The sequence below is a fragment of the Myotis yumanensis genome, unplaced genomic scaffold, assembly GCF_028538775.1.
Source record: "Myotis yumanensis isolate MYYU_CA2020_CCGP unplaced genomic scaffold, mMyoYum1.0.hap1 SCAF_17, whole genome shotgun sequence".
In the NCBI taxonomy this organism is placed as follows: domain Eukaryota; kingdom Metazoa; phylum Chordata; class Mammalia; order Chiroptera; family Vespertilionidae; genus Myotis; species Myotis yumanensis.
Genome location: NW_027223768.1, coordinates 5,887,821 through 6,027,631, shown reverse-complemented (window position 1 = coordinate 6,027,631; position 139,811 = coordinate 5,887,821). Strand labels below are relative to the sequence as shown.

General features: G+C 56.9%; 3 protein-coding genes and 1 long non-coding RNA gene across 8 annotated transcripts in view; 1 reads left to right on the top strand and 3 right to left on the bottom strand.

Annotated features, from left to right (window-relative positions):
• Positions 1–1,365, bottom strand: part of RBM15 (RNA binding motif protein 15) — a 7,776-nt gene extending 6,411 nt beyond the window's left edge. Inside the window, exon 1 of one of the 2 annotated variants that reach the window (XM_070396003.1) lies at positions 1–1,365. This exon is cut by the window's left edge and continues 1,761 nt beyond it. In XM_070396003.1, the coding sequence (XP_070252104.1) occupies positions 1–1,093 (1,093 nt within the window). In that variant the 5' untranslated portion in view covers positions 1,094–1,365. The other variant, XM_070396002.1, reaches the window with a different exon arrangement.
• Positions 1,366–65,380: 64,015 nt separating this feature from the next.
• Positions 65,381–86,245, bottom strand: KCNC4 (potassium voltage-gated channel subfamily C member 4). 3 transcript variants are annotated; one of them, XM_070396332.1, is made up of 4 exons: positions 84,237–86,245; positions 74,143–75,079; positions 71,716–71,925; positions 65,381–66,569 (listed from the first exon to the last, which is right to left on the bottom strand). In XM_070396332.1, exons 1-4 carry the CDS (start codon positions 84,930–84,932, stop codon positions 66,517–66,519), a joined length of 1,896 nt encoding a protein of 631 aa, XP_070252433.1. In that variant the 5' UTR covers positions 84,933–86,245; the 3' UTR covers positions 65,381–66,516. The 3 variants fall into 3 exon arrangements, with proteins under 3 accessions (XP_070252433.1, XP_070252432.1, XP_070252431.1); XM_070396331.1 differs by having other exon boundaries at positions 65,381–66,511; XM_070396330.1 differs by lacking the exon at positions 65,381–66,569 and adding an exon at positions 66,954–69,524.
• Positions 86,246–87,001: 756 nt separating this feature from the next.
• Positions 87,002–91,529, top strand: LOC138995699 (uncharacterized). Its single transcript, XR_011468663.1, has 3 exons — positions 87,002–87,165; positions 90,417–90,905; positions 91,009–91,529. It is a non-coding gene; the product is annotated as an uncharacterized lncRNA (long non-coding RNA).
• A 1,369-nt stretch (positions 91,530–92,898) lies between these two features.
• On the bottom strand, positions 92,899–131,658 carry SLC6A17 (solute carrier family 6 member 17). 2 transcript variants are annotated; one of them, XM_070396170.1, is made up of 12 exons: positions 131,311–131,658; positions 116,905–117,275; positions 113,729–113,886; positions 112,003–112,129; positions 111,110–111,291; positions 109,659–109,769; positions 100,901–101,142; positions 100,451–100,643; positions 99,523–99,715; positions 99,145–99,304; positions 97,235–97,397; positions 92,899–96,779 (listed from the first exon to the last, which is right to left on the bottom strand). In XM_070396170.1, the coding sequence occupies exons 2-12, from the start codon at positions 117,188–117,190 to the stop codon at positions 96,411–96,413; spliced, it is 2,184 nt and encodes a 727-aa protein (XP_070252271.1). In that variant the 5' UTR covers positions 117,191–117,275; positions 131,311–131,658; the 3' UTR covers positions 92,899–96,410. The 2 variants fall into 2 exon arrangements, with proteins under 2 accessions (XP_070252271.1, XP_070252272.1); XM_070396171.1 differs by lacking the exon at positions 131,311–131,658 and adding an exon at positions 130,741–131,040.
• Positions 131,659–139,811: the final 8,153 nt, after the last annotated feature.

The window sequence follows — 139,811 nt, the reverse complement described above, 5'->3', positions numbered from 1 at the left end:
CCTCCGGTGAGATCTCATCCACTTCTCTGAAAGGAGCAGCACCTGCTCCAGCTCCCACCCGGGGCTCGAGGTTGTATGCCGGGCGCACTCTCTCATAGAACGGGTAGTCCCGCTCCCTCTCCAGGTCCCGGGGCAGGGGTGGCGGCGGCGGAGGGGGCAGGCGGCCAAGGGCCAGCTGCTGCAATCGGTAGTCTCTGTATCCCAAGGCCGCCCCGCCGGGGGACAGGGATCTCTGGCCTCCACCCCCTCCGCCCGGGGCGTGCCGGTGACCGCCGACCGAGGCCCCGACCACGCTGGACGACGGCGGGTAAGAATCCTTGTCCAGGGGGGAGCGGCTGCGGCGCCGGCTCACGTACACGGCTTCTATCTTCAGGGGCCGGTCATAGAGCACCAGGCGGCCTCTGGCATGCTTGGCCGCCCGCGCGTCCTCTGACCGCCGGAAGTTCACAAAGGCGACGCGCTCGTCCCCGCCGCCAGAACCCGAGAGATGGCTGATTTTGACACTCACATCACCGAAGCGTTTGAACTCGTGGAACAGCCCGTCCTCCACCGCTTCGTCACTCAGCTGGGACCCCAGCTCGCTGATCTTCAGGGTCTTGTACTCCCCGCCGTCAGCAGCGGAGGAGGCGGCCCCCGAGGAACGTGACTCCCCGCCTCCACCTCGGGAGCTGCTGCGCGACTCGCCCCCGCCGGAGGAATTTTTAGCGCTCGGGGAGCTGTAACTGTGCAAGCGGCTACTGGAGCTGCCCCCTCCGGTGTCATACTCGCGGCTGCCGCCTCGGCTGCTGGACTTGTCGAGATGGAGGCTGCGCCGCGACCCGCCGCCGTCGGTCTTACCGCTGCTGCTCCCATTGCTGCCGCCAGAGCCCCCTAACTTCTTGCTCCGCTCCCCACGAGAAGTCGAATCCTCACCACCACGGGAGCGCTTGGATTTGACTGGAGAGCGCTCTTTCCCCTTCATTGCTGCGGGTCGTCGGAGGTCGTCTCCGCGGAGCTGATAAACCCGCCGCCCCGCGCTGGTTTCACACAGCGGAACCGCATGCCGCCATCTTGGGCTCCGCCGCTGCAAAGGATCCCGCCCCGCCGCCTCCATTGGCCAAGTAGCTCCCCTCTTCTACAGCCTCATTGGGAAAACTACTTGTCTGTCTTTACATCTCCCCGCGCTCCGGGAAGGCGCCCGCCCGGCCACTGTTATTGGGTTCCCAACGCCTTAGTCGGAGTACCTCATTGGCTACATGCATTGTCCATCTTAACGGTTCCTCGCGCCAGGCTGTAGCTCCGCCCCTCGCACTCTGTGGTCACCTGAGCCAAAGTCTGGAGGCGTTGATTGGACAAGAAGTGTGCCCTGTAACGGTACTTCTGGCTCCGGAAAGCAATGATCCCACCTCCTCATCCCTTTTATTGGTTTTCGACCCCGTCCTTTAATCCACTACTTGGAAGGTCGGGCCATCTTTTCTGGCGTTTTTTTCCCCTCAGAGGCCGCCTCACAGCGATCTCGCGCGAGAGAGCTCTCCCTCTTTCGACCCCTTTTGCCAACTCCTTTGGCGGCTGAGAGAAGTTTAAATCTGATTGGATGGTTCTGGGGACGTTGAATGGCTGAAATAACTGTCAATCACTCGCTTAAAGGGGTAGGCCCACGTACTGAGGGAGGGGACTGAAGGTGAAAGAGTGGAACACGCGAGTGCTGTGCGACGTCACTGAGACGTCGCGAGATGGTGATCAGAATCCCGCCCCGCCTCTCCGGGCTTCGGGCGTTCTGCCGGCAAACACCGGTTCCGTCGGGCAGCGTACTCGGTTGTGCTTCGGCCGTGGGGGCGGGGGACTTCTGGGCTCCCCACTTCCTACCTCTGGCTGCCCGGCCCGCAAATCCTTCTGGAGGCCGCCCAGCGGACACCATCTTAGTCCCTCTGGCCTCTGTGAGCAGCCAGGGAAAGCCCCACTCGCCATGCGCGCGAGAGCGCAGCCCCTGGAGCCCGCGGGGCAGGCCGCCGGGCGTTCACCGGGCACCGGCCCCGGGTCACGCTAACGCCCGGGCGGGGCCGAGGTCGGCGCGGCTCCGGGTCCCGCAGCCGAGAAGCTGCGCGGCAGGGACGGGTCCTCGCCCGGAGCCCGGCGCGCCCAGTTCCCGCCCCGGTGCCCCGGTAACCGCGGGGAGTGGCGGACGCTCTCGGCGGGCGTGGCTCTGGGCTTCCTGTTTTACGTTCCGAGTTCACCGGGACCTGGGGTTTTGTAGCCCCGTAACAGAGCTTATTATTATTATTATTATTGTCCCTCTCCCGCTAAATAATCGAGTGAAACCGACGCGCCATGTGGCTGTGCACCTGCTTTTCCCCGGGGGCTTTTTTTTTTTCTTTTCTGCGCGCCCGCGCGCACACACAGTACACACACCTCCCCGGGGCTTCTTGCACATCCCGCCCACCCCGCTGCTGTGGTTTAGAATCCGGTGGCATCATCACCTTGCCGTCTGTAAATCCACCTCTTTGGGCGCCCTGGGTCAGTTCAAACCCCAACTTTCGTTCTTTCCAGGGACCTTGATTGTGTCAGACAGCAGAGCACCTGTGCGAGGTGCTGGAGACGCGGAGATCAGGCGCAGCCTCGGTCCTGCCGCCCACCCTCCCGGCGGCGAAGGGTGGTGGCCCTGAGGTCATCACAGCCTCGGGCTTTCTGCAGTCCCGCCAGGTGTCCTGCGGGCAAGCTCTGAGGATTCTTGTCCTGATCTCTCCGGCCACACCTCAGGGTCCAGTGTGGAGTGAAGAATGTCAGATGTTTTTAAACACGACCTTCCTCAAGGTAGCAGTAATGTCCCCCAGACTGAAACCTAAACTTGAAAAATCCTAGGATTAGGGACTGCAAGGCCTCCTTAGCCATGCTTCTCTTTCTAAATAATCTTGAGGAAGGTGAAGATGTGGGCCTTCTGTCTTCATTAGCGCAAAGAAGCTTGAAAGAAGCCCAATATATAAAAGCATGAAAATTCAGGGTATTGTATATAGTACATACACATACTCGTTGTAGGAAAAGTAGCTATTAAAACTGTATAAGGCATAGAACAAAGTATAGTATGCTACCATTAGCAAGTATGTGCATATATTTTTATATATTCATAGAAATTTCATTGAGAATCTCGGGAAATTGTTGCAAGAACATGCTAAAGAGGGGGCACCTCCTGTCTGGGTGGGAGAGAGACTCAACTTTTCATTGCATACCTCTATGTATTATTAAGATGAAACTGGTTTTACCATGTGCATGCTGTTACTCTTTCATCTTTTTAATAGAAATTAACTTTAGCTTTCCTTAAAAAAGTTTTTATGGTCTAGCCAGTTTGGCTCAATGGATGGAGCGCTGGCCTGCGGACTGAGGGGTCCTGGGTTCGATTCCGGTCAAAGGGCACATGCCCAGGTTGTGGGCTCGATCCCCAGTGTGGGGCGTTCGGGAGGCAGCTGAACGATGACTCTCTCTCATCATTGATGTTTCTATCTCTCTCCATCTCCCTTTCTCTCTCTGAAATTAATAAAAAAATATATTTTAAAAATGTTTTTATGGAAAAACTAAAAAATATACAAATGTAGAATACTCTAAAGAACTCCTATGTGCCACCCAATTTCAACATTACCTCATCAATCTTAATTCATCTATACTCTCTTCCCAGTCTTGCCCCTCTTGATTATTTTGGTGCAGGTTTATCTGATATATTTTCTGCCCCAGATATGGAATCAGGCATTTCTCCAAGGAGTTCTGGTTTCTTTTCGTGGGAAATGATATTTAAAGATAAAAATCTGGATGCTAGAGGATAAAAAACCAACAACGACCGATATATTATTTCTAAAAGCACAAAACATTCAGGAAAAATACATAGGAGGTTTTCATCTATTTCAACATTATATTAATACAACATGAAACTGAACTGAAGCCATTATCTGATTAGTGAAGGTAATAGCCAATGCAAATAAACCAGGCTCCAGAGTGACTACTTTTGGCCTAAATGACCTGCTTAGATGACTCACTGATGGAAGAAAAAGATAATGACCAGATCAGTACACATTCCCAAATCTCGTGATAGGAGTGAGGGAGCCAAGGAGGGAGTTCAGGGAGCTGCTACCAGTACGTGTGGCAGAGCCTTAGTGTCTGCTAGCTTAGTGGCTTGCCATTTGAAACTCCATTGAGCTTGACGGGCTACTGCCCATGCCTGGCTGCAGCAGGAAGGCTTGCCTAAGGAGACTGATAACTGGTGTCAAGAGGACTGGTAAGTTCAATGGGTAAATAGGAAAGGCCTGGATGCCATTCTCAGTAACAGCCGAAATGCAGCCTGTGCCATGCGTGTGTCCATGACAGAACTGAATAATGGCATATGTTGATGCATACTGTAGTCAGAATAGTAAAAAAATTTTTCAGTTCCTTTGTGTTCTTTAAAGTACAACGCTCCCTAGTAAGGTTGGATCAGCCTGTTTTCACACATGTGCATTAGAGCTGAGGAGGAAAGTGACCCGTGGTTTAGGGGGCCAGGACTTTGAACCCCTTTACTGGTGTTGGTGATGGAGTTGTTGAGATCCAGTCCAAATTTTCATCTGATCTCCTTGTGATCTCTGCCAGATTTGTGAGGGCAGCTGACCCGGGCAAGGAAGATCTTTTAGCCGCCATAAAACCAGAGTTGGGCTACCAACAGATTCCCTGAGCATCACAGCAGCATGTTGATCGCCTCCTAGTGCCTTGTCAAAAACCAAGTGTGTTGAGGAAAAGCTGCCATCACTCATTTTTGGGTCAGTGCTGGCCCCTTGGAGCTGTACAACTCAAAGGCCCTAGACTCTAGGGCAGGGGTCCTCAAATGCCGGGAGCCAGTCCATCCTTGCTGCTTGACACAGTCGCTGCAGGGAAGAAACATCTGCATAGCATGTGTTTCAAGCGACGTGGCATATATAGCATACTGTTCTTAATGTGTTTGCTCCCCTTAGCGCTGTGTGTTTTAACCAAGGTCACCTCTCCGAGAAAGGTTGTTTCCCCAGGTAGGGATTTTCCCCTGAAGTTAGGGAGGGAGTGAAACCCCTTAACTAAGTGCCAGGTGGGTAGTTAATCACTTTAACTACGAACAATCACGCTTAAGCTACATAATCTTTACTCCCTGGATTGGAGATAAGAAACACCCTAACCTTTGGAATAGAAATTGATAGGATTAAAATCAACTGGTATAAATACAGATGTAACAAGACAACAGAAAACAGAACCTAGAGACAGAACCTAGGGAGAGAACATGGCAAAAGATCCTGGACAGAACCTGGCTACAGAACTTCGCTGGAGAACCTAACCAGAACTTCGCTGGAGATCCTGACCAGAACTTGGCTGGAGTTCCTGGCTAGAGATCCTGGCTAGGCTGCTGATCAACTGAATGCTGTCTCTGTGTCATTCCTTCATCGCCTACTCCGTCCACACCTTTGGGGACCCCTGGACCCGTTGGGGTTGGACCCCAGCACTCAAACTTTTTAAACAGGGGGCCAGTTCACTGTCCCTCAGACCGTTGGAGGGCCGGACTATAGTTTAAAAAAAACTATGAACAAATTCCTATGCACACAGCAGCGGCAAAAACACCCGGTGGGCCGGATAAATGTTTCCGGCGGGCCGCATGTGGCCCGCAGGCCGTAGTTTGAGGACCCCTGCTCTAGGGCCTAGAGGACTCAGCCCAGCAGGAGAGTGGCCACAACTAGCTTTCTATATAAAGTGTTTTCTCACCTGCCCAGTGTGGCTCAGTGGTTGAGTTTCGATCTATGAACCAGAAGGTAAGGGTTTGATTTCCTGGTCAGGGTGCATGCCCAGGGTTATGGGCTCCATTCCCAGTTGGGGATGTGCAGGAGGCAGCCGATCAATGATTCTCTCTCATCATTGATGTTTCTTCTATCCCTCTCCCTTCCTCTCTGAAGTCAATAAAAATATTTAAAATAAATAAAGTGCTTTCTCTATCTTCTTTAAATGTTTTGAATTGAAAAGGAAAAAGTGCCAAAACCGGTTTGGCTCAATGGATAGAGCGTCGGCCTGTGGACTGAAGGGTCACAGGTTCGATTCCGGTCAAGGGCATGTACCTGGGTTGCAGGCACCCCAGTGGGAGATGTGCAGGGGGCAGCTGATCGATGTTTGTTTCTCATCGATGTTTCTAACTCTCTGTCTCTCTTCCTTCCTCTCTGTAAAAAATCAATAAAAAATATTTAAAAAAAAAAAAAAGAAAAGGAAAAAGCAAAAATAAAAGTTAGGCACATGGAAGAAAACTGTACAATTAAAGGATGTATCAGTATGCTTTCAATGAAATGTCTTCTTTCCACTCTCTTCCTTCCTAGGTTTTATTGTTTGTGTATCCTCGATGCACATATAGACATTTAATTGCAACAGCAAATGTATCTTGGGAGCTGAGAGCTATTCAATTTCCTGGCAGATACAAAATGGCCTGAAGCTGGGAATAGAAAAAAAAAGTCCCACCAATAGGATTAACATGTCCCATTCCGTCATAAAATGAATGGTCTCCTGACACTCAGGTTTGTTTGTTTGATCTGCAAAAAAAGTGTGTATTTTACTCACAGGCATATAATAAATCCCTAAAATAGCCAACAATCATTTAGGACCCAGTTTGCATTATAAAGACACTTATTTGTGGTTTGTGGAGTTTTTTAACAGCCTTATTAAGCTATAATTTACATACCATAAAGTTCACCTAGTTAAAGTGTACAATTCAGTGGTTTTTAGTATGTACGTCAGAGCTATGCATGTGGTTCATCCTTTAATATTATTACAGAAAGCACTGTGCTATAACTTCTCCTAGGTGACTAAGATCTAACATAATTATCTCTCTCATTTATCCAGACATCTTAAAGGGCAGTGGTTAAGAGCAGCCTAGATTTAAATCCAGCTCTGCTGGGGGCCTCTACTGTTAATCTCTCTGGGCCTTGATTTGCTTGTTTGTAAAATGGGGAAAATCCGCCTGGCCAGATGGCTCAGTTGGCTGATTGTTATCCTGTGCACCAAAAGGTTGCCATTTTGATTTCTGATCAGGTCACATACCTGGGTTGCAGGTTCGATCCTGGCCAGGACATGTGCTCAGGACACATTCCAAAGGCAACTGATGGATGTTTCTTTCTCTTTGTCTCTCTCCCTTCCTCTTAGCATGTCCTACAGTGAGGATTAAAACAACAACAGTAAAAATCACAGAATCTCTTCATGGGGCGTGGGGAATTAAATGGGATAAAACCTACATGGAGCTTAGAACAGTGCCTGGTACACGGTAAGCACAGAATGGGCCTCCCACCCGGGCCTGTAATTCTATGTTGGTGACTCTCAATGAGGCACTTAAGTCTGCAAGGTGGGGACAGAACGCAGGTCCACTGGCTGCCGCCGCGGGGCTTTCCACAGTATCTCCTATGAACCCGGGAGCTGGAAATAACATGGTAGCAGCAGCAGCCCCTCCTTCCCACAAGTAGAAATCCGAACAACACATCGTGTTAAATAATCCATTTATCAATAGATAATAAAAATAAAAGCCAGTCTTTACTAAACACATACTATAAACCAGGCACTCTGCTAAAACTTTCCTCATTAGCTTATTTTACCCTCACAACAACCCCAGGGGGTATATAGGCTTATAGTCTCTCTCTCTCTCTCTCTCTCTCTCTTTCTTAGATAAGAATATGTGTACACTGCCGAAACCGGTTTGGCTCGGTGGATAGAGCGTCGGCCTGCGGACTGAAAGGTCCCAGGTTCGATTCGGGTCAAGGGCATGTACCTGGGTTTCGGACACATCCCCAGTGGGAGATGTGCAGGAGGCAGCTGATCGATGTTTCTCTCCCATCGATGTTTCTGACTATCTATCTCTCTCCCTTCCTCTCTGTGAAAAATCAATAAAATATATTTTTTAAAAAAAAGAATATGTGTACACTAAAATACTGTTTTGTTTTGCTTTTAAAAAAATATTTTTATTGATTTCAGAGAGGAAGGGAGAAGGAGAGAGAGAGAGAGAGAGAGAGAGAGAGAGAGAGAGAGAAACATCAATGATGAGAATCATTGATCACCCCCTGCACACCCCTACTGGGGATCGAGCCTGGGCATGTGCCCTGACCATGACCTCCTGGTTCACAGGTCGACGCTCAACCATTAAGTCACTGCGACCCGGCTTGTTTTGCCTTTTCCAGTCTGTGAAAAGCATTTGATTTGAAGTCATCCTTACATATTATGGGTGACACTGCCTGTTGCCTAATCAATATCCATTCCCCCCTCCTTTGTTGTGATCGGGTACAGTACTGTGATGGGAGAATTTTAGAATACGTGGTCTAGACAATTTCTTAGGTCAGGAATAGAAGCTGCCCCATTAACTGAAGAATGGACTCTACTCAACACAGTTTGTAGCAGGATAAATGCTGGCTCCAAGAACGAATGGAGAAAGTATCTGAGGTGATGATACCTCCGCTAGTGGCCCCGTCTTTTCATCGAAAGGGTAACTGTATGGTCAAACTTCAAATTCAAGTGTGAGGAGAAGGCGTTAAGCTTGCCAGTGAATGCGTGGGCATTTTAATTTGCTAATTAGTGCATTAGTGGCATAATAAACCACAGGGTTCAAAGGATCTCTCTCAGTAACTAGATTTAAAGAGGCACCCCCAACATTCCGTGGGTCAGTAAATACCCATCTTCACTTATTGGTTTTGTGATAAATATTTTGTCAATGGCTAGGGTTTCACATGAACTTTCTTTTTGTCAACTCCAATGTTTTCTCCCGCCCACCCCCAGGGCTCACCCTCCTCGATCTTTCGGTGTCTTTTCCACAGGGTTCAGCAACCGCTCCTTCTCGAAATTCTCTCTGCCCTTGTCTCTGTGCTCTGCACCTTCAATTCAATTGCATTTCAACCAATATTTATTGATCATCTGTGATGTGCCAGACCCTGGGCTATCATCATTCGTTTATGAACTCATTCATCAACACTCATTGAGTTCCCACTGATGGGCACGGTGCCAGTGACGGATACAAAGATGAACAAGATAGAATCCCTGACCTAAGACGCTGCGCGGTCTAAGAAGGAGACAACTAACATCTCACGGAATGACGAGGTTCCCGTGGAAGCACAAACTCAGGGGCTGGGGCCCTTAGACAAGGAACCAATCGCTTCTCTCTGGAAGGGGCATGCATTGCATACCCCAGTGCCTGGAACGTGCTAAATTTCAATCAATATTTGTCAAAAGAACAAAAAGCCCTCCAGGCAGACAGACTAGCATGACTAGGGAAAGTTCAGGAAGCCCTGCTGGCCGGAGTCATGGTGTTCAGTTCAGCAGGGCGGAGACCAGAGTCTCTGGGGCGTGGAAGGGGCAGTGATGGGGATAATGTTTATCTGAAAGAGTAATTTTTTCCCCTCCTGTTACTATTTAATTTATAAATGTTATGCACATGCATATTTAAAAAGCACATTACATTAATTATTCATTTGCAACTTTAGTTTTATACATTTATTTATCAAGAATGAGAATAACATGAATGTTTTTATAATATAAATTACAGGAATTCAAGCTCAAACTAGGAAAGCTGGTAGATAAATAGAGAGGGTGCGTGGATTCTGCAGCAAAGCCACCGTCCTCTTGAGGGGAGTGGTGAGATTTTTACGTTTAACAAGAGGGGAGGGAGTGTTGGGTTGTGAAGAACTGCATCCAGGAGGTTACAGCATCAAAATAAAATGACCCCACCCGGCCAGCGTGGCTCAGTGGTTGAACATGGACCTATGAACCAGGAGGTCACGGTTCGATTCCCCGTCAGGGCACATTCCTGGGTTGCAGGCTCAATCCCCAGTAGGGGGCACGTAAGAGGCAGCCGATCAATGATTCTCTCATCATTGATATTTCTCTCTCTCCCTCCCTCTCCCTTCCTTTCTGAAATCAATAAAAATGTAGTTTAAAAATAAGTAAAAATTAAAAAATAAAATGACCCAAGGATTGCATTTTCAAAAGCAAATTCCTGAGCTCTGCTTGTATTAGCAGGGTTCTCCAGAGAAACAGAACTAATAGGAAACAGATAGAGATAGATAGAGACAGCTGCAGCCTTCTACATGGTATCGGGCTCCATCCACAGGGTCCCCAGCCTTCTACTTGGCATCTGGCTCCATCCACAGGGTCCCCAGCCTTCTACTTGGCATCTGGCTCCATCCACAGGGTCCCCAGCCTTCTACTTGGCATCTGGCTCCATCCACAGGGTCCCCAGCCTTCTACTTGGCATCTGGCTCCATCCACAGGGTCCCCAGCCTTCTACTTGGCATCTGGCTCCATCCACAGGGTCCCCAGCCTTCTACTTGGCATCTGGCTCCATCCACAGGGTCCCCAGCCTTCTACTTGGCATCTGGCTCCATCCACAGAGAAGCCCCATGCCGTTCTGACCTGGCCTCAGTAGTTGCACAGCCTAACTTGCACACACCTTGGTCAAAGCGGTCAGAAGTCTTCTCAGATTCAGGGGGTGGGACACAGAATTAGACTCCACTTAGTTTGTTGTGGTTGTTTTTTTAAATATATTTTTATTGATTTCAGAGAGGGAGAGAGAGACATATCAATGATGAGAGAGAGTCACTGATCGGCTGCCTCCTGCACACCCCACACTGGGGATCGAGCCCACAATCTGGGCATGTGCCCTGACTGGGAATTGAACCATGACCTCCTAGTTCATAGGTCGATGGCTCAACCACTGAGCCACACTGGCCGGGTTAGACCCCACCTCTTGATGGGGCAGTGGCACGGTCACAGTGCAGAAGAGCCTGTGGGATGGGAGATCTCGCTGTGGCCATCTTTGGAAGATACAGTCTGACATCGCTCCCAGATCGACCTTTTCCGTCCTGACCTCTTATCTACTCTCCTGTTTTACATACACAACTGCCCAGACGATAGCTCCACTTGGGAGTCTTGTTGTCAACCCAAACTCACATCTAAAACAGAATTTTCCCCGTGGGAAGGAGCGCGACCTCGGGCGGAGCAGCTCTCTGCAGGGGAGGAATCCCCTGAAGTGGCCGGTGTCCACTGGCTGTGGAGCAATTCCTTCCCTGAGTGACAGTGGGCAGCCTGGCCCCGTCCCCTGTGTCCACCAGTTCCCTCGCCTCTTCAATCACACCGCCATGGCACGCCTCCTCTTTGGTGCTTCCAAGCCCAACGTCACGCTCTTCTTTCATTTGACCTTCAGCAAACCCCATTCCACGTGGCTCTTCACTTGACTCACCCTCTGACTATCTCATCTGCTTAATTCTGCCTCATTCCACCCCAACCGGTTACACATTCTTGGAGGTAAGAAATGGAGGCATGCCTTCCCCCCAGGGTGTTCAGCACAGGGGTGGGGACACATGTACTTCTAGTCAGAGCTCAAGAGACGCTTGGGGATCCACTGACCAGGGTCTCCGGTTATTGTAGACACTGAACTGCTTTCGATTTCCATCACCATAGCAGAATGAACGGTGTCGGAAAGAAACCACGGCCGCCTCACTGTCCGTCCGAGGGAGAAGGAAGAGGAAACTCTTGCCAATGACCAGCGCTTGCTCTGCTGGGTCTGGGAATGACTTGAGAGATACTCCCCATCCCTTTGTTCCCAACCCCCAAAGCAGCCAAGACCCCTTCTGGCCTCACGGGGAGCTGTGTACATTGAACGAATGAATGGCCACGCGTGAGATCACAGTGAGCGATCGCTTTGCCTGGAGAGGCAGCTTTCCAGGGTTGACCGAGGAGGGAGATGAGCTGTTTTCCTGCCCTCGGAGGGTCTGGGTGGCGCTTGCTGACCCCAAGCACGCCCAGGCGGGGAGCTCCATGGGCCAGCTTGCTCTTTGGGGTGCCTTACTGCCTTGCGGGGAGGAAAGGCATTCCGGAAGCGCACTGCCAGGAGCCACCACTGAGGCTGCTCTGCTGTGACCTACCTGTGCAAGGAGCCAACAGGCTGTCACTAGGCCCACAGGTCAAACTCCCGGGTGACACCCAGGAGGCCAGGACTGGGGCTCTGAGTGAAAGTGATAAGGTACAGATTTAATATCAAAAGGAAGACCGTTCTTTTGATCTTAGCTCTCAGAAGGTGGAAAAGGCTACTCGGAGAGCTAGTGAGTTCCCTGTCACCAGAGGCATGCAAGCAGCCGACTTGAGAGCACGCAATGGGGATGCGGTGGAGGAGACTATAATGAGGTAGGAGGGAGGAACTAGTTGGCCTGGGCCTGGGAAGTTCTAGAGCAGCGGTTCTCAACCTGTGGGTCGCGAACAATGAAAATGCTTCCTGCATGTCAGATATTTACATTACGATTCGTAACAGTAGCAAAATTACAGTTATGAAGTAGCAACGAAAATAATTTTATGGTTGGGGGTCACCACAACATGAGGAACTGTATTAAAGGGTCGCGGCATTAGGAAGGTTGAGAACCACTGAAGCTTTGTAGGAAGGCTGCAGGCCTCGGGGGAGGGAGCACCCAGGGAGGGAGAAGGGACTGCCCAGGGGGTGGCTGGAGGGAGGCCAGGCTCAGTCGGTTGCGCGAGGGCAGCCCCTGTTTCTTCGGAAGCTTTAGGCCCCAGAGCCTGTAACTGTACACAATCCACTCACCCGTTCAGTTAATTGAGCAAACATTTACAAGCCTGAGAGGCGGCTCCCTACGGAAACCCTGGTGGGGTTGCCTGCGCTCTCCAGCCTGCTGCTCAGTGGCCGGCAGGGGACAGCAGAGACACGCCGATGCCAAGCTGCGCAGCCTGCTGCTCAGCGTCCCTGCTGGGGAAACTGGGTCACTCGGTCCTGCCAAGCGGCAAACATGCCCAGGCAGGTGGGCACACCAGGCTTCCCGGCAAGGGCTTTGCGGGCCAGATGCCATTTGACGGGGCCACTGGCGCCCTCGGGCCTCTGGTCTGGCAGAAGTGGCTCCTGGCTCCTGCTGGCAGGAGGAAGGGGGAGGCTGATGACATGGGATAGCAGAAGGTCTGGTCTGCCAAGGCTGGGGCCATGGGTGCTTTGCTTCAGGGAGAACCGGGGACCTCCTGCGGGTGTGAGGCCCTCTTTAGGGCTGGGTTGACCCTCCATGCCAGTCAGTAAACGATAGGCCTGCCAGCTCCGTGGGTAGCAGGCAGGTGTGGGGTGAGACCTGGCCACCTATTCGTTATAGCACTTGGATGAGTCATTTTCAGACCCCAGTTTCCTTTTCCATAAAACAGGTGGCTCTATTATAAAGAGGAAGTGGGAGACGGATGTGAAAGTGCCCAGGTATTGTCCTTTCTCCTCCCCACCCAGGCCGACACCCTCTGCAGGGAGGCCCAGGCAAGCCGAGGTCTGCTGAGCACAGCAGTGGGGGGAGCGGGGGGGAGGAGGGGGGACGGGCGGGCACGGTGCTGTTAGTCCGGGCAGGGCGAACTCATCCTGTAGGGATGCTGTCTGGGTCCATGGGGCCGCCTCTCCCACAGCCCTCTCCACCCGCTAGCACTCGCTGCAGAGAGATGGGAGGGTCTGGGGGAAGCAGATCTCCACTCTCAAGCTTGGTCTAAAGTCAGGGAGATGCAACAGACCATGAACGAGGGGGGACCTGGAGGATGGGAGCAGGAAAGAGCCGCCCCTGATACTCCAGCTCTTCCCCTGGATTCTGTGATGGTTAGAAGGGCCATTGAGCCCGAAGTCAAGGACCCGGTTATGTGTTCTTTCAGACTGTGCGCCCCTCCACTCATCTAACACCCCACAGCGCTGGCCCCTCCTCCCCGGCACTGCTGGGGGCGGGTGCTTCCATCAGAGGGCTTGGCTCAGCGCTGGATCGAGCGGGCTGTTTGTTAATGGAGGAGAAATTTTGGAGAACTGACTTGAGCCTCCAGTTTTACTGATTTGAAAAAAATCACAAACAACCATTAAAAACACACACACTGGGGCTCAAAGCACAGTGGGAGCGCCGAAAAGGAAAGTTCCTACCCTTTTTAATTGCTTCTAGAATCTTCCTCCCACCTGCAACTGTTGGGAGGAAGTGACTGGATCCCTGCAGGGAGCTGCCCAAACCTGAGAGTATCCCCATCTCCTTGGGGATTTCCCTTTGCTCATATGCTCCCTGCTTCACCTCTGGCCACTGCCCAACCTCGGGCATGAGACAGACTGAGTCTCCCAGCACAGCCTGGCCTGTGGCATGTGATGAGACCAGTTGCTTCCATTGGAACCCCACCACTGCCGTGTGCCAGCTGTGAGAGCTTGGGCAAGCTACTTCATAACTCTGAGCCTCAGTTTTCTCATCTGTGAAATGGGGACAATGATAGTATTTTTTTTTTTCATCAGCGCAACTATTCTTTCCAGTCCCTCTTCATTTGAAATGAAAAGCAATAATAAACTAAAGAGCCAGCTTCTTCCCTGGGAAGGCCGAACAGCAGGGCCCTGAAAGAAAAGGGGTGGAAGTCAGACTTCGGAATCTTCCAGTCCAGGCGCAGGGAGCTCACTGGGTGGCAGAAAGCGCTCAGGGGCCCGCACATCTCTGCCCCCAGAGCGCGTTGTGACAGTATCCGGGTCGCTGGGCCTCTTCAGCCCTTAATATCCTCCACTGCACAAGGGGGATGTGGAGCTTGGTCTCCAAGGCCCCTGCAGCCTCTGAGATTCTCAGCCACGGAGCGAGGCCCTCATTCTCTGGGATGCAGCCCAGGCCTCCCGCAGCCACAGCCGCGGACGCAGCACTCGCCTGGGCCCTGGCCCACGGCCCAGAGGAGGTCACTCGGCCCCAGGGAAGCCCCTGGTTTGCAACAGGAACTCTGGCCTGTTGGCATCTGGCTCCAGCCAAGGCTTTCCAGGGAAGGATGAGAGGAACGGCGGGGCTGGCAGAGGCCCGGCCAAAACAGCCTGCAGCTCAGGCTTCGCAGTCCACAGTCTCCGCCACCTGGGAAAGAAAGGGGTGGGCGGCACCGTGGCTGGGGGCAGGGCAGCTTCCTGTTTGAAAGGCCTGGGTCAGGGGTGGATTCCATGTGAGGGGAAGTGTTGGAAGGAGGAGCTCTGCAAAGGGGCCCCAGCAGGTGCCCCATCACCGGCTTGGTCAGTCAGTAAGCAGTGATTCAGCACGTCCTCTGTGTGTGCGCGACACTGGGGGCAGCTGCGGGGGTGTCAGAGGGTTAGGCAGGGCTGGTCTTGGAGGACTTTACAATCCACGGTGTGGACCGTTCGGTGGGGCCGGGCCGGGCGAGGAGAACTGAATCCCAGGGGGCTCCCAGGAGGCGGCAGGAGCTGGCTGCCTTCCTGTGACAGGAGGTCGGTGCGTTTTCCTCCCCTGGGCAGGGAGCCATCCAGACCACCCACCGCATCATTCAACAACTACCGCATGCCTGCTGCTGGGCAGCGGGCCCCACGTGGTGACTCGTTGGCTCTGGGGACCACTCTCCGAGTCACTGGAGGCCAGCGTGATGAGGACCATCCCTGTCTGCAGACAAGCAAGCAGGAGATCAGTCACAAGTGCCTCACCCGGGTCGCTCAGCTTCTGAGGCTGGGAGATGGGGTTGGAATCCAGGTCCAACTATCTTCCAGTCCTGGGCCCATTCCATTGAGATGCTGACTCCCACTGCTGCCTGTAGCAAGGATGGACCCACCCCACCCCGTCCCCCGACACCCATCCCATGCAGACGGGGCCGATTTTGCCAGAAATTCGGACATTTCCAGGGGAAATTGGCTGCTCTTGTTGTCTGTCTGCACTGTAAGCAGGAAAACAGCACAGCGTTTTCAGGGTCACCAGGAGATACTTCAGTTGGGGACCCGGTGTCCTCCGAGGCCCCCTGAATGCTGACGCCTTCACTTCCCCTTGGTGACTCCACTCCAGGACTTCTTGGTGGCTCATGCAGAAGAAAAGGCACGGCCTGGAAGAGCCAGGCAGAACCCACTGGAGAAGGCCCTTCAGTGGCCAGATGACCTTGAGCAAATTTCAGAGCCCTCGGAGCCTGGCTCCCTCGTCTGTTAGGACAACGACAGCCATGCCAAACAAAACTGACAGCCGGAGCCCGAGACTGGCTGAGTTAATCCGTGTGAAGCCACCGAACGCTAAGAAGATATTTAGTAAATGCTGTTCTTCAGGGGATCCCTGAGCCTTAAAAACATAGTCCAGATACCATGCTCAGCCCTTTGCTTATATACTTTCCCATCTCAAGTGAGCCTCCCAGCACTCCTATGAGGCAGGGAGTATCTCCCCATTTTGCAGGTAAAGAAACTGAGGCTCCAAGATGTTTGATTACTTGACTAAGGTTCATCCAAGTGATCAAGAATCTGACCCAGCCCTGGCCCGTGTGCTAAGTGGTTAGAGCGTTGGCCTGCATACCAAAGGGTGGCAGGTTCGATTCCCAGTCAAGGGCACGTACCTGGGTTGCAGGTTCAATCCCTGGCCCTGGTGTGTGTGTGAGGCAGCCAGTCGATGTGTCTCTCTCACATCGATATTTCTTTCTCTCCTCTCCTCTCCTCTCCTCTCCTCTCTCTCTCTCTCTCTCGCTCTCGCTCTCGCTCTCGCTCTCGCTCTCGCTCTCTCCCCCCTCCTTCCTCCTCCCTTCCACTCTCTAAAAAATCAGTGGGGAAATATCCTCAGGTGAGGATTAACAAAAAATAAAAATAATAAAAATAAAAAAAGGACTCTGACCCAGAGCCCAACAGCTAAACATCTAAGCCGCTTTGCGACAATTCCCACGCTCCTGCAGTGTCTGGAGGCTCTTTCCCCGACATTTGCTCTCAGCCCATCTGTGGATTTTTGTTTAAACAAGACCCCCTGAAGGGACCTTCACATCCCTCGCGCTAACATGACTTCTCCTGAGCATTCAGAGCACTGTGGCTATTGGTCCCTCACACTGCCATGTATTACACGTCTTCTTGACACTCTGTTTAGGGGCACGGACAAAATCTTATTTTATTTCTATTTCCTCTCCAAGTAACTATTTCCCATAGTGCTTTGCATGCCGTAGACTTCTGATAAATGCTTGGTGACTTGAGGGACGGTGTGTTAGGCAGAGTGAGTAGAGAGTATGACAGACCTGGGTCGGAATCCCTACTCCCACTGACGGTGCCACCCTGGGCAGGTTGCTCAACCTCTCTGGGCCTCCCTCAGTTTTCTCACCTCTAAAATGGGACAACAGTCTCTCCCACCACGGGGCGCTGTGAGGATGAAATGGGAAAATGCAGGCAAAGCATGTACACAGTGCCTGTCACATGTGACACACTCAGGGACACCCAGGGGGGAGGCTGGGCAAGGTAGATGGTGGTGACTAGGCTAGTAGGAGGCGGCCCCAGGAGAGAGGCAGAAGAACAAGAAAGCTGCTAAAGACCAAACTTGCTTACTTCTTAGGGCATGGTGGAATAGATAGACAAAAAGCAGAGAGATATTTTAAGGAAAACTCAATAAAATGGAGAGGAGCCAACAAAATGAGTGCAAGGCTGCTGGGACAAGGGGGGAGATTGGTTAGAAGCCAGAGGAGTCTGGAGCGGCCTCAGAGACTCTGTTAAGGAGGAGAGAAGGGGCCTGGATGAGACAGAGACGCGCCCACCCAAGCAAAGTACGAAGAAGGCTGGGCGTTGGGGTGGGGGTGGCTGGGTCCGACGTTACCCACTAAGGTGGCTGTGGAAGGAGCAGTTTCTGGATCCCAACGGAGGATCCGAAAGCCAGAAAGGATGAATAATGCAGGCGCTGGCTCAAGGCGGGAGGCAGCTGCTCACTTATAGTGCGATGAACACTCCACTGAGCTCCTCCGCTGGTTAAGTGACGCCCTCCCACGCAGTTTGGACTGAGGTCTTTAGCTGGAGCACTCGCCTCCAGGAAGACCCAGCAGGGAGAGAGCGAGGTCAGTGGGACAGAAGGAGCCCAGGCCTAAGGACACACAGTCCATGGACACCGTCCCCCTGCTCTCAGCCCCGGATGGGCCTCTTTGTACCCAAAAGTGGGGTTTTTCTGAGCTTCAAATCTCACCTCGGCAATGATCGAAACTGGCTGACATGGGGGCTTCTGCCTACACCAGGCGGAGGGAGGGAGGAGGTTAGGGGCCTCTTCCGTCATCTAGAAACAGGGGCTGCTCTCAACCAGCACCTGGCTCTCTCCACTGACCGCCATGTAGCTCCGCTCTCCACAGCGAGGGGGGCGTCGAGTCATTCGCCAGCCTGCAGGGGCAGAGGTACCTTTCTGGCCTCAAGACCCGAGTGAGATCGCCCACAGCAACTTGCAGAGCAGCCTGCCTGGTGACGTGGACAGGGACATGTGTGGGGAAGGAAGTTCCTTCATGCACGGAGCTGTAGACAGATATGCCCTGCCTGTCAGCCAGAAATAGGACCAAACGCCTGAAGCCTGGATGTCGGGACGCCCGGTGGACAGACGCGTGCGTGCGTATCCCTCTCACTCCAGTGCAGGTGGGGCTCTGCTTTACTGAGCTATTCCTGGACGCTGGTGGCCCTGGTTTTGCCGCCTTCAACACAAGGCCGCCCTGCAGCGGATGCGGAGAGAACAGGAGACTGTGCTTGGCCCACCTCCTCGGCCAGGCCCGGTGCACACGCCCGCCCGCCATGCCGTTGGCTGGAACTCATTCCCAAGGACACAGCTCAGCTGCGAGGGAGGCTGGGACATGGAGCCTCGTCGTATGCCCAGGAAATAGGTGGGATGGATTTGCTGATCTGTCAGCAATCTCTGCCACGCGCCCTCAATCACATGGGGCGTTTGGGGACCAAAGCTTGGGAAGAGGAACCGGAGAGACTCAGAGGATTTGCAACAACATGGCACCTCGAGGTGGCCTTAATGGGTGGCCCCTCCTTAGCCTTGAGGGAAAGACACGTAGCTTGACTTGGAAAGTGAGAAGAAGTGGGGAGCTGTTGGCCTGGGGAAAGGGGTGCTCTAGAGGCTTGGAGAATGTTCTGGAGCGAGGACCAGGGACCAGTCACTCAGGGCGAGATCTGGAGTGAGATGAGGCAGGTCCTGCAGATCCAGCCCAGGCCACCAGGGTAGGAAAGAAAGCAGGGGCCCGGGACACACGCTTCACACTGCAACACCCACGCGCAAGTCCTCTGCGCCCCATCTCTGTGCGAGGGGCGTGGGGAGCCAGTGCCCAGCAGGAGGAGGCAGCCTGGAGGCCAGCAGACAAGGGGAGCATGGCTCCTCAGGAGGGTCAGCCAGGAGAGCAGGGAGCCCCGGGCGCCTGAGCCAGAGGGCACAGAGTGGGGGACAGCAGCCTGAAGAGGAGGGGGATGGTGCTTCGGTATCCGGTGTGGGGTGTGCATGGCAGAGCTATGCAACGTGAAAATGCTCTCCCTCGGCGCTGTCCAGCACGGCAACCAGGCGCCGCGTGTGGTATTGGGCACTTGGAGTGTGGCTGGTGTGATTGAGGAGCTGAATTTTAAATGTCTTCCATTTTAATTAAGTTCCATTGAAATAGCCACATGTGCCTCGTGGCTGCAATATTGGACGGCGCAGGTCCAGCTCAGCGCAGCGGAAGTAGGGGTGGGTCTTCAGGACCCACGGAATCTCCATTCTCTGCCTCCCACTCCTGGCCGCCCCGCCTTGCCCCACGGTGAGCCCCGGGTGCACGGCTTCGGGTCTCTGAGACTCATTTGCTTTCATTCCTGTGGGTCCCTGAGACTGGCCAGCGCGGTGCGGGGAAGGCAGATTAGTTAGCAGCCGGGAGCATTCTAGAATCTTCGTGGTCCTAGTTCTGAGCTTCAGAAGGGACTGGGACCCTGTGTTCTCGGCCTTTGATTTCAGGGCGTTGGGCTTCAGTCGGAGGGTCTGAGCCCCTGAGGCCTGGCCATGCCTCCCCAGATGCTCCAGGCAGTGTCTCCCCTGCTCGAGCCTGGCTGTCTAACCTATAAATGCTCGATGTCCGCTCTTCCCGCCCCTCACCCCCAACCACGCCCCGCCCCCAGCTTCATCTGAATCATCGGCACTGGGTTCCTCTCTGGCACATCCCTCTCCTGGTTCCAGACCAGCGGAAACAGCTCTGCTTCCCAGGCTGCTGTCGCTGTCTGTCAACCTCTCTCATCACATCAAAATACAGACGGGGAACATTATTAATAGACGGGACTGTCTGTCTCTGTCCCTGAGGGGTCCCCAGACCCAGGGCTGCCCTGACCAGCTCAGAGCAACTCCCGAGGGCCTGGAGGCTGCTCTCCCCTCAGCACTGCCCCCTGCCCACCTCCGGGCCCAGGAACAGAGCTGGAGGCGAATTCCCACAGCATTTCCTTCCCCTCCTCGCCCAACACACTTCTTTCTCTACTCCTCCCCTCCCCTCCTCTCCCCTCCCTTCCCCTCTCCTCTGCTCCCCTCCGGAAGGACTGGTCTCTAGGATCCCAGGTTGGCTGGGCCCCAGGGTAGTCTCTGAAGGTGGTGAGAGGGAGTCTACAGGACAGAGTGGGCGCAGTGTGGCTGCACGGCTGTGGGCCGGAGTGCAGGGGCTGGGCTGCTTCCTCCCCCCCCCCCCCGCCCCACCCCCACCCCCTGCCCCCCCCTCCCCCCGCCCTGTACCGGGTTGACTTTTCCTCAAGCCCAGGCTTTTCTTCCAGCCTCGAGGCTGCCCCCTCTGCATAGACCTGAACCGAGGCCGCCCTCACACCCGCCTCTGTTCTCACCAGGCCTCCCAGGCTTCTCAGACGGGCCAGAAAGCTTTTTTAAAAAAACCCTCACCCAAGGATATAGTTTCATTGATTTTTAGAGAGAGGAGAGATAGAGACAGGGTTAGAGATAGAGATAGAGAGATAGATAGGGAGGAAACATGGATCAGTTGCCTTCTAAATGTGCTAACCGGGGATTGAACCTGCAACCTGGCCTGTGCCTGACTGGGAATTGAACCTGCAACCTTTCTGGTATACGGATGACACTCCAACCAACTGAGCCACCAGCCAGGGCCAGGAAAGCTCTTTCTCTAGGACAAAGCCAAGGTGTCCTGCCCTGTGTAAGGCCCTTGACAGCTCCTCCGTGAAGATAGGGCTTCTCAGCATGACGCAGGGGCGTGTGGGAGCCCACCCTCTCCTGTAGCACCGTGCTCTGATCAGGCCAGATGGCTCAGCTCTCCTCTCCCCCCGCCCCCCGCCCAGATCACCCACGAGGTATGATGGCCCCACGGCAGGTCTAGTCCCCTGGGCATAGCCAGGATTACTCAGCCCCTGCGAGCTGCCCCTAAGTCCACTCATTTCTCTTCTGCACAAGAAATGGCCTCACCTTTCAGACCTGCCGGGCACACACCCCTGGGAGACAGTCCTCGTCCCCCTAACACCTTCCCGGTTCTGCCACAGCACGTGTGAGGTCACACAGGTGACGTTCTCACTTCATCACCTACCCTGCACCTACCCCTGGCACCCAGCACCCAGGGGGCTCATTCCCATCAGCTGGTTGGATGGGACGAAGCCCGCCCTGACCGCCAGCCCAGGAGGCTTCCTCCCGACCTGTAGCCATTGCAGGTCCTGCCTCAGAACTGACCGGTGAGAGGAGAACGCAGGACCTACAGGTGATGTCATTTATCAAGGGCTCTTCACGCCATGGCTGGTCCCGGAAGCTGTCGATTCCCCTGCGCGGCCTTCCCTCCCCTTCCCGCCTCTAAAGAGTGGAGACCCGGTTAGGGCTGGTACGGTCCCTTTCGGGGAGCAGATGCTCCATAAATATTTATTGATGATTAACTCCCAGTGCTCAGTTCTCAGGATGGCGCTGGGCTCAGATTCAGGTTTGTCACTGCGGTTCATTCTTTGCTGTTTTCTCGTCTGCGGGGAGGTCTGGGGACAGTGGATGTAAGCCACCGCTCTCCGCCCACTGCCCTCCTAGGGACCCAGAGCCGGAGATTTCAAAGGGGGGACCAGCAAGCTCTCCCGCCTCTGGACTGCTCTCTTGGGACCAGCTTCCCACAGCCTCCCCCGTCCCCGGGAGCAGCCAAGGCGCCTTATTCACGGATGCTCCTTCTGTGCGGGCTGCTCCTCCGCCAGGGCCACTCCACCACTCGCTCCAGCGGGGCCTGCCAAGCGCCCTCCTCCACACCTGATGGTGCACCTGGCCGGTCTCAGCCTCACTCCGGAGTGCTCTCTTCAGCACCCAGTCAGGCTGTCTTTCCCCTTCTTCTTGGAAGGAACGCCCGTGGTGCTGGGCCATCACCACCCGACCCCTTTTCTGTCCGTGGGCCTCCTCCCCGGGCGCCTCTATCTCCCTGGGCACTGCTGGGCTCCCCTCAAGCTGGTTTTGGCACCAAACCACACTTGGCCTCTTGAATGTCAGCAGGAAGCTCTCTCTCCCTCCGTCTTGCTGTGCGTTCCTTGAGGGCAGGTCTGGGATGAAGTACTGCTTTGTAGACTCCGCATTCCCTGTCTTAATCCCACAGGACCTTGCACACGGCGAGCGCTAATGCCTCTTTATTGATTACTCTGTGGTGGAGGCTCCTCAAGGGGCTTGTGGAACCTGGGGTCACTTCCATTAAGACAATGGAACCTGGGATCGCTCCCATTAAGACAATGGAACCTGGGATCGCTCCCATTAAGACAATGGAACTTGGGGTTGCTTCCATTAAGACAATGTTTCCCAAGGTGACTTCTGCAGGTTGCAGGATATTAATAAGTTGTATAGGATTAGGAGATCCATGATCAACTAAAAGGCATTTCTTTGAGCCTTAATTATGTTAGTGTACATGGTGATTTTTCCAAGGAAAAAGCTGTGGGAGCCTAAAGGCCCAGGGGATTAGGGTCTGCAGACACAGGAGCCTGGGACAGGTGGGGAGGCTGCTACAGAACATCAGCTCATCTCAGGTAGAGGGGAGAAGGCAACCGGTTAGGGCAGCGACCAGAGTGAGGTCCGCATGGAAAGCCAAGCTCACAGAGATGCTCTCTGGACCCCGCTCACACAGCTAATGCCAGAGGGGGACCCGGCAGGTGCGGGGAGCTCATGTCTCCTCACTCTCAGGGGCTTAGCTCCCCAACCCCGGGGGCGCTGGGCTGTCGCCAACAGCTTAACCACTAGACCTCTGTTCCAACCATCACACTCTGGACCCCACAGCCAGATTGCAGAGACAGAACTTCTAACTGAGCTTCAGATGAAGACATTTCTAAGCCAGGACTTAGAGCCAAGCAGGGGCCTCCCCGGAAGCCGCAGCCAGCCACATTTGGCTGCGAAACCCGCATCTCGGGCCTGATGTGCCGAAGAGCACGCCTTGGCAATGGCCTCAGAGGCCTCCGTGATGTTGATAGTGTCACAGAAGAGCACTCTGTGGCCCTTGTGTTCATAAAGCACCTCTGGGCATCCATCCCGGCAGGTGGGCATGCACCCTTCCGCTGGACAGCGAGGCTCACCTGGCCCCTGGCCCCAGCGCGCAGGTGACAGAAGGCAGAGAGGGCGCTGGGAGGGAGGGGACATGCACTTGACCTCCTGCTCTGCCCGTCACTGTCGGTGGCCAGCTTCCTCTGAAATGGGAAGCTCTCTCTCCCACGGTGACCGCCAGGACGAGATGAACATGTGTGTAACACCAGGCCTTCGACAGGCATTAGCGGGCCCGTGCTGTGTGGCTGGGCTGGTCACCAGGAGCCTGTGGGTGCCAGGCCATTCCCAGCACGTTCCACATGCTACTTCACGTTACCCTCACAATGGCCTGGTGGGGTTGGCGGTCATAGTCCCCATTGTACAGATGAGGGAACCGAGGGTTGGAGGTTGGAGGAGGTATGCCCAAGCTCACAGACCTAACGTGACAGCCAGAAAACTGAGCTCAGAGCCAAGTCCAAAGCCCACCTTCTATGGGCTTGAATGTTAGGAGCTAAGACGCCAGTTTAAAAAAAAAAAAAAAAGGCCTCCCTTACATGCAAAAACAAGCGTAAAAATACTAGTTCTAGCCTGGCCAGCGTGGCTCAGTGGTTGAGCACTGACCTAAGAACGAGGAGGTCACGGTTCCATTCCTGGTCAGGGCACATGCCCAGGTTGTGGGCTCGATCCCCAGTGCAGGGTGTGCAGGAGGCAGCCAATCAATGATTCTCTCTCACCATTGATGTTTCTAGCTCTCTCTTCATCTCCCTTCCTCTCTGAAATCAATAAAAATATGTATTTTAAAAAACAAAACAATAAAACTAGTTCTAAGCTAGGCTGTATATTGTTCTACAGAATGAAGATGAACAATATTCATGTGAATCTTTAAAATTAAAAACTAAGTTCCTGTTAAAAGAAGTGTGTCCCAAAGCTGAGTGCCAGGAGGCCCTGGCATGGCAAGTCCCCTTCCTCTCCGCCTCCCATTCTCCCGTCTGGAAAAGGGGGAGAGATGGCCGCTGTTTCCCAAGGCTGTTGCAAATTGAACTAGAATATGCGAAAAGCAGCTCCAACAGTGCCTGGCTCTTGGCAGACACTCAATAAGTTTTAGCTGAATGAGATTCTTTGTAGCTTATAATCTAACAGTGACACATGGACACACTGTAGATGCGCTGATTGTTAACGCCGCACCTGATCCCGGCTGTAATACCGGCGAGCCCCTCGGTGCTCATTTTTATAATTGTGTGTGAACCGTCAAGTGGAAAGAGATGGGAGCAGGCGGAGAGCCTAGGGGTTAAGGATCCCCCATCCACTTACCAGCTTCTGGCCCTTGGGAAGGTGATTCGGCCTCTCCACGCCTGTTTCCTGGTCTGCAAAGGGACAGGGGGCGGTGAAGATGAGAAGAGTGAGCCACGCAAAGCGCTCTGAGCCTCTCCCACAGCCTCCACAGTCCTTGCTGACGCCTCTGTGTGGTTCTCTCACCCACTTCCCTTCCTAATCCCAGCTGAGGGTCTTTGTTTCCGGCTGGGGCCTGACCCAGCCTCCCAACACCCATCGGAGGCTGCTTAGAAGGAAGGCCAATGGCTTCTTTGCGGGTCAGGCAGGGCCAGGGCTTTCCCGGCTCATCGGTGATGGACAGTGCAGGGCCAGGGACTGGAGGCTGGCTCCGCTGGTGGAACTTCAGCCTGGGGCCACTCGGCCTCTCCGCTTCCTCTTTAGTCCGTGGGGTTTAGGCAGAGGTTCTCTCTGCTCCCTCCCAGGCCTGACGCCCAGAGAGGGTAAAGGCCTTGCCGACGCTGCACAGCAAGGCAGTGCTGTGAGGCCTGAACTCCTGCCTCTGAAACCGGGCTGGTTCTCTGCTTGACGCTGCAGTGTTTCCTTCATGGCTCAATAGATACTCACTCCATCAGTGGTGACTCAAAATGCTCGCCCCGCTTCGTGCCATCCCAGAGAGCTTATAACCTAGAGACTGTCACGGAGCGCTGACATATCCCGCCCCTGTGCCTGCCGAGTCCCCATCCTCTCACCTCTGGCTTTTCTCACAGGAGAGAGCGGATTGAAAACCACATCCCCAGGTAGTATTTCCGGGGAGGAGCTCAGACGAAAGGAGGGAGACTGATCTTCAGGTGGAGACGGGCAGGCGAGCTGCCCTCCCCACCTGTGGAGGTACCTAGAGGAGGTGAGTGTGGCATTCTGGGAGCTCAGCTGTCTTCTGGGACAGAAACACCTCCACTGCCTGAATACATAATCCATTCTGGAAAACATGGTCCTTCGCTGACCCTGCCGCTGGGCTAGGAGAGCTAAACTGCCTTTGTTCCCAGCCCAGCCCCTGGCCTGGTGGGTTTGGAGAAAGAGCTGGGGGAGGGCGACGGGGAAGGGGAAGGGCAGGGGAGGGGGAAGCAGGGCCCAGCGTGTCTGGGGAGGGAGCATGGCTGGAGGTAGAGAGGGTCAGGAGGACATCCCCCTGACTCTGTTGGGGGTGGGGGCATATAGAAAGGCTTGTGGGGGGTGCGCAGGGGCTGAAGAGGTGGGCACAGGTCAGAGCCCTCTCAGCCAGGCACCGTGTATGGGAAAACGTAGCTTCAATGTTGCCTCCACTCCTCCCTTCAAATCAATGCTCTTCCCTGTGTGCACACTAGGAGGCCGTGCCCTGAGGGGATGGAGGTGGCGAGGACCCCAGCAGCTCGGTGGCGGGGAAGCTCCTGGGAGGGGCGAGGAGGAGCCGGAGCCGCAGGGAGGAGACCAGTCAGTGTCTGTCCTCACTCTAGGGAGGAGTGTGTGCGGACAGCTGGGATGTGCAACAGACAGCCCGGCTAAGGGGAGGGCCTGGGGCCGGCAGCTGCTGGCGGAGGGCAAATGGGGTGAGCCGATGGGGGAGCCGAGCTTCAGGTATAAGAGGGGGAGGTGCTGTCCCCCCACTTCCCTTTGGGCCTTTGCTGTTTAATTGAGTAATTTCTGGCCCCAGGGCAACTCAGAGAGGCTCTCTGCCTTGCACTAGAGACGCCGTTTAATTGCCTTAAGATTCTGCTTAGGGTTTTTCCTCCTGAATTTCCTCCAATGGCCCGGCTGTACCCTGACTGCCACGTGAGTGTGTGTTGTTTTCTCCGCCACCTAAGCCCCTGAGGTTCCCAGCAGAACACAGCCCTCTGAAAGCCGGGGCCAGGCCTGGGGAGACCGGCTCAGGGGCTGCAATCTGGGCACTGTGCCCCCTCCCCCATCCAGTGCCCTCCTTCCCAGAACACAGACTCTTGGGCAGTGTCTGAAACGCCACTCAGTTCCTCCTAATCGCAACTCCTTGTGAGAACGGAGAGGCTCCCCTTTAGACCTGGGGGTTAAAGTGCAGGCTCGAGGCGGGTCAGCGATCTTGCTCCTTGAGGATGAACTTGTTCGTCCTCCAGGAGGCACTGATCTGGGAGAGACCAGGACTGCTTTGTCTCTGAAACTTTCATTTCCAACTTGCCACTCTGGCTTCAGATCTGTCTGTCCCCCCTTTCCCTGAACCTGTCATTCTTCCTCAAGACCTTCCGCCCCAAAGCCCCTGTGAGTCTATTGTTCTCTCCTCACCTCGCTGCTTCCCTGACGAGGTCTCCACTCCTTGGTTGACCATTTAACCCAACCTCCACCAGCCTCTGTGGTCTGGCTGCCATAACAAAGTACCACAAGGTGGGGTGGGGGGTGGGGGGACCCTTAAGACAATGAGAAATGTATTATCTCGCAGCTCTGGGGGCCAGAGGTTCAATCGAGGTGTTGACCACATTGCTCTCCCTCTGAAGGCTCCAAGGGAAACCCCTCCCTTAGTCCTCCCAGCTCCTGGTGGCTCCTGCATTCCTTGGCTTGTGGCAGCATCACTCCAGTCTCTGCCTGCATCTTCGCATGGCCTTCTTCCCCGTGTGACTTTCTGTCGCTTATACTGACACCAGTCACTGGACTTAGGGCCCACCCTAATCCAGTATGTCTCCTCTCCATTCTTACCTCATTATATCTGCAAAGACCCTATTTTCAAACGAGGTCACATTCTGAGGTTCTGGGTGGATATGAATCTTGGGAGGATACTATTCAACCCACTCCAGACCGCCTTTCTCCTTCTACTGCCCCTGCCTCCCAAATCCCCCAGCTCGGCCCATGGCCACAGTCAGCATCTCCCTTTTGACCTTGGGGCTGCTGACCCAGCTTCTTAGCTCTTCCATTCTCAGATGATCCTCAGCCAAAAGGGGTCCTCCCACAGCCTCTTCCCTCCTTTCCCTCAGGAATCAGGCTTCCCAGAGATCATGGAGGTCAGTGGGCAGGAATTCTCTCGGCTTCCAGCCCTAGGGCCCTACAAGCGCATCCCTCTTTTCACCTTTCCCACCTTCCTTCCATCCCATTAAAGGCCCTGGGCGTCCCTTCTCTTCTTGGAGTCTCATTCAGACCCTCACAACACTTGTATGGTCTACAGAAAATTATCCAGACTGTGATTTTTTTTGCCTTTACATTCATTCCACTCTTTTCTCTCCTCTCACACCGTTCTGCTGCTTAAAAGTCATCCATCCACCCATCCATCCATCCATCCATCCATCCATCCATCCACTTATTTATCAGGTGCCTACTATGTGCCAGGCATGATACTAGCTCCTGCCTAGCGCTCTGGCCTAATTTTTTACAACCAATGAGATCCCTGCCTGTTCAGAGCTTGCAGTCGAGAAAGAATTTTCCATGGCTGTGCTATATATAGAATAAAGTCCTCGTCCTTTACGTTGTGGCTAACCACCTTAACACGTGATCCGATCTCCCTTCGACCTCCGTCTCCCACAATCCACATTGCTAGCCAGGCCGAGTGGTGTTTTCCTCTGGTTGAAACGCGTCTGCCTCCCGTCTGCCTGGACATCTCCTTGCCATCCTCAGAGATTCCGATACATTCTTACCATGCCCCCCCCCCCCCCGGCCCCCACCTTTTGCCACATAAATTTCTTGTTGCATGAATCACACTGCCTTGCGATGATTTGTATACACGTCTTTCTTTTCCCTTAAAGCCAAGGGCAATGTTTTATTCATTTTTATGCCCTCTGCATCTGGCATATGTGGACATTTAATAAATGTTTAAGTGCTTTACTATAAGGGCTGGTGAGAGACTCAAGCCAGCTGGAAGCTGACGCTCCCCCTTACTCCGCCCTGCACGTGACCTCCCTGCGCATCCTCCTGGGCTACCCGCTTCCAAGGAGGGTCCAATGGGTTCATGGAGGAGTTCGGGGTTGAATTCTGCCCCCCAGTTCATACATGGAAGTCTTCACTCTCAGCTCCCCAGAATATGATTTTATTTGGAATGAGGGTGGTTAAGATGAAGTCACACTGGAGTAGGGTGGGCCACTACCTCAACATGACTGCTGTCTTTACGAAAAGGAGAGATCTGGACACAGACACACAGGGAAAATGCCTTGTGGAGATGAAGGCTGAGATCAGGGTGACATTCTCCATGCCCTGGGATGCCAAGGACAGCCAGCAAGTCCCCCCTCCTCCCCCGCCCCAGAAGCCAGAGGAGAAGATGGGACAGACCCTTCCCTCACAGCCTCAGAGGGAACCAGCTCGGCTGATGCCCTGATCTTGAACTTGTAGCCTCCAGAACCAGGAGACAATAAACTCCTGTTGCTTAAGCTACTCAGTTTATGGCATTGTATGACAACGCCCCCGGCAACTACCACAGGAGAGAGAGGTGTCCAGAGAAGACAACTGTTTTCATGCCTTTGATCCCCACATAAACCAGTGCGGCAGGGTCCTCAGTGATTATTACCCCCTTCCTAAGGTTGAAAATAAAATACATAAGATTTTTAAGGAAATCAATTCCTTTGAAATAGCTATCAAAAATATTTAAAAATTGTGTGACATAATATATATGCTTTATTGCTATTAAATATTAAATAGCATGACCTAGATTCAGATCTTATCACTTGTAATTTTGAAGTGGTAGTGAAATACATGCTATTTCAAGATATCAAAAAATGACGGGAACGTGTTATAAAAATACCCATGACTTCTATCGTTGACAAAGCCAAAGTATTGCTAACCTTGCTGTGACTTGCTGTGCACATCCATAGTTGAAGTCAATGCCAAATTTTGGCTCGTGGTTAGTGCAAATGAAGATGTGATATTTCTTTTCCCCATTCAAGTTCATGGTCCTATGTTAAGAGCCTGTGCATAGGAACCACCCGGGCATCTTGTTAAAACGGAGATTCTGAGTAGGCCCGGGGCAGGCCTGAGGTTCTGCATTCCCTACAATCTCCCGCCCCAGGGCTAATGGTCCCTGGGACAGGGACACACTCTGGGTAGGAAGGTGCTAGAAAATGGTCACCACCGGAATAGAAGGATCATACCTCAACATAATAAAAGCCATATATGACAAACCCACAGCCAACATCATACTCAATGGGCAAAAACTAACACCATTTCCCCTAAGAACAGGAACAAGACAGGGATGCCCACTCTCACCACTCCTGTTCGATATAGTACTGGAAGTATTAGCCATTGCAATTAGACTAGAAGAAGAAATAAAAGGCATCCAAATTGGAAAAAAAGAAAATGGTCACCACCCAAACCATTATCAGGAATCAGCAGGAGCATCAGCTGCTGAGCGGGAGGGCGGGGTTAGGACCTCAGAGCCACTGAGAGAAGTGTCACTTGGCAGCAGTGCTATGGTGACATAGCAGCTGAAGAGAATACAGAGGACACGCCTGGCAAAGCTCCAGGGGACCTGCCATCTCTTCAATCTCCAGCTGAAGGACTGGGCCTTTAACCGGGATCCAACGTTATCTCCAGGTACATAGCGTCAGAACTTAATGAAATGGAAGGCCACCCAAGTAGAGTGGGAAAACCCCACACGTGGGAACCGGTGTCAGAATCACGGGGTCCAGTCTATCCCGATACACGACTGAGATACAACACTTCACCGTGTCCCTTGATCCTCATGCCTTGTGAGATGACCACCATTTTGTCCTGAGAAAACCACGGCTTGTGGGGGGTTCGTGACTTGCCCAAAGCAACACAGCTAACAAGTGGCCGAACTAAGCCTCAAACAGAGACCTCCCTGCACAAATCCCGAGGTCAGGGGGCCTGATTTATGGTTCATAAAAGGACTCCATGTACCTAGGGAGCTACAGAAAGATACTCTTAGAACCTGGAGCTTAAGCCATTGTCAAGAAAGTAAAATAGCTTGTGATTAAGAAAAATTGGGTACATTTGGCCGTTTATAGAAAAGATCCACTCTCCCCGAGGCTTTGTAAATGTGTAATGAAGAGATTGGGAAATACCCAAACCCAGGAAGGTGACCAGGACTAAAAACGTCGCCAGAGACTCGGGCCCAATCAATAGTTCTCGAACCGGCTGAAGAAAAGGGGATGGTAGCTGAAGGCCTGTGGTCGGCCTGGAGCCCGAAAGGGGTGCTCAGAGGACAAACCCAGTCGGTGTGTCTCCAGCTCCGCCTGCAAGACACTTCTTGGCTCTGGAGAGAGAGAGCGTGCTGTGGGCCTGGCACAATCCCTCCCGAGTCCTAAAGCCTTGACAGCGCGTCCCTTCGCTCTGTCCTCACTAAGCAGCCTGCGGATGGTTAGTTTTCTGGATTAGCTGCTAGGAATGGTCACCCCTTTGACATTTGCCTTGGGTTTCTCCGTCTCTTAGAGGTTTGATGACTGTGAGTCAGTCCCTCTTGAGCTTGGTCTCTGTCTGATTCTGGCCTCGGGTTCATCAGCGTCCTGTGAATTCCCTGACCGTAAGCCAAAGCCTCCAGAGCATTTGCAAGCCTGTTTACTAGTAGAAACCCAGCGTCTGGAACTGCAAAGCAGCCCTGGTGCTCAGCGACCCTGCCAAGGTGCCCTGGGAGACCCCCAACATGCACACAGGACGTCTGTAAGGAGACTCCTCCTCCAGCCACATACCTGCAGGGTCCAGCGCGGTTCACAGGTCGCTTCAGCGAATCCCCGCTGGGCACCCCCCAACACCGGAGGCACAGGGATGCTCAGAACACACAGGCCTGTTGGAGAGAACGAGGACACAGGTGCTCAGTACCCCAAGGTGGAGGGAGAGCAAGAAAGGCTCTCGTCATTTTTCCTCTGCGCGGTCGGACATGCGGGGATTCTCTCAGGGGAGAGGAGGAAGCAGTGAGTGCACTCAGAGGGAGGCAGGGCTCGGGGGCCGCAGGAGGCTTGGTAAACACTGGAGGCTGCGTCTGGGCTCCTCCAGGGAGAAGTCACACGGGTGGGGGCAGGTCCTCCAGCTCCACTCAAGGGATGACAGTTCCCTTTTGTCTTCTTCTCCCCTCTGGGATTTGGGGAGTGATTGAGATAATTTACCAGTTAATGTGGGCAGATGGCTTAATTAAGCAAAATCGAAAGGCATTAGCAGCAGGCTCTGAGTGTGTCACTGACTCAGGGCCGTGGGACCCTGGGAGTTACCTGCCAGATGTGTCCTTGGCCCTCCGCAGGGGGTCCTGCTTGGTCCCCAGGTGCCGGGGTGCAGGCTGCCTTTGGGGTGAGCTGCGTGGGAGTTCAGGATCCTGACTTTGGAAGCAGGTTCCTCCCGCAGCCTCAGCCAGAGCAGCCTGAGCAGGTCCCGGCTCATGCTTGGGCAAAGGCCTCTGGTTTCCTGGGCATCCCCAGGTCTGGAGCTGGACCCGCCCCGAGGCTGCTGGGCTCTGGGTGTGCAATGACCCCAGGGCTGGAAGCCATGCTCCTGCCCTCGGGGAGTTCATGGCGGGCGGGGACAGGACGCCAAACTCCTGGGCTTTCCAGGCGACGCCTGAGATCCTGCTCCTAAACTGGACAATCGCGCTCACTGAGGCCGAGACAGGGAAGCCACTGACTCACCGTGAGCTGCAAAGAAGCGTGAACACCAGCTTCCTGGCTCCTGGGCTGGGAGCCTGTGTGCGTGCATGTGTCACGTGTGTGTGTGTGTGTGCGCATATGGGGATGAGAATATGAAAAGCATGGCTTCTCTCATTCCTCCTCCCTCCTTCCAGCCCCTGCCCCTCCTGTCTTCCTCAGTGTATGGGGTCCTTGCCCCAAGGCCGAGCCCCTTCCCATCTCTATGGCATGTCTGAGGGAGGGGTGGGAGCCCCCAGCAGGCTGTGGCTCCAGGTTCCACCAGAACAGGCCCCGGAGGGTCTCCGCGTCATTTCCCGGGTGCATTCTGCTTGCACAGCTCATTAACCCAGCCTGCCTGCCGCTGGGGAGAAACCAACAACAAACCGCCCTCCTCTCAGTCCCCGCCCCAAACACCTTAAAATGATTGCCTGGCCCAGAGCCAGGAAGTGGTGATGTTTTCCAAACCGCAAGGCGACGTCTCTGGGTTCATTAGCTTCATTATTTTGCTGGCCAGAAGCCCCTCCACCACGCCCACGGGGAGCCCGAGTCTTGGACGAGGATGCTTGGGGCCCTGGCGCAGGGCTCAGCTGTTCCCTTCAAGGAGCCGCTAAGCGGGTGAAGGTCACCCGGCATCTCTGGGCGGGGCACGTGGCTCAGCCCCTCAGGGAACTGTGCAGACCAGGAGTTTCCACTGGGGACAGGAGTGGGGGTGGATCTGTAAAGCAGGGTTGGCAGGGGGATCTGTGCAGCCCATCCTGACCTCTAAGTCATTCCTCGCCCACCCTGGGGACAGTCCCAGAGTCAGGTGCTAAGAAGCGAAGTCCTAACCAGGCCAACACCCTGGTCCTGGCCTCAGCTGTCCCCCGGCACAGGCTTGGCAGAGAGGCGGACCGCCGTCTCCCTCCCCCCGCGGCCACCAAGCACAGCACCCAGACTCCTTCTCTTCCGAGGTTTGTGAACCCCATCTTTGGAGGCACATTGGCCTGGGCGTGAAACTGAGCTGAGTCACCCACTAGCTGAGCATCTGGGCGTGCAATTAGCTCCTCTGGGCGTCGGTGTCTGAGGAATGGGGGTAAAGAGAGAACCGGCCTATTGTGATCAACCAGTGGGTTCATGTCTATAAAGCTGTTAGAATCTAGCACTCAATAAATGATGGCTTCAAATGCCAAAAGCCCTCTCATCACCGCAGGGGACCAGGAAGCGGATAATAAAAAACAATCAACGTGGGGAAGTACACAAGTACCAGATTCTTTCAAAGTTCCCATTCACAGCCGCTACTCCTCTTATTAAAATAATGGAAACCAGCCTTCCCGCAGTCCCCTCTCGTACCTGAGATCACCTGTCCTCCTGCCTTCCTGTCCTCCCCCAGGGCGGCTCCATCCAGCTTTGGACCAGAAGATAAGCTATGGATCAGAGCCCATTCAGTCCCCAGAACCATGGGGACAGCGTGCACCGGAGGGAGAGTACAAGCTGGAGGCTCTTCATTCGACAAACTGTTATTGAGCCTCTCCCGCGTATGCTGGGAATAGACTAGTGAATGCAGCAGACCTTGTCCTTGCCCTCATGGAACTTACAATCTAGGCGAGGGTCTCATCCTCTTGCCTCTCCTAACTGCTGCCATATTCCCTTGAATAGTTCAGAGGCTGCGATGGCGAATTGGTTAAAATGAGAATGCCATCTCGGATCAATGGGAAGTGGCAGTGCTGTGTGTAGCCGTGCTCCACTTCAATGGGGAAGAGGTTTGTGATTGATTAGTGATGTCTGCCATGGGTGCAGGGAGAGAAGTGGTACCACGTGTGTCATTGATACGCACATTGAACGTTGCCTTGCATGCCAAGTCCTGGCATAAAAGCTCACAGCCTGCATACTGCTAGTCCTTTTAGGACTGAACCCAAGTCTCCCTAAGTCCCCAGCTCAGATGAAGGTGAGTCTTGCAGCTGGCAGACCTAAGTCCCAGAGAAGGAAAAGAAATGGACAGCGAAGTAAGATCCCACTCCCGGGTGCCTGACAGATGGGAACAGAGTTCACCAGATAATGAGAGAAATCTGGCAGTGAGATCAGTCCAGAGACAAGTGACAACCTAGCCAACGGGTGGACTGATGCCACCATGGCCTCTGTCCCCACTCCCATCAGGCTAAGTGGGAAAGCCTTTCTCGATGACGAACATTCTGCTCATGTTGGGGATGATACATAAGGTGACAGCAGATGGCCCTGGATCTTGGCTTGGAAGCTGAGCCCCAGGAGGTAGGGATAAAAGCAAGGTTCCATCCTGGTACCCGAGATAGGTGCCTTAGGTCTTGCCATCAAAACTCAGGGGGTCCCCATTATGCATGCTCATGTGGGTCTGTAATACTCATGCAAAAGGGCAGATACTCTTGTAGCTCGAAGAGAACTTGAATCATGAACTCCAGGGTTTCCAGCTTAGATACCTATTGACATTTTCAGGCAAATAATTTTTCATGGCCAAAGGCTGCCCAGTGCATTGTAGGGTGTTCAGCAGCATCTGCGGAGAGCAGTGGCCCCGCACCCTGTTACAACAAGAACATCTCAGGTGCTGCCCACTGTCCCCGGGGAGCAAAGGCAACCTCCCGGTTGACAAGCAGACTCCAATCACCTCAACTTATGGCTAAAGAAGTGGAGGTCAGTGGGGTGACCTGGCAGGGAAACTTGGCCTTGCTCTCTGGGGACTCTCCCTGGAGAATGCTTCTGTAACGCCCCTCACAAAAGAAAGGGTCTTGCAAACATGCACCTGATGGGATCGTGCAACTTCGAGGGCAGCTATCTAAAATACTTTTGTTTATTTTAAAAATACTTTCCTTGTTCTCCTTCAGTTATAGTCAACATGTGTGTTTTGTTGTTGTTTTTAATCCTCACCAGAGGATATTTTTCCATTGATTTTTAGAGAGAGTAGAAGAGAAAGGGAAAGACAGCGAGAAATATCGATATGAGAGAAACACATTGATTGGTTGCCTCCTGCATGCACCCCAACCAGGGTCCGGGCTGGGGAGGAGCACGCAACCGAGGTCTATGACCTTGACTGGAATCGAACCCGGGACCCTTTGGTCTGCAGGCCGATGCTCTATCCACTGAGCCAAGCCTGCTAGGACTGTCTAAAAACCTTATAGGGTTAGCCTCCACTGTCTCGGAAGGCCCTGCTCCTACACCTTCTCCTGGGTGGGGCGGGGCTGGAGCCCTTCACAACATTGCTTCCCACTCAGCCCTTCCTGGAATCCGTTTAGAACAAAATGTACCAGGCTCTCGAGGTGGGAAGTGACCCTCAGCGCCCGAGGCAGTCCTGCTGGCTCGAATGGCAGGCTTTACAGGTCTTGGTATCGAAGGGAACCGAAGACTTGATTTCACCAGGAAGGAAAGAACTCCTAAGTTAGTAGCGGGCGAGCCATTACAGGGGTGGAGAAGGTGACTGAATAAGAAACGTGGTGGGCCGTCCATTTCACTAATAAATCTCCTTTTCTTTTTCTTAAAGAATGTCCCACTGTTCATTTTCGAGAGCCCAGAGTTGCCCACGGCCTTAAAAGTGGCACCAGGAATAAATAGCATGATCTCTCTATTACTATTATCTTCCTCACGCAGGCAAGACCTGCTCCCGCTAGGCTATTTCACATTCCAGCTAAAAAGCAAGCAATTTCAAAGGCATGTGGCTGGCCCTGACCATTTGTAATGATGCGGTCTTTCCTGATTTCATTTACAATACCACCCCATCACGTGAGCGGGAGCCCCTGTGATGGCTGAGACAGTGAAAAGGGGATGCTAAATTGAGATTTTGCAGGGTGTGGGGTGTAGGTAATGCAGAGGCTTCCAAAGCAAAGGACAGTTTACAGGCCCTTTGCAATTTGCCTAAACTCGAGTCTCTGATGAATGAAAAGTGTGGGAGCCGCATTGGTAAATACATCGGAGCCGGTCTCGCCGCGGTGGAGAACTTATTGCGAGAACAGCCTGTCATCGACTCCGCTCCCTGAGTGTCGATCTTTAGTTCACTTTGGGCTTTGTGACATGACGCATTGGATCTGCACGAGGAACGAAGCTGTCGGAGCTCCTAGGACACTTGTTTCTACGCTGTGTTGAATACAAAATGCCCTTCTCTCTCTGCCCAAAGATGACGCGCTTGCATTTGGCTGCACTAGAGGGTCAGCTCCTGCCAACTGACCTCCTAAGAGATGGCTGGGAAATCTGAATTGTCCTGAGAAACGTCATTCCCAAACCTGGAATCGGGAGTTCCTTGGCTGGTCTTGAGGCTGATGTTGGGGCAGGAGGTTGGCTTAGGTTTTTCGTGGGCAATATACTGTGGCACGGGAGCCAGGTCTCTGCTCTGGAAGGGTTTCTGTCAAGGGGTCCAGGTACCCACGGGGGCTGGTCAGAATCCCTCACCTTCCGACAAAGCTAGAGACACCATGTTCATCCGTCTTAAAAGTGGCACCAGGAATAAATAGCATGATCTGGCTACCATGAAGAGCACCCGATTTCGACTCACTCATCTTTTACCTTTATAGGTCAAAAAGCATGCATTCGGTTCTTAATGACATTCTAGTCCTGGGAGTATTCAGGTCCCTCTACAACGGATTAGATTCTCAGGTCTGGGTGACCCCCTGGGGACAGGAAGAGCATGCAGTGACCTTGGGGTCAACTGGTTTTGCTACTGGCTCTACTCACAGAGGAGTGGCTTTATCTATCAGCCCAGGGGCTCCTCCCACAGACATCACTCACCCATACCCGGAGGGGAGCCTTCCCCTCCAGGGATCTCAGCGGCTTCACCTACATTCCTCACCCCTCGCTTCTCTCCTTTTATGACCCAGGAGCACATATTTCCAAGGTTTTCTGCTCAGGGCCAGGGTGACCCCCAGAGGACCTCAAGGAGCAACACAGTTCAAACCCACAGCCCAGACCTCCACTCACTTCCTGAGAGCCAGGCTCCGCACAGGCCTCAGTTGGGGGAAGAGAGATGATAACCCAGGGTTCCTGTTCTTTCTGGTCTCTCATCTCACAGAAGAAACCAACACAGAGATCAAGAACTCTCATGGGAGGCAGACCACAAGAAAGGCTTCGCCCTGGCCAGTGCGGCCCAGTTGGTTGGGCGTTCGATTCCCAGTCAGGGCACATGCCCTGGTTGTGGGCTCAGAGGAAGCCGATTGATGTTTCACTCTCACATTGATGTTCCTCTCTCTCTCCCTCTTCCTTTTTCTCTCTCTAAACACCAATACAAATATTTTAAAAAGAAAGGCTTAGTCACAGTCCCAACCAACCAAGTGCTCACGTGTTTGTCTCCCTCACTAAACTCTGGGAAGAAACTGTCTTAGTTCTCTGTTTCCTCCACACCAAACCCAGGTCAGGCTATATTTGTCCACAAGAAAGTGTTCATGGAGTGAATGGAGGGACCAGTTGAGGAAACACTGGTTTCTGGGACCCAGCCAAGCCCATGGAAGCCACTCTCTCGCTCAAACTAGATGCCTGTCCTCGTTTAGCTCCAAGAAAGTTTCCCTGCAGCTACAGGAGCTCCCCTCCTTCCTCTCCTCACTCTGCTCCTTAATGATCTCTCATCCTGCCAAGCAATCGTCATGGGAACTGTAAAGACTTAGGCAGATATTGCCACCAGCTCAGGGAGATTGGGGAGCGATCGTTGTTATAATACATGAAATCAGATTATGTGGAGATAAAGGCATTTTAGGACGGATTTACTGGATGCAGAGGACGGAGAAGCACTCATGCAAGCCGGAATAAAGGAGGTGAATAAAGTGCAGCCCAGTTTCTTAGAAATTGGACCTGGGAAGTCGGAACTCTGCGGGCTCCAGGCAGGCACTCGCTCCAGTCCTCTTTCTCGAGGGCTCCACGGTGTCTCGTGTGTTTGCAAGCGTGTGTCCTTCTCGCTCCCGCATCCTCAAGAAGCTGCTCTGCCTCCCGGGGCTTCGGCCTGTCCACAGCTTTGGTTTGTGGGAGCAGTCCCCAGCTCGCCACCACCTTTCGATTCTGATGGAGGTCTGGCTACCTAGAACTTACTTAAATTCCCTAGAGGGCGAATCTGATTGGTCACTGAGAAGCCAATAGATTGTTCAGCATTGAGAAGGCCTGGTTCTGGTCCAATCGGCTGTAGCCGGGGTCTCGTGGAATAAATATGGCAGTTTAGGGCTGTCCTCTCAGTAGGCTTTATAGACTAAGACAGATCTCAGAGAGAGAGAGTGGGAGAGTGAGAGAGAGAGCGAGAGAGAGAGAGAGAGAGATAGAGAGAGATAGAGAGAGAGATCCAGGCAAAACTACATTAGGTCAGTTTTGAGGTCATCAAAACCATGGCAGGAACATCCTGGTCATGGTGATGAGCTCGAGGCATATGGGCGATTGTGCTGTGTAAGCTTTGGGTCACTGTTAGCCTTTTATATGTAAGCAGAGCCTCCTCCTCCACCACAAGCTGCCACCCTGAGTCACTCGCTGTACAGCTGTCAGCAAAGGGGAAGATTCCGGAATCATGTGATAGGACAGTCTCCTCCCCCACTCCAGAGCCTACCCCCTTCTGCCACAGCCTAAACTAGAAACAGCTCCACATGGCTGTTGGCTTCCCAGCCAACCTGGGCCTCATGTTTCCAGGAGCAGCTAGCCCACTCCTGTGGGAATGGCCTTGTAATGAAGGAGAGGGGGTCCCTGTGCACCCCACTTTAGGCTTAAAGCCCTGCAGCCAGAGGCCACATACATACAGCTATTTTGGACAGGAATGAACCAGTCCAAACAGCTCTGGGCTCCAATGAGTCTGGCTTCCCATTTTTAGCTTGTTACTCTTTAAGAGAAGTTTTCTAGGCTAGATTTTCATGATGAGCAGCCAGGATTCTGATTCAAAACTGCTCTCAGCACAGTCCAGAGACCTGGGGTCCACTTTTATCTCTGCTGCTGTGGCTGTGTGGCCACCGGCAAGTCCCTGCCCTGCCCCAGGCCTCAGATCTGTCCCCTGCAGGCACTTGGAGTAGATCTGTTTTTCCCTTCTTGACCATCCTTATCCACCTTCGCCAGGATGTGGAGTATCTGCGTCTCCCACACATCGCTGGCAGAAATGCAAAATAATACTTTGGAAAAACAGTTTGGCAGTTTCCTAAAAGTGAAGTATATACTTACCTTACAGCTCAGAAATCCCATTCCTAGGTATTTACCCAAGAGAAATGAAAACATGCCCACAGGAAAACTCTACACCAATGGCAGCTCTCGTCACAATTCCAGTCTCAGGCAACTGTGACCGGAACAACCCAAATGTTTTTCAGCTGATGGCTGGGTGAGCGATCTGTGGCACAGCCATACTTCGGAATACCACCTCGCACGACGAAGGAACGCGTTGCAGCCACGTGCCATGACATGGACGAACCTCAGAAGGATTAGGCTGAGCACAGATGCCAGGCTCCAGATCCCACCTACACAGCGTTCTGGAAAAGACAAAACTAAAGGGGAAAAGAAACCCCCCTGACTGGTGGTTGTAGGAGGTGTGGTTGACTACGAGGTGCGGTATGAGAGAACCTTTGGGTGGAATTGTTCTGTATCTTATTCGTGCTGGACATTTGACAAATGACCAGTAGGTGCTTGTCAAAAGTCAGAGAGCTGCATGTTAAAAAAAGTGCATTAATTACACCTCCGTAAAACTGACTGGAAACAAAACAATACAGCCATGTGGTTTGGCGACTGTGGTATCGGAAGGCCTAGGGGCCTTGTTTCCCTGGAAGGTGGCCCTGTCTTGAGGGTGAGGATATGGGAAGCGCAGCCAGGAGGATTCAAATGGTGACTGAATGCAGGGGGCCTGGTCCCGCTGAAAGGCGGAGAATAAGTAAGAGCGAGGCCAAGGGCATGGCCTAATCCTGAGAGAGGCTGAAATGAAGTTTCACTGTTCAGCGGAGGGAGCAGGAGCCAGATTCTAAATGTATTCAGGAGTGTGTTTATGTGGGGGCATGGGGGTGGTATGAGGAATGTTCAGGAAGGAAGTGGAGGCCGTGGGGAACAAGGACGGGCCTTGGAATCGGCTGAACCGACGTCTGTGAGCACAGCCCTGAGCCAGAAATGCTCTTTGGTGCCTGGGAGCTCAACATTTTGCTTCACAGAAAACCCCTAGACAGCAACTACAATATAAATAGCAAACAGGCAAACGCCAGCCTCTTCTGCAGCAGAATGGAGCGAAAACGCTGGCCCAGAGGCAGCCTGAAGGCCTGCAGGGGGTTCCAACTGGCTCACCACCCCTCCCAGTTGCCCCTCAGCTCCCAGAAGGCCCCCCCCACCCCCGCAGGTGCCTGAGCCAAGCGGCCACAGGAGTGAGGCAGTGCAGCCCTCTCCCAGGACACGCTGCAGCGGCTCATGGCGCTTGCTAGGTGGGAACGATGGAGACCTCTGGGGTTGTACGGTTGTTGTGCAGGCCCCGTGGCAGATGCTGCTTGCTCAGCCTGGCTGAGGAGAGAAAGTGGGGCGCCCTGGGGGAACTAATCAGGAGACGGTGCTGGACCTCAAAAAGAGCAAATACCCCATGACCACGGCCATCAAGGCCTGGGGTCCTCAGGGGACGAGGGAACCCAGGATTTCAGGGACCTAGGCTATTGGGGTGCAGATGCCAGGGATTTCAGGGGGAGAAATGGGGCCGATCATCAAGGGGAATTTGAACAAAGGGGCCAATCGGGGCCAGGGAGTAGCGACAACAGCCGTGCCAGCGTGGCTAAGAGACTGGGCTGCAATGCTTGGGTTCAAACCACGGGCCTGCCACTTGGGGACCCTGTGTCTTTAGGCAAGTCCTTTAACCTTTCTGTGCCTCACCTGCCAAATGGGGAGAGTCCCCACCTCCCAGGGTCAATGGAGAGACAACGGAGCTGCCCAGGTTTAGAGGAAGCCTGGCGGGAGTGAGGACTCAGTACCAGACTGCCCCTCCCAGGCCTGTGCCATGAGCCTTTCAGGTTCTGCTCGGTTCAGTGCAGCCTCGCCGGCTCCTGCAACCAACCACATGGGGATCTGGACCACAGCCTGATGGGCCACTTAACTTTCTTTTTTAAAAAAATACGTTTTTATTGATTTTTAGAGAGGAAGGGAGAGGAAGAGAGAGATAGAAACATCAATGATGAGAGAGAATCATGGATCAGCTGCCTCCTGCATGCCCCACACTGGGGATGAAGCCCACAACCCAGGCATGTGCCCGGACCTGGAATCGAACCGTGACCTCCGGGTTCATAGGTCAATGCTCAGCCACTGAGCCACGCCGGCCGGGCTTTCTTTCTTTCTTTCTTTCTTGCTGTTGCTGGAGACCCAGGAAGACTGAAAATTCTACTGTTCACTCATCTGCCACTTGCAAACCCGTTTTCCAGTCTTCCTGCCTAGCAGGAGCCTAAACACTTTATAAAGGAAGCATCCTTCCTGGGACTTTCAAAGCGTAGGGGAGGCAGAGGGTAAAGAGGTCGCAGGATCGTGTCAGTGCATGTTTTGATGTGGCAATTGCTTTTGTACTGTTTTCCTCTCTTCTTTTCCTTCATGCCGAGTCCCTTTCAGAGTCCCAACCTGCCTCACCTGTACTGAGGGCAACGCGACACAGGGACTTCTTTTCCACTCGTGCTCCAGGGGAGGCCGCCCCGAGGGAAACAGATGCGGGGAAGCGGCCCCCACCAAGGACGACCCCCCAGTTCCCATCGCACTCAAAGCTCGGAGGGGTTTGGCTTTCTGGGGACTGTGTTTTTCAGGCCTGTATGTGCTTCCCAGCGTAGCCTTCCTACTGCACGAGCTGGTGTTTTGTTTTTTTTCTCTGTAAAATTTGACCTGGAACTCTCAGGCTCCCACATGAAATGTCCCCCTGTGACCGGCTCCTTTATGTAAGGGCCACTTCAAACCCCAGAAACAACCGTGGGTCAGATGATGGCCCTGCTTGGAGTGACCCACATATTTCCGGGTGTCTGGCTGCCCGCGTTGTCCAGACCCGCTCCTGCTTAGCCTCGGTAATCCTTGCTGGGCGCAGGACGCCAACATAAACATCAGTCACTCTGTCTCCGCAGCAATCTTAGATGGCCAGCGAGTGTCGGCCACGGGAAATAAATAGCCCTAATATTAGCCCAGACGTGCAGACATGTCCCCCAGCAGGAGCATGTGGGAAAGAGACCCCTCGGGTTCTTAGGTATTTTTACAGCTTGCCTCATGCACCCAAACCTCCCAGGCTGTCGCTGAGTGTATTTTGGTCCAGAACGGCGGTTATTACCGTAACTTACCTCAGCGATGAGCCAGCACTGGCCCTCAGGCCCCTGGGATCAGGGGGGCCGGCTGTCCCCAGAGCAGGTTGAGCAGCCCATGGCCTCTGACCCCACGTGTCCCCTCTGCCCCCAGGCAGCCAGCGATTCTGTCCCTCCACCATAGAAAGTGTGCACACGGCTGATGCGGACAAGTGACCACCCGGCCCCGGATCACGCTGTCACCAGTGAGCACTGCCGGCAGTCACACTGCCCAGTGAGGCCTCGGCTGCGCACAGGGGGCTCCGGGGTTCACAGGGCTCCGTCCTCGGCGCAGCTACACGGGGGCTCAGGGTCCACGCTCCATTGAGAGACTGGGCACCCCCATCAGTAGTGCTGACCGTCCTCGATGTGCAGGTGGTGCTGTAGAAACGCCCTCCGGGGGCCAGGCCAGAGAGGCAAGGAGGAAATGGACGTGAGCGGGTCGGTGCAAACCCAGACCTCAGCTGGGGAGGGAGGAAGAAGTTCCGGGAGAAGGATCTGGAAAGGCGGGTTGACGAGGTTGATGGAGACCAGGTCTGGCAGACGCACAGCTGTGCTGCATAGAAGTTAGGGTTTCCCTTGGGCTCATGAGGGAGCCAGAGAAGGTTGTTAAAGAAACAGGCCTCAAAATAGAGGCTAGCCCTGGCCAGTTTGGTTCAGTGGCTAGAGCATCGGACTGTGAACCAAAGGGTCCCGGGTTCAATTCCGGTCAGGGGCATGTACCTAGGATGCAGGCTCCTCTCCGGCCAGGCCCTGGTTGGGGCTCGTGCAGGAGGCAACCAATCGATGTGTTTCTCTCACATTGACCTTTCTCTCTGTCTCTCCCTCTCTCTTCCACTTTCTCTAAAAATCAATGGGAAAATATCCTCAGGTGAAGATTAAAAGAAAAAAGAAAAGAAAAAAATTAAGTGTTTAAAAAAAAAAAGAGGCTAGAGCAGCGGTTCTCAACCTGTGGGTCGCGACCCCTTTGGCGGTCGAACGACCCTTTCACAGGGGTCGCCTAAGACCGTCCTGCATATCAGTTATTTACATGACGATTCATAACAGTAGCAACATCACAGTTATGAAGGAGCAAAGAAAATAATTTTATGGTTGGGTCACAACATGAGGAACTGTATTTAAAAGGCCAGAAGGTTGAGAACCACTGGGCTAGAGGCTGGGATTCCTCCTGGCCTGAGCTTCATTTCCAGTAACAAACATGGTTCCTGCAGAACAACCCTAGGGTCGGGGCTGGTGGGCGCGGAGGCAGACAACCAACTGCGTAACGCGGTATGCAGCAAGCACCACATAATTGCTCCCACACCCAAAGTCTGTTCCTTTAAGCAACATTTTCATAATTACTATGTGGTATATATTATTTTTTAATAAAATGGTGTCAAAACCGGGGGAGACTTCTCATTTGCAAGATTTTAAAACAAGTTATAAAATTCTGTTTCTAGCTCTTTCTTAAGGTACAGATGTGCGAGATTTAAAGGTATGACAAGCAGGGCTTTGGGCAAAACTGGGTAACAACGGAAACATCCAAACATCTGTTTGCAAGTGCTTTTTCCTTAGCACAAGTATATTTTTTTAAGAGACGACAAAGCAGTTACAGTGGGGCCTTGACTTACGAGTTTAATTCGTTCCGTGACGGAGCTTGTAACTCAAATTACTCGTACGTCAAATCATAAAGTGAACGAGTGAGACACGTGATGCTGGGCTGATGTTGTGGCGTTCACTGTGACGTTCGCTGCGTCAACTAGAGGTCGGGTATCTGAAGCTGGCTCGTAACCCGAATTTTAGCTCGCAACTCAAAGCAAAAAATCGGCGAAGAGACAGCTCATATCTCAAAAAACTCGTTAGTCAGGACACTCGTAAGTCAAGGCCCCACTGTATCTGGAAGGGGCAGGTTAAAAGTGTGCACTAAAAAAACCTGACAGGCATTTGTCCTCACAGCGGAGGGCAATAAAGATGGAGCATTTGTCTTTCTAGGGAAAACCTGGGATTGCCCTGTGAGTTGGTAACTTCTTAAGAACTTGCCATGAGACCCTAAAGGAGCAGGACATCTTACCCTTTGCCACAGCAGAGAGGGGCCTGGGGAGGGTTCTGCTAAGTGAAATGAGCCAGTGGAGAAAGACAAGTACCATATGATCTCACTTACATGTGGAAACCAATGAACAAAATAAACTAACAAACGAAATAGAAACAGACACGCATATACAGAGAACAGACTGACAGCTGTCAGAGGGGAGGTGGGAGGGGCTGGGTGAAAAAACGGATTCAGAAACACAAAAACAAAAAAACCCACAAAACACTCATAAACACGGACAACAGAATGGTGATTACCAGAGGGAAAGGGGTGGGGGAGGTAGAAGAAGGGACAGATGGGATAAATGGCGATGGAAGGTGAACACACAATATAATACACAGGTGATGTCTTACAGAACTGAGCACCTGAAGCCTATTAATTTTGTTAACCGATGTCACCCCAATAAATTCAATAAAATAAAAATTAAAAAAGGAAAGGTTTGGAGACTTTGCAAAATCCACCTCCCAAAAAAGAACTTGCGTGAGAAAAGTGGGAGCCTCTTTGCACCCGGAAGGGGCAGGAGTCGGCGTGGGCGCAGCCTTGGTCTGCTGTGGAGCGCCTCTACGCCCTTGACCTACCTGATGTCCTTGAGGAGGACAGGTCCAGTGCATAACGAACCCGTAACCTGTGAGCGGCTGTGCAAAGGCTGAGCCTCCTGGCGGGCCCACGGTGCCCACCCCTGCTGTGCAGCATGACTCCAGGTGGGCGTGCAGCCCGCAGCCCAGCGCCCAGCCTTGGGCTTCAGCGAGGGGGAGGTGGTGTGTGGGAGGCGTTCCCAGACCAGATGAGCTGGGGGACGGGGGCTGGAGGCTGGCAGCGGGGGAGGCTCAGGGCTGGGGAGATGGCTTTGCATGAAGCTATGATTTGCTCCAGCTCCTTGGGGGGATTTGCCACTTCTGCGCCAAGCCCCTTCCAAGGGTGACATCCACAGGCCTGTGCATTGCATTCAGAATGAGCTGAATTGCTGTTTTGTTCAAGTCCCGTTTTAAGAATGTTTGCACTGTCCTTGTGAAAGTAGCATAACATGGGCAGGGCTCACACTCGCCTGTGTGGCAGGAGGAGGAGGGATGAGTGGTTTTGTGTGTGTTTTCTCATTGTCCAACAAACATACACACACTGTACGCTGTTTAGAAAGTGCAGACAAGGATAAGCAGAAAGCAAAAACCCTGCTTAAGTCTTAGGACCTGTGTCTCTGGTGATGACAGCTGACGGTAAGTCTTAGCTGACCTAGTGCCTGACACAATGGGTGTCCGGTGACAGTTGGGGCAGCAGGGTCCTCTGCAAAGAACTTCGGGTGATGTGAAGAAGAGCGGGCAAAGAACCTGGCCCTCACCCGCCAGCTCCCCAAGCGACCGAGTTTCAGGCTCCCTCTGGGCCTCAGCTTATGTTCTGTGAAGCGCGAGGGTCGGGCTGAATGCTCTCTAAGAGCTCCTTGGGGCTCTTCTCCCTCTGAATCTATAGACGGACAGACCTGAGCCCACCTCCGGCTCCATCTCTCGTTAGCTTAGCAACGTAGGTGGGCCACATGGCCCTTTGGAGCCTTGGATTTGTCATCTCAGTTGCCTCGCGTACCAGGCGCACAGGGAGTGTTTGTTGAATGAATAGGAAGGTGGGGACCACGCCACCCGTCTCAGCTGCCTCCCGGATGACAGCAAGGATGACAGAGACAGCCCTGCACGGAGCCGTGGCTCCAGGACTAGGCTGACCGGGACCCCCCAGCCCCCCACAGAGCTTGTGTTCTAGGTGTTTGTCAGGACTGGCTTCTACTACGAAACGGCCCTGCTGCCTTCCACCCCAGGCAGCTTCCAGGCAGCTTCTTGGATGGCCAAGCCCTTGGGCGAAGGAGCAGGGAGAGACAAGCCAGTCCTTTGGCAGGTGCGAGGAAGACAGTCCACCCCTCCCTGGACGAAGTCCCAGACGCGGCGTCCTCCATCCCCCAGCTGACCCCTCTGAGGACACCAGGGACGTCTGCCATCCTCTGCCTTCAGGAGGGGGAGCGTGGCCATCCAGGGAGCTCCTGGCTTCCCATTGGCCCGGAGATCTACCTGGGCCGCTGTTTCTCAACAGGAAGTTCGGTTGCCCTGGCACTCAATCTCCATGGCAACCCTTGCTTCTGAGACACGGAGTAGAAACTGCTGGTGTGGGGAGGCCAGTAGCAGAATACTGATTTGCCCGGTGCCTGTAACGCCAACGGCATCTCAATACCTTTCCAGATACCCAAAGAGCTAAAAATACCCCCGGCTCTGTCTAGGGCCCTCCAGCCGGGCTAAGCATCTTCAAGTGCATCTGGCTGGCAATGACCCGTGCGTGTTATCTCCCGCACCTTGGGCGCGGGGAACTCGGAGTGGGCGCTGTGTGTAAAATCACAGAGCGCAGGTGTGGTGTGGGGAGTATGTTGGAGAGAAGGTGGGGAAGCGAGGAGGCTCGCTTGAGAGGAAACTGAGGGGTTCCGGAGGCGGGGAGGGACAGTCAGCAGCGAGCACATTGAACCCTAACTCCCTGCAGGACGCAGGCGAACGTGCTGGTCCAGCTCCCATGACCTGCATCTGCTCATTTACTCAACACACATAGCTTGAGTCCTGCTCTGTTCCCAGCTGTGCCAGGCACTGGGGTGACAGGTGTGAAAAAGACAGCATGTGTGTTCCTTGCTCTCACCAGAGCCTACGGCACGTTTGAAATCAGCGTTGTTTCTGAACGTGCGGGCAGCCCCCGTGTGTGGCAGGACGTCTCCTTTGCTAGGCAGCGAGTCTCCCAAGCTTGGCGGTGCCTCAGCACATAGTAGGTGATGAGCTAATACGGAAGAGACTGGAGCGGGATGGAGGTGAAGGGCGTGGCTGGTGCAACTGTGGCCTGTGCTGGCCCCGGCCAGTGGGCCTCTCTGTGGGCCTCCCCGGGGCTCCGGCCAGCCCTGCAGAGGCCATGCTCAGGCTGTGAGGTGCTGTATTCGGGAGAGAGGAGCCCACCGCTCCGTGGACACCTGCCCGGGAGCTCAGTATAGTGACAGGTTGAATGAATTCCTAGCCTCCTTGGCAGGATGGACAGACAGCCCTCCCCCGCCCGTCTCCTTCCCGTAATCCTGCACATGTCATTCAATTAATTCTGCATTTCCCAGAGCAGGAGGCTGTGCGGGTAGGACAAGCAGTCCCTGCCAGGCTGCTCGCAGAGCAGGTGTCGCACGCTCAGAGAGGGAAAGTGACCGCGCCCTTTGGGACTGTTCTGGGACGCACGTGGGCACGGGAGGGTCTCACGAACGAGGTGCCAGGCTCTTGGAGGGGGCCATCGTGACCCCGACCACCCTCCTGAGCCTCAGAGGGGCAGATCCTGCAGCTGACTGGCTGGCTTGGAACAGAGAGAAGGGGCTGGGCTCCTGGACACACCCCAAGTCCTCCGGGCTGGCTGGCTGGGATGGGATGGTTCCATGCAACCCAATCCTTCTTTTCCGTAAAGCAGATGTGCCCGGTTGGGGCACCCCCTGCCCGAGGGGGCACCCATCGCTCTGCTTCTGGCTCCTTCCTGCAACTGTGTGGGCAACACAATGGCACCTCCGTCTTCCCTGTGTCCTGTCGAGTGGGGCAGGAGCAGGCCTGTGAAGGCTGTCCTTTCCCCTCCGGCTGGAGGAAGGATGTGGCTGTGGGGATGAGCTGTAGCTGATCACCTGTCCTCACTGCACCGCCCTGGGTGAGGCAGGGGCCTGCAGACCCCAGACCTGGCATGGACCCTTTGGGGGGCGCTGGGAGCATCCGCTCTTGGACCAGGACCTCACCTTGCCAGGTGCTGGGCTCATCAAGGCTTCACCTGAGATGCTTCTTACACCTTAGCTATGGCCAGCCCTGCAGGCCCTACACCCGCCTCACCAGGCTCGCAGGACGACTCACCAAAATCATAGACGTTCAGGCCTTGGCCGGGAGCTCACTTGGTTACAGTGCCATCCCAAGGTGCCAAGGCTGCGGGTTCGATCCCTGACAAGGGCACATACGAGAAGCAAACAATGAATGCATAAACGAGTGGAACAACAAACTGATGTTTCTCTCTCTCTATCTGTCTCTATCTTCCTCTCTCTCTCTCAAGTCAATTTTAAAAAAAGATAATGATATTCAAATGCTTTGAACAATAACAAACACATGTGTGGAACTGATTCAACACCCACGCTGGTTGGCACAGAGCGGGAGGATGTGATGGGGACAGAAGGGGTGGCCTCCACCCGGGAAGCTTGCATCCTCAGGGTTGACCTCTCGGGTCTGAAAACAATATGGCCTCTCAGATGGTGGCTGTTGTTTAGGGACCACAAACAGATCCTAATTAAGTGCCGTCTGTTTACTAAATGCCATAGGAGAGCGGGAAGGGGAGGAAGGGCCCGGCGTGTCGGGGAGGCGCTGTGGAGGAAGCCCGTTCAGGCTGGGCTGCACCGGAGGGCCATGAAGATCGTCGTCACTCCGGAGAGCTGGCCGAGAGGATGGGTGTGGAGGGTGAGGGGACCTGGCGAGCCACGCTGGGCCCAGTGTAGGAGGGAAGACAGCCCGCCCGAGGCAATGGGAGATAAGACTACAAACATAGGTCTACCACTGAGCGGTAGTTTGCCCTGGACACGCTCAGTTAGCCCGAGTCTCGGTTCTCTCACTTACGCAAAGCTGACAACGGTCCCGCCCTGACATGGCCCAGTGAAGGTCATGTTGGATCCAGGCCCGGCTTCTGCAACTCACTAGGCGCCTGATCCCCCGAGATAACGTCTCTGAACCTCAGATTTCTCCTCTTCAGAGCGGGGGTTACACCTCCTCCAGAGGGTGGGGCTGGGTTAAATGAGCGAATGTTCCTGAAATGTGGGCACAGAGGAGATGCCGGGGGTGTGGAAAGCCAGGCCCTCTTAGGGGAGTGGGACCATTGGGAGGATTTGCGCCAAGAGGCAGGGTCTGCGCTGAGCCCTCCAGTCTCTCTCCCTCTGACCAAGGAACCGCGTGTCTGATGCTCCCGTATCAGGAGGGAGAGCCCCGTGGGGAGCAAACCCCATGAACGGGCTAACCAGTTAGCTGGAGTTTCCCAGGCCAGCCACAGCCCTGAGGGGTGGACTTCCATCCCCTGAACCTGATGACCCCTCCAATGGCCATGACCGAGGCAGGGAAGGGACTCGAAGAGGGCTCCCTCTGGCAGCCCGGATGGATGGTCAGCCTCGTTTCTTTGTTGGAAAGAAAAAGAAATCCCTTTAGTGGATTTATGTTATTGGGAGCACACTGAGGCACAGAACCCGCACCCGCCCCACCCCTCCCCGGGCCCCAGCCAAGAAGCCTCTGAGCTCCCTGGCCAAGGCCCGACGGGGAAACAAATGCACTCAGGCCGCCAGGGCTCCTATACGAAGAGTGGGGGCGGGGGACCCAGAGCCTCCCCCACCCCTGGAGCAACCAGACAGCTCAGCATCGCGGGCGTGGTCTCACATGGGGGACCCCTCCTGGCACGCACGTGGTCAGGCATGCAGCATGGCGTGAGCAAGGACCCGGGGCCGAGGACAGAAACGCTGCCCTCGAATCTCCTTCACCATGAACTGAGCGGCCCGGGGGCCTTGGCTTTTCATTGCGTTTCTTCGCCTGCACAATGGCACGGGCCCTCCCTGCTCATCTCGCAGGGATGACTGGAGGATCGTTGGGTTCACCTCGCCCTCCTAGCACCTTACAGATAATCATGAGTGATCGAATCATTGAAGGGCCTCCTCTCTTGGGCCAATAAGCTCAGTCCTGCCCTCCAATCAAATTCAAGTCCCGCCTCCCTTTCTGCTGCACGTGTTTAAGTCCGTAGCCTGTGGGGCTTGAAGCCTCTGAATGGGCAGGCGCTCCCCTTACCCACTGGAGGTAAGCAGTGGCCACACCAGATACCGGGCTCTGGCTCTCTCTTTGCCTCCTGCCCACCCCCACCCCGACCCTGCCTGCTGCGTGGCCCTGGTCCACCTGTCCCCTCAGCAAAGCTGGAGCCCCGCCGCCCCCCCCCCCCCCCCCCCCCCGCCCCCCAGCCTGTAGGTGAGGCCAGTGCATCCCGAAATCCAGGGGCTCGGCTGCAGCAACGCCACCTGCTCCCAGCCTGCGGGCTCGGCGGGGCTTCCCTGCCCAGCCTCTCTCTCCTCCCAGAGAAGCCTGGCCGCTCCCAGGTGGGGGCCCCCCTGGCCTAAGGCGGTGGCCTGAGCACACAGCATCTCAGAAGTGGGGCTCACCTCCTCTTCTCCCTCAGGTGTGCGCTGGGTGCCGCCTTGGCGTCTGGCTCGGAGCACGTGGGCATGTGATACCTGGGGTGACTGTGAACGAAGGCATGAATGAGTCACTGCGCTGAAGGCCTCACAGATCACTTGTCCCCTGGGGATACGCTTGTCCTCCAGAGATGGAATCTCTACAACGCTGACGGCCCCCTCCTTCCGCGGGCCAACCGTGTGGGCATAGCTCTCTAGGAGGGTAGTTCCATCACGTTTCCTGGGCGTTTCCAACCCCCAAGTGGCTCAGGCTGGTGCAGGGGCGCCCAGCGCGGCACAGAAATTATTCTGAGCGCCTCACAGCCGGGCCTTCCACAAATAGCGAAGCAGAGGAGGAGGAGGATCCTGGTTTCCTGTCTGCCTTCCTGTCTCCCCACTGCCACTGATCGGGGCGTCCCTCATTCACGGGTTCCAGCAGCTGCTGAGCACTGGGCACTGGGAGGTGCAGGTGTGCACAGCGACCATGTGAACTGTGCCCCGAGGACCTTGCCGCCAGGAGGGAGTTAGTGGGGAAACCAGTAGTACCAGCAAAGGGAGGCCTGGACGCCCAGGGGAGCATGGAGGAGGGACCCTCCCCCCAGGGTGTGGCTGGGAAGGACTTCTGGGTGGAGGCCAGGCTGGAGCTGACTGCTGTGGGCTTTAGCCAGGAGCGGGGACGGGGTGGGGGGCGGGGGAGCGGGGGGAGAGTCAGGGCAGGAGGCCCTGTGTCTGGGAACCATCTGGAAAACAGCGTTACCTTGGGAGGAAACAGCGATGACCCGTCCTTCGCAGCAACAGATTCCTGCTCAGGTGTTGATTGTTAATTAAGGGCAAGTGTTGGCTGCTGCTAAACCTTTTAAGGTGCGGCCCCTCCTTTTGGGGACTGGATTTTTCATTCCCCAGGTGGCGGGAAGAGTGTGGCTTCGGAATCCAAGTGTGACCCGAGTCCCAAACTTGACTGCTGCTCATCACCTGCAACCTTGAGCAAGTCATTGAGTTTCTGGAAACGTCACAGGGCTGTCGAGTGCATTAAACGAGAGCTCATTTGGACGGGGGGGGGGGGGGGGGGGGGGCCGAGCTCAAAGCCAGCAAAACACGTCCCTGCACCATTATTCACGAGAGCCGGAGCCTGGGTTGAAAGCAGCCCGAGTGCTCATCAAGAGAGGAGCGCATGGACACGATGATGTATGGGCATTCGTCCCTTTGCCAACTTGCTTTTCCCCATTGCAGTTATGTGCGGTCAACAGAGGTCTGACAATATTAAGTGGAAAATTCCAGGAATAAATCATTCATAGGGTTTCAATGGCATACCTTCTGAGTGGCGTGATGAAATCTCGTGCCATCCCGCCCGGGCCAGGAGCGCTCCCTTTGTCCAGAGCCTCCCCGTTGTACACGAGCCCCGCCCGTCCGTCCGTCCGTCCGTCACTCAGCAGCCATCTGGGTTATCCGGGGGACTGTCCAGGTCCCGCCGTGCTTGCGCTCAAGTGGCCCTGTTTTACTTAAATGGCCCAATGCCATTCCCGTGACTTCCATTACAGTGTATTGTTATAATTCTTGTGTTTTAATATTATTTTTTAAAATATATTTTTATTGATTTCAGAGAGTAAGGGAAAGGGAGGGAGAGACAGAAACATCAATGATAAGGGAGAATCATTGATTGGCTGCCTCCTGCACACCCCCCACCGGGCATCTAGCCTGCAACCCGGACATGAGGCCTCGACTGGAATTGAACCTGGGGCCCTTCAGTCCGCAGGCCGATGCTCTATCCACTGAGCCAAACCAGCTGGGCCGTTCTGTTTTGTTATTAGTTACTGTTGTTAACCTCTTACTGAGCCTAGTTTATACATTAAGCCTGTAATAAATATGTACATACAGGGAAAAACACAGTACATGTAGGGCTTGGCATCTTCCTCCGTTTCCGGTGTCTCTTGGAGGTCTGGGAACACATCTCCCGTGGATATGTACACACAATGGAATATTTTTCAGCCTTAAAAAGGAAGGAAATTCTGACACATGCTACAATATGGATGAATTTTGAGGACATTCTGCTAAGTTACACGAGCCAGTCACGAAAGGAGAGAAACTGCATGATTCCACTTACACGCGGTACCGGCTGTCGTCTCATTCATAGAGACAGGAAGTAGAAGGTGGCCGTGGGACCGGGCTGAGGGGCTGGGAGGGGAGGTTGGGGCGGTGGGGGGGGGAGCGGGGGAGGCTGTTGCTTACTAGGCTCTGTGTTTCATTTTCACGAGATGAAAGTTATGGGGATAAATGGTGGGGTGATTCCACACCCGTGCGAATGTGCTTAGGGTTATGGAGCTATACACTGACAAATAGTAAATTTTGTTCTGTATATTTTACAAAAAAAACGTTGCTTTTATTCTCCTTCTCCCGCAGCAGAATCTCTACCGAGGTTTCTTCTCTGTGTAGGGAGCAGGGCAAGGGGACAAGTGTGACACTTCTAGAAGGTCACCGCCCTGTCGGCTGCCTCATTATCGGCACTGGCCTCCCTGAGGGGGCGCTGATGAGTCCACGTTCTGGCCAGGCCTCGGGGGGCCATACCTCAGGCTCACGGAGGGAAGCTGGCTGTAGGCTGGGGCTGGGCAGCGGGAGGAGAGTGGATTAGCATTCACCGATGTCCACTGTGAGCCCTGCAAAGTGCTCAGCAGGTGCCAGGTATACAGATGACACGCTCTGCCCTCCAGGAATCCGCAGTCCCCTTCCTCCCCTACCTGCCGGTGGCCTTTCCCGCTGCGGAGCCGGCAAGCGGGGCAAGGGGAGGAGACGTGGTTTTGCAGTTGTCCACCTGGGACCCAGGACCCGGAGACCTTCCAGGGCCCCCCGAGGACCTGGCTCCTGAGGCCAGGCCTGCTGCCGAGCTTCCACACGGCCGTGCTCTGTGTCCAGACCTGGAGGAGCCATGCTGAGGCCGGCAGGAGCCCGGGCCAGGGGACGGGAGGGAGGGGAAGTCCATCCGGGGCCCTGGCTCCAGCAGCATCCTGCGGGCGCTGGGAGGACCTCCCCTTGAGCCGACTGAAGGGACTTGCCTTGGCCAGCATCCTCTGGGATCACAGGCCCCCCAATCGGGCAGTCTTCATGGGGACCACCCAAATCATTTGGGGTCCTAAAGAGAAGGTCTCATAGTTCCTACGTCCCCACCACCAGGCATACGGCGGAAAGGATGCCACTACGAACTGTGGGGTCCCAAGGCCAAGCTTTTTATTCATTCAACAAACATTTGTTGAGTCCCTGTTTAATACAGGTCTGTTAATTATTCAGTGTCTGCTCTCAATCTGGACAGGAGACCAAGATCTGTCTAAGCATTATTTCCAAAGAGTTAAAAGCATGAATCTCATATAGATACAGAGATTTTATTGAACTCATAAACAAGAGAACCAATGAGATGATAAAGCTAGCTCAGAGAGCATTTAAGGAAACTAGAATATAAAAGAAAGGCACACCCAAATACTTTTTTAAAAGTTAAGAGACAGCCCTAGCCAGTTTTGCTCAGTGGATAGAGCGTCAGCCTACAGACTGAAGGGCCCAGGTTTGATTCTGGTCAAGGGCACATGCCTGCGTTGCGGGCTCGATCCTCAGTAGGGGGCGTGCAAGAGGCAGCCAATCAATGATTCTCTCTCATCATTGATGTTTCTACTTCTCTCTCCCTCTCCCTTCCTCTCTGAAATAAAAATTTATTTTAAATAAATAAAAGTTAAGAGACAAATCTGGTATACATCCAATAAAACCGGGGCGATCTCTCCTACCGGACAGAAGCTGCCCGAATCTCCCCCGGACGGAAATCTACAAGTTCACAGGAAACCTCACAGCGGAGCCTTCACGAATAACAGCACACGACGAAGTCAAACCATGAAACCTGGCCGTCCAGTGGATACAGAATGGGAGCCGAGTGTACAATCCAAATTGTTCTCGAGGCCACACTGACAAGTAAAAACGAACAGGCGACATTTATTATTTTAACGGGATATTTTATTTAACCCAACCTGTCCAAAACGTTGTCATGGGGACATGGTGACAGCACAGTGTGGAGAAGCCGCGGATCCGTGTGGAGGTCCATGACACAAAGCTTCCGGATGACGCCAGGGGAACAGACAGGCGTTCTCCTGGCCTTATCTTATCTAAGTTTCGGATCATCTCCCCTAACATAGCTACCCAGGTCCCCGTGACCTAGTGGCCGGGGTTCAGGAGAGGTGAGTCCAAGCTGCGGGTCCCAGTGAAAGGGCTTGTACAAGGCAGTCAGGCGAGCGCCTAGAACAGCGAACGCTCTCGCACGGATGCCACGAGGGAACGCGGGAGGCGGGTGGATCCGAAAAGGCTTCCCTCACCTCCCGCCCGGAGGTTTCACTCAGAGCGAAGGCAGAGTGTGACCCAAGGCAGTTCAGTGCAGGCCTCCCAAGGCCACTCCTGCTTGGGGTGTGGGGAGGGAGGGCGGGGGCTGAGGCCTGAGAGACCAGCTGGGACATGATGGTCAAGGGTCTCAGGAAGCCATGGAGGCATCTCTGTTACCCAATAGGGAGCCATCCAGGGGGTTCAGGAAAGGAGGGGCGTGGCCAGGCTGGTCTCTTAGGAAGACCCTCCAAGGAGCTGGGGGCCCTGTGTTTGGCCAGACCTGCCAGGCTCCTGCCCAGCTGTGAATGGGGATGAGGCTGGCGTCACGGCTGGCAGCTAAAAATAATGTTATAGGCATCAGGTGACAGACGCGATGCCCAGATCCGGAGGGGAGAAAACACGGGGCAAGGTGGCCTCTGAGGTCAAGGCGGAGCGAAGACGACTTGTATGGGCTGGTGGCTGGTAGCTGATACCCTGGCAGCCTTCGGGGAGGTTTGCCCAGGGTCAGCGAAGGCTCGGCTCGGCTCGGCAGGACTCAGCCGCTGGCCGAGCGAGGCAAGAAACAGCACGTGCTTGGCCGGCTCGGATCCGTCACCCGGAGGCTTTGGTTTCTCTGTCCCTTCGCTTCTGAGAAGTTCCAAGTACTTTAGGGCATTGCCTAACATGCTGGCCTCCCACTCCTGCAAGAGGCGGGTCACACAAGGGCAGGCAACGCCAGAACAGGCACAGACCAAGAACTGAATTTTCTGAACCCGCCCCCCCCCTCGGGCCCCCCACCTCATCCCTGTCCAAGAGGAGGAAGCTGACTTGCTTTACTTCTAGTTTGTCCTCCCCGACACGCACAGAACATGCTACTTTAGGCTGAGAGGAGGGGGCGAGACACTGTGGGAAGGAGAGACTGCGGGACGGCTCTTCAGCCAAGCATCCTCTGGTGGTGGGTGCACACATGTGCAAAGGGCCGAGCATCCTCTGGTGATGGGTACACGCATGTGCAAGGGGCCGAGCATCCTCTGGTGATGGGTGCACGCATGTGCAAAGGGCCGAGCATCCTCTGGTGATGGGTGCACACATGTGCAAAGGGCCGAGCGTCCCTCTGGTGATGGGTGCACGCATGTGCAAAGGGGCCGAGCGTCCCTCTGGTGATGGGACATGCATGTGCAAAGGGCCGAGCATCCCTCTGGTGATGGGTGCACGCATGTGCAAAGGGCCGAGCGTCCCTCTGGTGATGGGTGCACGCATGTGCAAAGGGCCGAGCATCCCTCTGGTGATGGGTGCACGCATGTGCAAAGGGGCCGAGCGTCCCTCTGGTGATGGGACATGCATGTGCAAAGGGCCGAGCATCCCTCTGGTGATGGGTGCACGCATGTGCAAAGGGGGCCGAGCATCCCTCTGGTGATGGGTGCATGCATGTGCAAAGGGCCGAGCATCCCTCTGGTGATGGGACATGCATGTGCAAAGGGCCGCGGAGGGTCCCTCCACTTCCTTGTGGCTGTTGTGGGTCTCAGCGGCCAGTCTGGGAAGGCAGGTGACTCTGGGTCCTATTTCCACGTGGGGTTATGTAATCACCATGTTCAGGAACAACCACCCGTTCAAAACAGCCCAACGGATCTGATCTCCAGGGAGATGAGGCTTCCCCTGGCTTTCCGCCATGAACCCACCACCAGCTGGGGCACCAGCGTGCACGTCCTCTGATGAGAGCAGGCCCAGAGCAGCAGAGGGAACCGAGCTGGAGCTTGGGGCAGGGCCCGGCCTGCAGGTCCCCGACCTCATGGTGGGACACGAGCTCCACAAAACAGCAGAAGCGTGGGTGCAGGCACATCCGGCCCGACGTCAGCCGGGGTTCCAGAGACCAGAGGTGGATGTGGTCGCCTGTCCCCACGGCTGAGGCCTTGTGCTCACTCAGATGCCCGCTGCCGTCCTCCGCCAGATCCCACCTCAGCCCGGCCCCTCCCGGGGAGGCTGTGGAAGGACCCGCGTTCCTTCTCTCTGCAGGTCAGGGTTCCGCAAAGGGCTGCTACCTGCCCATGGCCAGGGACCATGCCCTCTGTCCTCACAGCCTGTGCTGGCCCCACCCCAACGTCTAGATAACAGTTCTTCATGGTGGAGTGGGGGTGGGGCGGGCACACAGTCCTCTGAGTCTGATGAGAGGGCTGGATCTTGTCTCTAGAAAGTGTCTATCCACACACACCTACGTACGACTTTGGCTGAAATGTTGGGGGTTTCATGGGCCCCGAGAGTCAGTGAATTCTCTTTGCAACCCAGGAGCCTCCCTGGGGGCCTAGTTGGGGAAAGAAAGAGAGAGGAAGAGGGAGGAAGAGTGTGCTATCTACAGGGCAAAGAGGTGGTGTCGCTGGGGGTCAGGGACGGAGGCAGCACATGGCAGAGCCTCAGGTGGCACGGGCACCTGCCAGGGTGAAGTTTGCTGGCATTGAGTGTGGTCAGCAAAAGGCATGGGAACTCCGGGGGGCGGGAGGGGCGCATGGGAGAGGCAGGGCCCCCGGGCCAGTCCAGAGCCTTCCGGGAACTGGGTTTTGTTCTAATAAGGGAGGTGACAGTCCGTCAACCGCTCAGATTCCTGTCTCCGTTTGGAAAGTGGATTAAGATCCCTTCCCCTGAATCAGCAGCGGCCACAGTTAGAACAAAACCCCGAGTGGTCTTGGTTGCAAAGGAACCAAAGCTTCCCCCGGCCAAGGATGGGGCGGCGTCAGGCTAATCCAGCCCGGACCAGCCTGTTAAAAATAATGGTTACGTAAAGAAAACGTCCTCAGAAAACGCACCGGCTCGGCTGGCTGGGCTGGCAGGGCCCCGCTCCGACCAGCCTCTGCGGGGAGTGACCCGCTCCTGCCTGGAATTGCGCCCCCAGTTCCGTTCACGCGCGCGCTCAGCAGACACCCAAACAGAGCGTTTGGGCTTGCCCAGCTGTGCTATTTCCAGCCTGATCGGTTCATTCTAGGTCCCACTGTCCAGATTGGTCCCTCCTCCCTACCCCTCCTCCCCTCCCAGTCTCCCTCTTCCTGCTCCTTTCCTCCTCCTGCCTGGTTTTCCCTCCCCACCTCCACCTTCCACTCTTCCTTTCTCCCTGCTCTCCCTTCCCCTCCCCTCCCCTCCCCTCCCCTCCCCCTCCTCTCCTGAGATCCGCTCTCTGTCTCTCCTTTGCTGCTTCCTCTTACCTCACTTCCTTCCCACTCGCCATTCCCAGGGGCGCACAGGTGTGTGTGGAAAAGACTTGGGGGGGGTGCTCCTGACCCCCAGGCCTCAGGGGAGACCCAGGTGCCCCAAGCACAGGTGGCGGCCTGGGGGCAGGCAGCTTCGAGGGTGGGCTTTGCGCTGACTCTCACTGCTTTGGGAAGCAGGTACACAGGTGTCGCTGCTCTGAGTCACCAGGAGGAAAATGGCGCTGCCCGTGAGTCATCTCATTCATGCCCCTCGGCCCTGCATCAGGCAGAAGGACGGACAGACGCAGCCACCATCCCATCATCTGCGCAGTGAGCAGCCCCAGCAAGGACATTCTGGAAAAGGCTTTCTAGTACTTTCTGTTGTGGAAGTCGGGCCTGCCGACCCGACCCCCCAGGCCCTTCCTCTCAGTAGACACGGGGAAGGACACGCACGGGGCACCATCCCCCTCCTGGGTCTGCATTCCCCCTCCATTTACTCCTCCTGGCAAACCTGCAGGAGCTGTGTCATTTCTCCATTTCACAGATGGAGGGCCAGGCTCAGAGAGGTTAAGTCATTTACCCAATGTCACACAGCTCATAAGCAGCAAAGCCAGTGGCAGTCAATCAGCGGGAGTGGTGCTGAGGGCCAGCTCCTACCTGTGGCTGTGTGTGGCCAGAGCCAGGGCCCAGGAGCACCGAGGGCAGAGCCAGGCTGCGTGGGTTCGGGTCAAAATCAGGCTGTGAAATCTACTATTTGAGATCTCTGTCAAGGTCATCTCTGTGCCTTGGTTTCCTCATTTGTAAAATGGGAGTGATCAGAAGAGCCCTTACCTCCTGGATTTGTTCTGAGGACTGATTCACACAGAGGGTTTAGAACAGTGCCCGGCCCGTGGAAAGCACTGTGTTAGCTGTTACTATTTCCTGTGGTACTAGCTCTCTGGCTGTTGAGGTCCCAGAAGACCCATCCATCCACTTTCCCATTGAACCTTCATATCACCCTTGGATAAGGGCCAGGGAGATTGGATTCCCAGGGAGGCCCTCATTCCATAAGTTGAGAGGGGTTCTGGTAATCCCATGTCCTAGGAAATAAAATATACCTGGGCCCTAATTCATACTAGAGTGTGATTGACTGATACGAGGTACTTTCCTATGCATGGATTAGCAAACAGAGAGACTGAAGAGAACAGAAGGACCCTGGAAATGTGTGTCTGCTTAAGGGTCAGTAGGATGGTGGCAGTTAGTGAGAGCCCCTGGCAAGGGAGAGAAAACCCCAGGAAGAGAGAGGAAGAGTCCTAGTCCTGTCCAGGGAAGTCCAGCGGGTGGCAATCCAGCACACGGAGGTCTAGAGGGAGTGGCACCACTGGAGCCTTCTCACCTCCCCACCTCCCCTCCTCCCTTCTCCCCCTGCAGACCCTCTGGGAGCTGGTTGCCACCTCCAGTGGGGTCCTGAGAGAACTGAGATCCCTGGTCGATTTGCCAGGAGCACAAACAGTGTGGGCCCTCAGGGGAGTGCGGGGAGGGGGGTGTCCTGAGGCCAAGGCTGGCTGCAGCTGGGGTGGTGGAAGGGGCTGGTTCTGACTCCTGTTCCTGATTGTATGGTCGCCTGGGGCACTGAGAGGATCACAGGCCAGCACCAGGCTGACCATCCAGAGGCCTAGAAAGGGGTCAGAATCCCAGGGCAGCTTCTCTGGGGTGGGGTGGTGGCAATGGCACAACCCTGCTCTCAACAGCCACCTGGGAGCCGCCGCCCCAGGGAGGGCACCATGGCTACAGCTGGTCCTGGAGCCTCCTGGGCTCGCCCAGCCTTCCCGAGGGCACCTGGCCTGGCCTGGGCCTGGGCTGTGAGGACGGAGCTTCGGGTTTTGTGTGTGTCCCTGTGTTTGCTCTGAACGTTGGTTGGATCGCTGGTAGTGAATCTGAAGTCATTGTCCTTAGACCTGAGGCCTAAATACGAGGCACTGGAAGGAGGTGCTAAGGGGGTCTCTAGGGACATGGGGTGGGGTTGTGCCCGGGGTTAAGGAATCTCAGCTCTGGTGCCTGCAGAGGTCTCCGCGGGGCAGTCACAGCCCAGAGGCCGCAGGGTCTGTGTGCTGAGAGCTCAGGTTGCCGCTGGAGGAGCCCGCTGGCAGTCCCTCCGAGGCCTGAGCAGGAGCAGGAGCAGGAGGCTCTGGGTTCCGGAAAGACTGCTTGGGGATGGGGTTGGGGTGGGACTGGCTTGAGGGCCATGCCGGACCAGGCAAGTCCTGGCTCCAGGTTTTCCTCCCTTCTCCCCCACGTCCCAACCTCCCTTCCCTCCATCCTTCGGCTCATCTCATCCCCCCCTGCCTCGCCCCTCCCTCTTCTTCCTCATCTCTCCCTTTCCCAGCACTGTCTTCATTCCCTTGGACCTTCCCTGAGCACCTGCTGTGCCAGGCCCCGATGGGGAGCCAGGGGGAGGGAACACCTTCCAGCTACGCAAGCCACCGGTACAAACGCCGAGTTCCAAAGGAAGAGAAAGGAAGAGCCATGGGAACTCTCCCTTCCCCTCCCCTCCTCCCCTCCCCTCTCCTCCCTTCCCCTTTCCTCTCTCTCCCAGCAGCCCCCCCCTCCATCCTCCTCATTGTTCCTACAGTTTCTCAGGCAGGAAATGAATAATGTAAAGAGGGGAGCTTTCAGGCTGTTCCCCAGGGCTCCCAGGAATGCCCTAGAAGTGAGGTGCAGAGCCAGCGGGGGGGGGGGGGGGGGGGGGGGGGGGGGAGTTCAGCAGGGCCTTCTCCACCTGCCACTCATTCATAAAAGGTGGATGGGCCCGAGCACTGGGCCAGGCCCAGGAGCTTACAGGGAGGCAGGCCACACACGCCCTGACAGGGGGTCTAGGCACCAGGAGATGAGCCAGCGGCAGTGACAGAAACACGAGGGGGAAGAGAGGGGCGTGAGGAAGGCATGCTGAGGAAGGGACAGTGAAAGCCGCCCCAGAGGGCGAGAATTCAGCCAGGAAAGGAGTCGGGGGAGCTGGGGTTTGGGGGTCCGCATGAGGGATCAGTGAGGGCAAACCCTAAAGGTGGGAGAGACAGTGAGGAAAAGGCTCAGGGCTGAGGGGGGGGGGGGGGCAGGAGGGGCCCTGCTGAGCCGCTGGGATTTTATTGGAAATGCAGGGGAATCCAGCCACTGAGGTTCCGCAGGGGTAGCAGGATCCGCCTGTTTTAGGAAGCTCTCTCTGGCCGTGGGGTGGAGGCTGGGTGATATGAGGGCAGGGGGGCCGGGGCCAGGATGGAGCCCCACTGCCGTGTTGGAGTGAGGACAGGAGATGGAGACGGTGGGTATCTCAGAGCTGGGCAGGCAGAGCTCGCTAATGGGGTGGCATGTTGCTGGTTTTTATCCCCTGATCTTTTGGCCGATCTGCCCCATTAGACTGTAAGCTCCATGAGGGCCTGAGCCTGTTGGTCTTGTTCACGGTGGTTCCCCAGCTCACAGTACAGGCACTTAATAAAGATCTAAGGCGCGGTGAGTGAGTTAAGGAATGAGAGTGTGGGTGGACTTAATGATGACACCCCAGTTTCTGGCTCGGCCTTGGGAAGGGTGGTGGCCGCACATGGAGAAGGGAGAACGGGGGCAGAGGGGTGAAAGCAAAGCCCAGGGTCAGGGGAGCGGTGGAGGGACCCCGAGGGACCAGGCAGGCAGTGCGAGTGGCATGGAGAGAGGGAGGGGAGGGGGGTTGGCTATTTGGGTCACTATTGTGCCCCATCATGGAGAGCAGGCTCTGGAATAGAGAAAAGGCTCAGTATGTGTTTGCTGCATGAATGAGTGAGTGAGTGAATGAATGAATGGGGTTGAGAGGAGAGTTCTGGGCTGGAACTATAAGCGTGGCTGTCACCAGCCTGGAAGGTGTTTAAGGCTGTGGAGTGAGGTCACCCAGGAAACAGAAAGGACGGACCCCTGCCGGCCACCCCATCCCCCAGGCCAGGCATTGCTGATTTAGGAAGCAGAGCCGCAATGCCAGGAGGTCTTAGGGAGTAGCCCAGAGGCAGGCAAATGTGGCCGAGGGGGGGCTGGCCCACAGCCCAAGGGGGGAAGGAGAAGCTTCCGGCGCCAACAGAGAAGGCCCTGACCCTTGACCTGGAGCCACAGGCCTCCTCCTGCCTCCCGATCCTCAGACTACGACGCCCAACTCAGGCTGCCCAGAGAGCAGGCCCCAGAGTATCCGGCAGCCCTCGCGGCCTCAGCAACACGTGCTGTCCGGGCGCAGGTGTGGCCACCACAGGCCCAGGTGGCTGAGCAGCTCGTGCCACCTCCTGTGCGGGTACCAGAGCGCACACAGCCTGGGGCTGGGCACGAAGGTGGGTACTTACTGTGACGAGGGTGGGGGGAGGCGCCCTGGGTACAGGTCGTCAACCCAGGCCCAGGGGTTGCGGGCTAGAGGCACAGGGACTGGCCGGCACCAGGGACTGGCCGGGGAAGGCAGACAGAGTCTCACAGGGAATTCCCGAGTCAAGGGCTTGGAGGAAACTCGTCCTGGGAAGACCTCATCCGAGTCCTGTTGGAACCTGGGTCTGAGTCGGCCTCCACCGCTGACCAGCTGGGCGGCCCCACGTGCCTCCGAACACCGTCCAATCGGAAGAGGGCTGCTAACTCTACCTCCCAATTGGAGCGGGAATTCTTCCCGCAAACCCCCCCGCCCCTGCCCAGGCATAGGACCATCCAGGGTCTCCCCAAACGTCCAGGGCTGGGAACGTCTCTGTGCACAGCCCGGCAGTGTTGTTAGCAGCACCTCTGCCCACCGGTGGCTCAGGTGGCTCAGTGAGTGAGTGAAGGGCTGCTGTTCGGTTCCCAGTCGGCATGTACCTGGGTGACGTCCCATCCCAGGTGTTTCCTTTCCGCTCCCTCTCTCTCCTTGCCTCTCTCAAGCGTGTCCTCAGGTGAGGACCGAAAAGGAATAAAGAGAGCGCCTCCTGTTCAAAAGGCCTGCAAGGACCCAACACCAGATGGGAGCAGTGTCACCTGGGGGGGGGGGGGGGAGCGGGGGCTGAGGGGCGGGGCGGGGGCTGCCTGCTCATTTGTGTGCGATGCTTCGATATACGTGTCAGGTGACCACGGCCAGGAACACAGCAGGCTCCTCGCTGAACGCCGTCTGCCTCCCGAACATTTCCACCTGCCGGGCCGGCTCTGCTCTCCGGGACCAGGGCGTCTCTGAACCCACTCCCCCTCGCGTGCCCTCCACGGGCCTGAAGGTGGGGGTCACCTTTGCACCGAGTCGTCTAACTTGGTTCCCAGACAGGTCCCCACGGGCCATCCCCTTCCGAGCACAGACGATAAGACTCAGAAGGAAGAAGCAAGGGCTCCCTGAGCGGGGTGTCACCTCCCGCTAATCAATCCAGGAAGCCTCTCGACCTTATGTGAGGGGCGGGGCAGCGACAGATCAGCTCCCTCACTTCCTCAAGCCTTGGTTTCTTTTCTACAAACGGGGAAAACAACACCTTTGCTATGAGAATCGACCGATGGTGAGAACATAAAAACGTTAAAAAGCACACTGACCACCGAAGTCAGTCTCCGTCACCAGCGCCCCGCTCTTGAACCAGCTCCCTCCCTGGACTCCTCACCAGCTTCCGGACCAGAGGAAGCCCAGCCTGGTCCCCGGACAGAACTGCCGGCAGTTTCTGGAAGGTGGGAGGAGGGCTCTCCGGCTCCTCACTGAGCTCTCCGCCCTCCTGCGCCCGGCGCCGCTCCCCTCCAGGGGCCACCGGGACCCCAGCTGCATCCCCTCAGGTCCCCCCAGGACCACCTGGCAGCTGGTCCCAGGGCTGCTCGGTGGGTTCTCTGCCCGACATGAAATGGTGCCACATGGTCTCTATATACAGACCCAGCCGTCTCGGACGTGGGCCCTGGTGCGTGACGTCACGGAGCCAGCAGCGCTTCCCACCCCATTATGGCTGGCCCAGCCGAGCCCGGCTGCAAATGGCTTCTCCTGCCTGGGGGGGCGGTGCAGGGTAGGGGGGCGGTCAAAGCCCCGACTTGCCCTCCACGACTTGCCCTCCACAGCCGAGGAGCGATCTTATCTTTAATTGACAACTGGCCGCCTGCCATGCCTCGCCTCTGCAGCCCAGGCTCCAAGCCCAACTCTCCCTTTCGCTTCAGGAACAGGCTTCCCTCGCATTCGCATCTTCCCTCCCTCCCCTTGGCCCGTGTCCTCAGTCCTCACCCGGCTGCTCTGTCCTCTGTCGGTGTGGCTGGGTGCAGACGGCAGAAACCTGGGGAGAAAGCCCGAGAGCTACAGGAGAGGGTGGGGCAGGAACGGATGCTGTCTGCATCTCCCGCATGTCATACCGAGACGCCAGGTCTTTCCGCTCGCTGCTGTCTCTGGCGTAGGGGCTACCATTGTCCCCATTCTACAAACCGGGAAACTGAGGGTCAGCGAGGTTGTCCCAAATGGCTCACCTAGTGAGTGGCAGGTGCAGACTTTAAACCGAGGCCCTATGACTCGACTATGCCTAGAGTAGGAGGAAGAAGTAAGACAAGAGAAAGGAGACCAGCCAGGCTGGTGTGGCTCAGTGGTTGGGCATCAGCCCATGAACCAGGAGCTCGCAGTTTGATTCCTGGTCAGGGTACATGCCCAGTTTCAGGCTCAGTCCCCAGTGCGGGGCGTGCAAGAGGCAGGACGCTTCTCTCATCATTAATGTTTCTCTCCCTCTCCCTTCCTCTCTCTGAAATCAATAAAAACATATTTTTAAAAAAAAGAGTAAGGAGAACAAACACACACCCAGACCTGGCTGTGTAATTCCCAGGGCCCAGTGCACAACGCAAGCCCAGCGCCCCTTCAGAGCCATGAGTCATTTCAAGTCAGCGGCAGCTGAGATGAAGTCAAGCGTCGGGCCCTTTTGAGCAACTGCCCAGGCCACAGGCCCGTGAAGCCAGCCCTGCGTGTGCCCTTATGTGACAGTGAGGGGCGGCCCTGTCACTTCCCACCCCCCACCCTCTCTGGGCCCTGGCGGCGCTCATGCCCCAGCCCTAAGTGGTCCCGGCTGTGCCACCAGCCCCTCGCCGGCCTCGGTTCACCAGCCATCCGGGCTGCGCATGGCTGTGGCATCCCCAGGGCCCTGGCCCACATAAGGTGGTGCGACTTCGGGGGGAGGGAGGCCCTGCACAAACACGCAGGGAACACAGTGGCGGCCTAAGCAACGGCCTCTTCTTCCAGGGGCGGTGGGAGGCCCCGTGGCAGGGGGACTCAGAACCCGCCTGGGAGGCAGGGGAGGCTCAGGGTGCGACCGTGGGCAGCTCACGCTCCCTCTCTGAGCGCCAGTGTCTCGCTGCTCCGAATGGACGATGCCTGTGGGGGCGGGGCTTCGCGGAGAGTGTTGCATTTCTCAGGTGTTGGGATGGCAGCCCAGGGGGGTCCCCACAGACACAGAGCCGGAAAGGAGAGGCTGAGGCAGTCGCTCACACGCAGGAGCAGCTGGACGCTCCAGATGTCTTTATTGAGGGTTGAGCACAGCATGACAGTCGAAGGCATGCAGACAGGGTGACAGGGCCCTGGCCTAGGCTTGCCTCAGACACACAGGAGGGGGCAGCTTTAGAAAAGGACCAACACCAGGACCAACGCCAGCGAAGGGCAGGGCAGGGCGGGAGCGGGGAGGGAGAGCCGAGGGAGGGGCAGAGGCCAAGGTCGAAGGGTCACCCGGCCTCCGCTATTGCACGCATCCTCTGGCCACCGGCCAGGAAGTACAGTATTGCAACTGGTCTCCACTCGCCCGAAGCTTCCCCTTCTCAGACCCCTGAGCCCGGTGGGCAGACAGGCCCCTTCCCTGCCTGTCTGCCCGGCAGCATCATTGAAAACACATGAACGAGGGAGACAGAAAAACCAAAGATTAAAAAAACCCAAAATGCCCCCTCAGTCAAGGACACAGGGAAGGGGGGCAGAGGTGAAAGAAGCTGCAGAGAAGCCCCTGGAAGTCCCCCCACAACTGGGGCGTGGGGTGGGAGGTAGAACCCCAATCTGGGGTGGGGTGGGGCTGGTGGGGCAGTGACCCCGGGGGCAGCCTGGCCTGGCACAGGCCACGGGCCCACAGGGAAACACCCCCACAGGGAGAGTCTAGCCTGGGCCCACCCAGCTGGACGGGCGGCTCCCAGGCAACTTTTCCTGGGACATTCCACACGCAGCACGTACAACGCGAACAGGGAATCAGTGAAGGGAAGGGAGGGGGGCCTTGGGGGAGGGGCAAGGGCTTGGGGAGACGGCCTGAGACAGACCACCAATAGCACGTGCACTACACACACGAGTACAGTATGTATGAATATAGATGCTATATGTGCATATATATCTCTTCAATCACAACAGAACAAAACGTCGGACCGGATGGCTCCGGGCCCCGGGGGTCAGACGGGAGGTTTTCCATCCGTCCTGTGCCAACAAGTCTTGCCCAGCGGAAGGTCCTTGCCTGGGTTCCAGAGTCCCCCTAAGCCTCTGGCTTTCTGTCTGTCTGCCTGTCTCTCTCACGTTGCTGCCGTGTTAAGAGAGGGTGAGGACTTCGGCCTGGGCATAGTTGGACGAGAGAGCGTCTTGGCAGGTCTCTGTGTTAAAGAGCACAGGTGTGAGACACTGGGACGCACACTTTCGGCTCAACATGGCCTTCAGGGGGCGGAGGGCAAGGAGTTCAGCAAAAGAAAGGGAGACACAAAGAATGAGACGTTAGGAGGAAGGCAGCTGCCGAGGAGGCTGTGGGCTAGAGAGCAGGCCAGGGGCAGAGCTGGACAGCATGGGGACACAGGGCTCAGAGGCCCGGAAGGGCAGGGATGAGTCAGGGTCCGGGGTGAGTCCCTTCACCACCCTTCTGCCTCCCGGTGATGTTATGGCTCAGCTCCACACCTGCTCGAGACAGAGGGACCACTAGCCCAGGAGAGAGGGACCCAGCTCTGCAGCCCGGCACAAGGCAGAGGGGGACGCTCCTGCTGGGCCCGTCACCCCCCAGCCAGCACCCGGCTGCTGCCTGCCCACTCGGGCTCCCCCTTCCCCTCCCTACCCGGCTCCATCTGCCACCACCACCTGGGGCCCGCCCATTGTTCCAGGGGCTCAGCCATGGCATACCCAGCCCCCCTCCTCCATCAGGCAGGTGGAGTCCCAGGGCTGGAGGCTGAATGCTGACCAGGAGGACTGGGGAGCCTGAATGTGCCGGTCCTTGTTGAGAAAACAAACCCGGCTGGTCCCAGCGCACAGCCTCCCCTCTCAGAAGCCCTGGGGCTGAGAAGTGGCCTCCAGCCCTATACAAACTGTACAAACTGAACGTAAGGTTAACTCCCAGGCTGCTCCCCTGCTCTGTGGGAGAGGCTGGGCCCAGCTTGGAGGAAAGGCTTCTAGAAGCCAAGGAACGGGTACAGGTCCAAGTCAAGATCCAAGGTGAAGTGCACTGGGCTGTCAGATTGTGGGGAAGGGCGAGGAGAGCCTTCCCCGGAGGAAGGCCAGAGCCTGGGCCAGTCTGGGGCCTTGCAGGCAGCCTGTCTGCCTCCCCCCCCCACCCCCATAGGGTCTCTGTCAGCTCCAGAACCTGCTTTGCCTTCCCCAGGGCCCCCGGAGGCCGAGGTGCTGAGAGTGAGAGGGGCAGACACCTGCGCGGCTCCCCATTGGCAAGGCGCTGGGTCAGGGTCTCCCCTACAGAAGCCAGGGGGCCGGGAGGGACGTGGGGGAGCCCCTCTCCCAAGGCACTGGGGGCTCCAGCCTGGCACTCCTGCCTCCCGTCGCCCAGGGACATCTGTGCCCAGCACCGGGGCGCCGTGAGCAGGCCCATCCCCGTGGGAGGAGAGGGGGCGGTGGGTGCCGTGGAAACTTGGGCTCCTGACAACTCAGGGGACGGCTGCCACAGAAATAGCCGCCTCAGCTCCCTGAACCAGAAGCGCCAGGCAGGGGAGAAAATAGCCCCGGCGCCCGTGCTAAACCGGACGCCCAGCTCATCACGTCCCCGCAGAGCCAGGCTGGGGGCCAGGAGCCAGGGAGCCCTGCGGGGCAGGACCGAGCAGTCCCCGCGAAGGAGCAGCTGGGCCCTCGAACTCGCCCCGAGGGAGAAGGTCCCTGGTGTCTCCATCCAGAGCCCAGGGCTGTCCTATCCCTGTCCCTGACCCTGAAAGGGACCTGCTCCCTCTGAAGGGTGGTCCCATGGGTCCCCTGTGTCTTTCCACTCTTAGGGGGACACTTCACTGTGAGAGCCAGTGGGAGGCGGCCCCCGAGACCACAGCAGGGCTGGGCTCTCCCAGCCCCCACAGGGAACAGGCCTTCTGGAAGGCGCACCCCGAGCCTGCCCAGGGCTGGAGACGCGCCGAGTGGGGTGCTCCCCGCGCTCCGGAGGAGCTGACCTTGGCTCCAGTCCGCCTCCGGGGGTTTTCCCAGCGTCCTCCGAACCCTGTCCTGCCACACCCATCCTTGCCCACCCTGGAGGCAGCAGACGCGGCCCTTCTTAGTCACTCCCTCAACCAAGTTGCATAATCTGACTCTAAAAATTGCCAGGCGCACGGCTCCCCTGTCAGCTCTCATTCCCATCAGGTGGAACAGGAAGCCCTGGGCTGGCCCTGGCTGTGGAGGGCCGGCCTGAGGGCCTTGCTCTGCCCACTGCTGGGGACGGGCCCTGTGGCTCGGCTCCCCCCCCGCCTCCCGGCAGTGCACCCGGAGTGGCGGGCAGGGTAGCTCTGTCCCCCCACTACCCCTCAGCTGTCCCTGCCAAGGTGCAGCCCTGCTCACACAGTGACTTACAACCCTGTTGTGCTCCTGGCTCGTTAGGTAAATGAATACACTTAATTAGAGAAATTAGATGAGTCTCCGGTTCTGGCAGCAACACAGAGCGCAAGGCTGGGTGGGAGCGAGGCGAGCAGGGGCTGGGCTGGCAGTGAGGCGGCGGAGGGGGAGGGGAGGCAACAGCTTGGAAGCAGAGGAAAGCAGCGTGGAGAGGGGCCGAGGCGGGGGGCGCAGATGGGGTGTGGGTGTCCCCGGTGGGGGGGAGGGCCTCCCCGCACCCCCGGCCACAGCAGAGATGCTCGTGGGACAGCCTGAGTCCTTGCTGCTCTGGGTGTGGGACGGACAGACAGACAGACAGACAGAGACACTGGTTGCCAGCTGTTTGGTTACTGGTTGAAGGCCAAGGAATGGAGATGTATTTGGTTAAGGTGGGACTGTGTGGGGGAGGGCAGGGCTGAGACACAGGTCCTGGGGGTGGTGCCCCTCCCGCTCAGGATGGGGGGCCCTGAGAGTGATCCCCTCCGCCCTCGGGTCCAAACCTGAGCATCGTGGGGAGCGGGGTGCTGAGGGGATAGGCTCAGGGGCCTGGATTCTCCTGCATCCACCCGGCTCCCTGAGGCCCCAGGAGCGGGGCCGGCGGGCATGAGTGTGGCTCCCTGTGTGTGCGGGCCCGGGGGCAGGAGGGCCGGTGCAGCTAAGGGGCCGAGTGTCCAGGCGGTGGGCTGGTGAGGGGGTGTGGAGGGAGGGAGAGCAGGAGCTTTCTCGGAGAGTAGGGCGAGCTGTATCGGGGTGCCAGTGGAGACAGCCCCAGGCTGGCTCCGGCTGCTGCGGCTATGTTGCTTAGACTCCTGGACTTTTCACGGCCTTGGTAGAGAAAAGGCACAGGTCAGAGGGCGCACAGCTTACCAGAGCGGCTCCACGGCCTCGAACTCCAGGGCACCCTGCAGGGCAGGCGGCCCAGCCGGGTGGAGGGGCTGGCCTCCCCGGTCCCCTGAGGGTGGACTCCAGGGCCACACACCCAGCTGACCTCTGCCCTGCGCTGTCCCAGCTAAGTTCCCCTCCAGGTGTATGAAGATTCAGCGCCCCCCTTTTCAGAAGCCCTGGGCGGCACCGCCACCCGCCAGGGCAGCCACAGGCTCACCGTGGGGCCGGAGTGGCAGGAGGAGGCCTGTCCACTCTCTCCTGGTCCTACGTGAGCCCGGTGCGGAGAAGTGAGAGCAGCGGGCCCGGCGCAGGGGAAAGTTGCCGAGAGTGCACGGCACGGCCTGTTTCCTGGCAACCCACCTGTTCCCGCTCGACGGTCACTCTAATTGGCTGAGTTACACGCTGTTGCCAAGAAGCAGTGTGGAGGCATCTTGAAGACAGAGCAGCCGGTGCCCAGGAGCCCCCAGAGATGCAGGGGTGGGGCGCAGGCCCCGCGCGCGCAGTGCGACGCCTTCCCCAGGGCCACCTGCTCCCCATACCTCACGGTCCCTCCTCCCTCCGTTCCTTCCACTGAGCCCCTCATAACACTGGGGGGACAGCAGGGGTGCTCAAGTCCTCCGGGAGGCGGTGCCTGTCCTCATATTCTGGGCCGGCCCCTTAGTGAGCTGCAGCCGGAGTAGCATCCGGGTCTGACCAGGACGCCGTGGAAGCCACTGCCCGCTGGGGTGGGGAGCAGGGGGAGGCACTGCCAGGGCCAGAGGATCGGGGCGCGCAAGAGCCAGGAGCGAGCGCGGGCACACAGGAGAGGGTGCCGCGGGCTGAGCACAGCATCCGGGCATCTCCTTCCAGCTGCCAGGTCGCTCCTGTTTCTGTCGCCCAGCAGGACTTACGCTGACATCCACCCCTCGGGGCCTGGTGAGGGTCAGGGCACCCCAGGAGCCCGGTGGGAACAGTGGTGCTGGGAGGGCCGGGAACAGGGCCTGGGAAGGTGGCTCTGGAGGCCATGTGGGCTGGACAGGCCAGGGGACATCCTTGGGGGGACAGGCTATTCCTGCAGCAGGCACTCCCCCTGCCACAGATGCCCTCCCTGGTCTGGGGTTTGGGGACAGTGAGAAGTGTTGGGGGGATTGGGCTGGAGGAGGGCTGGGTACGAAGTGGCCCGAGAACCAGGGCACGGCTTTGTTAGGGGGGATCAAGGTTGATTCTGAAACTAGGCAGGGCGTGTTAGGGAGGTTAGGCCACAGGACAGGGAAGACAGACAGACAGACACACACACACACACACACACACACACACACACAGAGTGACCAGGGCCCGGGCAGCAGCACCTGGTCCTAGCCCCTGGTCCCCAGCCACTGCTGACCGGGCCATCCTTCATCACTCCCGCCCCCCGCAGGCCAGGAGCCCCAGCTCCACCCCCACTTCTGCCAGGGCCTGTGTGAGTCTGGGGCCTGCTGATGGCGCTGCAGCCTTCCTGACGGGAGGCCATGGCTGCCTCTGGGCACTTCTAACCCTTCAGAACACACTTAGGAGGGGAGCTCTACCCTGCCCCACCCCCGCCCCGGCCTCCCCCTCCCTGTCACCCTCTGGCTCTACTTAAGTCACATCCGGGGCTGCAGAGCTGGGTCCGCCCCTCTGGGCTCCAGGCCCCCAAAAGGCAGGACGGAGGAGGTGGCCCTGTGCCAGGGGACCTCACACTGGCACCCCGTTCTCCCCCCGACTCCTGAGTGTTGTGGGGACTACTTACTTGGGGGAGCCTTGGCTGGGTCTAAGGGAGGCCGAGGGAAAGGCAGGCAGTGACCCTGGGAAGCCAGGCCTGCAGGTCACAGCAGGCACCAGCGGAAGATGGTGACAGGATGGAGGGGAGGGGCAGGGACCCCTGCTCCCATGAACCCCTGCTCCCAGTCAGCGCTTGTCTTCCCTGTGGGCACTGGGGTATGAGCCATGTGTACCTCCTGGGGATGCTGTGGGCCTTTCTAAGGAAATCGGACTGGGAGGTCAGGGTACCCATCCTAAAAGTTGGGGTGCATCCAGGGAAGAGATGATGGCCATGGCCTCGGGGGAGGAGGGGGCTTCAAGTTTTGTGGGGGACACTGGGGGCTCCCCACCTGCCCAGCCTGGGGAGCCATACCTTTCCGGACACTCCCATCGGCGCAGGCATAGTCCCCGGCGCTGAGCAGGAAGCAGGCGGCCGCCTTCTTGTTTCTGTCTCGGGTGCCAGACCGGCGCAGGGCCCGGCGCTCCTCCGGGGTGCGGGTGGGGGCGGAAGCCAAGGGCTGGGTGAGGCCCGCCCCCTCCTCATCCGACAGCATGGCGTTGGCGTCTCCGTTCTGCTTGGAATCTAGGGGGTCAGACAGGACGTGCTCAGTGCTGCCCTGGCCTTCCTCCCTGGGTCACCTGGGGTCACTTCTCCAACCCGGGGAGGGGCCCAGGGAGTGGGCCTGTCCTGGGGGCAGGGGGCAGGTGCTGGCTTCCTCCCCAGCCTTGGCCTAGCATCTTTCCTGGGAGATGGGCCACAGATGCCCTAAGCAAGGACTCCCCGAGTCTGCTGCCCCTCGAGATTGCCCCGCCCCCCCCAGGCGGCGGACTTCCTCCTCCTTGGGTCTGGTTCAGGCTGCACCTGATGAGCTTAGATCCCCTCGGAGACGCCTCGCTTGTCAGCTGCAGGTGGCACTGGCAGGGCTACGCCAGTAGAGTGGCGCTCCCAGCTGTCTGCCCCGACCACCCGAAGGCGGTTACTCTTGTTCACCAGGCGTCCAAGCTGGAGTCGAGCACCTGAAGGATTCAGAGCTCCCTATGCTCGGGGCTCCTCTGTGTCTGGGGTCCCTGATGGGGGAAGAGGCTCCAATTCAGCCCCCACTGCTGTGGGCTCTTCACCTGGCTCCTGCCCGGTCAGGCCGCAGCCCGGGTGAAGCTGGGCCTTGGATCCGCAGAAGGGGGGGGCCGCTCGGTCTGGAGGCAGTGGCCGTGGCATTGCCAGTAAAGCCCTGACTGTGGCCAAGCGGTGAGGGCCAGGCTAAGGCACGGCCGACGGGCATTGGTTAGTGTGTGCCGGGCGGCTGGCCTACGGACGTGCACACTGTGGTGTTAGGTTCCCTCTGAGCCCTGAAAGGGCCTGGGGGACAGCTCCAGTTCCCTGGAGCGTGGGCTGGAGATTGATACTCAAGGGCGGGGGAGGGTACCACTTTGGTGGGGGAAGGAGGGGAGCCCAGTGGGTGCTGTTCCATCAAAGTCTATGGAAGACCCAGGCGCCTGGAGGGCCCCAGGCAGTGAGTGGTTTCAGCATGTATGATGGGCACCCCCAACAGGCCACAGGTGCGTGTCCCCCAACACGTGTCCCCCCAACAGGCCACAGGTGCGTGTCCCCCAACAGGCCACAGGTGCGTGTCCCCCAACAGGCTACAGGTGCGTATCCCCAATCAGGCACCTGCCCTGGGGGATGAGTCCCACATTGCCCACAAGCCTAGCCAGGAGCTGCTACCTTAGTGTCCTGGCCTCCCCCAGCTCCCCGATGGCCTAGCCCCAGCTCCCCGATGGCCTAGCCCCCAGCTCCCCGATGGCCTCCCCCAAGCTCCTCAATGGCCTACCCCCAGGTCCCCGATGGCCTGCCCCCAGCTCCGCGATGGCCTCCCCACAGCGGTCCCCCACACCAGGAATCCCAGCTTCCCTTAGGAGCCCACCCCATTCCCAACAGCGAGGTTCCATTCCCGACCTGACTCCAGTGCCAAGGCTGAGCCAATCTCCTCTCCCATCTCCTGACTCAGGTGGGGGCGGGCTTTCCTGGTGGCTCCTCCCATCCTTGAAGCCTGAGGTTCAGGCCCTCAGGCCCCGTTCCAGGACTCTGACGCCAGCTGCAGCAGGCTTACCCAGCGATGCCCGGCAACTGCCTCTGGGCTCCTCCCCCGCCCCGGCCCCCGCACCTCCACCCCCCAACCCCATCCCATGTCCAACCCCGAGCCCAGGACTCAGTCTAGCTTGTGCTGAGCAGCAGGCAGCCCCCCACTGCTGTTACGTGATCACACTAATTAGCCAGAGACAGCAGACTGGGAGGTTGGGGAGAAGGGATTCACTGTGGACGCACCTGGGGAGAACAGCTGCCCTGCTCTCCAGCTTACGAGGGTGCCTGATGGTTGTAAAGATCTTTAAAGACTTTCTGTCATTTGTTTGGGACCCATCAAAGTCTGGGGGTAGGCTATGAATATCGTTCCCATTTTACAGGTGCGGAATCCATGCCCACAGGGAGTGAGGGACTGGCCTCAGAGCACACAGCAGAGCGGGCACCGCGAGATTAGGGACCAAGGCTGCTAACTGACAGCCCATGTACCGCCCCCTGCAGCCCAAGTTCAGCAGGACACTCACCCCGCAGGCCCCACGTCAGGAGGCTATCAGAGAACCAAACGATACAAAGGTTCGGCCTCTACTTGGCCCTCACAGGGCACAGGTTACACCCAGGAGCCCAGAGCGGTAAAGCACAGAGCGGATCCCAAGGGCCGAGGAGCCCGGGAACTCCCTGGGCCACGGCGGGAGCGGAGCCTTCCCTCCCAAACGCCAACCTCACCTGCCCGCTTCCTCTCGACCAGACCCTCTTCCTGGGCCGCGGGGCTGGCGTCGCTGTAGGTGCTGTCCCGGGGCGAGGTCTCCTCGGACTTGCAGTAGACGGGGGACTCGAGCTGGGGCGGCCGCGGCACGTGCTTCTTCCGCTTCTTGGGCAGCTTCTGCTTGGCCATGGCCAGGGAGTAGTACATGCCGAAGTTGTTGACGATGACGGGCACGGGCATGGCGATGGTCAGCACCCCGGCCAGCGCACACAGCGCCCCCACCAGCATGCCTGACCACGTCTTGGGGTACATGTCCCCGTAGCCCAGCGTCGTCATGGTGACCACGGCCCACCAGAAGCCGATGGGGATGTTCTTGAAGTCGGTGTGGTCGTTGCCCCGCGGGTCGGAGGGCCGGGCGCCAATGCGCTCGGCGTAGTAGATCATGGTGGCGAAGATGAGCACGCCCAGCGCCAGGAAGATGATGAGCAGCAGGAACTCGTTGGTGCTGGCGCGCAGCGTGTGGCCCAGCACGCGCAGCCCCACGAAGTGGCGCGTGAGCTTGAAGATGCGCAGGATGCGCACGAAGCGCACCACCCGCAGGAAGCCCAGCACGTCGCGGGCCGCCTTGGACGACAGGCCGCTCAGCCCCACCTCCAGGTAGAAGGGCAGGATGGCCACGAAGTCGATGATGTTCAGCAGGTTCTTGACGAAGTCCAGCGTGTCCGGGCAGCACACGATGCGCACCAGGAACTCCAGGGTGAACCACAGCACGCACACGCCCTCGATGTAGGTCAGGATGGGCTCCGTCTCCACCTCCCGCCGGAAGCGCACGCTGGTGGTGTTCCCCACGCGGAGGATCTCCGTCACGTTGCGGTCGATGTTGAAGGCCTCGTGGGTCTCCAGGCAGAAGGTGGTGATGGAGACCAGGATGAAGAAGAGAGAGGCAAAGGCCACCACCTGTGGGCGAGGTGGAGAGAGGGAGCAGCTGTCAGACAGGGATGGGTGAGCCCGGGGGGCAGGGCCTCTGCTTGCAGCGCGGGGGGGTGGTTAAAGTTCACAGCCAGGAGCTAAAATTCCCTCCTCACAGGGTCTCCCCCCACCTGCTTGGCTGCTCTAAGGCAATACTTCCCAGTCGCTGTCACAGAGCCTAGGAGTTCAAGGCTGGTCTTGGCTGGAAGCAACTGACTATAGCTGCCAGGCCTGCTCCCTGCCTGGCTCTGCCCGTCCCCAACCCAGCTGTGCTCTAAGGCTTCTCAGACTGAACCCAGCTGTGCTCTAAGGCTTCTCAGACTGGTACGGAGAGTAAACCACCAGGGACTTTGTTAAACTGCCACCCTGCTTCTGCGGTGAGGGCAGGACCCGCGGTTCTGTATTTCTAACAAGCTCGTGGGTCCGGCTGTCTGTCCGCAGGCCCAGCTGCATGTCCGCAGGCCATGCGGGCGCAGCGAGGCTTCCGGCAGCGTTCCTCCAAGCCGGGCGCTGGACCAGCAGCACAGCATTACCTGGGAACCAGTTAGAAATGCAAATTCCCAGGCCCCGCCCAAGCCCACTGAGTGAGAAAGGCGGGGGGTGGGGGGCACTAAATGACCTCCCGGGAGACTCGGGCACACTGCATTTGGAGGCTCACTGCACGATGGGATATGCCCGAGGCAGGGGGCTCGGGGGTGACCCTGGGCCTCTTCCTGTCAACTGAGCCTGCGAAGCTTGGCCATGACCCACATCCGGAAGCCCCAAGTCCAAGCCCCTCTCTTGCGTCTCACCTTAGGATGTCCCAGCCGACCGCCCGGCAGTGGGAAGCGCCTGAAGGAGACAGATATTCCACCGCAGGAGACAGGGTGGTCTGCCCAGAATAACCACCCTCCCTCTCCCCGAACTGGCATTTCCTGGCCCCTAAGCTCCAGAGAGAACTCGGCTGCACCCATGAGGACCCGAGCGCGGCAGCGGCTGGTCAGACAGCTGCTGGATCTCGCCGAGTGATGACAGCGGCACTCGGCAGAGGCACGGCGGGGTTAAGTGTCCAACCATTATGAATGGAGATGAAATGCATGTGTAATAACACCAATTACGGAGCCGTCATCTGCTATTCATGCGATGCCATTCACCGCTCCCAGGACACCGCTGCTGGGGTCCGGGGCCCATGGTGCTGCCTGCTGGGCTTGGTGGGTGGGGGTGGGCTCCTCCCCGAGCACAGGGCTGAGCCACAACCGGCGGGTGAGAGGGGACCATGGCCCCACCCCCACCTGGCCACCCCCACGCCTGATTTCCGCCTGGCCATGGCGTGGCCGTCTAATGAGGCCTCAGAGCTGGTCCCCTCCCTGGGAGTCTGCACCTGGACGGGGAGTGGGGGCAGCACACAACACCAGAGAACACGGGGGTCTGGGAAAATGGAGCGAGAGCAGGCGAGGAGGGAACTCGGGGAACGAACATCCATCAGCTGTCTATTCCGTGCCGGGCACAGTGGGGCTCTGTGTGTGCGTTATCGCCTCAGTCCTCCCAGGGACCCGGGAAGCAGGCCTCATCATGGACTTGCCTAACGTCACACAGCCTGGAAGCCGGGGGGCTTGAACGCAGCACTGCTAACTTCCGAGACTGCACCTTCTCTTCACATCAACCTGCACCAGCTCCCGGCCAGGGTCGATTCACAGGCCCAGACAGCCCTCTCTGAATAGTCCACACTCTCCCAGCCAGCTCCCTGATGACTGTCGCTCTTAGGGATGTGGACCTGTGGCTTAGGGCAGACACCTGTCATACACTAAGACCAATTTACTTTTTTATTGATTAGAGGGGGGGGCATTGATCAGTTGCCTCCCATATGCACTGACCAGAGATCGAACCTGCAACCTAGGTATGTGCCCTGCCTGGGAATCGAATCCATGAACTTTGAGGGCAGGAGATGACATTCCAACCAGCTGGGCCACACGGGCCAGGGCAAGACTTATCTTATTTACACTTGAACACGGACGGGCTGATCCGATAGGGACAGAAGAATGGGGGAAGACCACAGACACACGTCCCCTCTTGGCAACTTTGCCGGAGCTTCTCCTGCCTGCTCTGCCCCATGAAGGTAAATGTCAAGTTCTGTTCCTGGCCTCAGGGTTCTTCCCCTGAGAAATGGGCTGTCAGGGCATCGCACTGGGCCAAGGGCTCCAACCTCTGAGCTCTCCGTGGCATCGGGAGAGGAGCTGCCCAGTGATGTGAGCTGGGAGCCCACAGTCCTGGCGCCACCCTCCCCCCAGAAGCAAAGGGGGTTGGGACGAGGGGTGGGGACAGCACCCCAGCTCCGCCCAGAAGCAAGGGGAGCAGGAGCTCGCTCTCTGAGGAGAAGTTAGCCAGGAGCTTGGCCACCTGGGAGGAGTGTGAAGTAATTAGTGATTCAGAAAAACAAGTTCAGGAAGCACTGCCAAGGGGCAGGACAGAGGGTGCAGAGGGGGAAGGGAGGGAGGGAGAGGGAGGACCCTGTGCCCTGGGCCACTCTTACCCCACAGGCCAAGGAGGGCCTGGTGCCTCCCTCCCCTGCTGCCCCAGAACCCCTCCTGGTGAGTGCAAAGCACCCTCCCCTGCATGAGGGACTGCCCCATTCCCATCTAGTCACTTCCACCCCTCACCTCCACCTGTCAGAGATGAGGGCAGGTAAAGGGTCGCCACATGTGCCCATTTCTCAGGATCAAACCGAGGCCAGACCTCCTGCCTCAGCTCAGAGCTCTGTCTTTCCAGCCAGTCCCCCAACCAAATGAGGGCAGACAACCCACTCCTCTGGGGTGGCACCTGTGGGGCCTCAGTCTCCCCTCCGGCCTCTCCAGGGCTGGGAGGGGCAGGAGGGTCTCACCACCCAGGACAGGAGGCGCCTCCGCTCTGGGCAGGAGACCACTGCTCCTCCACGCTTCCTCTCCCTTGGGCCCCTCGCGCTGGCGGGCTGGGGACCCCCTGTCCCAGAGGCCCAGCTATTTCAGCCAGTGGCCAGCCCTGTGCCCAGCCTCCTCCACCAACTCACCCTAGAACTGCCCTGGATGGAAAGGTAAAGTCACGCACTTCCTGGGAAAGCCTGGGCGAGGTGCTTGGCCTCTCTGATCATGGTTCGTAAAATGGAAAGCTGAGCACCTACTTGGTGCCAGACACTGTTCAGGGGGCAGAGGCACAGCAGAGAAGAAAGCAAGACACCCCCATCCCTTAGACCTTACACTCCAGTGGAGGGAGACGGTCCACAAACAAAAAAGTAAAACATTTAATATGTCAGATGGAAAAGCCTTAGAAAAATAAAGGCAAAAGGAATAAGGAGTGTGAGGGAGGGGAGCTATTTCAAATAGGGTGGTCAGGCAAGGCCTCAAAGCCAAGGTCAAGACACCTAAGCAGAGACTGAGGAGTGAGTGAGAGCCGATCCGAAGGAGCTGAGGCAGAGGGAGCAGGCTGTGCAAAGGCCCTGGGGCTACAGCATGCTTGGTGTGCTGGGGGGAGAAGAGTAGTAAACTTCCCTTACAGGGCTGTTTTGAGGATTAAAAGAAATGATATTTGTACAACTCAGCACAGAGCTAGAGTGTCTGGGGGATCTGGCACCGGCCAGGGGTGGTTGGGAGGTGACAGACACCCGTCATCGGGAACTGAAGACAACCAGTGGGGCCGGGAGGGGAGCCCATGGAGGAAGGGCCGGGGGGACAGATGGACAAATACACATAAGGAGACTCAGCCCCAAAACCTGTATTAAGGATGGAGTGTAGGAGAAGAGGAACTTGAGACCACAGCCAGAGAAAGACACTTGCAGAGGAAGACCTGTGGGGATTAGGTGAGGAGCTGAGCCTTGCGGGGAAGCAAGATCCTAGTGGCCAGGAAGCGCCGGGAAGGGAGTGGGCAGCCTCAGCTTAGAGGAGGCGAGGAGCTGGTCTGCAAGGCCAGGCACCTCTGAGCGGTGCCTGTGCTCCTGGGGCAGGGCCTGCACTGTGAGGCCCAGGTTCGAGCCAAGAGACCCCCGCTCCCCCAGGAGCAGAACCTGGCCCACTGGCTCCCATGCCCAGAGCCAGCTCTAATCCCACCCCCTGCCAAGGCAGCACTTGGGGCCCCTGGGGACCCCTGAGGGCCCCAGAAGGCGTGCAGTCCAGCCCAGATCACTGGCCAAGAACTGATCTGGCCAAACAGTGCCTATCCGTGTCCCAAGCCATCCTGTCCCTGCTCAAGCTGGTCCCCTGGCCGGGAAGCCCCCCCTCCCCTAACTGCATGGGTAAACACTACCCACACTGGAGACGTATTTATAACCCGCCTCCTTCTAAAAACCACTTCAGGGAGCCAAGTGGCTATCCTGCGGGGCCTCCCGGCTCACCTCCCAGCTCCTCCGAGAAGCTGCCTGAACAGCCCCCCCACTCCACCCCCCCCCCCCACCAACTGGCCGCTTGGAGGTGGGACTTAGCCCTTCCTCCTCTCACCTCCTAGTGAACTTTTAAGACGGGGACATGGCTCCTGATCCATCTTGTATTGTCATTACTATCTCCTGCCCCCAGTTTCCCCCGACAGCCACCTGCTGTACCTGTACCTGGCCCGGCTCTTTTCAGGAACAAGTGCCACCTGACTCGTCTTTATGTTTAGAGCCCAGCTCGGTGCCGGCACGCAGTAAGTGCTCAAGAAATGTTTTCTGAGTGACTGCTGCCGAGGGGGCTGCCAGCTCCCTCTCCTGGTCCCAGGGAGCCTGTCGCGAGGAGAGATGGTCAGCCCCCCTAACTGGGGCTAGAAGTGACAGGTGTGCCCAGGAACCCCTCCAGGCACCAGGGCGCTCAGACTCTGGCTCTGTGGTTGGGCCGAGTCTACTGACTGATGGGGACCCTGCCAGGGGCCAGGTAACCATCACCAGCCTGGAACCCCCAGCAGGGCGCTGGGCAGAGGTCCTGCCAGCAAGGCTGCTCAGGCACAAGGATGGCATGAGTGCCCTGGTGCCAGCATCCCAGGCTGACACTGTCCATGGTGGAGGGCAGGGGCCTGGGGGCTCCCTGTTCCCAAGGCCCAGCTGCCTGACTCTATTCTTGCCTCCTCTTCCCCCAAATCTCCAAAACAGTCCCCATTTATTTTATCCCCTCCCCCACTTCACACCCAACCCCCACGGTGACGGAAACACCTCATCATCCAGAGACAAGATGTTCAAGAGGCAAATGCGGGGCTGTTAGAACCAGAGAAGAAACACAAAACCAACCCAGGAGGACATGGAGGGCCTCAGGGCAGGTGGGGGGCTGTGGCTGGGCCCGCTGGCACTGGGCTCAGCTGGCCGGCTCTCCCTACCCCAGAGGGCAGAGGGCGAGGGACCAGGGAGTCCTGCCCTCATTCTGAAGCCTGTCGTGTGTCAGGGCCAGCCTGACAGGTTCAACAGTTGTGCCCACTGACCAGCTGGTCCTGGCAGTGCCCAGGCTGAGAAGCCGGGGTCTTCAGCAAGGGCGAGAGGCCCTCGCTGGGCATTTCCCTTCTAGGCCTTGGCTTTGGGCCCCTGCCTGGGCCAAGGTTGCTAGTCTCCTTTCTTTGTCCCATGACAGTCCTACAGTGAGAGGACAGCGAGCGAGCAAGCTCAGATGTGAGCCAACCTGGGGATGGAGACGGGGCTTCAGATTGGAGGGAGAAGAGCGGGAGGGGGGGGGGGGGGTAGTGGGACGGGGACAGCAGACTGAGCCCTCCTGAGTCACAGGCCTCCAGCAGAAGCCGCAGGAGGCGCCGAGGCACCGGTAGAAGCAGCCTGGACTCATGAGGTCTGTGTGACCTTGAGCCAGCCCCTCTGGGCCTCAGTTTCCTTCTCTGAAAACCAATAACAATCCCTGCCTCGCATGGGCCAGATGAGACGCTGGAAGAAAGCAGAGGTGACACCTGACACCTGGTGGATGCTTAATGGACATGAAAGCACAGCTCCAGCGGCCTTCCTGTGCGTCGTGTCCTCCATGTAAAAGGGTGACATTGTGGGAAAACCCAATCCAGGGACTGATTTAGCCAAAGGACTATCACCCTGAAGAGGGCTGATCAGTGAGCCCAGCCCCTGGCACCTCTGCAGACTGGGGTGGGGGAGGGAGCGTCCCGGGCCCATTTATCGGCCTCCTGCCCGCCCGGAGAAAAGGAGGAAGGCCCGACTGCAGCTCTGGATGCTGCCCAAACCGCCACTGGTCCCTCTGGGTCTGGGAGCCTCCCTGCCTGCTGCCGAGCCCCACTCTCCCTGGGACTGAGACAGTGGCAGGTGGGGGCAGGAACCACGGCACAGCCACCTATGGGTCCAGCCACAGTGAAGGGAGCAGGGTGAACCCCCCACCCCCCGAACTCAGAGCTGCCTGGGCCAGGCCGGTAGCTAGGCAACAGGCTCCCACAATCAGCTCAGTTCCCTTCCTGTTGGTATCTGGTTTGCTCCTGTCATTTGTGCCAGATGCTGGTGCGAAGGGATGCCTGGGGCAGAGCCCTGCTCCTGGGGCTCCTGGATCCAACTGGCCCTCGGTGAGGACCCCAAGGCCACGGGCCGCAGTGCTGCAGGCCCTGCCAGGGAAGGTACGGGCACAGACCCCAGGGTCAGAGCAGGGCGGGCACAGCCCCCCAACCCTCAGACCTAGAGGGGTGAGAAAACAAGTGTCACTTCTGACGTCACCGTCTGCCCCGGGGTTTTCTGATGTCACCCACAGGAGGCGCACACCCTCAGAACACCTCCCAGGCCAGAGTCTTGGAAAACAGCCTCCTTCAGGGGAGAAAAGCTGTTGTAATGGGAGGAGGGGGGTGCTGGGGGGCCGGGGAGCCCTGGCTTTGATTCTCAGCTGCCACTATTGGGCTGTGCGGTCTGACAGGTCTGTCCTCTCGCAGCCTCAAGCTATTAAAGGGGATGACACCTCCTCTGCCGGTGCATTGGGGGGATTAGAGACTAGTGCAGAGCATGTGCATGGAGGGCTCAACAAACAGTTATTCATTTTCTTAATTCTCTATTTTCATTTGCGTCCCAGGAACAGCTGCCGGCTCGCCTTGGCCCGGGCTCCTTCGCAGGAGGCACGCGCTCTTGGGCAGGGTGCTGCCAAGGCCCGGGCAGCTGTGCACATCCGTCTCAGAGACCAGCGGCCGGCAACTCCACGCAGGCGGGTGGCCGGCTCTGCTGCCCGTTCAGTGCCTTTGAGGAGACACTGACCAGCTCTGAAGCCTGACGCGGCGTTGCTTCCTGGGGAGAGTGAACCCTGCCTCGCCCCAATCTTCAACCTCACCTGGGCCGCCCTGCTGACGGGGCTCTACACCCAAAGGGCAAAGGATGTGGGCTCCTGGCCGACCTCAAGGGCCTGGCCCGGCTCCGAGCTGACTCAGAGCCCCCTGGCTGGGCCCCTCTTTGAGGAGTTTAAGGAAAAAATGAACTCATTGATGTCACAGTCCCTGGGGATCCAAGAGGGAAGAACCTGAGATGGTGGAAGTCCCCAGAGGCCCTAGAATGCTCAGGTATAAGAAGGCCTAGCTCCCCCCTCCCCGCCTGCCCGGCTTGTCCCACCTCCATCCAGCTAAGTCTGCCTCCTGCTCCCCTGCCCCTCACTTGGGAAGAGCCTGAATGAACCCTGCTTGTCTCTCCCCCGTAGTGCACACAGCCAGGGTCGGGGAACTGCTGGGAGAGGCCCACAGAACTCACAGCAGACCCAGGCCGGGGCACGCTGGGCCCTCACCTTCTGAGCGGGTCTCGGGCTGCAGGGAACAAACAAGGGCAGCTGACTAGCTTCACTCTCGGGCCCGAAGAAGGTCCCCGGCTTCCAGGGGCTGCCCTGGGACGCCCACAGCCCCAGCCTGGCTTCCATGGCCACTGAGCCCTCTGCTCCCCCCTTCTCTTCCAGGCAGACGAGCCCCCTGCCCTGGTCCAGCCCAGCCTGGCCCCTCCCAGTAGCCCCATCCCCAGCTCCTGCCCTCCCCTGGAGGGCTGCGGAAGGGAACTTTTCCTTCCATAACCCGGCTGAGGGCTGGCACAGGGGGTGCTGGGAGGGCAGCAGGGCTCCAGACTCACTAGCATGACAACCTGGGATGCCAGAGGTGACAGGACCAGCTTCCACAGCAGCAGGCAGTCCCCAGACCCACACGTGGGTCCCGGACAGACCCCAGCCAGGAAGTCAGACACCAGGCCCCAGGGTCCTTTTTCAAAGAATCTAAGCCATCCTTCATGGTTGTTTTCTAGCTGCCCAAGCATGTCTCCCTCATACCCGCCCCCCCCCCTTCCACCTGAGAGGGTTTGGGGCAACTGGATTGACTTGGGGAAGGGTCTAAGCCACCCCCACCCCATACGCCCACTTCAAGCAGAACCCTGAACCAGGGCTTTCTGGGAAGCCAAGAGGTGCCGCAGCAGGAAGAAGCAGCAACAAACATGGGCTCATCACCCGGCAGCCTGCACTGGCCACTGGCCTGGGAGCCTGCAGGGCCCAGACATCAGGCACCTTCCTGTCTAACTCTCGCTCACCCCAGCACATCCCAGGCGTGCAGGAAGCCTCAGGGGCATGGGATGGGGCACCCTGAAAAGAGGCCTCTCCCAAAGCCGGACCACAGGCGTGAGTTCTGGTCCCAGCTCTGCCTTTTATGAGCATTAGAGGCCGAAGCCGGCGCCCGCCTCTCTGAAACTCCAGCTCCCAGCACTGAGATGCTGGAGGGCTTAAATGAGAGGGCTCACCTGGAGGCAGCGCCTCTAGGGCCTGCCACACAGAATGGGCGCTTGACACTCGAGTTGCTTCCCTAAACCCTGCCTGACCCCAGCAGAAGGCCTACGTGTGGCTCTCCAGGACTCTGACCCTGCAGAGGGGTGGGGAGAAGAAGAAAAGGGGCCTGTCTTCCCAAGGGGTTGGAAGAGCTCAGCTAAGGGCCCCCCACTGGCCGGGAGGGGGTGCAGCAAAGCAGGCTGGTTCAAGAAGAAGTCAAGTGTGTGCAATTTCATGATGAGGCATGCAGGGAAGAGGGTGTGTGTGTGTGTGTGAGAGTGAGAGAGAGAGAGAGAGAGAGAGAGAGAGAGAGAGAGAGAGAGATATCCCTGGGGCCCATGGAAGGCAGAGGGAATTGGGAGGGAAGCAGGGAAAGGTAAGTCATTTGGGGCCAGGCTCCTCCCTGCCTCTACCCACCAACACCACGCGCCTCCTTGCAGACCTGGGCCATGACCCAGGCTCCTGCCACTCACCCTGGCCGCCCTGGAGGAGTAGGGATCCTCGAAGAGTGCCCACATGCGGGGCTGCCAGCCGCGGCAGCCCCCGGACCCGGCGCCGGAGCCCGCGCCTCCCTCGTGGGGCCCCAGGCGCTGCAGGGCCAGCTCCCGCTCCTCGTCGCCGGCCTCGTCACCCGGCCCCGCGCCGCCGCCTCCGTCCGGGTTCTCGAAGATGTCGAGCGCCTCCTCGGCGTCGCGGTGCTGCCGGTAGGTCATCCAGCAGCAGGGCTCCACGTCGGTCTCGTCGATGCCCCAGAAGGTGAGCTCCTCCTCGAAGAGCGGCCCGCACACGTCGGCGGGGCAGTGCAGCTTGCCGGTGCGGTAGTAGTTGAGCACGTACGCGAAGACGCCCGGGTGCCGATCGAAGAAGAACTCGCAGCCCCCGCCGCCGCCGCCGCCGCCGCCGCCGCTACTGCCGCTGCTGCCCGCGCCGCCGCCATCGGACTCGGGCCGGCCGCCCCCGCCGTCCGGGTCGGCCAGCCAGGCGAGCCGGGTGCCCGGGAGGGTGCGCAGGGTGCTGCGGTAGGTCTCATGTCGCGTGCCGCCCACGTTGATGATGATCTTCTCCGACGCCTCGCCCTTGGCCATCTCCTCCTTCAGACATGTTTTGGATGGAGGCTTGTTCCCCGACTTGCGCCCGCGGTAGGAGGAGACACACACCGAGCTGATCATAAGAAGCGCTGCGGGGCTTCGGCTTGGGGCGGCCGCTGCCCTCCAAACACCCTTCCCGAGGAGGCAGCGTCAGACCGGGGCGGGGAGGAGGCGACGAGGAGGCAGGAGGCGGCAGCGGCCCCCTCTGCGGCGTGGCCCTGCCCCCGGCTCCCCCCGGGGCGCCGAGCGGGAGGAGTTGGGTGTCTCGGGTGCACAGGTGGTTGGGGTTTGGGCACGCAGCGCCGGGGAGGGAGGCGGGGGGGGGGGAGGGGGGACGGAGAGCCAAGAACCTCAGCGAGGGGCCGGGGTGCGGGAGAGCAGGGCAAGCGCACACACACTCCCCCGCGAGGACCGGACACTCAGACACTCGCCCGGACACCACCCCCCAAAGACCAGGAGGCGCACGGCCGGGCGCACTGCGAGGCTCCGGGCGCGCGCGCTCACTCACTCGGGCCACCCCCGGCTCTCGGACCGCACCGAGCCCGGCGGCGGCGGCTTCCCCGCGGCGGCGGCAGCGCAGCAGCAACAAGTCCTCCGGGGCCGGGACGACGCTCTCACGGCAGCCGGGGCTCCTCGGGTCCGGGCTCCGCGCGGTCAACACGAGGCGGCGGCGGCGGCATGTGGCCTCTTCCCCCCATTCATAAATCCAGCGCCGGGCACCGAGGGCGGGCGGGGCCGCGCGGGGAGCGGCGATCTGGCGGGCGGGGGCTGCGCAGGGCGAGGCGGCGGCAGGAAAACAAGCGCGCCCGCAGGAGCGAGCCTCCGGCCCTGCGTCCGCCGGGCGGCGGCGGCTGGGAGCGGCGCCGGGGCAGAGGGGGCCTCGGACGGGGCGTCCTGCGCGGCGCCGATCCCGGGGGGCGGGGATGCTCCGGGGAGCGGGGCTCTAGGCGCCGGCGGACGAGTCTCCCGGGCGGCGGCCGGGCGGCCAAGGACACCTGCAGGCTTTCCGGGCTGCGCCGAGCGGGAGCCTCAGCGCAGCGCCCCGGCGCCCGGCTCCTGCGATCTGGCGGCGCTGGGAGCCGCGCCATCCACGCGTCGGCCCATCTCCGGGCGGGGCGCCGGCCTTGGCTCGCGGCGGCAGGGGGCGGACGAGAGGTAACCCGAGGCGAGGGGAAGGGGGGCCGGGGTCTGGGGGCCCGGGGGCTCCTCGCCTCCCTCCAGCGAGGCCAGCGGACACCACTCTCCGGTGGCGCCTTTTCCTCTCGGCCCCGCCTCGCCCGGGCGCGCCCTCCGCGGGGCGGGGTGGGCGGGGCGCGGCGCGGGGCCGACCGGGTCGCTGCAGGGCCCTGGCGGCCCGGATCTCAGCCTTTCTCCGCCGAGCCGAGCCCTGCCGAGGCGCGTAACCCTCTCGCCACCGGCGCCCAGCCGAGCGCGCCACCCTGCGCGCCTCCGCCACCTCCCCCCTCCCGCCCCCTCCGCCCCGCTTCCCTCTCCCCCGAGCCCGCAGCTCCTCCCACTGCAGCCCCGGTGACCGCGGAGCGCGCTTCACCCCTGACCTCTCACCTCCGCTCGCCCCCTCCCCGCCCAGCTGGTCGCATTGTTGCGGCTTCGTTGCGGCCGACTGGAGGCGGGGGAGAGCGAGAGGAGGGAAGGTGTGCGGAGGAGGAGGCAGCCCCCTCCCGCTCCAGACGCCGTGCTGGGGCCTCCTGACCACCCCGCCCGCATCCTGCGCCTGCCAGGCCCGGCCAGGCCCGAGATGTCCGTGGTCCTGACGCCCACGGGGTCTGTCACACTCGCCAAAGCCCCCCTGGTGGTCCGGGTGACCCCTCCGGCCCCTGACAGTGGGTGGGCCTGAACGACGATGAAGCCTCGGCTCACCGTTGGCTGGGGACACGCAGGAGGTGCGGCCCTGCCTGGGACCCCCTCCTGGTCCTGCTGTGGTTTCAAGCCTTGCAGTGTGATTTCGCCCTTTGTTATGTCTCATCCACCTCCCCACCTCCCCACCCTCAGCTCCCCAGGCGGGGTGCTCCCCCAGCGCCTGCCCCCGAGAACTTGTTTGCTAAGTGACTGCGAAGCTGCCATGCCCAAAGCGTTGGGCACCAACAGCTTTGACTGGCCTCATCCCAACAGCAATTCCCAGATTCATTTGTTTTTAGGTCCAGAACTTCTTAATCTTTAAATTAAGCCTCTCTTTGTTTTTAAAGCAGTTTCAGGCAGCCTTTCTATATCCGTCTGGATGATGGAAGGAGGATCCTAAGGCAGAAATGTGACGGACGCACCTGCCCTAGACACCTGTGCACCCTCCCATCTCCAGGTCAGGAAGGGGTGCGGCTCTCCTGGGACAACCAAGACAAGGGCCGAGGAAAAGGGAAAAGCCCGGTGCAAGTTCAAGGGGTTCTTATAAGCAAAAGTCTCATTAAGAATGAAATCAGGAAAAAAAAAAAAAAAGAATGAAGGCAGAGCTCAGCCAGTGTGGCTCGGGTTGAACATCAACCTATGAACCAGGAGGTCAGGGTTCGGTTCCCAGTCGGGGCACATGCCCGGGTTGTGGGCTCGATCCCCAGTGTGGGGCGTGCAGGAGGCAGCCGATCAATGATTCTCATCATTGATGTTTCTCCCTCTCTCTCCCTCTCCCTTCCTTTCTGAAATCAATTAAAATATATATATATATATTTTTTTTAAAAAGAATGAAGTAAGAAAACCGAAATGACAATGATCTTTGATGATCTATACTGATGTGCAGAGGAGGTGGGTACCATCTGGACTGTAGTCAGAAACACATTCACTGGCACCCCTTGTACATCTGGTCCCCCCACCCCTTGGACGTGATGTCCGCATTTGAGAGTTTAGCTGCCCCTGAGTTTGCTGCGGCAAAAAAGAAAAACCCCACATGTGACTGGGAAGAAAAGACCCGGGCCTGGCCAGGAGCTGGAGTGAGGAAGGTGATGAACCGACCCTGACGAATGGCCGTGAAGTCCTATCTGGTTGGGTACCTCTCCCCCACGTCCTGTTCTTCACGCTGCCTGAACTCAGTCATCCCAGAAGGAGAGGCGAAAGCCCACCCTACCCCTGAGTCATTTGCTCATTCAACGAGTATTTCTTGAGTGCCTACTATGTGCCCGAAGCTGTTCCAATAAAACCAAGTCCCCCCCACCCCCCAAAAAACTTGCCCTAGGAAACCTCTGCCTCTTGGAGCTTGCATTCTGCGGTGTTTGCAGATGGTGTTCCATTCCTCCAAGACCGTGGCATGTGGGGAGATGGGTGGAGGGAGAAAGCTGCCCAGGAAAAAGGCGTGGAGGGAGGTCAGAACGCTGGGGTTGAGGTAAGGGAACCCTGGAAGAGCCAAGGAAATCTGAAGGCCCCGCCTGGGAGGCGCAGCGGGAAGAGGTGCCCTGGGTGGGAGGACCCCTGACTCCACGCACTGATGGGCTCCTGGCTGGACTGGGGATCTCAGCCTCAGGTCACGAGCCTGCAGAGGCCTCACCATTTGCTAAAGGTTTTATGCTAGAGCTCTGGGCTACCCTGTTACTGGGCCTTGCTGGAATTTTCTGGGGGACCGAGTGTGCCGCAGTTGGCATCACAGGGCTTGTCCCCTGTCAGTTCTGTGTGTATGAGGTCATGCTATTTCCCCAAAGCCCAGAACCCAGGGAGGGAGGAGAGCCCCCTGCCTGCCTGCCCTGCGCGTCTACTGTGGGTGGGTGGGTGCTGCCCCCTCGTGGTTCTGGGAGACCCTGCGCCAGACCTCACAGCAGCTGGGGGCTGTGGTGGTGAGAAAAAGGGGCTAAAAGGCCCGGAGTGACCCCTGATTCTGGATTTCCTGTCAATCCCAGCACCTCATGCAGCTCTGGCAGCATAACTCCCAGTTGGGGCTCTGCCTGCTCCCTCCCCTTTCCATTCCTCCAAGACCTTGATAACTGACAGGCGTGAGCAAGACTCCGACGTAGTCAAGTTGGACGTTCCTAAACCTGTGTTCCTCTCCCTCCATTACCCCCGTTCCTCCACCCTGTCCCCTGGTGCTGTGGTGTCTTGGGTGGTCAGGAAGGAACATCTGTCTAGGAGCCAGTTCAGGCGGAAGTGTCAGCCACGGGCCTCCCTCACCAGGAGTGAAAGTGTGGCCAGCGACTAGGGAAACAGGGTTTGGCTCCTGAGTGACACTGACAGGGCTTGTAAGCACCTGCAGCATTTCTCGAACAGCCAGCTCAGGCCCTGGCTCTCAGAGCTGAGCGGATCCCGCCGGCGTGGGGCTCAGCTGCTTCGGGGTGACAGGAGCCATCCACTCTCTTCTTTGGGCTCTGCTTGTTTCGAGGGGCTCCAGGCTGAGAAGCAGGTCCCATAGCTGCCAAGGCAAGGTCCTGTCCAATGGTACTCACGCCCGTTCCCCCCCCCCCCCCCCCCCCGTTGGCATTGGAGCTCCTGCCAGGAGCCACCCCCTTCTCCCTCAGGTCCGGGTCAAGGAGCCAGTGTCCTTTCCCGACCTGCCCTGCTCCCAGCCCAGTTAATTGAGTTGCTTTATCAGCCATCAGCACTGAGGGGAGGGCATAGGGCCTTTCCCCTCGTGGAAGGAGAAGGGAAGGAAGGGTGAGAGGAGGCTGCCGGCCTCCAGATTGTTTATCGGTTGACTTAACCCCCCCCCCCCCCCCCCCCCGAGACACACAGGCTCCAACCCAAATGCTGAGAGCCTTCCCAGGCCGGGCCTGGGGAGGACCAGTGTGGAGCACAGCCCACGGCCCCGTGGAGGTCAGCTGAATGGCTCTGCACAGGGATGAAGGCAGGGTTTGGGTGGCTGTGAAAACCCTAGTGAAGGTGCATTTGGGGCTCTGGGGAGCTCCAGAGATGGCCTTGATGGCCCAGCTCTTGAAGGGAAAGGACCAGAAGGGTGCAGGCCACACACTCGGGCCTGGCCAGGACTCAGAGCCTTGTAAAGCGTGGACTTGGAACCCAAGGGCTGTCAGGGGTCCGAGTGCCTGTTCCCAGGCACATTCTCCTTGAGAGGTTTCAGGCCCTGGAGCAGCAGTGAGCTCCGGGGACCAAGGGCAGTGAGTGACACAGGGGACCGTGGCCTCTGGTTCATGGGAGTCACAGGGCCAGGGCCAGCTAGGTGGCCCCCAGAGCCCTCCTTGCTCAGGGCTGCCGGGGTAGAGACCCAGCCTATGTCCAGAGCGCACGCACGTACCTTAGCTCAGGGCCCAGCTGGCGAGACTCAGCACTCAGCATGTCTCCATCTCCATTCCTCCCACCTGGGCTAAATTCCAGCTCAACTGGTTCATTCCATTAGAACAGTTCATCAGTCCTGATGGACCGGTCCCCTCCCGCAGTGTCCTGGGAACTGGGAAGCATCAACTGGAGAGGCCGCCGAACCCTGGCTCCTCGTAGATGCTCACAAAGCCCAGGGGCAGCGTGGGGAGAACGAACACCCAGCACCCAACCGGCTCCAGCCCAGGGAGCCCCAGGTGGCTCAGCCCCGTCTTCCTGCCCCGCGGCTGGCACTGTGCCAGACACGGAGTAACCCCAACAAGGGTGTGTTTTTTGTTGAGGGACAGACATCGTCTTCTCCTCATTCTCCAGGTTTCTTCCTACAGAAGACGATGTTTAAGTAAAGGACGCAATGGTGTGCCTGGCACCGTGGGTGGGAGTGGCAGGACGTTCCACGCCAGGTTATGAGGCCTCTGCAAGGCAGGCCCTGCCTGGTCCTTCTTTGTATGTAATTCTCAGTGCTGAGCACAATCCTGGGCGCTCAGAACGCTCGTTGCACGGACCCGATGAGGCAGTGGGATGCGGGGGCAGCTTCACCTCTTGTCCCTTGAAATGGCCTCTCGGTCACCCTGAGCATCACAGAAGGAGTCTGCCCTCCGGAGATGAGGCCAGCGATGCTCCCGAGGCCAGTGCGGACTCCTCTGGTGACAGTCGGAGCCCAGCCCTGCAGCCATTGTCCCCAGGTGCCAGCCGTCTGGATGAGGCTGCCGTGGACGCTCCGACCAGCGCTCTGGCCTCAGTTGACACCAGGAGAGTCGCTCAGACAAGCCCTGCCTGAATCCCTCCCTCAAAACACCATGGGTATAATAAAACAGTTGTTTTAAGCCACTAAGATTTGGGGTCACCTGAATCACAGCAATATGCATCGTCTCATTTCAATCCATTCATTTTACTTGTTTTACAGACTAGGAGATGGAAGCGCCAAGGCCTTGGTCTCCCAGGAGGCAGAGGGCCTAGCTGGCATTTGAACTTGAACACGGGAAGTCTGGCTCCGTACGCCCTCAAACCCAAGCCGTGTTAGACTGCTTCTTAGGGGATTGGTGTGTCCCTCCTGATAGGAGGGTTGATATTTCAACCAAAAACATTACCTTCAACCACAGGGTTGGATAAATTTTCAAGGCGTGACATTTCCAGCAGCAAGATATTCCCCGGTTAGAGAGACATATGGCGAGGTTTGGGGTCGGTGTGGGAGTGGTGGGGGGAGAAGGGGTTCCCTTCCCTTTCCCCAACTCAGGACAATGGGAATGGTTTCTTTATCCTTGTGCAGCCATAGCTGGCACAGAGCCTGTTACAGTGGATGCCTAATAAGTGTTTGTTCATCCCTGGCTGGGTAGCTCAGTTGGTTAGTGCGGCGTCCCACGAGGCCAAGGTTGCTTGGTTCAATACCGCCCCCCCCCCCGCCCCCCCGGCACATCCAAGAATCAATCAATAAATGCATATAAATGGAACAACAAATCAATGTTTCTCTCTATCTCCCTCCCTTTCTTTCTCTAAAAACAAAATCAGTTATAAAAATAAATGTTCGTTCAACGAATAGACTAATCCACAAAGGAGTAAGTGATGGAGGACAAGGGGACCAAGATCTGGATAGAAAGGTTTTCCTGCCATCTGCTGGCCGTTCCTGGAACAACACCGTCTCCTGCGGCAGGAGAAGGAAATGGAGAGACCCTGGGGGGACTTTGGCTGGCAGCTCATTCCAGGCTGGAGAGGGGTGCCGTGGGGGGGTGGGGGGCCTTCCCTCTCCCCCGGAGCCAGTCTGTGCTCCTTGAGGGCGAGGCACGAAGCAGCACTCCCCCCACCCACAGCTCCGTAGGTGCTTACTAAACACTTAAATTCATGACAAATTCCCTATTTCATCTTTACCTTCTGTTTGAAGAGAGGGGCTGCTCTCTCACGACTTAGAACGCGGCTTGCTCCAAGGAACCCTGCGGCCCCTCCCCTGGCTCTCAGGCCTGCCCAGCCCCAGCCCCTCCCTGAGGTGGGTCGTCGCCCCCCCCCCCCCGGCCAAGCTGGCAGGCAGAGCTCTTCCTGGCAGTAAGGCAGGGCAGGGATTTCCCCCTCTAAGCCCGGGAAGTGGACACCAAACACCGTCCTCACGTCGATGGAGCCTCATGTTCCTCAAGTGGACAGCCACCAAGCCGAGCCTTGAACAGGGCAGTCACCACAAACCCCAGTGGAGTCGGGTCCTTATAGAAAGGGACAAGAGCAGTGCGTCAGGCTTCCCAGCTGCCGATGTCGACCTAGGAACCAGGAGGTCATGGTTTGATGCCGGGTCAGGGCACATGCCCGGGTTGCGGGCTTGATCTCCAGTGTAGGGTGTGCAGGAGGCAGCCAATCAGTGGTTCTCTCTCATCACTGATGTTTCTCTCCCTCTCCCTTCCTCTCTGAAATCAATAAAAATGTATATTTTAAAAATTCTGTCTTCTGTTGGTTGGATTCATAGGTGGGAAACCCATGGGTATGAAGGGCCAGCTGTATATTTATTGGGAAAAACCCAAGTATAAGTGGTGCCGTCCGGTTCAAACCTGTGTTGTTCCAAGGTCAACTGTCTTCCTCAGACAGCTGTTGCGAACATCCCATGAGAGTGGACGTGTAGAGTCCTTGGAGCCCAGTAAGGCCTGCTACCAGGGCACCTAGACAATTCTTGGAGAATAAATACATGTCCCTCCTCCTCCGCCCCAAGTCCCAGCCAGCCAGCCACACCCACAGCTCCCACAGCATCCCATCCAAGCTTTTACCCCAACGCTGCCCCATCCCATCCCTGATCCTGGCAGGTCAGAAAGGCAAGAGGGGGTTGGTAAGAACAGACACTTTATTGCACACCATGGGGGGAGTAGAGAGGAAGGGGGCTCCAGCATGACAATACCTCGTCCCCTCCCCTGGGCTGAGTGGTCCTGACCTACCCAGGGCTCTGCCAGCCATGAACTTGCACCAGGACCTAAAGTGATGCTCGCTGTCTGCACTTGGGCCTGTACCAAGCAGCGCTCGGGGTGAGGAGGGACGCTGGGCCCCCGCCCCAGCCCCCAGCCGTTAGGCCTCAGGGAAGAGGCAGTAGGTCCCCAGTTTTGGGGCCTCGTGGACGCTCAGGGCGCCAGGTGCCTTCCAACAAGTTCAGTCTCTTCTCTGTGGGGAGGCAGTGGCAGGGGTGCGGCGGTGAGGACGGGCAGAAGGGCGGCCCCTGCCTGTAACGCTGCAGCCCTGCCGGCCTGGGAGCACACAGCTTCCGGCCCCCGGCCTCAGGCCATGCAGGCTGGCTCAGGAGGCGCCTCCGGCACTAGGAAAGCAACAGTCTCTGCAGATTTATTGCTGGAGGGCAAAGCCGAGCTCAGTGGGATCAGCTCGTGAGCCCCACTGTCGCCCGCTCTGGGCCTGGGGCTTCAAGCTGCCTCAGCGGAGTCGGCTCCCTGAGCAAGAAGCTGGTGATCAGGCTGAGGGGCAGGGACCGGGACTCTCTCAGGCACGCCCTGCCCTGGAGTCGCCGTCTCCTGCGGGCTAGTAGGGGTTGGGGACCCTGTGCCGAGATGTAGGCCCCCCCTCCTGCTCCCCCAGGAAGCCTAGGCTGGATCTTCCCTCATCAGAGGCCCCACCTGCCCCAGCCTCGCCCACTGAGGAGTGAGCGAAGGTGTGTGTGTCAACAGCACAGGCGACAGGCCGCAGGTCCCTTCGGAACACGGTCAGGACCTCTGAGACCAATGCAGGGCAGGGCGCTGTGAGGGGCCCTCTTGGGGAGGGGGTGTCTCACCCGCTTAAGAAGCCTGGACTTTTGTCAGGATGAAGAGCTTGCGACTCCCGTGGAGACAGCAAGAAGGTGACTGGAAAATGAATCGGGGGGCTCCATCCCCAAGGCCCCTCCTTCCTTCCATTTCTGGGAGCCCAGTGATGGCACCAGCAAGGATGGCCCGCTTCCCCCACAGCAGGGGCGTCCTGCAGCCCTGGGGACCTGGCTGAGAGGAGGAGGGGGAGCAGGGAGGGCAGCGGGGTCTTCAGGACATGGGGGACACTGGGGTTCACAAATCAGCACCCACACACACCCACCCCCACGTATGTGCACACATCACACACATACACGCACGCACACCAAGCTCTGGGCCCTACGACTAACACAGCAGAGAGAGAGCCCGACAGGCCCGGCAGCAGCCAAAGGCTAGGAGCGCGCCAGTCCGCACGGACCACGCCCCTGTCCGAGGCTGGTGGGCTGGGGCCTGGCCCGGCCACAAGCTACAAAATTAAAAATATATCAAATATACAATGAAAATAGATCTGTGCAGCACTGAGGGTGAAAATAGTCCGGCAGCCACAGTATATTGGGTTGTCCTTTAACAGCATTTACACCCACATGTACAGATTGCATATACAATAGAAACAGAATACACAGAGGAGTATATATAGCATGTCTCTCCCGGGCCTTGCTCTTCCTGCTGCTGAGCTGGTGGGACTAGGCATGGGGCCCGGTAGGAGGTGGTATCAGGGGAGGGGCCTAAGGCGGCCTATTATGCCCCAAAGGCTCATGTCTCTGGGGAGACGTGGGCCTCCCTCTCCCCTCACTGGAAGGGCAGGGGGGCTGAGAGGCCAGAAAGGGGAGGAGGGATGGGCGAGTAAGAGAGATTGTGGGGCAGGGGGATGGATCCCCAGGCAAGAGGGGGGGCACAAGAAACTAAGGGGCCAAGGAGGGAACCTGGGCCTAGTCTGTCCTCCCCTGCCCCCCAGTGCTGAGAGCAGTCAGAGTCACAAGTGACTCAGAACCTTCTGTCATGGTGCCCAGGCCTGGGCCCTCCCTGTCCACCACAGCTCTCAAAGAGGTTTGCTGTCCCAGCCAGTTTTCCTTCCTTCCTATCTTCCTTCCATCCATCCATCCATCCATCCTCCCATTGGCCCATCCATCCATCCACTCATCCACCCACCCATCACCCATCCATCCATCCATCCATCCATTCATCCATCCATCCATCCATCCTTCCCTTGGTCCATCCATCCATCCACTCATCCACCCACCCATTATCCATCCATCCATCCATCCATCCATCCATCTATCCTTCCCTTGGTCCATCTATCCATCCATCCATCCATCATCTATCCATCCATCCTTCCCTTGGTCCATCCATCCATCCATCCTTCCATCCTTCCCTTGGTCCATCTATCCATCCATCCTTCCATTGGCCTATCCATCCATCCATCCTTCCCTTGGTCCATCCATCCATCCATCCATCCATCCATCCATCCATCCATCCATCCTTCCTTCCATTGGCCCATCCATCACTCTGCAGGCAGTTGTTCTCTGGTCAGGTTCTATTCCAGGGTAGGCAGAAGGGAAGAGTGGGGGTGGGACACAGACACCCAGCCCCTCCCCTTGGCTGCCTTCAGCGTCCACAGCACTGTCTGTGGCCCCGACCGCCATGGACTGGGTAGCTGTGCTTACATTACAGAGGAGGAGTGGCAGCCCAAAAGGGCAGTGGAACGATCTCTTTCCCAGGTGCCAGGCTTCCTGGACAAGGGCCCTGAACTCCAGGAACCCCGTTCCAGGGAGAAGCTGCCACTAGAGAGAAAGTTGGGTCCCAGGTGAGAGGAGGGGATGTGCCTTGCAATTGTGCTCCAAACCACCCAAATTGTGCTGTGGACAAGTGTGCTCTGGGACTCGAGGAAAAGACAGAGGCCACCACTCGGCTCCAGGATGGGGCGGGGAGGGGAGGGGGCAGGGAGATGCAAAGCCCCAGTGGAGGCGTGAAGGGTTCAGACCCAGGCATGGCCCTCCCAGGCAAGGTGCAGGAGCACCCACCACCACCACCCAGGCCTGGCCTGGGACATCGGAGACCCCACCTGGAGCTGGGGGTGGAGGAGCCCCCCCCCTCTGCTGCCCGGGCACCATCTGCCTCACACGGAGGAGCCCCACCCCAAGCTGAGCCCTGGGTCCTGGCACATCTGTCCCATCCCCCGCCTGCAACCAGGCAGCCTCTGGGATACCCCACCCCACCCCGGTGGCTGTCACCACCCCACCACCTGGCAGCACAGAGGGCTCCGAGACCAGGATCTGCAGGCAGCAGGTTAGGGGGAGAGAAGGGAGGGGTGACCCTGAAAGTGGCCCTGGGAGTCTCCCCTGTATGGGAGTCAGAACTTCTGGGCTGTTCCAGTTACTCGGCTGCCACGCGGTGATAGGATCTCGGAGGGTTAGATGGCGCAGCCCCCACTCAGGTCTGGGGTGCAGAACAGGCTGGGGGACGAGGCAGGGCAGCCCCTCCCCTGGAGGAGGGCCAGGCAGGGGGGCTGGCTGGGCTGGGAGGGGGCGAGGGGCGGGCGTGGTGGGGGTGGTGGTCACAGCTCCGATTCCGGGGTGCTGGCCAGGAGGTAGCCGCTCCCATAGCGTCCGTTGGGGTTGCCGCTGGGCTCCAGGGGCGACGTGCTGCCGGGCCCCAGGTAGGAGCGGTGGGTGGGCATGGGGGAGGGCGCCTCGCTGGGCACCTTGCTGAGGATGAAGCGGGTCTCGTCATTCTCCTCCAGGTTGGAGATGTCCTTCATCATGCGGCCCTTCTTGTAGGACACGGACAGGGTGTTGGAGCCGTCCGACAGCAGGTGGAAGTGCCTCAGGACGAACACCACGGGGATGGGCAGGGTTGCCACGACGATGAGGATGATCAGGAGTGCCATGGCCCAGTCGGGGAAATACAGGTAGCGCTCGGCAGCCTGGGGGCGGGCGGGGATGAGGGCCGGTGCCTGGCACTGCCACCCCTCACCCACGCAGGGCCCCTCTTCCGCCCTCTCCCCACCCCACCCCACCACCGTCTGGCACCAGCAGAGATGAGGGGCAGCAGCGACTGCTACTTGAGGTAGCCGGTCATCTGCACCCCAGTTTCTGCACTTGCACAAGGGTGGGCGAGTCCACTCCACACCAGGGCGAGAAAGCACGGGTCAGAAAGAGGGACAAGGGCGTTAGCCTTTCGACCCTCGTGTCCCTGTCTGTACCACAGGGACGATGCCGCCTCGCCCTGGTTGCTGGAAAGGTTACGGTCAGGTGTGCAACGCCCCCAGCAGGGCTGGGCACATAGCAATTGCCCCACGAGGGTTGGTCTCTATCACCTGTTGCATTAAAGGCCTGGGAAGGTCCCCATGTCCCCGGGCCCCGGGCTGCCACCCCTCACCTCCTCTTTGATCCAGGCGCTGTAACCTGGGGGCGTGACCGCCAGCTGGATGACGCTGGCCGTGGTGAGCACAGCCATGCACAGGGGAGACACGAACTTCCACATGTAGAAATAGAAGCGGTAGGGCCGGAAGCCCAGCATCTCCGTCAGCTCCTGCATGAACCTGCCAGGGGCAGCAGAGGGCCGGAAGCTGGCACCCCACTGTGCCTGCGTATTCCTCCACAGCCTCCTCCTCCAGGAAGCCTTCTCTGACCATCCCACCCATTCTTCACATTCAGCGCTCCTGGTATATCATCTGTGGCCGCTGGCCTCGGGGCAGGCTCTGCCGTCTTCCTCTAAGATCCTCCGACTACATCAAATCACACCCACCCAGGATATAATACAACCCGCAGGACACACACTGCCTGGCAGGCGGCACCAGAGGGCTTTGTGCTCTGGGCAGCCCCCACCCCCACTCGCACTGGCCTGGCTCTAGACTCCCCCTGCTGGAAAAGAGGGGGAAGTGCACTTCCCTAGTGTCCAGAAGGCTGCCCTGACTAGGGGTTTCTAACTACCGGGACGGTGGGTGGAATTCTGGAGGGGCTCGCAGACTGTGCCCACGAATGGCATTTAAAAAAATCATCTCTACCTCAATAACACCTAACCGAAATCTTGCATTTCTTTCTATTACAAATGCAAACAACCACAGTAGTGTTAACCGTTCCTGTGACTGCCAGCAACTGATTAAATCTCAGATATGTTCCTATCACATTACAACTGAAGAGACCTACTAAGATCACTTATGCTCACAGCTGCTCCGGAGTTACCACTGCTATGAAACCCACAGCCAGATCTTACAATGTAATGCAGTAAAAATAAAGTCAGAGCCCGGCTGGTAGGAACCAGGAGGTCACGGTTCAATTCCTGGCCAGGGCACATGTCCAGGTTGTAGGCTTGATCCCCAGTGTAGGGCCTGAGGAGGCAGCCGATCAATGATTCTCTCTCATCATTGATGTTTCTATCTCTCTCTCTCTCTCCCTTCCTCTCTGAAATCAATAAAAACATTAAAAAAAAATAAAGTACACAGATATCACATCTCAGATTTGAAACAGTATTTTGCTAATTGTCAATATAATGAGTTGCCTGTAAAATGCTCTCTATTTTATCATGTGCATTTAAAAATGGCATTCCGAGACGGGCACGGGGGCCTCCCCAGGCTGCCGAGGTCAGCACCTCCGAGCAGCGTGTCCCAGCCCTGCTCACGGCTGCTCCCTGCTGTGTCACCGCCCGCTGCCCTGTCCCAGGAAGCGGGTGGCTGGATCAGCAACAGTGAGAGCCCGATTCTAAGCCCAGGTCCAGACATCGGGGAGGGGAGGGGAGGGCGGGGCCGAGCGGGTTAGTGGAGCCCTGACCTTGCTGAGCGAGTGAGGGGGACCTGGTCGCAGGGCTTTCTGGGAGTACAGATTGGCTCTCATGAGCCATGAGGCCGGGGGCTGTCCTTGGCTCAGACCATGAGACCTAATCCCTTCTTATTGCTGAATTCTCTTACCCAAACGGAGGGCCCAAATCACGCCCTGCCTCACACCCTGTGTAAATAGCCTTAACGCTGAGTAGGGCTGCTGAAGTCCATGAGTGCGGAGGGCAGGGGCTCCTGTACACCCAATAGGTGCTTACGCTGCACTGAATTCTGAGGAGATGGTATCCTCGAAAGGTGCTGTGAGCATTCAGGCAGTTTAGGGTGACGACGGGACCTGAACCCAGGAGACTCGCGCCCGCAGCCCGAGCAGCGCTGCCCTCTCTGCGTCTCAGTCTCTACATGATCTGCAGGAGCACCTCCGGCTCTGGCTTCCTGACTCTGGGACCCCGGTTAGGGCCGTGGGAAACAGAGCTCCCAGGGGAGCCACTCCTGCCCCACCCCCCACGCCCCTTACTTCTTGGTCCCGTAGATCCAGGCCACAGCGATGTTCTCGAGGATGACGATGACGGTGAGCGGCAGGGTGGCCGAGTAGTCGTCAAACATGGTGACAAAGTAGTTTCCCGAGCGCTGGACGAACAACAGCCCCACGAAGAATGCAAAGACACAGCAGCCCACTACAGAGAGCCGGAGGCCGGTGTGGGGGCAGGGGTGCGGTGGGCGGGCCCGGGGCTCTTGGGGGCACCCAGGCCCCCCCAACGCCCACCCCCCAGGCCTACAGCCCACCCTGCAGCAGGTCCAGCCCTGTGGGTCAGGAATGAGTCAGAACCCAGGGTTTCTCCGTCAGAGGCACACCCCGCCGTCCCCGCAGGCGGGGGAGGCTGCCAGGAGGTACCTGTGAACATCTCCTTGGGCACCTTGAAGGTGTCGATGATGGGCGTGGTGATGCCCGCCATGGTCCCGATCATACTGCCCAGGCCCAGGTTGATGAGCATCAGGAAGAACATGACGGACCAGAACGGGGAGGCGGGGAAGTGCGTCATGGCCTCGGTGAAGGCGATGAAGGCCAGGCCTGTGCCCTGCACGGACTACGGGTGTGGGCGGAGGGAGGGCCAGGCCTCAGTGAGGGCCCTCGCCCACCCTGGAAGCCCCTCAGAGCTTTAGAATTGACTCTTCCCTCTTCCCAGGGGTCCCCACCCCACCTACATCCCGCTGCTTTGGCCAGCGGGGCTCGGGTTTGAGTTTGGATAAGAATCCTGCCCCCACCAAGGCAGTAAAACACCAACCAGTTCAGGAATTCAGCGGTGGGGACTGGAATCTGCAAGGTGCACAAGGACCCCAGGTAATTCAGATGAAGACGCTCCCTTTTAGCAACACACCCAGCTCAAGACTCTCCTCCTCTGAGAAGCCTTCCCTGATTGCTCCCAGCTCTGCCCTCCAGACCTGAATGTAGTGATCTCAGCCCGCCTGCCCCATGATCACAGTGGAGCCTTTAAAAACACCAATGCCTGGCTCACCCCAGGGACAATGATTTGATTGGTCGGGAGGTAAAGCTGGGTATCAGGGTTTTATAAAACCCCAGGTGACGCTGATGGGCAGGCGAGGTAGAGGACAACTGCAGTAACGCTGGGCCCCTGCTCACCAGGGCTCAACTGACCTCAGGGCAGGGGTTTGAGCTGATACCTTTCCTCTCTCCCTCTCTGGACACATGAAAATACGGTCCTTGCTTATCAAGTAAATGAATGGGTCCCTGGTGGCTTTCTGGAGCCCGCACCCAAGCCCCAGCCAGCCCTGGCCTGCCTGCCTCCCAGCCCGTCCCACACCTTGTTCAGCTCGTCCTCCAGCACGCAGGGGTCCAGGCCCAGGGCTGAGAAATGGTCCTCCTTCACGGTCATGATGACCTTGTACATCTCCGAGTAGTCCTTGGTGGTCAGGTGGGAGAAATTGACGTGCGGAGGGATGAGGTCCTGGCTCAGAACGTTGGAGTGGAGGTACCCCAGGATTTTCTCAGCATTCCTGCAGCACAAAGGGGAGAAGACGAGGCAAAAAGGCAGCGGTGAGCACGAACCTGGGGCACCGCCTGGCACCCAGGCAGGACCCGCTGACCATCAGCACAGGCATCTGTGAATCTGCCCTGTGGTCCGGGGCTGGGATGGAGAGCTCCCCTGATCTCCATCCTCAGCCCAGGGACAGGGACTCCCCACCCACGGCCTGCCTGCCCCTCCCGGGAGGGTGGACAGGGAGGAGAAAGGGCGGGAGGAGGCGCCACCTACTCAACCACGCATTTCTCATTCATGATGTTGGCCTTGAAGCCCAGCACAGCAAACACCACGAGGGTGGCCAGCACCGAGGTGAAGAAGTTGATCAAGGCCACCAGGGCGGCGTCGAAGTGGCAGTTGTTGTCCTGCTTGTTGTAGCTGGAGAAGGCGATGACGCCCCCGAAACCCAGCCCCAGGGCGAAGAAGACCTGCGTGGCCGCCTCCCGCCACACCTGCGGGTCCAGCATCTTGTCCAGCTATGCGGGAGGGGACCGTGGCAGGGGAAGAAAGGAGACACAGAGTAACGGTTTCATTCAAGTGCAACGGAGTTCCCACCAACCCACCTTTCCTCGGCCTCAGCGGAGTGCAGAGGCCCCGAGGCACAGTGGGGAAGAGCGGTGCTGTGTGACCTTGGGCATGTCTCCTCACCCCCTGGAACTGTGTCGCCCGTAAAACGCAGATCCAGGAGCATGTCGGTAAGGGCTCGCTGTCGGGCTGAGGCACGACAGAATGGGCGCACACACTTGCACAGTCAGTTCCCTGCTCGTTTTAACTGCGATCACGGCTGACCGCGGGGCTATCTCACGAAGGAGCATCTCCAGGGCCATCAGACATGGTGTGCAGTGCACGACTCTAGGGAGTGCCACTCACTTAGACTAGAGTGTGAGCGGTGCCTCCTAGAGTGTCCAGTGTGCAGCCTGAGAACTGCGAACATCAAGGTCTCCCTGAGACCTCCTCCACCTCAAACCATAAACAAAGACACCACCATCTTCCTCCTCCCACCTGCTCTCCCTGGTCCCAGAAAGAAAAGGTTCACTCATACACACCTACATGCCCCAGGTCACAGAGGAACCCACCTCGCTCACCCAACCTGAGGCACAGACCTAAGACCCTTCCAGAGAGGGGAAGCCCTGCCTGACCCCATCTGCTCTCAGGCCAGTCAGGAGGCTGAGCCACACAGTCTGCTCTCAAGCTTGTCAGGAGGCTGAGCCACACTGCATCTAGACGGCCCGGGGCAGTTTCTCACGCCTTTTCACATCCCGCCTCCTGTTACGCAAAGCAGGGACCACAGCTGGACCCAGCACAGGGCTTTAGAGTCAGACAGACCCAGCTCTACATCTGACTCCCACCTTCACTTGGCCGAGAGGACTTGGCAAGTGGTAGTGCCTGTTTCATGAGCCTCAGTTTTCTTATCTGAAAAGTGGGAATAATAGAGTCTCCCTCCTAGAGTGACTGTGAGAATCAAATGTACAGCCAGCAGTCATGCCGGGCACTAGTAGCATTTGATCCGGCAAATGCCTCTGACCTGGTAGAGACAGAGAAGTCTGGGGGGCGGGGGCGGGGGCGGGGGCAGGGATTACTGAAAGAGTAAACTGAGGCCCGAAGGTGAAATGAGTTGCTCACAGTAATGGAGCTCACTCGTCGGGGCAGCGGAGTTTCTAAAATATAGATCACCGCCCGCCAGGCCATGGTGCCCTCCTACCACCGCCTTCTGACTAAGGGGGCTATAAAGCAGGAGGCAAAATCACCTGCTGGGGGCCAGATGGGCTGGGAGGGAGGGCTGAACGTGCAGACAGGTGGATGCGGTTTCTGTTGGTCCCCGCACGGAGAGCGAGACCACCGGAGAAATGGAGCAGGCCGCCGGCATTCCAAAAGTGATCCAGGCCCACGCTTCCTTACCGACACACCCGGGGCCAGCCTGGTTTTGGAAATCAGGGTTTCGTTTCTAATTCTATTGTCACAGAGCTACATGCTACCCTGAGCGGGCCCGGGACAAACCTGTAATCAAATGCATTCGTGTTTCTGCCGCAGAAGATGGCAGTTCACACCAGCGCATCAATGAGGACTATAAATAGCCTCCCAGCTGTGCAGGTCATTTTGCCACAAAATGAGTTCCCTCCCAGAGAAAGAAAATCACTTCTGTTTTCCGGGGCTATTTGGGTTCGGGCATTGTGAATAAGGAGCTGGGGCCTAGCCATGCTCCTAATAGAAATGTGAAGATTAGAAAAAAGAAAAACATAGTCATCCTCCCTTATCTGTGGTTTTGCTGTCCATGGTTTTAGCTACCTATGGTCAACTGCAGTTCGAAAATATTAAATGGAAAATTCCAGAAATAAATGATTCATAAGTTTTAAATTGTGCGCCAACCCGGCCAGTGTGACTCAGAGATTGAGCAGCAACCTATTAACCAGGAGGTCACGGTTCAACTCCCGGTCAGGGCACATGCCCGGGTTGTGGGCTCCAACCAGATCAATGATTCTCTCTCATCATTGATGTTTCTATCTCCTCTTCCTTCCTCTCTGAAATCAATAAATATATATTTAAAAAATAATAATAAATAAATAAGAAAAGTAAATTGTGCGCCATTCTTCAAAAGCACCATGATCTCCTACCTGTGGTTTTTGCCCAGGCTGTTCTCTCTGCCTGGAATTTCCTTCCTCCTACTCACTGTTTGGTGAACTCCTATTTATATCTCAAAACCCAGCACAAATATCACCTCCGCCCTGAAGCTTTTCCTGCCGGCCTCTAGCAGAGCTGGTCATGGTCCTCGGCTCTCACAGCCCTCTGTGACACCAGAATTATTGGTGTGTGTGTCATCTTCCTTTCTACACTTTGTGCTTCTGAGGGATGGAGCCCACGTGCTGTCTTTGCATGAGCAGTGCCTGGCACGTGGAAGAGAAGACAGACAGACAGGCAGGCAAAGCTGACCTGTGTCCTAAGGTGACCTGGGCTGGAGGCTTGCTGTTCCTTAAACCTGAAGGGGCTCTTTCAGGATTGCTGGGTGATGGCGCATGATTTCAACAAGGTCCCGATCACAGTGTCCACAGAGAGTGAACCCAAGGCCCGACCTTGGGAAGCTCAGTGTCCTTTCGGGATGTCAGAGTGTGACTGCAGGAGGGGAGGTGGGAACCCGGCTTCCCCACCGAAGACGAGGCTCACACCCTTTTCGGGGTGCCTCCCCCAGAGCAACAGCTTCCCGTCACTTCCTTGGCACAATGGCTGAGTCACCGCCTCGCGCAGGGAACAAGGTGTTCGTGGCATTTGGCTCAGTGGCACGAAGATGCTTTTTGAATCCACAAGCAGCTGCCGAGCGCCCAGCCCGAGCAGCTCGTGACGGGAGCGCACGCCCTTGTTCCCTGGCCCTGCCAGGCCCCTGCCAGTGCGAGAGCCAGACAGACTGCGGGACACCAGGTGGCACCGGAGCACCGGGCTCCCACTGCCTACGGGCAGAGTCACCTTCAGAGGGACAGAGCCATACTCACTGACGCTCATGGCGCGCTCTGCAAGCAGCGGCGGTCCTGCACTCTCCCGACAACTGTGCCAGAGCCGCCATGGCTCACCCCATCTAGCAGCCGAGGAAACGGAGGCCCAGAGGGGCCAAGGACCCTGCCCTCTGGCTGCCAAGCGCCAAGTGATGAGCTGGGATCTGGCCCCATCACCTGGCTCTGAGCCTGCCCTCTGGTGGCGAGGCTGGGCTGCCTGGTCCTGCTCAGAGCCGCTCTAGCTGTGGGAGCCTGCAAGTCCCACCATGAACTCCCTCTGGGCCTCTGGGCCTCGCAGGGAGCCACCCTCTTCTCTAGCGATCCTTGCACACCCTGGACCCTGTGGCCAGTCCGGCTCACTGTCAGGACCACCCACTTGCCCAGACCCAGAGGTGGCGACGCCCGGAGCTCAGCTGGTGCTGATCCCAACCCCGAGGCTGGCGCGGCTCCTTCCATGGTGACTGCTTACAGGTAACACAGTCACGCGGTTCAAAACCAACAGGCGGAAAGGTCTCCCTCTCCTCACCTCAGTATCCCAGGCGCCCTGCTCCCTCCCGAGATGCAACCATGACGTCAGTCTCTTGCATACCCACCCAGTGATGTTTAATGTCAGCGTATTTATACACACATATGTGTACACGCCTGTGTGTGTGTATTTTCCCCCCTTTCTCCCATACTGTCCACACCAGAGATGTCCACGTGGTCACAGCAGTGCCTACCTCTAGGGCTGGTATGAGCTTAAAGAGCGAATGCGTGGGAGGTGTGTGCCACAGCGCCGCACACAGGAAGCACCACGCGTTGCGAAACACGCGATCGATCTAAGCACCGCTGGCCCAGCCCACCACACGCTCCCCTCCCCTGACCTCCGGGAGCCCTGCGTGCCGCACGCATCACCGCCCCCCCCCCCCCCCATGCAGTTACTCACACTCACTCCTGAAGTTCCAGCCCTCCTCCCTCCTTCTAACTCAGCCGGTGACCTTGCTGCTACTTCTCAGAGAAAAATGACACCATCGCAGCTCCTCACCACAGCCCCTCAGCTGCCAGTGTCTGTGCCCGCAGGCTGGCCCGTCCCTCCTGCTCCTGCGGAAACAGGGTGTGCTCCCACTAAGACCAATTTCCCCCCGGGGCACGGGGTCCCATCCCCCTGCTTATTCAGGGACACTGGTCGCCTTCTCTCTGACGGCACGGACTCGCCCTTTCCTGGATTTGTTTGGTGTGCGATGCAGTGGTTTCTAGCACATCTCAGAGCTGCGCGCTGCGGTACTGTGACGATGAGACACTTGGTCTCCATCCACAGTCCCCTCCCAGCTCCTGAAACCCTCGCATGTCCTAAGTATGGAGAGTGATAAAGGTGCCTTGTGTTAGGTGAGTGAGGACCCTAACTAAGGGGGGGGGGGGCGGTTGCCAGGAGAACCCACCAGTGATTAGAAGGTTGGAACTTCCACCCCCACCCCAGCATCAGGGAGGGGAGAGGGACTAGAAGTTGAATCTGTCCTCAGTGGCCAATGATTCCATCAATCATGTCTACGTAACGAAGTCTCCATAGAAACCAAAGAGGACTGGGCCCCAGAGCTTCCAGGCTGGTGAGCACGTGGAGATGAGGGGAGAGTAGCTCACCTGCAGGGCACGGGAGCTCCCACCCTGCCCGCGTTCCTTGCCTCAAGCAGCTCTTCCATCTGCCTTTTCCTGAGTTATATCCTCAATTACAAACTGGTGATCTAGTCCCACGTCTCTCTGAGTTCCGTGAGCCTTTCTAGCAAATTAATGGAACCCCAGGAGGGGGTCGTGGGAACCTCTTATTTCTAGCCAGCAGGTCAGAAGTCCAGGTGACATCCCAGGCTTGTGACTGGCGTCTGGGGAGGGCGGCCTTGAGGACTGAACTCCTAACCTGGGAGATGTCATGCTACCTCTGGGTAGTTCCAGAATGGAGTGGAACTGAGCTGAATTCTCAGACTCCCAGCTGGTTTCCGAGAAGCGCTTGTTGGAGGCGTGGGGAACACCGCCCCCCCCCCATATTGGAAAAAGAGTCTCGGAACACAACTTAACAGCCATCACCACACTAGGTTTTAGAACATGGAGCAGCCATGACCATCATCAATGTTAGAGCATCTTCAGCACCCCGAAAAGAGAGCCTGTACCCAGTAACACTCACTCCCCATTTCTCCCCCAACCTGCCCACAAACCCAGCCCTCATCTGCTTTCTGTCTGTACACATTTGCCTGTTCTGGATGTTTCGTGTAAATGGAATCATACGACATGTGGTCTTTGTGAATGGCTTCCTTCATTTAGCATAATGTCTTCAAGGCTCACCCACACATGGATGGGAACCTCACCCCTTCTGATGGCTGGGTAAGGAGTCCATCGTATGGATAGGCCGTCCTTCACTTTTCCATTCGTCACTGATGGGTACTTGAGCTGCTTCTGCTGTTTGGCTATTGTGAACAGTGGTGCATGAACACTGGTGCACAAGTCTTCGTGTGGACACATGTTTTCCGCTCTCTTGGATGTGTGCCCAGGAGGGGAGCTGCTGGGTCACATGCTAACGCTGCCTAACCTTTTGAGGAACTGCCAGATTGTTCTTCCAGAGCAGCTGCACCATTTCCATCCCCGCCAGCAGGGTCTGATGACTTATTCTTATATAAAATTCTGAAATAACACCTTTGATCCCATGGCCCTATCCAGTTAGCACCCCACTTCTCATGTCTGTGCCCCGTTACAGCAAAACTCCTGAAAATAAGTGGTTTCTATCCTTTGTCTCCAATTTCTCACCTTCAATGTTCCCGTGAACCCATTACTATGAGACTGTCCCCAGCACGCCACCACCTCAACTGCTCTTGTCAAGATCACACAGCCCCTCTGTGGCCAAGTGCTTCGGCCGTTTCCCAGTCCTCATGACCGGATCTCGGGGCAGCTTTGGAGGTGGCTGACCTTCAGGCCCCTTTCTTTGTTGAACACATCCCTCCAGGGTCAAAGGCAGGAGCTGCCCCATAACTGCTCAGCGGGCAAGGTCTCAAGATGGACCCCACAGATTTCATCGGGACCGAAAGTCACTAGGTTCAGTGGGCCAGGGGCCACGCCTGCTGGTTCTTGGAGACCTGGATCCTCCAGAGCCTTCTGGATTTATTTCTTTATACTTCGCCTCATGAAGACTCTGGCCTCTGCTAAAGTGAGATTACACGGTTTCCTGAACTCCAGGAAAGGGTGCTGGAAAGGAGCGCCCCGCCGCCGCTGTTCAAAATGCACATCAACCATTCTGCACCCACATGATTGATGATAACTGAAGTCTTAACAAATGTGGAGCCACTGGGACTCACACACACAGCTGGTGGGAGTGTTAACAGACGCAACCTCTTTGGAGCAATTTGGCCAACATCTAGGAACACTGAAGCTATGCATACCCTTTGGGATAGCAATTCCACTCCCCAACACATACACCCAGAGGGCCTGTGCACATGAAGACCTGTGTAATAATGTTTATGTAGCGTTACCAGCAACGGTGAACCCTGGGAAAAACCTAAACGATGGTCAACCAGAGAATGAATAAATCCATTTGAGTTTAGTGCTACAGTGGAATACTATACCGCGGCGAAAACGGATGTACCAGAGCTACAAATACCATTATAGCTAAATCTCAAAAGTGTTGAGCAAAAATAAAAACAAGGTTTATGTAACATGATGCTCTTCGTGTAAAGTGTAGAAGTACGCAAAATGGCTATGTGTTGTTTATGGACGTGCATATATGTTTTCCAAAAAAATATTTTAATATAGTAGCAGGATAAACCCCAATTCAGGATAGTGGTTATTTTTGGGGAGGAAGGGTGTGGGATCAGAGTGAGCTGTGACGATACGGCATCTGTAGTATTTTATTTCCTAAGAATGTTTATTGTATTATGAAGTATGTGTGTTTATATGCCTGAGATAAAACAAGATGTTTTAAAGAGCATCTGAATCAAATGGGAGCAGCGCTGTCTGTGCTCGGCCCGGCAGCCGGCGTCACAGTCCAGTTCCCTTGCTCCTGGAATTAAACCCCTGCTTTCCCACCACCAACAGGGGCCCATCTGGAGACCCGGTGCATCTCCACATTTACCACCATCTCTGGGGTCTGTCCTTTGCTCACAAAGCTCAGTAGAGTAAAACTGAAAGACTCACTGTTCACATTAGGCAGCTTCTAGAAACAGAGTTAAGTCATTCATAAAACAGTCGGCTTTCTTCTTAGGGCTGGTTTCCCCCAAAGAAAGCAGGTTTGCATTTTTCTCCTTTGTCAGACACCACGTGTTCACAACCACCCGCGCCAGCCACGTGGCCCGAGTAACACTCGTGCCTCCGGAGATTCAGTAAGTGCTTCGTAAAGTGGACCTCCGCGGTGGTTCCCATGGAAACCTTAGAAGTCACTTCCCAGCATGCCGAGGGCCAGCTCCTGTGGTCTGGCGGCCATGGAGCCGTGTGTCCTGCACATTGCCACCCCCGACACCGGGAGCTGTGCACAGCTGCGTGCATGGGGGAGTGGGGAGGGGATGGGGTTTCAAACCCACTGGATCAGGACTCTTCTCTCTGTGTGATCTGCACGAACTTTCTGTGTAACTGTGTGTGTGTGTGTGTGTGTGTGTGTGTGTGACACACGTGTGACATGGCACTATTGAGGGCCAATGCTAAGACCTGAACTTGGGGGGGTTCTGACCCAGGCCCATGGGCTGGGGTCTCACCGGCCCCTGCTGGTGGCTGGTCAGCTGGCATTTGGGGGTGGGCTTCTCAGCCTGCCCACGGGGTTACTAATTCCATTGCTTGGGGTACCTTGAAGGACATCCCAACCTGCATTTGACATTCTCTTGCTCCTCAGTGGACCAGCTGTGCCCAGTGGTCTAAAAGGGAAGAGAGGCAGGGACACACGGTGGGCAGAGCCCACCAGGAGGAAGCCTGGGTGACCATGTTCAGGACGCCTGCACGGTCGTGTGAAACGGGCACAGTGGTCCGGCCTGGCCCCTCCCTGGGCCACGGGGAGGAGAGATGAGGATGGAGTCGCTGAGGGCAGTCACTATCCCTGTGGTCCACTGTCTCTGATAAAATAGTCACATTGTTCTCCTGACCTGGGTACAAGCCGTGGTTCCCAGGGGAGCTTCCTTCTCTGAGGCACCTTCTTGGTTTCTGCTGTCACAGATGCACCCACGAATCCCCCTCCCTGACCCCGTGCTCTAGCCAAGCCTGACTTCCCTCAAGCACGCCTGGTGCTTCTCACACTCATGCTCACGCGGTTCCTCTGACTACAACGTCCTCCTGCCACTCATGAAATCCTACCTGCTCCCGGAGGCTCAGTTCCCGTGTCACCTCCTCCCTGAAGCTGCTTCTGATTCCACCCAAATAAATTCGCGGTCCCTTTCCTGGGGACCCTGAGGGCAGGGCCCATGCTCCGTCCCCAGGGCATCCCTCCAGGGCCTGACACCCAGCACGTCCCCCGGAGCGTTATGCCCCACAAGGCTGACGGACCGGTGCAGCTGGGATGCCCGGATGCCTACCTTGGGCGTGAACATGTGCAGGATGCCATCGACCGCCCCTCGCAGCAGCAGCCCCCGGACCAGGAAGCAGGCCAGCACCACGTAGGGGAAGAGGGAGCTGAAATACATCACCTGCAGGGAAGACAGGGACCCACCGTGGGACAGGGCCCTCCTGCAGCTGGCACCTCCCTCCCCCTCACAGCTGGGGCACATGAGCCCCGCTGATAGCTGCAGAAAGCAGAGCCCGGGACCCTGGGCACGGGGCCAACCCCACCGCATGTCTGGCCTGGAGCCAAGGCAGAAACAGGAGCCCAGAAAGCTGGAGTCAGCATGGCTGGGCCTGCAGGCCGCCCCCCCCCCCCCCCCCTCCGCAGGGCGCCAGGGGGCGAGGAACCCTTTGCTCTCCCTTCCTCAGTTTTTTCATGTCTGGAGCCTGCGTTTCTGTCCCTGGCTCCAGCGGACCCCCCGAGGGTCTCCCCTGTCCTTAGAGGCCTTTGACAGAAGGCCTCCAGGAGGTTACAGTCACGGCTCCCAAGCAAAAACATCAGAAGAAGGTCCTGCCTCTTGTGATTATAAATCATGTCCTATTTTCTAGCATGTGTGTTTCTTGTGCGTTTCCACATCCCCATGTGCCTGGCACAGAGCCTCACGCGAAGAAGATGCTCACGCCATGTTCGCTGCACTGAAACAGATCAGGAGGACCGCCGGGCAGGCGGTGTGGCCGTCAGGAGTGTGCGTGTCCGCAGCTAGACACTTAGGAGGCACGTGACCTTGGGCGATGTACTTAGCCTCGGTGTGCCTCCATCGCCTCATCTATAAAATGGGTGCAGTAACTCCTAACCCATACGGTGGCTGTGGATCACAGGCATTCATACACTAAGCACCACAAAGTGTCGGCTACAATTACGGACTCTAGAGGGGGAAGAGGAGGTGGCTGAGACCACGCTACTGTTCCAAAGGCTTGGCGTCCTTGCTCATCAAGTCTGGTAAAGAACCTGAGGCCCAGCCAGCCAGCCAGGGCTCTAATTCCAGCTCCAGGATGGACAGACTGACTATATGATCTCAGGGAGGTGCTTTCCCCTCCCTCGGCCTCAGTTTCCTCACCTGAAAATGAGTGGATTGGGCTGCGGGATCCCTCACGTCCTCTCCAGCCCTGGCAGTGCATGAATGGTGACAGGTGACTAAAAGCATGAGCATATTTGGAGGGGAATGAACTGGGGGAGAAGGTGTATGGGACTCTGCTGGTCTGCACTGCAGAGACCTGTGTGGAGCCCTCTGAGGATCTGTCCACCAGGAACGATGCTGTAGCAATGACACTCCATAGCCTCCTCGGGAGCCTGTGACCTCATCCCGAGTCATCCGGAGGCCAAGCCCACCGACAGGACCCTGCGTGGGGCGACCCGGATCTCCTGGCCCCCTGCCCTGCACCCTTTTCTCAGGCTGTGGGGTCTGAGTGCTCCCTCCCAACTCACCTTCCCCGAGGACTGGATGCCCTTGATGACGGCCATGCCCACAATGGTCCAGGCCACGAGGAGGCACAGGGTCATCTTCCAGTTCAAGCCCCCGCTCTCCGAGATGGAGTTGGAGATGTCCAAGGCCTCTCGGTACCAGAAGTAGGTGGTGGCCGAGCTCTTTTCACACTCCGCCTCCACCACTGCAACGGCAGCAGAGCCTCAGTGGTAGGGCCTGGACCCCCACCCAGGCAGCGGGCAAGGGGGCAGCTGAGTGGGGGCCACAGGGAGGGGCTGTGCCTGTTCTGGGTTAGCCAGGATCGAAGACCCCGAGGACTCCTGGGCTCCCAACAGGGCCTGGGAGGCCTTAGGACTCATTAATCTATATTCCCGCTCATGCCACCCCCTGCCCATGCCCATCTGTGGAGGGTAGGAAGGGTAAGGCAGAACTTGGGAAGGTCCTGAGCTGGGAGCAGAAGACCTGGATTCCTTCCCTTGGTTAAATCAGTGGTGTGACCTCAGGAAAGCTGTTCTGGGCCTCAGTTTGCCCATCTGTGAGGTGGGATAAATCATCCAGGCCTTGATGGAAAGCGCATACAAATTAAAACTGTTTCAGGAGAGGATGGTATTTGAGTAGCACAGGGTAGTGGATAACAACTAAAGAAGAGTCCCCATTTGCAGAGTTTTACCTGCACTTACTAGTTCATTCAATCCCATTAAGAACTACAGGCTGGTGAGAGGGCATCGGAAGGGGAAAGGAGGATCAGAGAGGGCAGGTGTCTTCTTTAAGGTAACACAGCAAGTCAATGCAATCCCAAATCTGTGCCTAAGCCTCTTTGGCTCGTTTGACTCCTTCCTGGGACAGGGCTGGCTGGGGTCCCCAGCTGGTCACATTCAGGGGCCCCCGTACTTGCCTGCCGCGGTCCCATTCCTGACGACAGGACATTCACTCCAGGGCAGTGGGTACTGGAAGGACTTGAAGAAGTAGAAGATGCTCCAGCCGATAATCACATTATAATACAGCCCAACAAAGAGGCAGACCTGAGGACGAGGGCCCACGGGCAGGGGTTGTGGAGGTGGCAGGAAGTCCCTTCCCTTCCCGCCCCCACCGGAGGCTGGGCAGAGCACAGCCTTGGAGGAGGAGGAGCGGGGAGGAGATGGGGCAGCCAAGGCCCCTCCTAACCCTCCATTCATCTGGTATTCAAAGAATCTACCGAGGAATGCTTCCCATATTAAAGTCTCTCCTTTAAGCAATAAACGCATAACATGTTAATCCTTTCCAGTTTCTCACTCTTCTAGGAGGCTGAGAGCACTACCTATCCTTTCCGGATGCCTCGGCTGCACAGTGTCAGAGCTGCCCCGGGGCGTGGGACCCGCACAGCTCTGCCTCCGTAGTCACTATGCCCAGACTGGGGTGCCTTCTGGGATTTTCTGGATGCTTCTTATTGGTTTCCTGTGCCCACCTTTCTCTCGGGACACTCCTCTCCCTTGGACGGTCTGCAGCCGCCTCTACAAAGACGTCAGTTCTCGTTTCTCATCTCCAGGAGAATGTCCCTTCTCATTTCTTGGAAGCAATAGAATTACCTTTGGTAGAAGTGACTGGGGCTCCCAGGTGCTTCTTTGAAAGCAGTGCTTTCTCGCGCTGCATGGACTGTAACAGGCCCCGCCACCTCCCGGGGCAGCTATGACTATGCACCACTGACCCTGCTGGCCCGTGAGACAGCCGAGGGCCCCTCGCTTCATCGACTTCACCTGATTTCACCCGAGCCCTGGTGTGCAGGAGTGGACGCTCCCATAGCACATGTTATAGGGGATACAGAGGGGCACCCATTCCTTTACTTGCGTGCTTTCAGTCCAAGGGGGCCCCCTCCCACTCACGGCAGCCCCAGCAGAGTGGGCTGTGTGCAGCCGTGTGCACCTGTGCAGGGGCGATGCCCAGCATGCGAGGCAGCTGCACTGACCCTCCCCCGGGCTCTGCATCCTCGGTCCCTTCCAGAAGCAGATCCCCGTTTTGTCCCAGGTGAGTGTGGGCACCTGGGCTGTATCCCTAAGGGAGGCTCGCTGTCCTCCCCAGAGCGCTACGCAGGCCTGTGGATGAGCCGAGAGCCTCACAAAGCTCCCCGTCCAGGGGTTTCCTGCCTCCCGCTGTGCCAAAGCCTCACCCCTCCGGCGCTCCTGTCTGACCCTCCTCCAGCTCTGCCCATGAGCACAGAAACATGGCAAGGATGCCCGTGCCCAGGGCTGCCTTTTCCTGCCACCCACTTGCCCAGTTAACATACTCTTTACCCAAGGAAAGAGGAAGGGCCTCTCTCGCAGGGAGCTGACGGGCTGGTAAGCAGAGCGGAGTACCGGGGTGGCTTACATGTCCCTGAACTCCAGCAGAGATGTCCCCGCACCCCCTGCGACACGTCCTGGCCTTTCCTCCTTCATAACATTCCCAAGTTTATACCCCGCTTCAGGCAGTGGCAACAACTTCCAGTCTAGGAGATAATGGTCCCGAGACACCAGCTGGGAGCATTCCCACGTTGAGGGGCTCCTTCCCTGTCCTTGACCCGGCCCAGGACTCCTGTCTGGAGACCCTGCAACCAAGAGCAGCCCCTCTGCCTCCCAGGAAGTGCCCAGGGCCAGCCCCCGACTCACGATGCAGCTGGAGAAGCCGATGCCGCCCAGGCGGGGACACACGTAGTGCCACACGCCGATGCTGCCCCGGCGGATGCGCTGGCCCACGGCCAGCTCCAGGAAGAAGAGCGGGATCCCGATGATGATCAGCAGCACCAGGTAGGGCACCAGGTAGGCACCTGGGAGGAGAGGGGATGTGGAAAGGTGTCTGAGGCTGGCACCAGGGTGAGGAGGGCTGGCAGCCAGGCCTACCGTCTGGCCCACATCTCCGATCATCTCAAACCACCCCTGGTCCTTGTGTTCCTCCAGGGATGGTCTGGCTCATCGGTGTGGCTGACCACTCCCGTCACCCAAACCCTCCCCCTTCCCGGGATTCCCCTCACCTGAAACACGAAGGGAGGGTCCAAGGTACATCAATGCCTCCCGCTTACAAGGCTAGACCCACAGACAGACAGGCAGGCAGGCAGGCGGGCAGACAGACACTGTACTGCCTCTCAGAATCCACATATCCAGTCACACGCCAGCAGACACACTGACCCAGTGATGTGCTCTGGGGACAACTGTTCACCACCCTCCCACCCAGAACAGCAGCCCAGGTGGCATGGCCCCGGGGCACAGACCCCGCCCAGGGCCAGACTGGGCGGCTCTGGGGAAGCGGAGGCTCCCCAGGGAGACAGGTCTGACCAGCGTGGCCGTGAGTCTATAGCTAAGTGGGAGGAGCGGGGAGAAATGAGCAGCTCAGACAGTGGAGCTGGGAAGATCATTAGGAGAGAATGGAATCGCTGAAGATTCCAGATGATAAATTAAACTCTGTCCTGGGCTTCACAGCAGACAATCTCGTTTCCAGTGACAGGGCATTTAGCAGGAAAATTAAAATCTTGTCTGGACACAGACGAGCGATCCCGTCGAGAGCTGTGCCAATGACCTAGTCCTGTTAGCAATGCTGTTGGCACAGCCCTGCCTGTCCATCTAACGGGGCCAGACCAGCACCAGTCACCAGTGCCCTGATGGCCACCCAGCACCCCCAGACCAAGCCCAGTGAGCTGGGAGTCTCCAATAGACCCTCCAGCCTCACCGCTCTGCCCCCATCCCATGACATCCCACATGCTCCCCAATATGTGCTCAATCTGCCAACAAACCTGAGGGATGGGCATCTCCTGGGCACGAGACCTGGCACTGGGCAACAGTCAGCTGTTACCTAATCTGTACCAGGCATACGCAATGAGGGGACATCAGGACAACAGAGGGTCAGACACTATCCAGGGAGCCAGCGCAGAACCTCCAGGTTCACACGAGCAATGTCAGCGCATGCACATGCACATGCACATGCACACACACACACACACACACACACACACCCCACACAAAACCAACTGACCATAGAGCTAACTGGGAAAGGCTTCCAGGGCAGGCAACCCACTGAGCCTCACACACAGCAGCCAGCTCACTAACTCACACTGCACACATCGATGCCACTCCTCACTGACAGCAGCCCCATCACGGCCCTAACAGGCGGGCGGGTCAGTCTTATAACCTATTCTGTCTCGATCCTGGGCTCAGGAAATGGGAGAGGAGAGACAGGACCTGCAGGACAGCAAAGGGACACAGCCACACTGGTTGTGTATTTCACCCCCATGTCCTTGGGTGGCAAGATGTGCAGGGAGATGGGTTTCGGGGTGTCAGAGAAGTATGTTGGCATCTTCTGTGGCTGCTTTTCTCCTCTCCCCAAAGAACCAGGGAAGCCTCTAGGGAACGCTGCCCAGAGAGGGGTCCTCAGCAGACTGGCCACCCGCCACCTGGCACCCTTCACTCAGCCCCGTCCCCCTCAGCAGGCCCAGGCGCTGCCTTGCCTGCTGGGCTCCCCACCAGCCGAGGCCGCACTAGTAAGCACAGTGCTCGGGGGATGTGAGCTGGGGCAGCACTTCGGGGCCATCAGAGGTGCTTTTTCACATTAACCCTTGTTGAAGTCACTTGGAAATACACCCTCTTCCACCTTAGCAAATACACTTAGGGACACACCTGGATTTCCTTTGATGTTCCAGGCCTGCAAGAGCCTCAGGCCATCAGCCTGAGCAGCAGGGAGCACTGCTCAGGGGGTAGCAACTTCAGCAGAGGATGGCGGTAGGGACTGGATCCCAGGGGCACTGAGGTCTCCTGGGTCGCTAACAGTCTATGTCTCAGTGTAGCTTTGAGTCTCATTCTGGCCAACCCCAGGGTTATTCCTGGGATTTGAAAGACTGCCTCGGGGTGTTGAGACCCAGACTCTGGCGAGAAGAGGTTTGATACCAGAGTAAGATCCTCTAGGGCAGTGGTTCTCAACCTTCCTAATGCCACAACCCTTTAATACAGTTCCTCATGTTGTAGTGACCCCCAACCATAAAATTATTTTCGTTGCTACTTCATAGCTGTAATTTTGCTACTGTTATGAATCGTAATGTAAATATCTGATATGCAGGATGTATTTTCATTGTTCGCGACCCACAGGTTGAGAACCGCTGCTCTAAGGGATTCAAACTCAGCGAGCAGCATGAGGACCCCTCCTAGGTGTGGTGATTGCGTGCGCAGGCCCTGGGGCCAAGCTGTCCAGGCTTGAATTCTGACTTTTCAGTAGCTGTGTGACCTTGAGCAAGTTACCTAACCTCTCTGTGCTTCAGTTTTGCAGTCTCTTAAATGAGGATGATAACAACATGGGGTTGTTGAGGGGATTCAATGGTTGAACCACATGAAACTGATGCTTTGATTATTCCAAGATGCTCAAATATCAGCAGTGTCATCTATTTCAGACTAATATCCAGTAAGTGCTTAGGCACCTAGTAAGCATTTAATATAATGGCCAGAAGCTGCTCTTTACAATGTGTAAAACACCATGTTATAAGCACTCTACATGCAAAGCTCTTTTGATCTTCCCAACTCTCCTGTACGGCAGGAATAACTATTATTCCCATTTTACAGATGAGGAACAAAGAACTGAGGTTGCATGCAAAGAGCTGACTGGCTTGGCAGGGACTTGAACCCTGGCTGTTCGGGTTCTTGATAGCTCTTAGTGCTTAGCAGTTCCTGGGGGTCTTACTCCGCAACACTAAGCTCCAACCTACAAGGGTTCCCATTCTGCCCAGGGCTGGGGAGCGGGGGTCCTTTTCACCCCTCAGCCCAGCCCATGCGCAGGGCATGCCAGGGCCAGCAGGCCTGCTTCTTACCGCCTCCGTTTTTCTGGCACAGGTAGGGGAACCTCCAGATGTTGCCGAGGCCCACGGAGAAGCCGATCTGGGCCAGGATGTACTGCAGCTTGCTGTTCCAGGCCGGCCGGTCCTCGGCGTCCAGCTCCTCCTCCGCCGCCGCCTGCTTGCCACCTGGCCCGCCCGCCACATTCAGGACGCTCTGCTTGTAGTCCACTGGCTCCTCGAGGGCCAGCAGGTCGGCCACCGACTCCGTGACATGCTCGCTGCTGTGCTCACGCTGGGTCACCTTGCTGTTCTTCGGCATCGGTGACACTGGGGCCACGGGCCCTGCTCCCCAGCACACAGAGAAGGTGGGACTCGACTGCTGTCAGCACCTTCTCATCCGGGACCTGTGAAGCCAGGGGAGCAGGGGAGGGTTAGCTGGCCTGACCAACTAAATCAACTCCTTATTACACACACTGAGCTGGTCCGTGGCATGAACTATTGAGCTGGCCCTCCTCCCCGTTGGGACTCAGTTTCCCACAGGCCTTATCTGAGCACCCTCAGAAGGGCAAATCTAACAGGCAAAAGAGGCCACACCAGACACCAAGTCCCAATCAAGGGTTGCCCATGGCACCACCGCTCCCTTTCCCACATACAGATCCAAGTGCTCAAGCCCACCTGGGTCCCACAGCCGTCGCTCCCAGGGCTCAGCCAAGTCCACGCTCTCTGTTCTGTTGAGCCTGAACCCCTGCTGGGACCTGGGAAGCCAGTGGCTACCTTCTCTAGGAAGGGTCTTTCTATTCAAAACGTCGTGGGCCAGCGGCATCCAGGGGCTGGTTAGCAATGCAGAGTGTCAGGCCCATTCCACACCTATTCAATCTTTCTCTGTATTTTTATAGGATCTCCAGGGGATTTAAAGGGATATGAATATTTGGTGGGGAAAGGGTTAGAGTTCTCACACAGGACCCCCGGACACCAGGCCCTGCTCCTTCGTTCCCCAGGCAGGAGCGCTGACCAGGCTCGGCTAGGATTCTGGCACCAGTGCCCTGGAGGTGCCAACAAACCCTGGGTCATCGCTCACCAATGACATTATCTGAGGGCCACTGCTGCCAAGAGCTGGTTCTCCATCCTTCAGCGACAGTTTTACAGCAGATAATGTCTCCACAAGGGGGCGGGGGAGGCGACACGCTTCCCTGCCATCCCTCATCTGTCTTTCATGCTTCCCCTTAAGAAAATAAAGCACCAAGGAAGTGAATCCTTTGAAGGATCCCGCACTCTGCTATATTTCAAAGCACTTCCTCATCAAGCGGAGGTCAGAGAATGTAAAATTAAACACATGTACACCTGGCCTGCAGTTGCCCTGCATCTTCCCAGAGATGTAAACTGCCCGGCTCTGTACGGGAGGAGCTGCCTCCGGAAGCCGGCTCCTGTCTGTTCCCCTCGGATATGCCACCTACGCGGCCGGGCAAGGTCACTGCACAGCAGAAGGGTGCCCAGCTGCCCTCCCTGCTGGCCTTGGCCCACAGCTTCTGACTCCAGCAAAGACTGAACTTCAAGGGGACCTGGCCAGCCGAATCCTGCCCATGAGGCTAGGAGGCCTGGCCGATGGGGACAACTGTCCACGCTGGCCTGCGGGGTTAGCCAACCTGCCCAGGCCAGGCCTTGGACCACATCAGTGAGGACAGTGAGTCTTTAGTGACCGCCAGCCCAGGAATAGTCAGGGTCTTGGGCTTTGGGGAGACTGAGACAGAACCAGCTTGCCTAGGAGACCCCAGAATTCCCTAGAATACACATGGCTCTCTGTTGGGACTCTGCAGCGGGTCAGCCGAATATCCCACTGCGTCCTGGAGATGCCCCAGGTGGGAGTGTGTGTTCACGGACCCTTCAGTCCTCAGCCTCCCTGGGCTGCTGTCCTGCCCATGCTACACAAGCAAATGCTGCCCAAGGGCACTGTGCCAGGGAGGCCTGCGATCTCACCTGGGCTTCCAGGTGAGGCCCTCCCCCCGTCCCTGCCAGCAGGTTCCGGTCCCCAGGGCACTTAAATGGAGCGAACCTGAGGCACCCGCCATGGCTGCTTGTCTAGCTGCCCCACCTCCCCTAGAGCTGACACCGAGAATTTTTATTAAAACTGGAGCTGAGAGAAGGGCCAGGTCCTGCTGGAGACTGCAGTCGGCAGGGTGCCTCAGCCCCGAGCCTGTCTCCAGGGCTGCCTGCAGCAGGATCTGATCAGGGCGATCTGCAACGCATTAGGTTTGATTTACTGCACATCCTGCCACAACTGAAGCAAAGCAAGGGGGATTCCGCAAGTCTGCAGAATTTATCTTGATGCTGACCCATTGGAGAGCGTGCTTCCCCATAAATAGCCTAGTGAGTGGCAGCTCTGGTCACCAACAGGAGAAAGGGCTGGGGGCGGGGAGGGCGCATCATTTTAGACGAGGAGGGCTCAAGGACAAAATCCGCACATTGTGGTAAAGCCAGAGAGAGATACCAGAGCAGCATCAGGGAAACCACAAGAAACAGCTCAATGCGAGCTGAGCTTCTCCCCTCTTCTCAAGACATCCCTGCCGTGCCCAGCACCCTGCACTGCAGGATGGGGCCCAGGGGCCTCCCATGCCGTCAGGTCTGCAGGCTGCAAAGTGCTGGTGTATGTGCAAGCTGAGGCTCCGGGCTGGGCTGCAGCCACGACTGAACCTCCCGAGCCCAGTGAATGTGCTCAGATGACAACGCCCGAGTCTGGTACTTAAAATATGAAAGCTTGAGGGACCCTAGCACCATCCTCACTTTATGTATGGGGACACCGAGGCCCAGAGAGAGCGAGTGAGCAGCCCAAAGCCACTGGGCCAGACTCCTTGGGGGTGGGCACAGCAAGAAGGCGGTGGTGGTGAAGATCAGGGGCTTGGAAGTCAGACAGACCTGGGTTTGAGGGCTCCCACTGCATGCATGCATGCATTCATTCATTCATTCATTCATCACTGCATTACTCACTTGACATACATTTTCTGAGTGCCTCTGCTCAAATGTGTCCTCCTCGGGGATGCCTTTCTGGAGCCTAAAATAGCAGCCCTCCAGGTTGCCACCCCCGCAGCCACCCCTTGTTATTTCTCTCTAGAGCAAGGACCAGCCCTGGCCCTTATATGTCTGTTTCTTTCTTTAGTACCTGGCCCTTCTAGGAGAAATGGGTAACTTCCACGAGAAGAAATATTTGGCTTATTTGTTCGCTGCTGGATCCCTCACACCTAGAACAGAGGGAACATAGGACGTTGCCCAGGTGGCACAGCTGTCAGCACCCAGGCCTCCTCATGCCTGTGCTCTCTCTGTGCTTTTAAAGGGGAGGTGGGGCCAGCAGCGACTTGGAACAACCCTCTCTTCCCCCCCAGCCCTCCAGGGGTCCCTATGCTAAGGAAGGTCAGCTTGCAGACCAGTGCATGGGAATCCAACGTGGACCCAGCCAATGAGCCCAAAGCACAGGCTGGGACAAGCACCCAAGTAGAGAAGGACCCAGAATTTCTCTCTGGTCCTCCCTTTGCAGGCTGGGGAGACAGCCCCCATCTAGGTATCAGAGGGCCGACAAGGTGCAGGGCCCCTCGCCACCAACTGAGCACACGGCACCATCGCCCTGACCTCCCAGGGTCTCACGCTCCCTGTGTGTGAAATGGGTTGGTCTGGATGATCTCTGAGGCCCCGTCAGCTCTGCATACATCCCAGGAGCACCCCTCGTGCACGTGGGTGAGAGTGAGGCCTGCGAGCCCCAGGCTCTAGCCGCCGCACCTGCTTGGGCCTGTGTCATGCCACCCCGTCAGTTGAGAGCTCGCTGTCTGCTTTCCCCAGGATGGTGGCTTCTCCACTCAGCTCCCCTAGGGTCCGGACTTGGAAAATAAATGATTCCCTTGAGTTTCGTGGGGCGCCCTGGGGACACTCTGACAGCTGGCCCAGCCGGCCCAGCCGGACTGCAATCATCCCCCAGAGTAGCTGGGTGAGCCATTAAAGTTGCTTTCTCGAGCAGCACGGGAGACAAGGTTCTGTGGTGTTCTCTGAAAGGAAAGGCTCCATGACTTAAAGCACAACGCAGACGGGCTCCAAGGCCCAGGAAGCCGCGTGCCACGTCTGTCACCTAGCAACCGTGCAGCTCGCAGCTCAGAACAGCACGTGAGAGCAGCAGGCCTGAGCCACTGAATTGTGCATCTTCCTAAAAAGATAAAAACACCGACTAGGAAGCAGACAGGTAAAAATATCTCCTGCCCGGGGGAGGGCTCCACCACTTTGCAATAACAGTACTCAGCAATGACCTCAGGGGTGCAGGATGGCCGCTCAGCCCAGGCCAGGGCCAAGCGGGAGTCCCTCCAGCCCATAGGCCCTGCTGCAAGGCCGAGGTCCGCCCTCTGAGCACTTGCCTCCTGGGGTCGGGGCGTCTCTTCCTAGGGAAGGTTGTACCACGTAATTCAAGGGAATCACTTATTTTCCAAGTCGGAACCTTAGGGGAGCTGAGTGGAGAAGCCACCATCCTGGGGAAAGCAGGCAGCGAGGGGACTACAGATCCCACAATGCCCTGCTTCTCTAAGCCCATGGGACATGCCTAGCTTTGCTGCCCTTGGGTCTTGTGGCTCTGGAAAGAGTGCTACACCTTCCCAAGCCAAAGCAGGGAGAGCCCCCGGGTCCCCAGGCCCTAAAGCCAAGGTCCCATTCAAGAGGAATCGCTGGGGAAGGAAGCAAGTTGAGTCCTGTTCTCTCTGAGAACTTGATGGCTTCCCAGTTTGCATGTGGCAGCGGGTTTTGGCCCCAGCAGCTCTACTAATTGTCTCAGAGCCTCTGGGCTTCCACTGAGCCCAGAACAGGTGACTCCTGTCACAGGCATACAATGTCCTCCAAATTATCTTTGTTTTACTGGAACCACCTGGGGCAACTGCTCCTGACAGGCCCTGGCCTTGGCTGGGTGGCCGCCCTCCTTGGGTTTCTCACCCGGGACACACAGGCAGGGAGCCCAGCACCATTCTGGACCTCACATCCCGCTTCCTCCATCCAAAGTCACCTGTCAGTGTGTTCGGATCCTTCCTCCTTCCCACCCTGCAGGCTCTGGTCCAGACCTCCCAGCAGGCTCCCGGCTCGCTTTCCTTCCAGGCCTTCAGAGGCAGCTTCATGAAATCCCACACTGCCTGGCTCCGGCTCCCTGTGACATTTACGGCTCCTCCACTAGGCCCCTCCACCTGCCGTCCCCCGCCCACCCACCTCTCCCTCTGCATGAACCCCTCCCAGCCCCTCCGTACTGAAGTCCCTGACGGTGCAGCTAGCTCAAGGCCCACTGTCTGGCCTCCATGACACTGTCTGTGATTCTCTAAGTGAGAATGAATGTCCTTTCTTTCCCCTTCGTAGCCGGCTCCTGGCAACACTCTTTTACACTTTTACCATCTGCCTTTCTAGTAGAGCTGCTTGTTTACACGGCTGATTCCTTTTCTAAGTGTCCTGCCTGGTACATGCGGGGCAGAACGTGGTCCTTATGGATGTCCCAGAGTCCCCGCCTTCCCACCCTCCAGGAACAACCTGCTTCCTAGGTTGACATCCTACCCACTGCCTTCACCTTTGAAACATAGGGGCAGGCCTGGAGAGCCAACAGATCTGCCTGGGGAGACGGTTAAGCCTCCCAGGAGGTCTGCGTGCCCAGCTGGGGGGCCCTGGTGAGGCGCAGCCTGCAGCACATGTGTGGGGGTCCCCGGGGGCTGGGGCGCCAACTTTCTGTTCCTTATTCATCTGGAAAAGAGGCAACAGTGCTTACCTACCCACTAGGCCTGGTTTCCACATGGACAGGAGGGGAGAGAGAATGAAAAGCTGATCGAGAAGCCAGACAGAGCGATCATCTCTAACTCCATTTCACCAGCTTGCGGGGTTTGACCCCATCCTTGCTTCTACCAGGCCAAATCCTGGCGTCTTACTATTACACATGCTAATAAATATGATATGAATGAACTGAATGAGTGAATAGATGAACTGATGCTTGAGCCCCCCCAAATTTTCTAGTCTGATGTAATTTCCAGCTTTAATCCCCCCTCATTCTGCTGCGATATTCTGATCCCAAGACCATCGTATGCCCACGGATGGCCCAAGAGGAAGTTCAAAGCTAAGGGACAAGAAGTCTGGCCATTGCTCATTGACTTTTGCTTCTTATAAAGGAGCCATCCACTTTCTCCACCCAGTAGACAGCACCCATCCTCACCTCTGGGAAATGAACACCGGACAGGCACAGCCTGGGCACAGAGCGTGCCAGGGGGCCACTGGGCCCCTTCCTAACACTGGCTCGGGCACAGTGAGCCTTCTGCAGCCGTGCTGTCATGCTCCCCAGGCGCCGTCTCTGCAGTCAATATTTTGTTTTCTTAGTCAAGGAGGAAGGGAAGCAAAAAAACGGGCAGATGGTCGGGAGGGGTTTGGGGCAGGAACTGGCACTGGAAAACGTGGGCGGGGCCAGTGCAAACCAAAGCTTGTGGTTTAGATTTCCCATTTCACGTGGGGGAATATGTGCCGGTGGGGATGTAGCAAGACCAGCACCGTGGCCGCCCATAGACGCCTGACCCTTGTGCTAGAATTCAGGTAGAGTGGGCGTAGCAATAATGACAAGGACAAGAGCAACACGCAGGCAGTATTTCTTGAGGACTGACTCTGTAGCAGCCACTGCGTGGAGCAGCCGTTACGTCCTTTAAGCCGCTAGTAAGTGTGTGAGGTTGGTACCACTGTGATAACCATCTTACAAATGAAGAAGTACAGGTCTAGAGGGATGAATGACCTCTAGTTCACTGAACTTAAGGCCCTTTGATGCTGCTACTTTCTTGAACTTACCAGAAAGGCTAATGGAAGGATTTTACGCAACGAAGTCACCACCACATCCTGACCCACAGCTGATCTGAGACATCATTGATTGCACATCATGTCCTGATTCTAAGGTGTGACAATGTGCGAAACTATGCATCTTGGAACTGATAAAATAAGGCACACAGTCAGAAAGTGGAGGCCCTGGGTCCCCACCACCATCTGACCCCAGAACCACAACACAGAAAGGTCATGGGTTTGGGATCTGGGGGAACCTGGATTTGAGTCTGGCCTCTCACAGTACTAGCTGTGAGTCTTTGGAAAAGGACACAGCCCCTCTTTGTTCCAGCTTCTGGATCTGAAATGATGGGGTTGAGGCTCCGACCTCACAGGGTTGCACGAGGATAAAATGAGATAACGCAGGGGCACCCACAGACCAGCGCCAGGTTCCTGTGAGAACACAGGGAAATGGGCTCCACCAGGAACAGAGGCGCATCCACCCACTGCCCCGCAGTGACCTGGAACTGACGTGAACAACACGCAGGCGCCTGAGGACGCGAGGGCTGGTGGTGGGATACGGGGGCTTGGTGCTCTAACCGACCTCCCGCTTCCCTCTCCGGCTGGAGGAGACTGGAGCCCAGAGACTTCTGTGAACTAGAGCTTCTGCTGAGAATAAATATGGGATTCTAAAAATCCCTCTCTCCCTCCTTCCCTTCCCTTACTTCCTTCAACAAATATTTACTGAACACTAACTACGGACCAGGCCCTAGTAGAGCAGAGAACAGAGCAAACAATGTTCCTGCCCTGTAGGATGTGTATTCTAGAGCAGGAAGTGCAAAGGCCCTGAGGCAGGACCAGGCATGCTGGATGAGCGCAAGGACCAGAAGAAAGGACTTCATGCCTAGAGCAGCCAGAGCAAGGGAAAGGTGGAGGTGCTGGGACTGGACGAAGCTAGAACCCTGAGCAGGCAGGACTCGGAGGCCATGGACAGGACTTTGGGTTTCCTTTCAAGGCCAACAGGAAGCTGCTGGCAGTTTGAGGAGGGGAATAATGTGACCCACCTGCTTTAAAAGGGATCCCTCTACAGTGGAAAAAATATCCTTGGTGAGGATTAACAAAAATAAATAAATAATGGGGGGATCACTCTAGCACAAGTGAAGAAACAAGGAAGGTAGGTAAGAGATGATGGTGACCTGGCCAGGGTGGTAGATGAGAGAGATAAACAGATGACTCCTAGGTGAGGAGGGGCACACCAGGGCCCACACAAGTAGCCTGTCCCGATTTGGAAAGCCAAATATTTTTCAAAGTCAGATGTGAACATTAAAAGTCCAGGAGTGACAAATGAAGGCCTCACTTTCTTCTTCCCTCCTTCCGGGAGGCCCTTGGTGGTGACAGATGGGTCCCCACAGCCTCTGCCCAAATCCTCTGACTTGGATTTTCTTAAAGCCACTATTTTCTCTTGTCTCAGAGAGAGGCGGAGGGAGCCAAGGGTGTCCAATTACCTGAGATCCCCAGCAGACTGCTGAAGAGCACTTGAAGGAATAGGATCAGGAACCCTTAATTACAGTCCCAACAGGATGTCTCTCTCCCGAGAACCGGAAACGTCTGTCTGTTTCCTCGCCAGCCTTCAGAGCTGCATTGTGGAGGGCTGGGAAGAAAAGCCCTCCTATCAGGAACAGGTCACAGGACACAGTGGAGGGAGCAAGCATTTTTGAAGACCTACTATGCTTACGTATGTTATGTATCCTCCCCCCTCAACAACTTGGCATTCAATAGATGTATTGAACAATGTAATCCTCATTTTACAAACAGAGAAGCCTAAGCTAAGGCAAGACAAATACCAGGTCCACGAGGACCCAGCCATGAAGTGGGAGAATGGGGATTTGAACCATGGTCTCCCAAACTCTGCAGCCCATGCTCTTTCCAATGCACTAGTGCTTTCCGATCTTTTGCATGTCTGACCACAGAGAAGAGCCAACGGGTGTGGCACACTGGGGTCCATGGAGGGGACCCTCCACCCGAGGCTGCTGCAGGCTACTCAAAAGGATGAAGGCATCCTGATTATGGCCACACGCCACCCATCTGTGGCGCTGGTTAGGAAGTTCCCCAACGTACCATGCTGCCCTGCAAAGCGATACACCTGAGTCTCATTCAGCAAGTCAACAGCGGGACAGTCCAGCTACTAGCACCATTCCCCCCTGAGGCAGGACCTCCATACCTGGCCAGGTCCTTTCCCAAACCAATGACATAATGTAGTTTGGGGAGCTGTTTTCGGGGATTTCTTCCAGTCATTCTAAAGGACTCCGCACATCACCAGCAGATAGGCTGGCTCTGCGGTGTGCCAGGACCATGGACAGCGCCCACCAGGCCCTCCTGGGAGTCAGTGAGGGGCTGCCCAGCACAGAGAATCCACTTTCTGTCCCTCAGACACACCCGGAGGAGGAGGTCTGTATCCTCTCTGAATGCTCACCTGGAAACACCTGATGCAGCCACGCCACCAGGTGACTGTCCACATCTCTTGAAAGGTAGCTTTATCACACAGCACTCCCCACCTGGAGTGAGATTTAAAACCACTGGAGCTCAGGCCTCTTATAATTAACGGCAAGATGCAACCAGCAGGAATTTGGGGTGTGGACCAATTAATTCTATTTGCAACTGAAATAGGTGGCAAATTAGCAGTGCAAGGAACTCAGCAGAAATTCTAATTAAACCAGCAATTAGAAATGATGGACCACAGTGAGAGGCAACTTCTTCTCTTAAACAAGCCCTCCGCTGGCTCTGGAAGGCTGAGTGGCAGCTCAGTGGGACCAGTGTGACTGGGGAGATGCTCCAGGGCCTGGGAGCTGGGGCGTGTCTTCCTCTGGCCCCATGCTTGCCCCATGAGGCCACATGAGGGCCTTAAGTCCCACCTCCCAAGTTGGGGACTCAGGCTGCCCGGAACTCACCTGACCCAGAATTGTTCTCTAATGGATATACCTGGTTCTGAACGTGAGAATAATGCAGTCCAGTAACTCACCTGGTCACCTTGTACCTGAGCTCCTGTTCTCACATGTGAGTTTCCTGCACAGTAAATATCTATGTTTTTGAATACCTGGATATATCCATAGATGAACAATGTTTTTATTTCTTAAATTAGTCATGCTGGGTGGGGAGGGGTGGTTATCAAAGGCATCTGCACAGAATGGGTGCCCATGAAGCAGGGGTGTCTGGAAAGGCCCTTGGTATCCACTGGGGGGGGGGGAGCATTAATGCCTACGCTCCAATGATCCACCCTCACTTACAGGACCTTCCCACCGAGATCATGGGTGGTTTAGGGGTGCCAGGCGGGCTAGGATAGTGCAGGCCTGTGCCTCAGGGTGATTTCTCAGAGAGAGAAGAGATGGAGAAGCAGGAGGAAGCAGATGCCAAGTTTCCCAGAATGCCAAGGACACAAGGGGCAGAGCCCCCGAGGTGAGGAGGGTGGGCTGTCCAGGGGACAAGACCAGGGAGCAGCAGCATCCCTCTGAGCAGCCCATGCGGGAAGCTGCTGCGAACAGCCCTGGAGTGTTAGCAGTGCTGCCCTGGGTCTCACCAGACGCTTCTGCAAGGCCCTGGCTCACACTCTCCAGCAGGGAAACCTGACCCACCCAGTTCCACTGGGGTCCTGACTCTGCAGATGCAAAAGGCCTCCTCCGGGCACCATCCAGTCTGCTCCCGCTCTCCCCTCCCTGCCCCAGCACCAGCCCCGGCCTGGACAAATGGAGGGATCCAGTCTGCGCCCGCTCTCCCCTCACTGCCCCAGCACCAACACCAGCCCCAGGCCTGACAACCTATGAGGGATCCAGTCTGCGCCCGCTCTCCCCTCACTGCCCCAGCACCAGCTCCAGGCCTGACAACCTATGAGGGAATGAAGCCAGGGAGCCAGAAGTCCGGAAGAGAAGGCCAGACGTGACCTTCTTCTGGATTCCCACCCTCGTGCAAGCACCTGTCGCATTCCCCAACCTTGCCAGTTTAGGTCTGTCCATTCTCTACCAACTTCCCATTGGCGGAGGCTCACTGCCCCCTTTCTCAGGGCATGAGCTCAAAGAACTGGACACACATTCAGACAATCTCATTTGGATAAATGCCTGGGTGGTCAGCAAACATTTGTCAAGAACTAATAATGGGACATATCACATCGTGGTCAAGGGCAGGAAGTCTGGAACCCGACAGACCTGAGTTTTAATTCTCAGGTTGCCACGCACAACTCGGGTGACCTTGACCAAGTTATTTAACCTCTCTGAGCCTCAAGTCCCACATCTGTACAACCGCCAAGAGCAAGATCGGTCTCCTGGGATGGTAGCAAAGATTAGACAGGATGGTGTATGAATAAAGCACTTAGCACAGCGCGGAAGCCTCCGTAAAAATCAGGATATTATCGCTGGGTGCCAAGACCGGGGTGAGCTGCTGGAGTACAGGCCTGCACCCGCCTAAAAGCTCACAGTAGGCATTTCCCCACAGATCCCCATCCCACCTGAGTTGGGGCGTGTACTAACAGCTCTACCCATGGTACTGTGCTTCTGACCTTTGAGAGCCTGGGACAGTAGCAGCAGGGACGAAGGGGGAGGGGGAAGGGAAGAAGGCTGATGTAGGAGGGCTTTGCAGGGCCGAGTAACGGTTTATTTCCCACCCCGGCGATCCAGGCTCCAGATGTGTGGCTGTGAGGACTTCCTGAGCCCAGCCTGGGAGTGGGTGATAAGTCAGACCTGCTTCTAGGGAAAAAAGCCCCAATTCATCCTCCCTTTAAATATTCTGCTGCTTATCTTAGCAGCTTTGAAGGGATTAATGATGAATTGTCCTCCTGCAGCAAATCCGACAGGCATGAGGGAAGGGAAGGTGCCCAGACAGAAGGCGCCTGCTTCTCAGGAGTCCTCTCACCTCTGTCTCTAGTACCTTGGAATTTGCCAGATCCAATGGGAAGGGCATGGATGTCCAGGGTGCATGTGCCCTCCCACACACACATGCACACACACACATTTCCAGGAGCAAGCTAGAGTCCCCCGGGCCAGCTGGCCTTTTTGCTGCACTGGGGATCCCCCTATTGCCTCCACTCTTATAGATAGATAGATAGATTGATTGATTTCGGAGAGGAAGGGAGAGGGAGAGAGATAGAAATATCAGTGATGAGAGAGAATCATCAATTTGCTGCCTCCTGCAAGCCCCCTCACTAGGGATCGAGCCTACAACCTGGGCATGTGCCCCAACTGGGAATCAAACCATGACCTCCAGGTTCATAGGTCACTGGTCAACCACTGAGCATTGCCTCCACTCTTGAGGCAAACATATCTCAGCTCAGCACCAAGTCTACACACACTACAGAGGAGGGAGCCAGAGCCCGAGTCCTTCAGAGAAGGCAGGGAACACACTCCGTGGTCTTGCAGCTTCCAACTCCCCTACAGAGGGGGCAGGTGAGGAGGAGGGTGGCAAGACCTGCTCCAAGGGCAAGGACCCCTGCAGTCCACCCAGCAGGCATGTAACTTGGGACCAGGCCACAGTCAGGGACAATCTTAAGGAGTCAAGGTCTGTGCTGGAGTCTCAGCCAGCCCAGGGCACCCTGCAGACGCAGCCCAGGCTCCCCACCAGCCCTGCGCTCTCTCAGGCTTCCCCATTCAGGGTCTCCTGGAAGAACTGAGGGGTGGAAGTAGGTCAGTTTGCAGCTGAGTTGCAGGTGCTTCTCTCCTGTGTGAAACCCTGTGACTTTCCTTTGTCTCCACCCCAAGGAGCAAGGGCAGGGAGGGAAAGAACCTCTTCTGGTTAAGGCCCATAAAGCAAGAAGTGGGGAACTCACACTTAATGAGCACCCACTCTAGGTCCACACTGGGCTCAAAATAAGCCTGTGGCAAAGGCACCATAGGTGTCCCTGTTTTTCAACTGAGGAAACCAAGGCTCCAGAGGTAAACTGACTTGCCCAAGGTCACCCACACTGGCACACGGAAGAGCACTGGGCCATTCTGACCACAATCCCAGAGCCTCCCCTGCAGCTCTCCTCCACCTCACCCCAACCTGGCCCTGCCCAGGGGTCAGAGCTCCAGAACCCTGGCCCAGGAGCCAGGCAGCCTGAGTCTGCTTAGCTCCCTCTGAGGACATGCCCACTTCTGGCTGGTGGCCCCCCAACACCGGGCGGGCGCTGTGGCTGTTCCCGCTCACAAGTCCCCGGTACCGAACTCCATTCAACTCACAGCAGCTGACACCGCGCTGCCTGTGACTCAGGCCAAACAAACTCACTCCAATCAGAGCGAGTGGGCACGATGTGCCTCCTGCACTGAGTCACCTCCAGGCTGAGCTGTAGGGATTCGCTGAAACTCACCACCTACCTAGCCACAGCTGTTCCATCTGAGAAAAAGCCAGCAGAGGAGCTGGAGGCTCTGATGGTCCCCGTGGCTGGGCCACGGCCAAGGACAATCAGGTGTGACCTCCAAGCCCTTCCTGCCCAGGTGATGGGCCCACCTCACCAGGCCCTGGGATAACGTAAGCGCAGCATCAGATAGACAAGCCCCCACGGTTACCCTCCACACACTCTGACCTTGGTCTCCAGACACCAGCCTAACAGGATCTAACGAAAGTTTTGATTGATTTTTTTTTTTTTTTTGGAGTCGCTAAGGATCTTCTTAGTTTCTGGAAATTCCTGCTAACAAGGGCAGTGCCCTCCAATGAATCTTCCTATCTCTCCAATCCAACCCCACCAGCTTCATGTTCTCAGCTGAACTGCTCCAAAGACAGGTCTGGTTAGAAATTTCTAATCCAAAGAACTAGATAAAACATTTCTCAAAGGAAAGAGGAGTAGGATCAAATTGGTTTTAAAAAATTCCTCTTGACAGCGACTTGGTGCTGTAAGGTGAGTGGCCTCGGGATTTCTGAACTGGGAGGCCTGACAGGGCTGTTTGGGCTTTAAGAGGAAACACAAGGCTTCCTTCCACTGCGCGCCCCTGGAGTACAGCGAGCATCCGAGCCCCTGACTCACAGGTATAAACGTGGCGGAGGCCACTCTCCGGAGGGGGCGCCCTGGAGACCTCCACCCCGCGCACGTCCCCCATCTCCGCCATTCCGCTCCGACGCGCTTACCTCGAGGGAGTATGGGCTTCCCGCTAGCTCGGAACTCAGCGAGGACCAGCCCTGGGGATGGGAATTAAATACTCATCTCGGGCATGAGCGCTTTGCTTCTCCAGCCAATGATACTGTCAAGGTCACGGGCCTGAAGCAGAGCGGCAGGGGCTGGGGTCTCCAGCCGAGCGGGAGCCTCCCCGCAGGACCTGCGCCTTGAGCCAGCGCAGCCCCAGGCGGTGGGACTAGTGGCCTCCTCCCGGGTTCGCAGGCGCCAGCCTTGCAGCTCCGCCTCAACACCGCCGGAGTTCTGAGGCCCATCTAAGCCCCGGAAGCCAGCGTCAGGTGTCCAACCCCTGAGCTCGGCGCTAGACACCCCCGATGCGTCCGAGGAGCGCGACTCTCGGGCTCCGTCACCAGGCAACGGAGGCTGGAGAGTGGGGAGGAGCCCGGGCCGCGCAGAGCCGGGAGGATACCCGGGCAGCGCCGCCTCGAATCCCGGTTCTTAGGCCTTCCTGGCCGGGGCGGGGCCGGCACAGCTGAAGGTGCAGTGGCTGACCCTGTAAAGCCAGGCTCCGGCCCGCGACTCACCTGTGCCTTGTGGACCGCGGCGCAGACTCTGCCCCTGCACTCCCTCGGAGCAGCTGCGGTCCCCGACGGGTGGCGGGCGCACAGCCCCCTCCTCGGGCAGCCCGAGTCCGGCGGCAACGGCACCGGCCGGGCTGGGAGGGGACGCGAAGCCAGGCACCACCGACTCTGCTGGCTTCTCGCTCCCTCCCTCGCCGCCAGTCCCGGCCCAGCTCCCGCCCGTGGCGCACTCAGTCCTCTGGGGAGCGGCCCGGGGACTCAGGTCCCGCGGCAGAGGGAGCCCGTGGGGCTGCGGAAGCCAGGACTGTGTGCCGCCCTCCCTGCGCTCTGGTCACGCCGGCTCTGCAGAGCGGAACGAGCTGGGCGGAGCGCAGCGTGCTCGCTGTTCCCTCGCTTTGCGAAAGGCCACCCTGGCGGCGGGGTGCCGTGACGCAGGCTTGACTCACGCGCGGGGCCCGCGTCAATGCGAGGCTTTGGGGCCGCGAGCGAGGCTCTGGTGGAGGGGGTGGGCAGGAGGAGGGACAGGGGCTGCCCTGGCAGCAGCCTCTTGAGGCCCCTCACTGGAGAGGAGTCACTGGGGCTTCTGAACGGGACCCCCATGGCCAAGGCCCTCCTGAGTCCTGGGCCTCCTTTCTTCATCTTTTCAGGCCCATCTCCTTTGGCCCCTTCATGAACTCAGCCCCACCCAAAGCGGTTTTTCTCCCTGCCCAGGAGGATCATTCCCTGTGCAGCTCAGCTCCTACTACATCACTCATCTCTTGAGCTCCCACCTAGGCAGAGGCTGCAGGGGTTGAGATAACAGAAATGGTGGTAGGGGGCCTCTGGGAGAGGTTTGCCCAGACAGCCGCAGTACGAGGCAGAAGGACCAAGACCCTAGAAGATAAGGAAAGTGGGGGACAGTGAAGGGAGAGGGAGGTTCTGTCGGGGCTCTGGGCAGACCTTATGGAGGAGGTGAGGCAGGATCCTGGCCTCAGAGGGTGGAAGGGGAGAAGGATGACCCTTGTGGAGGGGACAGCATGACAAGAGCAAAGATACCAGAGAGTGGAGGTATTGGGGGGGTGGGGGGTGAATGCCTGAGCTGGAGCAGGAGTGGGTGAAGGTAGGCAGGCAGGATCCTGGCCTCAGAGGGTGGAAGGGGAGAAGGATGACCCTTGTGGAGGGGACAGCATGACAAGAGCAAAGATACAAGAGAGTGGAGGGGGGGGGGGGCTGTTTGCAGAGTCTGGAATGAATTACTTCTGCTCTAGAGCAGCGGTTGCCAACCAGTGGTCCATGAGGTCCGAAAGGTTGGCGACCACTGCTCTGGAGGACATTAAGGGGACCTTGGCATTAGACAGAGGTGTTCGAGAAGGATCAGAGGTGGCAGCTGTCTCAGTGGTCCTGCTGAAAGGCAATAGGACTGTGGTCATGAACTCCAGAGGCTCTGAGATTCTACCCTTGCCGTCTAACAAGTGAGCCTGACAGTTTCATGGCTGCTGGCAGGAGACATGAGACTCTTGGGCCAGAGACAAAGGATCTTATTCCTCAAGGCTCAGCAGGAAGCTTGAGCTTCAGTCAACTCAGTTTACCTTCGCCCTAGTCCAAAGGAGGGAAGTGGGGCTGTGCTCAGATAATACTGCACCAGCTGGGGAACCCCAGCTTAGGGAACCCCAATCATTTATAGTGGGCTGCCGGCAAACCTGCCCAACCTTGGCCCCAGATGTTATTCTACTTAGTATTGTTATTATCCCGGACAGCAAACAAACCTGTCCTCCACTGGGAGACACTATCTCCAACTTCCAGGGCTGTCTGCTATGCAAACATCCTCAACAAGACAGCCTGGAACAAAGAGCCACCAATGCCTCCCCTTTTAGACGCACGAAGATGAGTGGAGCCTTCTCCAGCTCACAGTTTCGCCCCATCTTCAGCAGGTCCTTCAAGGCCCTCCGCACCCCCAGCTCATTTCACACCCCTCTCCCACGGCCTTTCCTGCAGCCCACTCCCTACCCCAACCTTCTCTCAGCTCGACTCGCCCACTCCTTCCTGACTCAGCCTTCAGCGCATGTGCCCTCTCTGCTAGGAAGCCGCTAGGTCCCCCCTTTTCCTCTCTCCTCACTCCCTGCCCACTCACCAGAGTTCACCTCAGACCCCCAACTCTTCATGCCCCTCCTGACCATGGAGAATTCGGTCAGCCTCCCAGCTGGACATTTCTTCTCCTTCGTAGCCTTCGTCACAATGTAGTTAAGTGATTATGGTGTGACCAGCTGCTGATGATGGTCACCTTGGCTGCTGTGGACATTCCACAGGGCAGAGACCATGCCCGTCTTCAACACAATGAACTCTTCATACAGATTTGCTGAAAGAATCCAAAACAAGACAAGAAATATGGGTATCGCCTGGCTGGTGTGGCTCAGTGGTTGAGCATAGACCTATGAACCAGGAGGTCACGGTTCAATTCCCAGTCAGGGCACATGCCCAGGTTTTGAGCTCAAAGCCCGGAGGGAGCATGCAGGAGGTAGCCAATCAATGATTCTCTTTCATCATTGATGTTTCTATCTCTCTCTTCCTCTCCCTTCCTCTCTGAAATCAATAAAAATATTTTATAAAAAACCAGAAGTAACACGTTGCAGAAGTAGCTGCATTTTGAGCTACATGTATGAAATTACGGTCTGAAGTACAGGGTTGCGTTCACAAGTCCTCCCGCTTCCTGTCTGGAGGGAGAGGACAGACACTGTAGAGGAATAAAGAGCAAGCAGGAAGGAGCAGGTGATGGAACTCCCCAGGTCCCTGACCTCGCAGGCCTGGAGGAAGCTGTGGACTCAGGGGACAAGCGGGAGAGAAGGCCGGAAGGTGAGTTGAATTCTGTACTGTGGAGGCCTGGCCTGTCAGCCTGGAGCTGCCACTTCTGTTGGGAGGATATAAGGGAGCCGCACAAAGGCAGGCCAGCCCAGTCTTTTCCTTTACTGGGACTCAGTGGTTAGAAAGCTGCCTCGGAAACTGAATCCAGAGTCCTTACTGAGCAGGGTGGGGTGGCCCAACTAAGCACACCCCTGCATGAGCACCCAGAACACAAATCCAAAGGAGTGATGCCAGGAACCCTCCACTTCGCAAAAGGGCTGGCCTGGTCTCTCTCTGAGACAGCATGATGTACAGTCAGATGAACACGGGTTCTGATCCAGCTTACCTTACCAGGTGACCTTTGACCAACTACTTCATATCCCTGACCTTCAGATTCTTTATCGGTTCTCTAACCTCATGGGATCGTTGTAAGGATTAAATGAAATTAGACCCTGTGTAAACTCAAGGCCATATTATGACTGTTGCTATTACCAGTAACTCTTAAGATGGGCCAGGCACTACTCTAAATATCCTACACTTAGGAACTCACTGAATTATGAAATAGCCACTTACCCCAGGGTTTTGTGTGTGTGTGTGTGTGTGTGTGTGTGTGCCTCCTCCTCTTAAAGGCTGAAAGCTTCATTTAAAAAATAATTCAAGCCCGGATGGCAAGGCTCAGTGGTTGAGTGTCAACCTATGAACCAGGAGGTCACAGTTCAATTCCCGGTCAGGGTACAGGCCCAGGTTGCGGGCTCATTCCCAGTAGGAGGGTGTGCAGGAGGTAGCCAATCAATGATCCTCATCATTGATATTTCTATTTTTCCCTCCCTCTCCCTTTCTCTCTGAAATCAATAAAAATATTTTTTTAAAATATAATTTACAACTAAAAAAAAACACAAAAAAGGATTCAGGAATGTGATATATGCAAAATTAATATGTAAAATATCATAACCTTCCAATATACCAACCAGTGAGGAAATATAAGAAATGCTTTAGTTACAAGAGCAAGAACCAGAAAAGACGAACACTTGGAATAAACTTGAAAAGATGTGTAGGATATCTTACATAAAGAAAGCATCTGCATGCTACTGAGAGTTCATAAAGGGCATTTGAACATAAGAAAATAAATGATATTCTTAGATTGGGAGAGAAAACATATAAATTAATTTATACTTTAAAAAAGACTCGAAAATAACAAAAGGGTTACTTTTTTCTTTGTAATCAGAAAAGCTGCTTCCAAGATTCATTAGGAAAAAGAAACGAGCAATTAGCCAGGAAATTAGCAGGGGAAGTAACGGGTGTGATGGGAATCCGCCCACCAGTCGGTAAGGCACATTAGGAAGCTACAAATTTAAGTTAGTGCGGTCCTAGTCCCGAGAAATACAAAGCAGAACCCTGAGTCCAGAAGTGAGCCCCGATCCAGTCATTTAGAAGATCACGGAGATTACATTTCATCTGTGAAATGGGTATAACGGCAGTTTCTACAGCACTGGATGGGTGAGTGTTAAATGAGATAACACATACCCAGTGAGTGCTCAATAAACAATAGTTACCATGAACATTTCCTTGCTTTTCTGGGACATCCGACCCTTCCAAGGCTTGCTCTATCCACAATGTATCCTCCTCCATTTAGCATCTTCTCCCAACACAGAAGGAAGGAGTGGCCGGGGCTTTGAGTCATCACAGTAACTTCTAATATTTACTGAGCGCTGCAGGGACATGCCTCTTGGTGGTACTTGAGAGAGTGGTGCAGGAGGGTGTCCTCAATTGCCCACCGGCCCAGCATCCTGGGCCCCCAAACTCCCAACCAGGAAGAAGGCTTTGTTTGTAAACAGAAGGGGGTCTGCTGTAGTAGGAGGGGCAGCAGCTGGGACTGGTGTGGGGAAGGGAATGTGCCGGTACACAGAGGAAGGGCGGGGACTGGGTGCCCCCACTCCAGGCTTGGGAAGGGAGAATCAGATGTAAGACCTGCTTCCCCCCAGGGGCAGCACAGAGCTTTCTGTACCTGAGTCAAATATAGACCCATTTCCATAAAAGCACCAGCCTGCTTCTATAAATACCTCAGCCAATTTTCTGGGGTTCTCATGTGACTTTGATGCCTACCTCGCCTGCAGGGACCCGTTGCCATGGCGACCAGGCCACGTGACCAGCCACTCTTCATTCATGGCAAGTTGCCGCATCCTGGATTGGGGGTGGGGTGGTAAAGGGGGTTGGCGGGAGGGCCGAGCAGGGGGAGAATGGATGAGCAACGAATAAAGATCGTGTCCAGTCTTGAGGGAACATGGCAGGATTCTGGCTTTACTGCCAGGGTGCTCGCACAGAATGACTGATCCCCAAGCTGCATGTCAGGGAGGGACATTTTATTTGTGCAGCTATAGACACTTTGTCTTTGAGTCAGTGGAGCAAAGGCTCAGGGCTGGAAGGCACCTTAACAATCCTCCAGGCCACTGCTGTTATCAGATGAAGAAAGCCAGGCCCAGCAAGGCGGAGTGACTTGCCCAAGGTCACACAGCAAGCTGGTTACAAAACTGCGTGTGTGTGTGTGTGTGTGTGTGTGTGTGTGATTAACAAGCTCCTCTCCACCTAATTGAGACTCAGCTCTGGGCTGGGGGTGACTCTGGTGAGCGGAACTTCAGATACCTCTGCTCCCAGGTTACCCCACCTGGCTGGACTCACAGGGCCTGTTAGACAGGTGGAAACAGCCCATTTATTAATTATTATTTTTAAGTATATTTTATTGATTTTTTTTAACAGAGAGGAAGGGAGAGGGAGAGAGTTAGAAACATCAATGAGAGAGAAACATCGATCAGCTGCCTCCTGCACACCCCCCACCAGGGATGTGCCCGCAACCCAGGTACATGCCCTTGACTGAAATCGAACCTGGGACCCTTCAGTCCACAGGCCAACGCTCCATCCACTGAGCCAAACCAGTTAGGGTGGAAACAGCCCATTTAGTTTGTACCAGGACTCAGCCCTTCCCCCCATCTCCCTGACAAATGAGGAGAGAGGGTAATAAATCTTGAGAAGTCCCACAGGGCTGGACAAAGGCAGGTGTCATCCCTGGTAACCTATGGGCATCTTTCCAATCAGAACATCCCAGATGTGCCCCCATCTAGCCAAATCCTTCAAACATCGCCCGTTCTTTGTCCTTCCTTGCTTGGTGCTGGGGATGAGATGGAAAGGCAGGAAAAGCTGCCCTGCTTAGGTGCATATAGATAAGCAACTAGAAGAGAATCTTGTAAAGCAACAGCTGTGCTCCCAGGATGTTCGGGATGGATATAAGGTGGGTCATGGAAGTCGGGGAAGGCTTCCAGGAGGAGGTGGGAAGGCAGGCGATGGGAAGCATTCTCAGAGGTACCTGGTGGTGGCACAGGACCTGGGTATTCGGGCAGGGGACAGTGCTCTGAGGTGGGCCAAGTCCTGGGATAGGATGCTGCCGACCTCAGGGCTGATTCAGGTGATCCAATCACATGGGCTCGAGCAGCCAGCCGTGAAGGGTCCAGGAGGAGAAGGATTCAGACTGACAAAGAAACACTGGCCTTGGAATATTCCTGAAAGAGACAGAGAATAAAAGCAGACATCAGCTGTGGACTCTGTCACCACCTGGCCTTGGGAAAGATGTCCCCATGGAGATTAAAACCCAGTGGAGGCTGGTAGCAGCTGGAGTGACCAAGGGCCAGGCTTGGTCCCCCTTGTTCGTCACTTACGCCATCTCCACGGAGCTGAGGACACAGCCCACCGGCCCCTGCCCACCAAGTGTTAGCCGGCCGGACAGTGGACTGTCCCAACCTCAGAGGTGAGAGCGGTTAGTCTGAAGAGGGAGGTGTGCCACCCATGTGCAGGCACAGCCAGCTGAGCAGCATGTGTGTTTACCCATGACCCCCGCTGCTGCCGGAGGCAGAGACAGTGCCCAACGGCTTCTGTCACCCTCCCCTGGCTCACGGCAGGCGGGGAACGCAAGCACAGACTCATTCATGGCTGGTTGGTGAAAATGTGAGACTGTGATTTCGAAGTGTCCGGCACACAGAGAGTGATTGTAAAATCAGTCACCCGTCCCAGCGGGTGGATGAATGAATGGGTGCACTTCCCCATGGGGGTTCCCAGCGTCCATGCTCACTCGCCCCAGAATTCTCCTGGGCCTTCCCACCTGGCACCTCCCTGTGCACCAGCCAGTCTGCCTAGAAGTGTCTCCCACTTGGCTTCACTCATCAGAAGCCTTTCTGTCCTTCAAAGCCCCATGTCAATGCCACTGTCTCCTGCTGTCTTGCCTGGTCCCCTCCAGCCCACAGGATGTCCTAGGGTGACTCTGCCAGCCCTTATTGCTGGCCATGGTGCCATTCTTCAGCACAGAGCACACCCTGCCTTTAATAGCAGTGATAATAAGAACTCTCAATTGGAACACCAGTTACTGCACTAAGAACCTAACATGCATGAGGCTCAGAGAGGGTGAGTAACTTGTCTGTGGTCACACAGCTAAAAGGTGGCAAGGGTGGGATTACCCAAGTCCACCTGGTTCTACTGCTTCTGTGTCCTCACCATTAATGACACTCTTACTTGACCACCTTCACTCTGTCATATAGATAGATAGATAGATAGATAGATATAGTGGGTCGTGGAAGTCGGGGAAGGCTTCCGGGAGGAGGTGGGACTTTATATATATATATATATATATATATATATATATATATTTATAGACTAAGCAACTAGCCGACCGGCTGACCGGGTGGTAGGTATGATGCACACTGACCACAGGGGGCAGATGCTCAATGCAGGAGCTGCTGAGCAACAGCAACTTTGCAGAGTGCCCTCTCCCACTTCAGGACCCCTCAGGGGATGTCAGAGAGCCAGTTTTGGCCTGATCCCCGCAGGCCAGGCCAAGGGGCCCGCCTGCCGGAGTGAGGGACCCTGCTCACTCCGAAGATGCCCTTCGAGCAGAGGAGCTGCCCCAGTGCAGCTGGCTGGGGAGGGACTGCGGGAGGATGGCTCAGGGTGTGTCCAGCCCTTCTCACCCAGTCCCGCCCTCATGGCCACCTTCTAATTAATTTCCTTTCAATGTGCACAAATCTGTGCACCGGCCCACTAGTGAGTTTATAAGCCAGTGTGGGGTGGCAGAAAAAACACGGATCCTGGGGTCAGCTAGGAATGGGCTGAAAGCTCACCTTTGCCACTGACCAGATGAATGAGTGACCTTGTACAAGTCCTTAACCTCTGCAAATCTGTTTCTTTATCTAGAGTTGAGAGCCATTCAGTTGGATGATACATACAGTGATGGGCCAATCTTATAACAACCAACATTGCCACCCACATGCTCCCAGGGGGCGGGTTGCTAATCAAAGTGCTGCTGGATCGGACTGGAGTGCAGACACGCACCTGCACCCTTCTAATGGCTCCTGCACATCCTTTCCTTGTCTTCCCGACACCACCACCACAAAGCAGACACTTTGAGTACTGCCACTGCACAAACCAAAGCTTCCAGAATTAAGAAACTAGCCCAGCCGGTGTGGCTCAGAGGTTGAGCATTGACCTATGAACCAGGAGATCATGATTCAATTCCTGGTCAGGGCACATGTCTGGGTTGCCAGCTCGATCCCCAATGTGGAGAGTGCAGAAGGCAGTCCATCATGATTCTCTGTCGCCATTGATGTTTCTATCTCTCCCTCCTTCTCCCTTCCTCTCTGAAATCAATA

Coding starts and splice junctions, on each gene's coding strand:
- SLC6A17 (XM_070396170.1), bottom strand. CDS start 117,190: ATGCCGAAGAACAGCAAGGTGACCCAGCGTGAGCACAGCAGCGAGCAT. Junction 109,770..111,109: donor GCATCCAGTCCTCGGGGAAG/GTGAGTTGGGAG, acceptor TCTTCCCTGCAG/GTGATGTATTTCAGCTCCCT. Junction 100,644..100,900: donor AATGAGAAATGCGTGGTTGA/GTAGGTGGCGCC, acceptor TTTGTGCTGCAG/GAATGCTGAGAAAATCCTGG.
- KCNC4 (XM_070396330.1), bottom strand. CDS start 84,932: ATGATCAGCTCGGTGTGTGTCTCCTCCTACCGCGGGCGCAAGTCGGGG. Junction 71,926..74,142: donor GGTCGAGAGGAAGCGGGCAG/GTGAGGTTGGCG, acceptor CTGACCCCCTAG/ATTCCAAGCAGAACGGAGAC. Junction 69,525..71,715: donor CGATGGGAGTGTCCGGAAAG/GTATGGCTCCCC, acceptor TTCTCTACCAAG/GCCGTGAAAAGTCCAGGAGT.